Source organism: Silurus meridionalis, chromosome 8, assembly GCF_014805685.1.
Source record: "Silurus meridionalis isolate SWU-2019-XX chromosome 8, ASM1480568v1, whole genome shotgun sequence".
In the NCBI taxonomy this organism is placed as follows: domain Eukaryota; kingdom Metazoa; phylum Chordata; class Actinopteri; order Siluriformes; family Siluridae; genus Silurus; species Silurus meridionalis.
In genome coordinates this window covers 18,747,509-18,869,633 of record NC_060891.1, presented here as the reverse complement: position 1 = coordinate 18,869,633, position 122,125 = coordinate 18,747,509, and the positions used below count along the sequence as shown (strand labels likewise).

Here is a 122,125-nt window from a genome sequence, read left to right as displayed (position 1 = left end):
GGAAGTAGAAAATGAACGTATCCGGTTATTAAACAGTTCTGCAAAACAGATAGAAAGAAGCCTAAGATTATAAAATGCAGAAGAGTTTTAATATTAATAGTTTTTTTTTTTCCCTTTCTCCTTTTCTTTTGTGGGCAGACAGGAGGTAGATTGCCTTTGCTGCCTCTCGTTGCCGATTCGGGGTGACAGGGATGATGGATGATCCAGGCGAGCCGAGCAACCCCAGCCCTCCATCTCCTCTGTGGCAGAGTCACCCCCCCTCTCCGCACACACACACACACACACACACACACACACACACAATAAACAAGCGGCACCGTGAGCGCACAAAGACGGCGCGTTAATCCACTGTTAACCCGGAGTGTGTGAGCGGATCAGCTTTAACATGCGCCATTACATGCGCTCAAAAAAAAAAAGGATGCGAGATGCAATCTCATCTTCAGATAGAACTAGTTTCATTTGCAATTATTCAGCCCTCTATTTACTTTCCAAACGTTGGCATTTTCATAAGCAGAAATAAATAAATCCATTTATTATTTCTCCTTAAAAAATATCACTGTACATGCAGCTGAGAAAGCAGTGCATTATTATTATTATTATTATTATTATTATTATTATTATTATTATTATTAATTTATTTACTTATTTTTAAAAAATCGATTTATGATCTACTTTAATTTATTATTGAGATATTTTGCATTGTCCAATAAAAGTAATTTATTAGTTTAGTAGTGCTATTATTTAGGGGTTGTTTAGGAAATGCATTCACTAGGAAAAAAAAGCATTTTCACTCTCCTGCCATGAGGTGTTTCTGTGTGTGTGTGTGTGTGTGTGTGTGTGTGTGTGTGTGTGTGTGTGTGTGTGTGTAGAGGCTAGGGTGGGGGGGATTCCTTAGAGAAAAGGCCACATTTCGGTGATCATTTATCACTGTCAGCCTCATAATGATTCCCCCTGCACTCCCCTATTGATGAGGATAATTACATTAGCTCAGAGTGACTGATCAATAAAGCGCGGGGGGAGAAAGAAATGCTTTATTATAAACCAACCTAAAGTCTCTCCACGACGGGAGGTTGTTGCTTTCTTTCTTCTCCCGTTTTCTTTTGTCATTACAAAACGAGCTTGGGGCTGAATTCGGCTCTAGAGTTATATGCTAAACCAAATTTCTTTCTTTTTTTTTCTTTTTCTCTTTTATATATATTTTTGTTCCTGCTGGTTGTATGTGCATTCAACAAGCCAGATGCTGCTGCTGCTGTCCACCGAAGAGGTCAAGCTTTCTCAGCACTGATCCAGTCACTGCAGCTTTTCCCCACACACTCCTCCACGTTCTACCATAGCTTTTCCTCACACACTCCTCCACTATCTACCATAGCTTTTCCTTACACACTCCTTCACTTTCTACCATAGCTTTTCCTTACACACTCCTTCACTTTCTACCATAGCTTTTCCTCACACACCTCCACGTTCTACCATAGCTTTTCCTCACACTCCTCCACTATCTACCATAGCTTTTCCTTACACACTCCTTCACTTTCTACCATAGCTTTTCCTCACACCTCCTCCACTTTCTACCATAGCTTTTCCTCACACACTCCACTTTCTACCATAGCTTTTCCTCACACACTCCTCCACTATCTACCATAGCTTTTCCTCACACACTCCTCTACTTTCCACCATAGCTTTTCCTCACACACCTCCACTTTCTACCATAGCTTTTCCTCACACACCTCCACATTCTACAATAGCTTTTCCTTACACACTCCTCTACTTTCTACCATAGCTTTTCCTCACACACTCCTCCACTATCTACCATAGCTTTTCCTCACACACCTCCACTTTCTACCATGCTTTTCCTCACACACCTCCACTATCTACCATAGCTTTTCCTCACACACTCCTCCACTTCCTACCATGCTTTTCCTCACACACCTCCACTATCTACCATAGCTTTTCCTCACACACCTCCACTTTCTACCATAGCTTTTCCTCACACACTCCTCCACTATCTACCATAGCTTTTCCTCACACACTCCTCCACTTTCTACCATAGCTTTTCCTCACACACTCCACTATCTACCATAGCTTTTCCTTACATACTCCTCTACTTTCCACCATAGCCATTCCTCACACACTCCTCCACTTTCTACCATAGCTTTTCCTCACACACCTCCACATTCTACCATAGCTTTTCCTTACACACTCCTCTACTTTCCACCATAGCCTTTCCTCACACACTCCTCCACTTTCTACCATAGCTTTTCCTCACACACCTCCACTTTCTACAATAGCTTTTCCTCACACAATCCTCCACTTTCTACCATAGCTTTTCCTCACACACTCCTCCACCTTTTACCATAGGTTTTCCTTACACACTCCTCCACTTTCTACCATAGCTTTTCCTCACACACTCCTTCACCTTTTACCATAGCTTTTCCTCACACACTCCTCCACTTTCTACCATAGCTTTTCCTCACACACTCCTCCACCTTTTACCATAGCTTTTCCTCACACAGTCCTCCACTTTCTACCATAGCTTTTCCTCATATAATCCTCCACATTCTACCATATCTTTTCCTCACACAGTCCTCCACTTTCTACCATAGCTTTTCCATGAGGACTGTGGCAGCCGCTATTAGTCTGTAGCTGCTTTTTAATTACTATTATTTTTTTAATATTCGAGACAAAAATATTTGATAACGCATCTTGTGTAGAAACTGCATTTTATCAGTCTGCTAAAAAATGGGAAATGTCTTTTGTGGAAACGAAAGATGAGCTCGACTCAGCAGATAAACACATCTTGTAATGATCTAATGAGTTCTGAAAAAATATGAGTCTCATACACAAAGCAGGCGCAACGTGTGTGTGTGTGTGTGTGTGTGTGTGTGTGTGTGCGCGTGTGTGTGTGTGTGAGCGTGTGCGCGTGAGTGTGCGTTTTACGTGTGTGTGTTTCACTTTTCAACAATTTATTCCCTGTAGGAATGTTGCTAACGCAAACGTTATAAGAATTATTTGTGGAATAGGTTACCAGCCAAAACTATTTATCATCATTCTTCAAAACAAAAATGTATTTCTCCTGGTGATTATTATTATTATTATTATTATTATTATTATTATTATTATTATCATCACTGATAATAAATTAAATAAAAAATTGAAAATGTAATTAATATTACTGCTACTACTAACAATAATAATAATAATAATAATAATAATAATAATAATAATAATAATAATAATAATCCGTTCATATACTAACAATAAAATGGATATTGTTATTATATATTATAATATATATATATATATATATATATATATATATATATATATATATATATATAAGATATTTATTCTTTTATTATATATATATATATATATATATATATATATATATATATATATATATATATATATATATATATATATATATATATATATTATATATATATATATATATATATATATAAGATATTTATTCTTTTATTATATATATATATATATATATATATATATATATATATATATATATATATATATATATATATATATATATATATAGTTATTATATTTTTCTCTTAAATGTGTATATGGCCGTTTTTTTTTTGCACTTGCGCCAAAATATGGCGGTGGTCGGAGACTAAAACCCCAAAATATAAACTCCAGATTTCCTCTCCTGTATTGTAGATCTCCTGAATGTGTAGTTTGGAGTTTTAAGATGAATAAATTGTTGTTTATAAATAGGAAATGCTCCGAGGTTCAGGGAGAAACCTGTGTGCAGGATAAGTCTCTCTGTATCTGAACATCAGCTTCACATCATCAGCTCCAGAACGTCAGCGTTAGAAGCAGCAGGTTCTTGGTGAGGAGCTGCTTTTTTCCTCTCAATTCAGCCCGATTTCATCACACTGTCTGTCTCAGTCAGAAACCGTGAGCGACTCCTTTCCTTTCTCCCAAGATGGAGATTTTTTTTCTCCTTAGTTAAGTCGCGTCGCTGAAATCCTCCACATTGACCCACAGCGAGAGAAACGACCATCAGAGCTTAAAACCCACAAGAGGAAATGAACAGCACTGAACACAAATAAAGCGGGATTGAATAGAACAGATTGGAGCTGAGTGAAGCCTCGAGCAGGGAGAACGTCCTTCTCCAATCAGATCAGATTAAGGGGAATTAGCTGATATGCCCTCATTAGGTGCACTTCTTAGGGTGGCCTTCAAAACCCCGCAAAACATCCAACTGAAAAAATAAAAAAATAAAAAAATAATATAAAAATCAGCTCATCTGAGTAATCAACAGAAACCGGGGGCAAAACCAAAGGAACTAAAAGACACAACACAATATTTATACTTGTTTTTTTCTGTAAACAAGAACGGAGATATGTTGCAGAAATCTCAAAGTGAGACATTTCGCAAGAAGTGTAAATAAGAGTAAATGCTGGCAGAGAGAAAGATAGGAGAAAAGAGAGAGAGAGAGAGAGAGAGAGAGAGAGAGAGAGAGAGAGAGAGAGAGAGAGAGAGAGAGAGAGAGACAACGTTCTGGCGACCCCTTCTGGAGGAAAATATAACTGTGTGCACCCAAACTTCACACCGTCTTCCAACAAATTATAATTATTTCATTATTTTAAAAACATATTGTGCTCCATTACAGACTAGAAATAATTGCTGAATTTGCATGCACAAATATTCGTGTAAATAAAAAAAGTATTTTATCTGAGTCTAATAAAGTTAGAAACCGCCTTCTCTTTACTTAGTGATGATTTGTTTGCTCTGCGTTATGTGATTTAGGATGATCATGTTTATATTACTCTTATTTACATATAGACATATAAGCAAGAAAAAAGATGTCAGATAGTGTGTTGGAAACTAACATAACGTTAAATACGGGTGTGTAACCAACATTAAAATGCAGAGCTCACTGGCTTCATGTCTTTGGGGCTGCTTATAATCTATAACCTCTCATAGGTAACTTAAAGCGTCTGGTGTGAAAAAAAACCCATCCTACTTCTGAACCAGCTGATTATCAGAAAGCGAATCGGTTCACACGGAGGGTTTCGGTGTACACTGATGTGTTAAACATGTTCATGTGAGTGGAAGAGCGATTTATCGGTCAGGGTTAGAAACACTAGTGAGTCATGCAGCAGGCAGCAGTGGGCTACAGAAAGGAGCTGGTCATTAATCTCAGCCCACTTGAACATTATGACTGAAAGAATGGGATCAGTAACCATTATCTTCTCGGATGGCAGGGAACACTACACTTCACTCCTGATTTTTCCCAAACAAAATAATGTACAGAGGCCGGGCACGGAGGCATGTCTCAACCCAAGTGCCTTATTTAGACTCGAATGCAGCCCAGAGCCATGCAAAGCAGACAGAGTGCACTTTGTCATTATTATTATTATTATTATTATTATTATTATTATTATTATTAACAACAATAATTTTAATTTTGCTGCTATAAATAATAGTGATTGTAAGAATTGTCCACATATAAATATATATATATATAATTTGAAATATATTATAATATTATATGAATAATTTAATATATGAAATATATATATATATATATATATATATATATATATATATATATATATATATATATATATATATATATATATATATAATAATAATAATAATAATAATAATAATAATAATAATAATAATAATATATATAATAATATATATAAAATAAATATTATTGTTTGTATTTTTTTTTGGCGTGTGTGTAAATAAATGTTCATAATTCGCCGAATGAAAACATTATAAATAGAGAACAATAACTAGATTAAAACAACATTAATAATAATTACTATTATAACCACATTAGAAAACAATTTTGAATGCTACACAGACAACAGTTCGAATCCTCATTTAATACTGCGTACTGTCGTAGCGAGATAAACATACAAACAACAACAACAACAACAACAACAACCCCTATACTATATAATGCCAGCGCTACAGGAAAGCACTGCTGCTGTATATCATGCGGCTCACAATGAATTTAGCTTTTGGGAATTAGCAGGAAGTCCGAGGTTTTTTTTCCCCGAAAGTTTATTTTTGCTGCTTAACGAGAAGTAAATAAAATCTCCTCGACTTTTACAACCTCACAACTGCTTTAAATGCAGGAGATGATGCGTAAAATAATCACGTGCACGATTTACAGCGGAAACACGCGCATTGTTCTGTATACATTTATGCAGAGCTAAACAAACAAACAAACAATCAATCAATCAATCAGTTAGTATGGTTTTTTTTGTTGTTGTTTGTTTTTTCAGAAATATCCCATAGTTTACTAGTTTCATTAAAAGAACAACCTGCATTAGCGGTTAATGTTCCGCTTTAGTGGAATGAAGTGATATCCGGCTGAACATTTCTCCTTCTTCAGCTTGAGCGAAATACAGCAGCACTGAGGATCAAACACTGGGAAGGAGTACAGAAGATTATAAAGAAGTGTAGAATGGTATAAAGGAGTCAGTAGGAATATAAAAAAACAGTGTAGAAAAGGATAGAGGAGTGTAAATAACTATAAAGCTATAAATAATTCTATAGGGAATATAAAAGAATATAGAGAAGTGTAGAAGAGAATAAAGAAGTACAGAGGAATATAAAAATGGTAGAAAATGATAGTGGGGTATTGAAGAATATAGAGAAGTAGAGAGAGAATAAAAATAGTATAAGTGAATAGAGCAGTATAGAGGAATAGAAAAAGTGTAGAAGAGGATAGAGGAGTATACAGGAAAATAGAGGAATATAGAGGAGTGTAGAGGAAAATAGAGGAATATAGAGGTGTAGAGGAAAATAGGAATGTAGCAGAATCTAGAGGAGAGTAGTGGAATCTAGAGGAGTGTAGACGAATATAGAGAAGTATAGAGGAATATAGAGGAGTAAAGAGGAATATAGAGGAGTGTAGAAGAATATAGAAGTATAACAGAATAAAAGGAGTATAGAGGAATATAGAGGAGGCAGAAGAATATAGAGAAGTATAGAGGAATATAGAGGAGTGTAGACGAATATAGAGAAGTATAAGAGAATATAGAAAAGTATAGAGGAATATAGAAAAGTGTAGAAGAATGTAGATAAGTATAATGGAATATAGAGAAGTATAGAGGAATATAGAGGCGTGATGAGGAATATAGGAGGAGTGTAGAATAATATGGAGGTGCATAGAAAAGAATAAAGTGTACAATGGGATAGAGGAGTATAGATGAATAAAGAGGAGTATACAAAAGTATAAAGAAGTATAGATGCACAGTTGTGTCACTGCTGTAACAGCACAGAGGTGGGCACACTGTTAGCAGGTGGGAGTGCTGGTGTTGAAAACCAATAGCTGGTGTCAAGAGCATTTTTAGCCTATCCGGACAGCTCATTGCAATAAATAGCAACAAGAGGTGTCCAAACTATGACATAAGACAGCTCACGAGTTCAGGCAAGAAGTGTGGAGCAGATCAGGACTCATCCATTCTGCAAAAACAGAGTGAATCACAAATTCAGCAACTGCTTTCCCAACTCTGTGCGTTTCACCAGCCATAGTTACTACACAGATAAGATCACTTTAACTAGTAATGTTGCATATCTTATCTCTAACACCACTGTAATTAATGGATGTGCAATGATAAAACGAGGGAGTGGGGCGTCTAGACCAGACACACCTGGAGACAGGAAGTCATCATAAAAACGAGCTGGTTTAATGTAAAATCTTACCTTCCTTTTTAGCTGATTGTGTCAGTTTAACTATCAGTTAAGGTGATTATGAAATTCTGATAAGAGAACACTTTTAGCCCACTCTGCAAAAAAATAAATACATTTCATTATCTTTATCATGCCTCGATTATACCTCTATTATCTTTAATAAATAATTTAATAGTATATATATATATATATATATATATATATATATATATATATATATATGTAATAAATATAGCTAAAGAAAAAAACATGTTCAATAATGGCAAATGCTAAAACCGTTAATTTATTCGGGCTAACCAAATTTCTTTGCAAATGATTGATTTATAATGGAGCGATTGTTCTATTTAAGTCTCTTTAAGTCATTTCTATAATCATGCAGCTGACAGAACTTTATTAAACATGCTTCAGGTCGAGAAATTTCTCAAAATACTTCACTAAAAGTATAAAACGGGCTGACGGTAATTTGTTAGAAAAAGATAGAACATGTAATTATTTATCAAAGCACAACCTAAAAGACCTGTTCATAAAGCAGAGGGGTGGCTTGTCACCTTCAACTTCATTCCTCCCCCAATAAGCATGCCATCCTCCCCTGGCCATCATCATACAAAAAATATTATGTTGCCACTGGCAACAATTTAATGAAATAACTAATCACATCTGCCTCCTTAAACATTTGTAAAAACGAGGCAGTGGCCACATGTAATTCCGCATTGTCTAATCATTGTGTTGAGAACCATAGATGGTTTATTTTATAAAGATGAATGATGATTGGGCTTGTTTGGCAAAAAAAAAGGACACTTTTAAATGCCTGTCTGAGCAGCCTGCAGCATTCTGATATCTCTTTGCTATCAGCAGGAATGGTAGCTCTGGCTGTTTTGGAAAAAGCTGGGGTTAAGTGTGCAGACACACTCAAACATGCGCACACAAACACAGCAATCACTATCAACCAAGAACATTTGTTTCATAGTAACAAGGCAGTGACAGCTCTCATCAGGAGATCTCACTCACAATTGTGAACTTGCGGCTTGGGCGCGCCACAGTTTGTTTTCCCAGTATCATATTCATCCTCACTTTCCTCACCAACTATCACATTTTCCTCGACTCCGTGTTTTAGTCACACATTTTTCTGAATGTCGTGCCATCTCCTGCTTGCCTTCCAAAAGTGTCCAAAAGTCACTCAAGTCAATAACCTTTAGGAAGCTACAGCACAGAAACCTCCCCCACCTGCCAATTTTTTTTTCCCCCGCACAAGGTTAAAACAAGGGGCCCTTTATTTGAGGCGGCCCGTCATGTCTCAAAAGTGTTACTGTAAAACAAACAATTCAAATGTATGAAAGGGTGAGCTATCAGAACAATGTTCCCTTGTATTCAGCAGAACTGTATATTATGGCTGCTTTCTTGCAGAACAAATATGTATCTCCAAATATGCAAAAAGTTTCATATACATGTCTCCACCTTTGAATTTTCTTTTTTGTAAATTTTCACTCATGCAGTAGATCATACTCAGGGATTGTTATACAGTTGACAGCTTGAAAAAAACTGCGATAAAATACACCTCGAAGTTCAATAACATAATCCTAAAAAAATTTAACATTTAATATGTATTAGAAAAATATTCACAAATTATATGGGGACCTCCCCCCCCAAAAAAAACGTTCACGTAAAAGAAATGTAACTCCGACCCAAGAAGCACAATCGAGGCCCTAAAAGAACATTCCCCAGTAAAAAACCTTGCAAAGCATTCTGATAGTAACGATATTCTCCCTCACAAGTCTCTCAAGCCCTGGAATCGGATCACAGAAAGATAGCTAATTGTTACTAAAGAATGTTAGGTCAGATCTCTTTTGCCTGTCTGTAAGTACCCCAGTGGATCCGAACTAAATCTATAGCAGCTCATGATCGCACACCTGCTGTGGCAGTGAAAGATAGATATGTTAATGGTGGAGTGCACACAGCTGTGCAGAGTGCTTACAACCTCAGCCAAAGTTAAACAACAGCTGAAATGCCATTTCGTGCCTGCACATACATCACATCTGATTGTAATAACAATCTGGATCTATTCTCTCCTGAAAGATGTCTTCAAGCTTTTATTCCCTGATTCTTTTTTTTTTTTTTTTTTTTTTTGGTTGAAAAAACTGGGCTCTATTTTCATATCCAAACTGTAACTTCTTTTATCAAATGACACAGCTGTAGAATTAATAGATTCTCCTGAGTACAACTACACAACCAAGGATCACAGGAAGCTTTATGGATGTAGAGTGGAGAGAGAAAAAGAAAGCGAGAGCAAAGAAGAAGAAGAAAGAAAAAAAAAAACGATGATCCTTTACATTCGTTGCCAAAAGTGTATTTTAATGCTCTGGTGTCATGAGTCATACGACACTATTGGTTTTTCAACAAATAAAATCGAATAGAAATGAGCAGCATGTCTTTGTCTCTAAGCTTCTAGAACATGCTTTCCATCGTGTCTTGGCCAGTCTGCGGTGCTGAACGGTCTCCGTGCTTGGCCAGAGTTGGTAATGGAGAGAGCATGCTGAGCGCTGCTGTAGCCCATTACGTGAACCTCTCTCCCACATTAATAAGCAAGCGCAATCCTCTGCGGATGGCTATTCTTTGGCATATTGTCTGAGTAAAGCTTATAGCCGCATGCATTTGCAGGCTGTCTGGCTGTAAGAGCACAACAGAGGAATGGACTTGCATTTGATGAGAGGTTCTTGAGGATACTATTCTCATCTCATCTCTTTTTATATATATAAATATGCCAGGAAACCCTTTTTGTTTTCTTTGGGGTTTTTTTTTTTTAACTGATTTGTGATCGTGATGACTATGAAGCAAATACATGCAAAGGACTTATACTCATGCCTGTGAAATAATAGCTGGACACAAACAACAACATGAGGCAGCCCTTATTTGGAGAGCACTTTAACAGGGAGATTGTTGTGACAAGAACAATGAATCTAAAACTGGAGATTGGAGGCTGCTGAGGAAAAACACAAAAATAAAGACGCAGTGCACTTTATCATTTATTGGAAACCTGCAATTGCATCATGGAAATCTTAGTACCCTTGTCTCATCTGTGACCTTCCTTTGCAGTGACAGTAAAAAAAAAAAAAAAAGCACTATTTGGTTTGCATTGTATGCAGAAACTAATTTATAGAGGTTGACCCGAGCTCCTCTTTTGTGCAACAGCCATCTTGAAAAACAATGGCAGGAAGCCGAGAGGAACTGAAAATGCTGTTTACTATTTTTTTTTTCGTCTTCTTTATTTCACATTGCATTTTGCTCCCTTTTTTTTTTTTAAATGTGCTTTTTTCTGTCCAAAAGGAGCTGTAAAGTGATGTCTAAGCATTCCATAGCTGTGCAATAAGGCTCTGTTAACTGGACACTGGGGGGCCGTTGTTTTATACCGTTTGGAGGAATGGGCCCGACAGAGGAAATCATGGCCGCCCCGTGACCCTTCTCTGACCCCCGGTGTTTGAGGCCTAAACGGAGTAGGGGCGGCTTTAGGGTTAGAGGTTTAAGGGTAACAAATCATGTAACACTTTATTGCCATTGAAAAGTGGAGCGGCAAGGTCCACGTGGGCTGGAGGAGTGCTGTAAGCTCTGAAGGGCGGATTTTGAGAGAGAGAGAGAGAGAGAGAGAGAGAGAGAGGTCAGGGATGGGTAAAGCTCTACTGCACTCCTCCCTGAGAGGAGCAGGTAAAGAGCAGGTCTGGGCCTGATTAACAGTGAATACAGGGAGAGAGAGGGGAAGCTCTTGATCTTGCTCATATCTCACCATGGTACTGCAGCTCCAAGGGCCCACTCTCGTCTTTCATCCAGACAGCATGCAGAAGGAGTCTCATAGAAGTTCCCTACAGTCTAGGGAGATTGTAAAATGGCTGTTTTCTTTCTTTTTTTTTTTTACCTTAACTATGTACAGAAAGTTTTTCCTGACAAATTGTATAAATCTCAGCTTATTAAAAAAAAAAAAAAAAAAACCCATAACATTTTCTTTTTTTTTTCCATAGACAAGAATGAAAAATTATTTTCCTATGCACAAATTCCAGATTGTTTGACTTTATTGTTTGTTAGTTTTTAAGGCAAATGTGACATACAAATATAGAAATAATAACAGAAAGCTTGAATAACACCATTATTCTAGCCTATGAAAACCAAAGAAAATTGGAAGAAAAGGTCAGCAAACAGAGTTCCTGAAGTGACCACACCCTTATCAGAGACAGAGAGAGAAAGTAAAGAACAAAAGCTGATAACAGGGGTGACCTCTTTACTGGCCACGAGTTTGCGTAGAAGCAGAATGACGTAGAGAAGGGTTGTGATAAGAGGTCTACTCCTTCCTGAAGAACCAGGAGGTCCAGGTCCGGTCCAGGACTCCAGGCTCCCTGGCGTGATTTTTTTTCACAGAGGTACGATTCCGTCCATGATCCCTGGAAGTTCAGCTGGAGTTCAGGGCAGATGTTTGCCAGTAGTTGTGCACAGCAGGAAAGCTAAATTGCTTCCGGATTCACGTCTCCACCAGTAAATGCCCTGTGACCCCCCACTCCCTCAGCCTCAGTATCACCCTTAGCTATAACGTCAGCACTGATCTGGACTGTGGCACAGAGTCACGATGTCTGAGGGGAAACAGTCTTTGAGAAGGATCCCTCGGTCCCGCTGGCAGTCTAGTTCTGTTATAAACCCATACCAGTAGATGACCAGACCCGGGCCAAACCTGCAAAAAGAATGAATTTGGTTCAGAATTAAATGCAATCAAGAATAGGTGCTTTAAAAAAAAAGTCAAAAGAAAAAAAAACTATGATCCACCCTTTTAGGAAACATGAGAGAGCATAAAACAAAAGCAGTCACCTGATAAGATCGGCAGACGATGTATAAGTGGGGTACCTTTACAATGAGACTTCAACAATAATAATGCTGAAGAAGAACAATGCTAGAGATTAGTGCTTTAGACAGAACGCTCACAGTGAGCACAGCACTGAGGCCACAATGGAGGGAGCAGTCTCGCTCTAATCGTGCATCTGTCAGTGCAGTTGCAGTACAATCCAGCTGTTTCATTCACATGGACACTTAAAGTACAGCCATTTTGGCTTGGCTCACGTTGCACTTCTGGAGAGCTATAAATAACAGCACTCACCCACTCGCTGAGAAAAGCTGACAGTTTTCAGATACCTTTTTTTTTCCCTCCCTGAACCCTTTCTTATTCCAACTTGACAGCTTTTTGTATTTTGCAAGTCACTTCATATATCTACATTCTGCTCTGAAATCACACAGGTAATTACAGCTTTTAATTTCCAAAACCGTACTGAATTATTTCACACTTCTCCTGTCATGCTATAAATCATTGTTGGTGATTTTTACTATACCCCGAAGAAAAGTGAGGAGTCCGTCCATCGAGGAACGATCACGGCTAGCTCTTTGAACTTCATGATTCAGATGTAAAGTGGTGTCAGAGTTATGATTCTTTTTAGGTGAGAGCAGAGATGCACACGAATCCAGATTATTTAGTGGAACTGACTGCCTAGAGATAATAAATGGGGCTTAGATGTCCCTACTGAGGCAGACAGGAAGCCGCCTGACGGGCTATGCGGCACTACAGGAAGTTCAGCCCTGAGGAACAGTTCATAAAGTCCCAACTGTGATCAATCATGCCATCAGCATAATACGGCTGTCTCAGTCAACATCAGAGCCACGATTAGATGCACTACGCCGCATTTAGCTGGCACACACCTCCATCACCGCAATCATCATCTACACTAAGGTTATTACAACTTTCATCATTCACGCCCTCATCCACACTTTCCGACTGCTACGTCTTGCTACATCTATAAATAACAAGCTGTTTGACCTGCATCAGACAAGTCAGGGCAACTGAACTGTGTAAATAATCCCAAGCCCCAGCAGAGGTGCAGAGGATTCAGCTTGAAAAAATGCGAGTACATGCGACGGCGAACCGGCATTCCCTGTTTTACAGGCTGTGATTTACAGTTCAGTATCTCTGGGCAAACACTCCAAAACTAACAGCCCTGGAGAGAGAGCGAGCCCACAGATGCACTGTAAGTTCACCACAAAGTCACACATAGCTGAACCATTCAGTAGAGCAGTCTACAGTGCAAGCTTTTTTTTTTTCCTTTCCCCACTCCATCTCCTCTCCCTATTCTGCAAGAGCTCCATATTCCTTTCCATTGCTGTATGGATGGCCATTCTTTTTATGGAAATGTTATGAAAACAGAATGTAAACATTTACATTAGATAACTTTGGAGCAAGGTTAAGACAGACTTTTATTGAGCATCAGTGTGTATCGCTCTTTTCAGCCAGCGGGATCGTGGGGGTGCAGTAAGAAAAGAAAAAAAAAAAAAGCAAGGAGGGTGTAGAGAGAAGGGAAAGCAACCTTCTGAAAGGTTAAAACTGTACATCAACAGATAAGGCACAAGTCTATGATACATCATGTCCCTGGGATGTCAGGTGCGTCCAAGCACAAATTGAAACAAGCAAAATTATAAACACTGGGGAACAGTGTCACCAAGGCTGCACCATGAGGAAATAAATGGAGTTTGAATTCTATTTTGAATTAATAAAGTCCATACCAGGAGGACCTTGAAATAAATCCCAGAGCTAAAAAAAAAAAAAAAACCTGGCAATACAGCGAATGGGTTGTTAGCAGTAGAATGGGAGGAGGCAAAGGGCAAACAACAGGGGTCTCGGGTTAAAGAGACGGGCTTGTGACCATATCAAAATAAATAAAAATTAAAAAAAACCCCAATGAAAGGTTTCCATAAATAATGCGGCAAACGACACCAGGCTCAGATCATAATTGTGGTCTATTATGCGGGCCAGTGCTCCATCACCTAAAGCTGGCACCCGCGACGCTCCGGGAAAGTCGGTCATCTTCCAATAAACATCTAACTGCGTAACGAGTTGGTGAAATTGTTTGTGAAATGTAGCTAATTTGGAGCGTGCTAGCTTTGGCGGGCGGAGTAAGTGGGATGCCGTGGAGAGCGCTGCTGGCAGACACACTGCCATTAGCCATAACGAGCGGTCTGCATTTGATTTTGAAGCAGGTGCCATGCTGGTTAAAACGGCAGCTTAATGAGAGCACAGCACTTAAGAACAAAAACCCGAATGGAGGTGCTGAGAGAGTAAGCTGCCATTAGGGCAACCATCCCCAGCCCAAACGCCGCCCCCCCGCTTCCCCCTTCTCAATGCACACGTGTAATCGCAGCGTAATTAAATAACTAATTACAGCCCTTCATGGCGTTGTCTCCAGATCACCACAGCACCATTTAGCATTTTCTATAGAATACCTTTTTTTTTTTTTTTTTTAATCCATAAACGTACCCAAGGCCTGAACCAAACTTCCCGGGATGTGAACCAGGAGAACATAGTTCTGTTGCATGTAAAAATGTAGCACAATACAAAAAATGTTGCATAATAAACTTTTTAGGTTGAGTGAAGACACAATTTTAAGAGTTTCGTACACAACTACAGCTTTGTTAAAAAAAAAAGTCCATACATCTGGCAAAGTGCTGACATCCGTTGCAGCGATCTGGACTTTTTATTGTTGCACTACCAACCTGTACCACAACCCGTGGTGACAAAGTGTGAATTTAAAAGAAAGAAGAAAAAAAGAGAGAGAGAGAGAGAGAATGAGAGAGAGACCAGGGTTTGTGCTGTCACAGCTTTGGCCTGGCCTGGCTTTCGGCTGGTGATTAATTGGTGTTTATTTATAGGGCTTGAACTGGGTGATAGGGGCGGGGGGCCGACTCAAGGCTGCAAGCAAGGCGATATCAGCACAGAACCTCCGTCTCGCATGTTTTATTCGCCCAGCCTGGGGCCCTGGATACAGCAGCCCAGTGATAACAAAAAGCTTCCACACAAACAGGATATTTGAAGAGGTATGGCCTCGCCTGGACAGAACAGTGAAGGCGGTAAACAAGAATTGTGCTCTGGTCCACTCTTCATAAATATCACAAATAGCCAAACAGCCTGCCATTAACATCCGCCCAGCTAAAGACAAACTTGTATTGTTCTGGAAGCATTCAATTCTCTCAGGTATGTAAAACACAAACACAAGGTTGTGATGGGCTACGCTTGGCCTTCAAATGAGCCCCAGATACCAGCAATGTAATTAGGCGAGAACAAACTGCCATGAGAAAAAAAAAAGTCCTGTCCTTGTCCAGGTGTAATTTTTGAAGACGTTTTTATGTCTGCTTTCTGCCCCTGTCAATGAGGTTTCAAAACACGATGTGACGCCAATGCCCCTACTTGCTCCTTGTTTGATGGCGGCGTCTAGGTGAAATTTACACCCACAGGCATGGCTTGTCAATGCAACAGGGGAGATTAAAGAGGGACTTAAAACAGCATTTTATCAGCAAACCTTGGGCCTCCACAACCTGTGGACAAAAGCTACCTTTAGTTTCGGATCTCATTCAGCCACTGACCATGCCAGCACCAGCCAAAGGCTGTGCCCGTCACACATATTGATAACCTCATTAATGCGAGAACGTAAAGACCCTCACCCCTTATCCTGCATGTGGCTATAATTGTGTAAAACCGCACAGCGCTCATTATCCTCTGCTCATGTATTAATGACCACCGTGCTACTGGTGAGGTGAGATCCAATAAACGCCTGGCCTGTCTGTGATAATGACTAAGGAGATGGCACTTCCACTTTTAGGCACTTAATTTCCTTTGAAATGACAGGGTGAAAAGCAACGAAGACATTGGCCATTGCCGAAGGGTCAGCAATCAGAAAATTCTGCAATGACCTTTATCTAAAATATATATATATATATAAAAAAAAAAAAAAAAAAAAGATGTAACAAACGCTGTCTCCTGGGTATTTGGTTTTGATTAAAATGCAATGCATAAATGAGACAGGAAACCACAGATGCATTTTTTCTCCATTTTAAGAGGCAACTGTATGTCTTCGAAATAGTGCTGCCATGAAACGCACGGCTTAGATCTGCAGTGTCACACGCTGACTCACTCGGACATATGCTCGCCTGCTTTGGCCACATGACAAAAACAAACAACCAGTAGGCAGGTATATGATCTGTTGGGAGACCAGAGCAAAGGGCAGCTCAGAGCAACCTGCATCATCATTTTCTTATACTCTAAAGCTCTCCAGAACAACAGAAAGAACACATGCAGATCTTTTACCTGGGAGCAACCATGCCACCTCCTTGAATAGGTTCCTCTGAGGAATGTGCCCACATAGAAACTTCTAACCCCTGCCCTCTTTCTCATACAGTGTCAGGAGTTTAATCTTGGTCTGTTCTGTATCACAATAAATTTGACCACTTTCAGATGGACAAAAACATAAAATACACTTTAGAAAAGATCCATTTAGACAATGATTTTTAATATAGATGTTTGCAGTAGCATAGTGGTGCAGGTAGTGTTGTGTAGCTGCTGTGGTGTAGAGTTGTCAGCTCATTGACACAGGGTCTTCAGTTTGATTGTGACCTTAGTTAACTCTCTATGCAGGATGATTTAAATGTTCTACAATGCATGGAGGGTTTCCTTTAGGTTCTCTAGCTTCTACCCACTGTCCAGAAATATCCAGTAGGCACACTGGTGACTATAAACTGCCCTCAGGTGTGAATGACATGAAATTTTGGATTTACATCAAATCTGACCTGGATAATGTGATGATTTGTACAAATCAACATAAGCACTGAATATAAGACTATTCTGGTAGATTTGACCTCAGCTAATGTACAATAATTAAGAAAAGCATCAGCGAGGACACAGAAATAAAAGGGTGATGTAGGTCTATAAGGATGAAAATAGGCGCTTTCTGTGTTAATTAGCAGATGGGCTCATGTTTTAATGATTAACAGGTCTCTATGTAGCATGACAAGGAAGAAGTTAGCAAGATGATGAGCATCAGTGGGATTTTAGTGACAGTGTCAAGGGGATACATGTTCCTTTAACCTGTTGTTCTTAAATCCCGGTAGCTCTAGTCAGTAATTGGCGAATCTCTCTTGAGGGAAAGGAACAAATCCTCCATTTTGTTTTTGCAAAGGCCTGGCCACAAGACATGTCCAAATCCCGTCCTTAACCCTGCCTGCTAATGTGTTTCCAATTTATGATGAGCCCCTCTGCAGCCATGCTGGTAATCAACAACAGTTTGGAGTGTAACCTAAGCTGGGTCTGGCTGGGTCGACCCAGGCGCCTCTGTGCTGGAGTGTCCAGCATCTCTGCTACACTGAGACCTGTTGGAGGCTTGTTTTGTTCAGATAAACAAGTCTCAGTCTCCCAGGCTGCTAGGTATGACTCTGGTACTTAATGGCTTAAATGACTTGATCTTGCAAGCACACACATGGGTGAAGGAAACTTTAAACGCTCTCACCACAGAGTCAAATTGTTCTTTCCTCCCTATTCGAAACAGTTGGATGTATCTTTTTTAAACTGATCCTTAGCTGGCTGCAAATGACCATTTTTCTTCTCTAGATATTGAATTTGTATAGACAAAGATAAAGGAGGACAGATAAATTACTGTTGCTTGGTAAAAAAAAAAAAAAAAAAAAAAAAAAAAACATGAGAAAGAAAAGACCCCCAAAATAAACGCAGGAAGCATAAAGATGGCCTGCGTTGAAACAGACCTGGCTTTCATCCAAATTGCCACCTTTGGAGGTGCACAGTGGTGTTACCGCCTCTAAATCAACATGTCTGCACGGCTGCATCTGAACTTTACCTTCAGCCTATATGGCTCACAGCTATTCAGCAGCTGTAATGAATTGTAACTCCAGTCACCTTGGTGCAAAAAAAAAAAAAAAAACAAAAACAAGACGGCCAGAGAGAAATGTGCAAAGAAAGAGAACAATTTTTCACCTGCAGACGGACAGGACTTTAATTTGTTGTTCACTGACAAACAATAATAATCACACTGGGCCATTAAGGGTGAGCCTGGTAGACTGAGGTCAAAATTAGGTCTCAGTTCTGCCCTGTATGTTGCAGAGTGGATTTATAAGAGAAAGCCGTGTGCTAACTCATCACCATGTTTACATTCTTGGGGGTAATTTTAGCCCCAAGGGGACATACAAGGGCCACGGTGTCATTTAGCTTCATCACTAACCAGTTGGCTTGGCGTGGGACCAAAGAGTTTGTGGGTGGTATAGAGAGAGACGAGGTGCACAAGCACACACACACACTCCTACATACATACATATATACATATAATCATATTACAAATAAAGACAAAAAGAGATGAAGAAAAATTTAGGTCTTTGAAATGCTATCTGGAAATTTTCTGAAATCAGTACCAGTAAATAAATTTTTTTATGACTTGATTTAGATTTGTAAGAATATTCCAGTTCCAATTTTTTTTTACTACAGAAAAGAAATAAATTTTGGATAATGAATGAGCAGTGCCTTAATATTAATGACATCCAGATTTTGATTCAGAATATCCTCAAAATCTTCATGCTTTTCCAGGAAATTGGAAACTACCTCTTCAAAAATATCCAGTCTTGAACAAATCCAATATGTGATCTCATTTTAAACGACTCACTTATCAAACTACTGGCAAACCTATAGCACTTTACTGATTTTCAGAAAGTAAATAAAAATTTAATCTTTTCATTAATTAACATTTCAGTACACTAGTGTTTTTAACAAAGGGACTACTGGTCAAATTGTTTGCTCTATTTAAAAAAACTTTTTAACCTTGAAAATCACAAAGTTCACATTTTTCTCAATGTGTGGTACGATATAGTACTGCAGCCGGATGAATTTTCTTTTGATGATCTGTGGTACAAATCAAATTTCGTTGTCGTTTTAAAAAATTTACAAAGCAAACAAAACATGAGTAGGACCCTGGTGACTAGGGCTTCGACTTCTCTCACTCACTGCACCATGGGGCTTCAAAAACACCACACAGACTCCTGCATGAGGACCAGCCACACTAATTAGCCAGGGGATCAAACTGGAAGTTAAATATTCCGAAACATGTAATAGAAGAACGAAAGGTAACGTGCTGGGGTCAGGCTGACGCCAAACACTGGTCCTCAGGCAATGTGGTATTGATTTTCACTCGGTCTGAGGGGTAGAGGGCTCAGTGTGTGTGAACAGTGTGCGTGTGTGTGTGTGTGTGTGTGCATAGAGGGGCAACTAGGCCACTGAGCTTATGGACTGTCATGCTGACAGTTTAACCCTGTTTTCTAAAAGAAACAAACAGAAGGACTTCCACGTCTGATAGCAGTGATCTGTGAATGACACCATGTTGCCCTGAACGATGTCTTTTTTTGATGAAGAGGCTCAGGGACATAAAACCAAAACATAAACCTAAAGCACAGCAGTAGGCCACCAGGCTGGACTACAACCAGTATAACATGCTGCTTTACAGGTGTTCAGTGAACCAAGACAGAACCAAGTCGAGTGCACACACTAGTAGCTTTCTGCAATTTTGTTTAAGGTCACTAAAAGGCTTTCAGTCTAAAAAAAAAAAAAAAAAAAAAAAAAAGTCCTCATTAAATATATATTTTTGTAAGGAATATCATGCACGTTTAAAGGAAAAGATTCTAGTTTAAAGTGATATGGTGTGATATTTTCCAATAATGGCACCAATTCAGTCCCGTTATACCTCAACAGTTTGTCAATCATTACAATCTTCCTTATGTTAATGAACACAACATCATGTTTTGTAACTTTAGTCATATTTATTCGTTATAGAATGCCTAGGAAATAGGTTATAATTCCTGTTATCACTCCCATCAGCTCTTAACAGACATTTTCTCAACAATTTTTCTATCTGTAATAGAGAAAAAACCCTCAATAGTCATATCAGAAAACAGGAATGTGTACAGTGCATTGTGTATGTAGTGGATATCTGTGTGACCATTATACAAAGGAGTGACACTGGAGACTCTTTCCATACTAAATACACATCCTATGTATAAGATATGTTTTGCATTGTCAGATTGAAACTCAATAAAAAGAAAATCTGCCTTATTGTAAGTAGAGTGAGATATATAAATGAAAATACAGATACTGCTAAAAGAAAAACATAGAATAAAGTCCAGGCTGTGCTGCAAGCATGCAATACCCTCAGATTTTGCATAGTGAAGCAAGATATATATATATATATATATATATATATATATATATAAAAAGGAGCACTGATTCTCTCAAAAATGTGTATTACAGTTCAAACAGAAATAAAGGAGTGTTTAGTATAGTTGACTTTGTTTGTGCCGAGTGCTTTGTCAAGGGTGGAAGGTCTGCAGCTTTTGGTAATTTTTCCCCTCTGATGACTTGAGGAAAAACAGAAGAAAAAAAAAGAAAAAACAGCGCACACTTTTCTCCTCAAATTGCCTCATCTCTCCTTCAGAATGCCAAAGGGGACTCCATTAGCCAGGCCCTACACAGTCCTGACCTCTCCTCAACTCACACACACCACCATCACCACACTCAATTTAGCTAGCCCCTTCGTCCTGAGAAGCATGTCCACGTCAAATTAGAGCGGGCCCCCATTGTCCTTATTATAGCTTGGGAAAATGCCATCATGACTGATGCTACGGGGTCCCTCGCTTGTCACTAGTTGTCAGGCAGACGTGGAGTTTGGATACACATAGCTGACAGGTAATCTTAATGTCTTCAATTAGCCTAATTAGCCGCGTCATAAACAATTTGATAAGTGCTCGGCCAATGCAAACAGATAAACACACACACACATGCACACACCTCGCACAAACGCCCCGGTGTGTGTGTGTTAATGAGAAGGGTAATGGGTTTATCAGTGACGAAGTGCATGCCTTCTCCTTTGTCTCCCTGTGTCTCAGCATGCTCAGCTGTGCAGGGCTTTGTGCTACCTGGTCACTTCAAATTGTACCATCTCCTTTCATTAGCACATCGCCCAGCGAGAATGTGAAAGGCTGTGACAAAATTCATTTAAAGGGAGTGGGAGCAGATTGCCTGAAGCAGGTGCTATAAGGGAGATAAAACAAATGCAGGTGACACTGTGTGCAAGTGTGTGTGTGTGTGAGAGAAAGAGAGATTGTGAGCGAGAGAGAACAAGATGCGGTATTTTCTTTATCGTCAATGGAGGAGAAGTGTATGATCTCACACCCAAGATGACTTTAGAAATAAGCATTTCATATCTTGCTATATTAATAATAAATGTATAATACAAATTTTAACAGGGAAAAAGTTATGTACTAAGTTAGTTATTATAGCCGGACTGAGCTGTGACTTGAGTCCATTATAAAACAAAATCTAAATCATTTTATTTCAAATGTACATATTTTTGTTATTTATTTATTGACACTCATTAAGGATGTCCTCAGATACTCCAATGATCCTTTACCAGTATACACATTCCTGCATTCATGAACTCACGGAAAAATGCAAAAGCAAAGCGTACCGAGACAAAAAACGAGGAAGTAAAGAGAAAACGATGGGGCCTGGAGGTAACCTGAGCATCAGCACCGGTGTCGGCTGTGAGCCCTCCAGAGCAGGTGCCGATGAGAGCTGGCGTTGTGCGCGTCACAGACAATTACAGGAGGAGGGACAGATCTACGGTGGACCCCTGTCTGCGCTCTTGACCCCCACCCCAAGTGACGACTCAGACAGCGAACAGGGGGGAAAAGAGGGTGAAAAAAAAGGAAAGAAGGCCCGTCACAGGAAAGTTGTAATAGGAAATTGCTTTTGGCAACTATTTGTTCAGCACCAGAATCATTTTTTTGTGCCAACACAGTGAGCCCCATTGGAAAACAGGGCAGGTCTCCCTAATGAGTAATCTATTTCAAAGCAGTCTTGTCTGGGCATGACAGTTTACTGAGAGGCTTGAAGAACTGGTAATTACCAGTGTTACGGGGCAATTAATGCATATTACACTGCGGCACTCACGGCGGTGACTGTCAGCTCCCCAATAAAAATGAGCACTCTTCAGCTAAAGGGTGACATTAATTGGACCTTTAATGACTATGCACAGGAACCAAGCCAAATAGGAACAAAACAGGGGACTCTGCCTGACTTCAGGAGTGGGGTGGAAATTGTACTAAAAATGAGATTAATTGCTGTTGAGAGACGAAAAAAAAGAAAAAAAGAATAGAGGAAGTATAAAAAAAGGACGGAATTATAGGCTTTGTAGAGCAGGAGGTTCTTGTTGCAATGACAAATCTTAATTATCTTATATATTCTTTATGTTAGAAGAAGGCCAGTAATAGCTCTGGAAGGGTTAGATATGAGGTGAATGTGTAGCATTCTCAAATCTCAAATCTAAAAATGTCCACAGGAATTTCTATTTCTATAGATATTTTTCAGATTATACAAAAAAAAAGGCCATTTATATGGTAAAAGAAAAGAGAATGGAAGCGGTAATTTGCCGTCTCTCCAAGGCCTCTAAAGAGGGGGTTTGTTTTTGTGCGGTAATGACTGAAGAGCCACTTCAGCAGAACAGGTTTTTTTTTTTTTTTTAAAAGAAAAGAAAAAAAGCCTATTGTCTGTGTTATAGTGACCGAAGTAGAAGAAGCTTAATTAGCAGGGGAATGAAGAGTCCTTCAGCTCATGACACCTCTGAAAAGACTCGCTCCTCGGGTGCATTTTAAACACCCGCAAAAAAAACCACAAAGTAGCCCGTTCTTTCATTAACACTGAGCAGAAATTGGTGAAACTTCAGCGCTTGACAGAGTGTTTATTTATGAGCAGATAGCGCCGGCCATATTAAGCAGCCTTGATTAATGCTGTTTATCTGCGCACGCGTCACCTGAATATGCAAGCGCACAAATCAAAAAAATATTCGCATGCAAAACATGCAGACATTTGCATGCATTTTTGATTTGGTGTTTCCACAGCACTTAAAATATGCGCTAGGAAGGAGAGCAGCGCTGCCTGGTGTGCTGTCACGCCGCACACTCACACTGTCATTGGTGATGAGAGAACTTCCCGGCTTCAAAGCAGCTTTGCGTTTCGAAAAGGAGAAGGAGCAAATATTTGAATTGCAAAACCACATCATCTTCCGACGGGAGAAAATTCAAGACAACTTCCAAGAGTTAAAGACCTACATTTCCCTGAACAAGCGAACCCTCAGCAAACTGTTAAAAGGAGGGGGCCTCTAACGTATTCCGTATAAGCACCTTCCTCGGTAATTTAGCGTATCCAAATTTGTGTAATGGGATGTGACATATTTCAGAGGAGGGCTCAAGAAGAAATATATAAATATAATACAAGGAGAGCACCATAAAAATGTTTCAAGCAAGACTGGTATTAAGCAGAAATTCAGCTTATAAGTCCTGGGTTCTCCAGCGACCCGACACAGTTTTGATTATGGACTGAAGTGTAATTACTTAAACCATCCTTAAGGAGTGGGGGAGTTATGAACTCCATGATACTCCAGTGTCAATACTGTTCCATCAACAGATACTGCCTCCAACCATGCAGCAGACATTTGACTAAAAATAAAGAGAATGTTTTCTTAAATCCATTTCTTGAAGCTCTATGCACATTTTAGATTTAGCATTTTTATATATTTGGGGGGGAAAGCCATTTCCTAACATCAAGTCATCCTGGGGAAACGAACAATTAAATACAAAAATCAGGAAATGTAACACCCAATTATAAACCAAAAAGATGGTATTTAAACTTCAATAGTTGGGTCATAGACAGCATTTATATCCATAACTAGCTTCTGAAGAGAAGGGTAAAAAAAATATACTTTGTACTGAATATATCTGATTTTTTTTTTGTTTAAAAAAAAAGGCCAAACAAGAGATTCAAAACATGTTTTTGCTCTAAAACACTAGATATTTATCAATAGCTCTTTGCTTGTCTCTCATGATGTCAGAGTACTTTTTTACATGAATGAACAATCTTGAGTGACCCAGATGTACATCAGCAATTACCAAGTAGAAAAGAATAAATGAAAGACAAATTAAAGACTGCATTCGTGCCCGATGTACTGGTAATTGTGTGCTTTTGAAAATAGTGAAAAGGTGATGGGATATTTTAGTATTGACACAGTTACTGAAAAAAACAATCCTTAGGATTTTTGTAGATGCAGCCATTTCAGCAGATTCAAAATCACAAAATATTTTTCTGAAATTTATTTTCTAAAATTTATAAACTTTTTTTTTTTATCATTTGTTATGAAAATGGAAATGTGTCAAGAGTACAGGTCAACTGATCTATCTATCTATCTATCTATCTATCTATCTATCTATCTATCTATCTATCTATCTATCTATCTATCTATCTATCTATCTATCTAAATCTACTGTGTATATATAGTGTATAAATAAATATAAGCCAAAATTAAAGCCTTTAATGAAACATTTATTCACGACATCCTTTCTTTACTCAGATATATATAAAAATAAAAACACAGAAAATGTATTTTTAACCACTAAACATTTGTTTTACCGATGCGCCAAGTCTTAAATCAAGCACCAAAATCCGCCATGATGCACACATCCGGCAATTAAAACTGTCCGTGTGGAAACATAGCCAGAGTTCTGTTTGGTCTTACATTATTTAAAACACAATAAATACTTTTAAAAATATTTACAAGAATATTTTGTCTTTATGCTTTTATGTTGAGTTTGGTTTCACTAATAATAAACATACATTTGACAAAATAGATTTCTATTTTTAAAGCTGCAAAGAAACATTGTTTAAAAAAAAAAGTATTTTTTCTGTTTTTCAATTTTGATTTTAGGGGGAAAACCCCCCAAAACAATAAATGCAATGTACACAGACCTGGGATATTTAAATTCCACTTACAGGAAGGAATGTTACTGCCACATGGCAAATTGGAGAACATGAGTTACTTAAGAATATATGGAAAATATTTCACGTGGCATGTTCTAAATGTCAGCCTACTGACACTGTCAGTCAAAGGTGGTTTAGTCAAGCTAACATGGATTTATAGCTAAATAATATGAATACTTACAAGGCAGGGGTTATAAAAGTTTAGTAATAAAGATCAGCACGTTGAAGGGGTTGCGCTTATGAAAACATCCACTTGTAAATCAGAGTCCCAGCACTAGTCCTTGGCACACAGGACATTACGGCGAGTTATTCTGATGTACACTTCCCCACCCTGCCCTGTATTCGGCGCCCAGCCCAGGCATAGACGCACTGGAGGCAGACACGGGGCAGAAATCAAAAGCTTCAATGATGGATAACTTTAGTACACAATGACCTCTGTCACAGAGGGTTTGCCCTAAATCAATCTGAGCGATAAGGAGCAGTGTGCACCTTGGTGTGTTCACGGGGGCGGCCCTTATCTGCACCAGAAGGAAGTCTGAGTAATAACTAAAGACAAGCTACGACGAAATCACTATAGCAAGATTGTCAAACACAATTTACAAAGTATATTCCCCCTCCGCTAGCGCTGTTAAAACACTCATTATGAAAGCCTGGGTGATAGGAGCCTGTTTACGCCAAGGTTCCATGCATGTCCGGCTGAGAAAGGAAGAGAAGAAGAAGAAAAAAAGGTGGGGGGGTCACATATTGCTGCAGGGCCTCGAGAGAAAAAAAAGAGCCAAGGGCTTTGAGTCGTTCGCGTTGGGCCGCCATACTCTGCCTTCATTTGCAGTGATACATGCAAGGAAAGGTTGGAGGTTGAAGTTGAGAGGAGGGCTGACAGGAAAAAGGGACTGAGCGCTTCGGGGAGATTACAGCACTTAAAATGTTAAGACCTCTCAGGAGTTTCCCCCATTCATTCGTGCTTCTTTTCCTTTTTTGGACAGGGAGACTATAACTTTCCACGTGGTGACATCAAAACGGAGTAACAGACCAAACATGACACCGAGCAGCGCAATTACGTGACCCCTTTCTGTCGAGCGTTTCAGAAGTCCGGCCTTGGAAATGCTGATGAAAATATGTTTGCCTTCTCATTTGAAATGACATTTGACAATGCTGGTAATATTTCAAATAGTTGCAAAAACATTCTTGCAGGCTGTGACATTTTTTTCCCTTTGCTTGAACAGGCGCAGGTAACCTCTGCTGAGAGTTTCCCATGAACTCGAGGATATGAATTGAAAACAAGACGGCAGAGTAAAAAGAGGCCTGACATTTTGAGCCATAGTGTTTAGTTTCACTCAGGCGGCTAAGGCCAAATAGTTTGCAATCATTATTCAAGGAGGTTTATCCCTTTTCTGATTCAAACCACAACGAGTACTCAAAGCTGAAACGGTCATCTTTTCTGACCACAGCAGAGTCTTTAACCGAGACTCGAGAGAGACTGCGGACTGTCGGCAGGTCCAGGGATTTAGTTCCACTGCCCGCTAAACCCCATCACCAAATTAGGTGAGGTGCAGTCCTCTGGCCTCATCAGAACGCGTGCAATCAAGGGAGCGTACATTTCAGTATGATTTAAATGGACGTTATATTAAAAAGACGCCGTGTTTTACTGCTGATACATTTACTTTATATTTCACATGTTTTGGCTTAGACAGAAGACCACAATAGGGAATTTTGTGTGGGAATGGAAGCTCAGTCGGAAGTTAATAGTTTTCACGTTTATTACAAGCACAGAGAAAGAGAATGCAAGCAGGCAGGCAGGACGATGATCTGGCACAAGCTAACCACAGCTGGGGTGAAAGTGGCATGTGGCAGGTTGTGGCATGGAGCTTTCACCAGACCGCATCATTTTCGCACTGATTTTAGCTGACAGGATCTGACTATCTAGCTGACTATTGATGATAATAAAGTAGTAATGGACATCATTCTACAAGTGGCAAGTTTCAAAAATGTTAATTCTACATGGAAATAGCATCAATTCTGTCAACGTGCGAACAAAACAAAAGGAAAAAAAAGAAACTATGACGACATGCACAGCAAGAACCCTGGATCTCTTCTGCCTACTGTACAAGCCCATGGGGTGCACTACGGCCATGCTTTATGGCACTGAAAAGAACAAAGGGCACAACGGCCTTTGAAGCTTCGTACCATTCATCTGACGGAGCCGAACACTTTAAACTGATTATACATGTGCTGTGTGTGTGACAGAAAAACTATGCCGACCTGACAGATATCAAACATTAGTTTGAATGGATGAGTGAAATCAAAGGTCACTGCTCAAGTTCTCATCTGTCTCTGATTAAGCTCTGACCAATGGCTACGAGGTTAGCTATGTTTAAGCGACAAGCCAATAGAGAAGCAAAAGAGTGACCTGAAACTTAAACCAGAAACATGGGCAGGCAGGAGCACACATCCAATTTTTCCTTGTCATAAGGAACATGACAGGAAAAAAAAAAATGCAAATATAGATTGTATCTCTATATACATATCTTTCATCTATCTCTATACCCAACATCATATTATTTATAACGTGTGTGTATGTATATATATATATATATATATATATATATATATATATATATATATATATATATATATATATATATATATATATGTATATATGTATGAAGGGAGATTGTTTGGTTGCTGTTACTAATAGTAACGGATTAAACTAAAGATAATTAAAATAAACACATAATATGTCATATATGGAGTGAAAGTGAAATTTATATATATATATATATATATATATATATATATATATATATTAGGTTTTAAATAAAATATGATATATATATATATATATATATATATATATATATATATATATATCATAGGAACACTGATAGGAACACCTAACGAGTAATGAAAACGAAGAAATCCCTCCTTTCTGCTGCCACAAATGAAGAACACATTTCCCTTAATGCTGAGTGCAAATGCTGAAAGTGATTTGTATACCATGACATGTTTGTTATTTTGGAGACCTGTTTATAGATACTTAGCATGAGGTTGCTAATTGTGATATATACAGCTGCGCTCTTCGTAAGGCTAGCCGTGCTTCAGAAACCGCCTGTTTGCTTGGATTACCTCTTAACCTGAAACTCTCAAAGGCTCTGTAAAGAAACAAATCAAACTCAGGCCTTCACACTGCGATCATGTCCAACGAGGTCACCATATAACAACCGAGAAGGAAAAGGGGAGGAAGAAAAAGAGCCAGTCCCGACTGAATAACCGCACAGTGACGTTTATGGATACTGTAGCGCAGAGCCAATCCACTGCACCAGTGTGTTCCCTTGATGAGGACTGTCGAAACGAGCCAACATCTGCTCCTCGATTAGGACGGCATGATGGCGGCCGCTGTAATTGATGGGCTCGTCCAGAAGTAAGAGAAGCCTGAGAGAGCTGGGCAGGAAAACATACAAGGCTGAGAGAGGGACATTGGACCTAAAAGTGGAATATGTCCGAGTTATTTATAAACAGCCGCTTGTCACGGACGTCCTGATTCTCAGTCTGAGTCACCCACCTACAATATCCGCAGCTGGAGAACTGTCTGCTTCAAACTGAGAGCAAGTCGCATATCATTTTTCGACAGGTTAAGCTAATCTTTTTTTAATTTTATTTAATAGATAATATATTAACAAAAACTCAAAACACAACAACAACAGCTCACTCAGAAGATCCACCAAAATGAAGAGCATCATGAAAGGCTGTCCTCATAAATATAAATGTCCTGGAACACAGAGGGGAAAAAAAAAAAAGCTAATCACCCTCCAAAAGCAATCACACGCTTGCAATGGACCGTAAATATGCCGCCTTTCTCTGACCACTGAATACACAAAAAGCCTCTCAGGCCATCCCCGTTTCTCCAGACCAAATGTCAGGGGCACGCTGGTTTACTGAGGAACAAAAGGCCAGATTGTTTCTATTCACTTGGCCACTTTAAAAGGTGTCTGTGGTGTCCTTGAGCCAGGCTGCAGCCCCATGCTCCAGCGCTCTCCTTAACCCTGCATCTACAATATCCGAGCCTTCACATGAGTTGTTCCCTTCAACCCGGCACTCCAATGTTTCACGCTTGACTTTGGCAAGTCATCTGACCGTTCTGATGGGACGCCTGGAAACGAATACGGCTGAGAATATGGCACAGTTCGGGGAAAAATAAAAATAAAATTCACATTTCGTTAGCCTCTAAATAAAAACATTGAGTGCCTTATTGTGGTGGACTTGAGGACAGAGAATTTGGGCATTACGGAAATATTAAAAACAAATGTATAAAGAAACAGAATGAGGTAATAATACGAAAGAATAACGCTCAATTCGACTAAGATATTAACTGTGACAGAAATAACCATATCTCAGATTTACTTCAAGCAACTCAGGGCAGCGTAGGGCCATGAAAACACAATCCCATTTCTGTCCAGACTCTTAGTACAGTGTCAGTGGCTTTTTGGGATACGCTCATTATGGTACACTATAATATAATATAATACCATCATGGGAAAAGTCTTCCTGGGGCATCCCCAGAAAGTCGGATAGTCAGGATTTAAATTGTTGAAAGACATACAAATACATTTCTCCGGAAACCTACTTCTTGCCACAAGTTTTTACACACACGCCTATACTGCAATTATTTCCTTTTCGAACACGCTATGCAAAACCTCCACACCATTAAGACCTCCAAAAGATGCATCACACCCAGAAAGATACCGTTCCAACATTTTCTGATGCAAGTTGACATCCCTGAGCACCAACTCTATTTGTTACAAAGATACCTTTTTTCTTGTTAGAAAAATACCCTCTCTTTCGTCGTTCTGCACTTCCAGATATCTCTGGGGTCAGAACCAGTGTGCACAACAAAAAAAAAGAAACAGTTCAGCCATCAAAGGTCTTGTGTTTGATTGGGTTTTTACAAAGAGACATTTTAATAAAGTCGCTTTGCTTTCTGTGCCCCAAGACAAGATCTCACCAGGATGACAAATGTTGCTGACTTCTACCTGGAATGGAAGCCGGAAGGTCAATAAAAATGAGTGACATGTGGGGGGGTTAGAAGGTAGAGGGCAGCATGGAAAATCGTGCATATGCTTCTTTACCTTCGATGATGTATTTCTGAACTTTTAGGAAACCTGTGAGTGTTTGTGGGAGACAAATGAAAAAACTAACTTGACACTAAAGTTCCATAACTAAACAGGAATTCAATGAAAAGGCATGTTCTAGCTCCCAATTACGTGCAACTCTCTTTCCAAGCGTCGGATCGAGATTTCAGAAATTGCACCCGTGTTCCCTGTGTGTCCCGCTGCTCGTTTTCCTGTGCGTGAAAGCCGTTCTTAACCTCAACTTTAAACGCTGAATTTGTATAATGCGCCGACACAAACCCTCCAGAATAAATATGTGAAATGAAGGCTTAGCAGAGGCTAAATCCTGCAGCCGACGGCAGGCTGAAACGCGCGGATTACATGCGCAGCACATTAAACAATGTGCCTAAATATGCATTGAAATTCGCAAAGCATGAAACCACCTTGTCATTCGGCATTAGTATTCCGACTCGTCGGCCATACATCTTGTGCTCGGGTGGATTGCGGTGGTAAATGTCATGCGCTGAGGGGTCACAAATTCCGAGAGGATTTCTTGATGTCATCTCCTGTCAACTTTACTTCCCCAGAACTTATAACGATTAAACTGTCACAAAGTGCGCACGCGTCGCGCAAGGGCCTGCATTCAGGAGAACTCGGCACAAAAAGATGGTTTACAAACACTGGAAGTAAGGAACTACTTAAGAGGTGTAAGATAAAAACGTCATGGTGGATTAAAAAAAAGACTAAAAAAAAAACCTTGCCAGGAACATGCTCACATTACTCTCAAGGTAGACAAAACAGGAAAATCTGAAATATACCCAACCCCACGCTCAGAAACATAGCAGTTACGGTTTAGGCTTTCGCGCTTCAGCAGACTAAATATGTGCGTGTCGCTGATGACCGTGGTACAGACTATGTCCTCAGGGTTCAGCCTGTAATGTCCAGCCTCATTGAGATCAGAGGACATGGGACAGCAGGGACATCTCACTCTTTCCCTATTTTTCTCTCTTGGGTGACACACACAATGTTCTCTCCTGCTAATGACCTTCTGCAGGTTTGTACACCTCTACCTCCAAAACACAAATCCACACAAATCAACACAAAAAGGAAGAAAAAACAAAAGGCATTTTTGTTTTAAAATCATAGCAACATGTCTCTATTAATTATATATTCCTGGCCTCACACACAGAAGATGTGTGAGACTATGATAGACATTTCCATTAAAAATGAGCACACAGTCCACATTCACGGATCAAAAAAATTAATTCTGTGTCAGGGCTATCTGATTGACCAGCGCAAGACAAAAACGGAATTAACATCCCATTTGTCTTTAAAAAAATCCTTGTAAGAAAGTATGTAAAAAGAAATTATTGAAGAAAGTTTCAAGTGATCAAGAACTGCCAGACTGAAGGAATGTGAAGAAAATGTTCGAATGTTAAAACACACACAAGACTACAGCGAATACAATTTGAACAGTGTGATGAAAAAGCCACACAATATAGCATGACGCACACAAAACGACAAACACACAGAATGTTTATATCAGTTATTTTCTCCTAAGTGGTCAAATGGTATGATGTATATGACAAATCCAAAAGTCTTAACCCCATTTCATATGTGGGAGAAATGAGCCATATTGTCCCATTATATTGCCATAAATCATTTTTTTCCAACCTCTGACAGCTTTTTATCAGATCTAACCTTTTCAAGCCTCCATTAGGAGCACTAACATTTTTAGCTCTGACAGACGTGCAGCACACACAGAGTGCACAGCTGATTAACTTCAGGCTGGGACAAGTGGCCTTCATTTGTAATAAAGCCTTTTTTCTGCACTCGCCCTGAAACAATGCAATCACTGCCATTAAATGTTAAACCTTCGCACGCTTCAAAACGCATTTTATCTCATACACACGGCGAGGTGAATTTGGGATTCTATTTAGTCAGACGACGCTGATTCATTTTGTAACTACCGGTCAAGATTCCACACTCGTTCACATGATTCAAGCTCACAATTATCGTTTCAGTAGTAATAATTGACACAAGGACTAGTAGGGCAGATTTATTACGAAATTGTGTGTAATAATTGGTATGGTGATGTTTTTTTGATGAAAGTTTCATTGACTATTTCTGGAAGGGGTCTCAAGGGTCAACACAAAGAAGGTGACAATATTGTTTTCCAAAAGTCTTCAGGCTGGATGGATAATTTTTATTTTACATTTAAGTGAGAAAATAAGAATCTGGAGGGGCAAGTGAAATTCTTTCTTTTCATATCCCACCAATGTTAGGAAGCTGAGGCCAGAGTGCAGGGTCAGCCAGAGTCAGATAGTACAGCACCCCTGGAACAGAGAGTTAAGGGCCTTGCTCAAGGGCCCCAAGGGTGGCAACTTGGCAATACCAGGGCTTGAACCCCCAACCTTCCAATCAGTAACCCAGAACCTAAACCATTGAGCTACAACCTCCCCCACTGCTAGATGTTATAATAACATCTAGCAATTTCACATTTGGTCTTAGTGAACTGAAAAAAATAAAATTATATATTTATATGGCAGTGTTGAAAAATAATTCCTGTAGTGTAAGAGAAATACAACCAGTTGCGATGTTCGGTTATTGCAAAATCAACTGGTTTATGTCTGGCCACTTACCTACAATTCATCATTTATTATGTACAAAAAATACATGATGGAAAGCTGCTGTTATAGGAAACTAATCACCAAGGTTTCATGACGCAACCTGACTTATGTCCCATGATTATTTTCTTATATCATGCCCTGTAGTGTTTTCTCCCTTATATACCCAATCAGTCACAGATTCTAACATTTATTTATAAAAACCTATACATTACACATTTGAAGGCATTTATAGGTACATCTGATGTTGTGGAACATTTAAGGCTAGTTTCTGTTTTCACTTATTAGTACAGTATTAAACCTAGCAGCTATTCCCTTGGATCAGCGTCTGACAAAAATGACACAGGTAGTCTTCAGGAGTCTTGAAACTTCATCTTGAAAATGAATGGAAGCAATGAAATGGATTTGCGCTTGAAAACTCCTTCCATTAATAAAGTACTTTTAAAGAAAACTCCATCATATTAACAATCGTAATACATTTATTAGTTTTCCATTTCAATCCACTGTACACATCTCTGTCAATGAATTGAATGAACTGAAGGAGTGATACATTAGAACAAAGACATTAATATATATTGGGATTGCAGCTTGCATGATATACTTCTGAACAATCTGATCGGAAAATTCAACAGCGCTTTGGTAAAATTTCCCATGACTGCACACTGGGCCACGTTTTTTTAATCTTTTACTCAAATAAAGAAAATGCTGTATACTGTAGAATAAGGCAGCATTTTTTAAGGCAGCATTTTTTACAGCCCCAATGGCTCACTTTATAGTCTAATACTCACATAGACACACACACACACACACACACACACACACACACACACACACACACACACACACACACACACATACACACACTCTCAAGGTTGATGATTCATTGTGTACAAATGAACACGCACATAACAGTGGGTGCATCTTTGCACAGAACAACCAGCAGGCATACTCATATAAAGGCAAAAGAACAAAAAGGGAGGCAGAGAGTAGAAGAGGATGAGAAGAGGATAACAGTCAATCGTTTCAGACTGTACATAAGTGCTGGCAGAATGAGGATTACCATCTTGTCATTGCAGTACCTGAAGTGGATGTTAGACAAACTGAACAAGCCCAAGAGATGACCACTTCCTTACAAAAGCACGCATTAAGGGAATAAAAATGTGTCAATATATTCAAAAAGAGCGGTTCAGTGGATCTAATTCAGTTATGTTTCGGAATAAAATGACATTTCTATTCAGGTTTTTATTTACTAGCCCACTCTCTGCACACAACAACTCAACCCCGTGCTCAGTTCATGACAGGGGAAAAACGTCAGCCCGGAGCCGCATTTCATTACATGCCATGTTTAACTACACGTACTTCTCCGAAAACACACACAAGGCTTATAATGTGCTTAATATTCACCATCAGGTGAATAATTTTTATCCAAGTCTGATAGTTGGAGGAGATGGATAACTCAATTATCAGCACATCCGTCACACAGCTCCCTGGCACAGTAAAGGCAGCAGCTAAGATTGATGGTAAGATGAGACCGATGGCTTCTTCGTCATCACATCCAGTCAGTGGGCCTGAACATGTGCCCCCCCTCCCTTTTCCCTGCCTCCCCCCTTTGCTTTTCGTTTCTTTTCCTTTCTGCTTTTATTATTATTATTTTTTTTTATCTGCAGCCTTCATATGCGAAGCATCATTACCCCTCACTCCACTGAGGAAAGTGTATTACGAGGTTAGTGTTTTGGCAAGGCTATTGTTTGGATGATGAATATATTTGGTCAGGGAGAGAAAATTAGTTGTGTCATTTGGAGGAGAAAAAAAAACAAAACAAAACATCATTTCTCATGGATTTTTTCCTTCTTCTTCTGTGCTTAAGAGCAACCAAGAACGATTAACAAAAAGGCTAGAAGTTCTGGTACTAGTTTAAAACCGCAAAAACATAAATAAGCTAATCAGGAGAGCCGTCACACGAGAGCACTGCGGTAATTAAATGAGCGACTGTCATGGTAAGAAGGGCAGTCTGAAGGAAACCCAGCATGCTTTTCAGTGGATCGCTGTCATTTTTTTTCCCCTCTCCCTCAAACAGAACGAAAGAACGATTTTAAGAAGGCCACTTGCCTCCACATCAAACCATACCATAAATTAGAAGAGAAAGCATGGGTGATGTCACCCGATCACTCTCATTGCACTGACATCAGTTCATTGGGCAGTGCAATGCAAGCTCTGTGTGTGTGTGTGTGTGTGTGTGTGTGTGTAGGGCGGGGTGGGGGGGGTGTGTGTGGGGGGTCTCTACAACTGCTCAGGCTTAACAATGGGAGAGCACATTCGAAATGTCAAATGTAAATGTCAATTAAAAATTACAAGGGAGCTCCAAAAGGTGCATTTTGAAGGGGCTGACATTTTTTTGACAGGGCAGAGTTTATCGGGCGAGGCAGCCCCCAAACATGACGGCATGGATACTGTCAGCTCCCTACACACATGAGCAGGAAAGCCACTGCTGAATACCGATGGGAAGGTCCTCACCATCATATACAATACATCTTTAAGGCAGCGGCCGTATCAGAAACGACGAGTGGCGCTGATCGGGAAACGCCACTCGTCTACGGAAAATAACGGCATAAAATTCATGATTTCAGACAGATGCCACTTTTTTCATTCAAGTGTCGTCTCGTTAAATGCAATGTCCCTCATAGTCTAGGAATGTTCCCGGTTGTGGGCCAGTATTTTCTGCTCATCAACTTTTTTTTTTTTTTCTCAAGATTTTTTAATGGGGCCTACTAAAACTACTAAAAAAAAGTGTTTAAAGTCTATCACCCTCTGGTGAGTTCTGATTCTCCGGCACACAGCTTGCCATTTCTGCGAATGCCATTTCCAAATAAAACCTCACAAAGCTAAGAAAATGGCACACAGTTGATTATTAACTTGGCATCGCTTGGGAGTTCGGTTCGACTCATTGCACGGATTTGTAGGAGTCATCTTCACTGAGCATCTGTTACAGAAATCAAGGTCCACGAATACAAGGTACATAGACGCTGAGAAAAACAAGGCCTTAAAAAAAATACAACTAAAGCGCTCAGTTCACAGTGGACTATATAAAATAACCCTTCTTACACTGCGGATGTGGAGTCAAAGGGCGATGCTTTATGCTCAGTTCTAATGAAAATAATTACTTTACTAATCTCCTGCTCTGAAGGTGATGACCCAGTCATCAAATAACATTCAGGAGACATCATTAAGCTGACGTGAGGTGCTGCCCTTTCCTGCTCATCATGTCATTGTGCTTCCGAAACTCAAAACTCAGCATCCGTTTATTTTGGAATGGACTTAATAATCTATGGCAAGCCACATCTAGACTAATAGGTTTAATCTAGAAAACCTTTGTGTTGTAGTTGGCTGGTGTGAGGGAGTTATGTGGTTTGTAGAGCGGTCTTTGTACAAGGTTTCTGAGGTCAGGAGCTCGCGGCTCTGCACCAGTATGTCACAATGTGTCAGCCGACCATCATCCACAGCTTGGCCAGTGGGGGTGACCTTTCAGTTTTACAGATGTGTAAGCACACATGCAGAGAGAGAGAGGGATTATTTTTTATTATTTTTATATATATATATATATATATATATATATATATATATATATATATATATATATATATATATATATTAAAATATACAGGGGTGTGAAAGTGTCCTGATTTCTTATTTTTTTTGCATGTTTGTCACACTTTAATGTTTCAGATCATCAAACTAATCTAAATATTAGTGAAAGATAACACAAGTGAACACAACATGCAGTTTTTAAATGAAGGTCCAAAACTACATGGCCCGGTGTGAAAAGGTGTTTGCCCCCTAAACCACCCTTAGCAGCAACAACTGCAATCAAGCATTTGCGATAACTTGCAATGAGTCTGTTACAGTGCTTTGGAGGTATTTTGGGCCACTCATATATGCAGAATTGTTGTAATTCAGCCACATTGGAGGGTTTTCAAGCATGAAGCACCTTTTTAAGGTCATGCCACAGCATCTCAATAGGATTCAGGTCAGGAAGTCTTCATTTTGGTTTTCTTCAGCCATTCAGAGGTGGACTTGCTGGTGTGTTTTGGATCATTGTCCTGCTGCAGAACCCAAGTTCGCTTCAGCATGAGGTCATGAACAGATGGCTGGAAATTCTCCTTCAGGATTTTTTGGTAAACAGCAGAATTTATGGTCCCATATATCACAGCAAGTCTTCCAGGTCCTGAAGCAGCAAAACCCCAGACCATCACACTACCACCACCATATTTTACTGTTGGTATGATGTTCTTTTTCTGAAATGCGCTGTTACTTTTACACCAGACGTAATGGGACACACACCTTCCAAAAAGTTTAACTTTTGTCTTGTCAGTCCACAAAGTATTTTTCCAAAAGTCTTGGGGATCATCAAGATGTTTTCTGGCAAACTGAGACGAGCCTTTATGTTCTTTTTGTTTAGCAGTGTTTTTTTTTTCTTGGAACTGTCGTGCAGACCATTTTTGCCCAGTCTCCTTCTTATGGTGGAGTCAAAACACTGACCTTAACTGAGGAAAGTGAGGCCTGCAGCTCTTTGGATGTTGTTGTGGGGTCTTTTGTGAACTCTTGGATGAGTTGTCGCTGTGCTCTTGGGTAATTTTGGTCGGCCGGCTTGGGAAGGTTCTCCATTGTTCCATGTTTTTACCATTTGTGAATAATGGCTCTCACTGTGGTTTGCTGGAGCCCCTGAGCTTTAGAAATGGCGTTATAACCTTTTGCAGACTGATAGATCTCAATTACTTTTTTTCTCATTTGTTTCTGAATTTCTTTGGATCCCGGCATGATGTCTAGCCTAGTCTTCTAGTCTTTTGGTCTACTTCACTTTTTCAGGCAGGTCCTATTTAAGAGATTTCTTGATTGCGAACAGGTGTAGCAGTAATCAGGCCTGGGTGTGGATAGAGAAATAAACTCAGGTTTGATAAACCACAGTTTTCACACAGGGCCATGTATTTTTGGATTTCTTATTCCCTTAGCTTGCAAAAAAATAATAAATCAGGAAGAAATATTATATATTATATAATAATGTAACACATACACACACACACAAACAGACAGATAGATAGATAGATAACCCGCATTGCCCGTAATAAGAAAAAGAAATAAATGAATATAAAAAACTAGGTGACAAGTGCATTCATAAAAGGATAAAGTGCATAATCTTTCTAACTGAGACACTTCAACAGCAGCGATCTTAATACTGAATATATTTTCGCTTGTTACTACTTCAGGAGCAATTAATTGAGAAAATTCAAGAAAAAGCTCATCTACACTTTCCGAACGATACAATCTCACAAAAATGCATTCGAAACAATTATTATAGCCGATATAACCATTCAAACATTTCTTTCCACCATAACGCTGCTATGTTCAAATCAGATAAGACGTAAAGTTGATGAATTTTCTGAAATAGAGATGCTCCAACAACAGTTCTAGTGACAAGGGGGGACATTAGCAAATTAATATCGTTATAGTTACACATTAACATGTTTGCTGTAAAAGAGCATTTCAAAAGTAACTGCAAATTCAGAGCCACTTGTGCGATAGAAACTGTACATAATTAATTCATATTCTTTAATTCAACATTGATGGAGTCTCCAGTGTCAGAACTGCAATAAATAGAATAAAAGAAAAGAAAGAAAGAGCGCTTGAAGAGGAAAAGGCTTTTTATGTAAAATGTTTCACATTCTTTCATTAAAAAAGAAAAATGTATGATACCTTATCCATTGATTATCAAAAATTGATTAACAAATAAAAATCTCTGGGACATGCTAATAAAAAATAAATGGTAACATGGTAATGATTATTTTCCAATAACTGCATAACTATAGTTTTTTTTTTCTTCCACATTTATGTTTCAGATGTTGAATCTAAAAAAATCACTTCTGTATCATATTAAGACAAAAATAGATACGCTGTAGTAAGCTGATAAATCATTGAATGGTATCGCACTATTTTTATCTTAATAGTATTTTCCCTCTTGCACGTCCCATATATCTATGGGGTGAAAAATCATTTCAAGCTGCATGCACTTCTTCATTGTTGTATGTGAAGTACAATGCTGCAGTGATGAATTGTTTGGAAAGCAACACTTTTTTTTTTTTTTTTACAAACCAAATACAGCTGTTTACATGACCTCAAATGCATGGCTTGCTTAGAAAGCCTGCCTTAGTTTGTTTGGTTTTAAAAAACGATCGGGCATCTCTCGCAGAGAACATGCTGAGCTTTCGTTCTGTCAGTCACACACGTGCACATATGCACAGATGGAAATACAGAGAAAAACAGCTACATAAAGGCATATGATGTCAATCTGTAGACTGCCGATTCTGTAGCCAGCTTTCAGCTACAAAGCCACAAGCCGTTTCTGTGACACAGGCTCCGAGTACTCTTATCTTCTCAGTGTAAGATTTAAGCCCCGTACCTACTTCACCTAACAGCCCAGCCTATAATATGCCCTTAAGAAGTTTAAATCTACCACCAAAAGTTTTAATTGTAAATATTTCCATCAAATACGGTTAGTTTATACACTACATCAACAAAAGTAATGTGACACCTGACTTTTCACAATCCTATGTGGTTCTTCCCTAATAGTATAGGATGCTTTTGCATTAAAACTTTGCCATCACTTGAACTAGGAGACCCAAACCTCTACCATTATGACAAAACTCTTGTGCACAAAGCAAGCTTAAAAATTTTTGAATATAGAAGATCTTGACCCTATTGAACACCTTTGTAATAAATTGACTGCACCACAGCCCTTCTCGTCCCACATCAGTACCTTACGTTACTAATAAATTTGTGGCTGTATGAGTCTGTCTGGCTGTACGAGTCTGTCTGGCTGTGTGAGAGAGAAATCTCACAGCCACAGTTCAAAATCAAATGGAACATCTTCCCAGTGGAATGGAAGCTATGAATGAATTTTATACTCAGCAATCCACAAACATTTGTCCATATAGTGTATGTGCAAGAGATGCAAGTCATATCAGCTGCTGCATAAAGAATTTTTTTTTTTTTACATTTTTTATTTCTGTATATGTATTTAGACCACTGTGCTGCTACATTTTACAATGAAGACGATCATTTTAATAACCACAGTTAGTTAATTTAGACTTTTTTTCTATATTATATTCCTACAGTAAGAGTTTTTTCACAATGAATTGTAGGGCACACACTTCATGTAACTGAAGATTAATAATAAATATATACAGTATATATATACAGTATATATATACACACACACACACACACACACACACACACACACACACAATCCTCACTTTGCAGACATTTACTTTACGAACGTTCGCGGATACGAATAAATTTGTTCGGAGTTCGAAAAAAAAAAAAAAAAAATGGAGGAGAGCCGCCGCTAGATAGTCGTTGACCGTAATGGGTCTACATGTTGCGCACTGGAATAGAGGACATTTATTTTTTAAGTTAATTTTTTTTTTTTTTATTAATTAAAAAAAATAATTATTTAATATAAGATATTGTTACAGTATTTCGATTTCTTTTAGTAATCTTCAGAGACTGCTAAAAACTTAATGTCTTATTACAAATGTCTTACCTGTTCCAGTAACTCCAAAACTGCTCGTTTAGATAAGTGCGATGACTCTGCTCATCCCCAAATGAGGCCTTGCTTTCAATCCAGTGCACAATATGGCCTTCAACAGCTGCAATTTGAAAAAAATAAATAAAAAATTTAACACTGCATCACTGTTTTTTGCACTGGATTTAGTTTGCTATGGCATTTTGAATGCAGACAGATGTGTAAATCTATCTAACTTTATCATGAAGAAAAGCTTCTCCTGAGGCGACATGTGGTATTTTCTTGCAAGATGCCTTTATAGTTTGTATTCAGAGGAAAAAAACCTCATAAGACATGAAATGGCATTATTTTAACATTAGCTTGACAGTTGGGACTGTGTGTGAAATAACTCTAGGCCTATAATAGTCACTGCTGACTGACCGGGTGATTCTTTTCATTCTGATTTTCCAAGCACTTACCAATGGGGACTTCTAGGATAATGTCAGGGGTCTTGTCATAACCTTTGGCCCGTAGCTGATTCTCATCTGAGGGGAAACATTTTAGTCAATTAATTAAATCGCACTAATCAAATTCAGCCAAATAGGAAGTGGACTTTATGCCTAAGTGACAAAGTGACCTTTATCATATTCAGGCACTAATAATAAAACAGCATGGGGTTTGCTACTCGCTTTCAGATCATTGGCCTATAGTGTAGTGCAGGCGAATAGACACGCGAGAGTTGAAGTATGTTTAAAAACAAATGAATAAATAAGCTCATACCGAGTGCTTCAAGTACCAACGCATTTATATGTTGACTTCCTACCAAGTATGTAATACACCGGTCAAAAAACACAAAACAAAAAAATAACTTTTTTTTTTTCCCCACACACTGAAAACATCACATTTTACATCTGCCAGTGATTTGCAAACACTGCACAAAAATCCATCAGGCGCAGGCTGGCGGGGGAAAGCATTGAGCTGGTGAGCTTCATAAAGAACAGAAAGGACATGGCTGGCATTATAGCAGCTGAAAGCATGACCCTTGTGCACGTGTGCCTCTGCCATTGTCCTTGACTCCTGGCGCGGTTCGACCATTATTTGCGGAACACCTGATTTCTCCATTAAATCTCAGGCTGACCAGGTCATTCAATTCCAGGGGCTGGCCTCTCCGTCTTCAGCCAAGCTCGACTAATGGGCTGAGGGGGACGAGGGCTGAAGGTCTTGGACTGTGAGGGGGTCCGGGCTGTGTGGTCTCTCTCGACACCTGCCGGGCTGTTGACACCGTCATGCGGCGCCGATCGCCTTTTTACATCACCGTTGATTAAAATTAATGGACCATCCCTAGTGTTGGGGAGCTTATTTCCAATCCATTTATCAGCTGGGCGAAGCCGCCTGTGTGACCCCTGCGCCCCAAACTTTGACAGTTTTAGAACAGTCCTCGCGGCCGTCTCTGCTAAGGTCAGCACTCGAGGCCCAAATAAATGATATCTTCCTAATGATAGAAAAAAGACTGATTCGAAAAAACGCTGCTTGCTTTTCTGTAGGGTATTGAGATGGGGAAGGAAAAATAAGGAAATTTCACACCTGGCTACTCACAACCTTAACTTTAAGTCTTCCAACATCATGATGCTTAGGCTGTGGCAGACAGCAGGTCAATATGCATCTGTCTATTGTATTTATGGTAGAATCTATTCTGAAAACGAGTGCAAACCATATACATTAGGGAGATTTGGCGTGCTTTAGGCACGTTTGCTATAAATTGAAGTATGAAAAGGAAAAAGGACCAAAACCTGGTGGCTTTAATTTATAGCTGATAAAAAAATAATAAAAAAAAAAGAATTCCTCATGTATATTGCTGCTCACAAATAAAAAGAAACGGGAACACACAGCTTACCTAAAAAAGACAGGTTCTTCTCTCTGAGTTTCTCTCGGAGGATCTCCTCATGCTCCTGACCAATAGAGCTGATAAACCACAGTTCAGAAAAAAAGCAGGAAACAACTTTTACGGACAGCTAAAGAATTAAATCGATACCCGATGACTTTAGGTCTGTTTGCTAAACATTTCTTTAAGTAAACATGGTTTCGAACGGATAGTAATGCAAGCTATTTTAAATTGAAATGAAGTGCAAGTGGGAAAAAAAAGCAACTTGTCAAATTTGACTCATAAAATGGGGACAGTTTTACCTGCATGCAAGGTTGCTATGGAAACGCCTAGTTACTGAGCAGTGTTGCTGTGGCAACACCAGAAGGGTGTAGTATTGTATATGTGTGTGTGTGTGTTTTTAATATAATATGAATACTTGGGAATAGCAACTGCAATAAAGTTGAGAATCAATAGGATCATGTGTAAAAATCTTGTGTTTTTTTTCTCCCCAGACACTAAACAATACTTAAGATGATCACAATCACCTGGAACTGTATTTGAAAATGATGAAATGTGGCATGGTGCATTAAATGGTAAACCTAATGCAAAAAAACTGCAAGACAAACTTTAATATCAGATGTGCAGTGGGTTGGGAAAACACCACCCCATAATATCAAACTGGGACGGTGCATATATTATACACTTCAGGCTGTTGATATTGATTTGACTGATGGGTGCTTAAAATGTTCCAATTTATCAGAACAGGTCTGATTTCATGCTTAACTCCTGCTAAATGAGCTCATGTGCCTTTCTGCAGAGACATGCCACTGAGAAGAGTGACTGCCTGGGTCATTATGGGGACGTCTGGGTGCAGGCACTGGAGCAAGTCCCCTGATGTCATAGTGCAGAGCCAGAAGAAGAGCGAGTGGGCTGGTTTGATGAACCCCTCGGAGAAAAAGCGAGTGAATGAGGAATAATGCTGGAGGGAGAGGTGTGAAAAGAGGTAAAGAGGCAGGACAACGATGGTGGGCAGGGTAGGACAGGGATCAGTGGCCAAGAACAGACAAGCCTAGCAGGGTTCTCAGCTGCCTGGTCCTAAACAGCTTGCAGGCTGACCAACTCCACCTCTCAATCTCTCTCTCTCTCTCTCTCTCTCTCACATACACACACACACACAAAATAGTCTCAAGAGTGCAGTATTTATATGATGACCCATTTCTGACAGCCCATAACCGTCCGTCTCCCCTTCTCTGATCACTGAGACTGCATCGCTGCATTGATAAGTGGCTGTCATTAGGAGTACAAACTTATGAGTAGCTACGATCAAATCAGAAGCACATTCTTGATTTGAGCTTACATTTAAAGCAGACCACAAAGATGTTCAATCACTGGTCAGAACTACGGAGAGGAAAATGTCATGTTCAATCAAAAACAGGAAACGAGGAAAAACTTTCAGTAATGTACTGTATTATATTATATACACTACTAAATCATTTTAAAACATTGTGTCCCCCCATATATGTTTAAAACACATTCTAATTCAGCAGCACTTCAGCACCATCCTCCACCATGTCGGTCAGCAGCTCACATGTCCACATGCCTGTAACCAGTAATACGCCACAAAATTCCCTTCTCGTCCTCTAAGAGTTCAAATCGGGGTTGAATCGTGTTCTCAGAGAGATCAAGCCACACTAGAGTGCTCTTATGGAAGTGGAGAGAGGGCATTCTGACAGGCAGTCTCTTCACATATGCACATATGTGTTTCGTGTGTTGAATCGAACCATGGTGCTTTGTACTCTCTGGTGCGGTTCTTTAGACAGGTGAGAAAACAGCAATTGCGCTCAGGTAACGTCGAAAACATTTGACCGAGGTGGACTAGGTCTGATTTCATTCAAACTCGAGTACAGTTTGAGTGCATTGAGAAAAGCTATTTGACCCTCAGTTGACCAAACACCACTATGTACTGTGGTTTGTAAAGAGCTTTATTTATTTATTTTTTACTTGCTGTTATAAGCTGACATAAGAGTTAAAATAGACCTAAAGCTCTGTTGGAATATAATTTATTCTGGATACACCTGAATTTCATGTCCAGAAACAATGGGGACAAATTAGCAAAAGGTTTTTTGGGCAAACACTCCAACCCATTTATACTTTATCTTCAGAGCTTGCTTTGTGCACCGATGCACTGTTATTTTGGAGCATGCTTTGGTCTCCTAGTCCAAATGAAGGGAAAATTTTATGCAAATACATCCAGAGACATCCTATACAATTGTGTGACTCCAACTCTGTGGTGACAGTTTGGGGAAGAAACTCATATGACTGGAAAAATCAGGTGTCCCAATGTTTTAGTCCATAGTTTAGTTAGCAATTGGCACCAAAAGCACTTACTGATTAACTTCACTTGGGCATCACAACTGTATTATGGGGTAAAACTGTTTGTTTTGTTTGTTTCAAGTCTCTGTGATTAAACAGTGAATAGTTTCTTTTATAGCCTACTACAAAACTCAAAATGACCCTGATGCTCATACACGAGATCAAGTTTTCAACCTCATGTTGTCTCTGGGAGTTTTTTCTTGTCAGAGTTGTCTCTGGCTTGTTTATGAGGGAGAAATTTAAAACTGTATCTGGATTTCTGTAAAGCAGAGCAGCTTTGCAACAATGTCAATTAAAATGGCTATATGAATAAAGTTAAATGTCACTAAAGCGGACATTTGATTAAAAAAAAAAAAAGAATTAAAAGAAAGCAGTTGCACACCTCTGATTTAAATTCAGCAAACAGACTTAAAGGTGAGAATCAGAAGGCATGTGGTGTGTAAAAGACTGAAAGATGAAAGGAGTCCTCACTGAAGGACAAAGGACAAAGGTCCATCACGGTGATCTGACAAGTACTCTCCAAGGTGCTGATAAATCTCCCATAAGCACACACGAAAAAAAAAAGAGAGCGAGTGAGTTAAACAAGATTTTACTTGAAACCTGTGAAATATGTGAATTTAGTGAAAGCAAAGCTTGTTTGCAAAAAGCAAAAAAAAAAAAATACAAATAAATCCTGTTTCCATGTTGTTTCTGACAACCTCTTCTCAGGAGCAACAGGAGAATAATGCACTGCTAACTCTACAGATAGTTTTATATACACAGTTTTATACACACACACACACACACACACACACACACACACACACACACACACACACACACACACTTGCTGGGCGATATATTGTAATATAACAACATTATAAGAAATTAGTACCCTGCACTTTATTTTTTTTAAGTATCATTAATATAGTATAGTAATATGGTATATTATCATTGACATAGTTGTTTACATTTTTTGTCATTACAAATTAGGACTAAATAAATGTTCAATCAAACTGAACGTTATAAATTTTTTTTAGAATACTTTATTGATCCCACAGGGAAATAATTTCTATATCAGATTGGTGTAGGAAGCTGGAGTCAGAGCACAGGGGCAGCCATATTACAGGGCCCCTGGAGCACAGCGGGTTAAGGGCCTTGCTCAAGGGCCCCAAGCATGGCAGCTTTTTTGTTTATTTTACTACGGTTAAAACCTCGCTCGCCCACTCACTCACTCACTCGATCACTTGCTCGCTGAATCTCAGGTGAAGCTGGACACATCTCATCTCCGTGAATAGCACCTCGTCAACTTTAGACTTAAAATTTTATGGGAAAGGATACTGTTTGATGCAGTCGACCAGCGGTCCATAACAGCAGTCATTTATAGTGCACTGAAAAAGAGGGAGAAGAAATATTGCGGCGTGGATCAGGGGGGTTGAAAGAGGGACTCTGTGCACCCGTTAAACTGATAGCAGGAAGGGAGGCAAACACTGGATACGAGCTCATGCCACGCACCAGTACAGACGCTCACATGATGCTATTAGCAAATATGAGACTCTGGATTATTTACTGGCCCTGGATACATGGCTAGTCATGTTAATTAACATGCATAAATGTGTGTGTGTGTGTGTGTGTATATACACACACACACACACACACACACACACACACACACACACACACACACACACACACACTTCACATGGACATCCCAACTGCATCATTAATCACTAGTTATGCATTTATATTTAATGCAAAAAAGTGACAGAGACGCCGACCGTACCTGTTCCACATGTATGGCGAGCTGCACATCTGGAATTAAAGATGGCTCCCGCAGCATGCTGTTCAGGACTTGCTTGGATGCTAATAAGAAAAAAACAAATCCACACATGCACAAAACAATCAGAAAAATGTGACTACGGTTTAACAGACAGGCAGAAAAGAAACCTTTTGCCCCAATTGACTAGGTCATGGCAGTGACAGGTGGCTGTTAGCGCAGCTGTAGACACAAATACCATATTTTACACCACTTACTCTGACATGTTCTGCACTCAATTGGGTAAAAGCTCAGAGCCGAACGAGATTTTTGCGCAGATAAATGCTTCAGACGCGTTATGAAGGATGAATATTTTGTATCTCTCACCACATTCCAGCAGCACTAACGTTATAAATCACATTTGGTAGGCCATTGGATTGATTTCTTATTACTGCAAAGGCAAAAATCCCCAAGTCATTTTTCACGCACATTCCGATTAAATGGATTGTATCGCCGCGTGACGAAATGGAGGACGTGCCCGATTCTAATGATGTATACGTATGGTCATGAAGAATTGCCGCTGCTGCCTTGACACTTCCAGGAACGTTTCTATATTCTAAAGAGGAGTGGCGAAAGAGAGAAATACAGAAGAGGCACTGGAGATTTGGTCCAGAAGCAGATTTTAGGAATAAAGGAATGATTAGAGGAAAAGAGATGTGATAAAATAGAAAAAAAACAAACAAAAACAAAACACTTCTTTCAGCCCCCTCTAAGATCTTTGTACCATGCATGCTTTTATTAACCATAAACCTCTCTCCCTCTCTCTCTCTCCTTCTAGCTCTCTCTGAGGTGCTGCTCCTTACGTCTCATTCCAAACCCCAGTGGAGAAATGACAAATATGAGGTGTACGCTGTGATCTGCCGCTGCTAGTGAGACAGAACAAAGCCCAGTCAGCACTCCTCTCTCCCTCTCCAATGCAGAGCCCAGGCCTGCGAGGCACCTCATTTCTGCTCTCATTTTTCTCGGAGATTGGTACCTTCACACGCAGATCTATACGGCGCTCCTGTGCTGCTCGCTGCTGAAGAAAGAGGGTTATATTTTCCCCTTGAGTTAGGACACCTCATGACAAATGATAATGGATAATCAATAAAGTGGGAAATATGAGGCAGCAAACTTTATGAAGCCACGAGACATATTACTCCCCAACAACACTCGTTTCCCTTAACAAAGTCACTACTCGACTGTGCCTAATAATCTGAAAGAAAATCAAAGGACCCGCAACCACATCAGCAATATTGGCAACTTATTCCACTTTAATGGCATTTTGATTGATTTTTTTTCCCCTCCTAATGGTAGTTTTATAGATTTGACGCTGCTCCTGCAAAACAGTACTGTGTAATAAACCTCCCTGAAGGCAAACAGCAGCCATTAAAGCTCTTGTCTTACTAGCACTCATAATTGGAGGTTGACCACCATCAAATTTTGGTGCCTCTCACATACACACCCTTGCACACAGATCGCATTTCAGCTTTTCATTTGCCTGACACTTGTTTTTTTTTTCTTTTCTCCCCACCCTGTGCTTTGTGGGACATATGTGGCACTTGTTTTCCCTACGTTTTCTGAAGGACGGGGGTTAAAAAACGATTGCAAAGGAGGTGACCTTGGAGCTGACATTGCGTGGTTTCAGCCATGCGCTGACCTGATGAAATCCGAAGGCCAGCGTGCTAATAAATCAGGCTGCTTTTAAAATGAGTTTAGCCTAATGCTCATTCATCACCAGCCGTAATGCCATTTGCAGCCTGGGATCCGCCGTTGCACCCAAACAGCCTAGTAAATAACAACAGAGCCTAACATCCTCGCATCACTGCAGCCTCGAACATCAGCATACATTTATTAAAGACGCCCCCCGCCTTTCAAACACACAGACACACACAAACACACACACCGCAAAGACTCCCCCTGCAGCACAATTTCACAACACACAATAGAGCACTGTAAATACACACCAAATTTATTGTAATTGTCCCGTGTCGGCATAAATTCTGACTGAGGTATCCTTATCTGAGCAAGCGTGCAGTGGAGGAGAATACTAAAAAGAGCAGCTTCACCTCCTCTGGGACTTGTACATAAATACAGAACCAGTGTTTACGGGAAAAAAAAAACGGAAAAGCAGAAAACACCAGTGCCGTTATCAGGCTCTGATGAAATGATGAATGGCACAGGAGAAATGAGCCTAACCTTGCATGATTTCTCTCCCCTTAGTCCTATCATTTATATCTTTTCTCCTTCTCCACCAGGATGAAAAAGTCATTATCTTATCTAGAGGAAAAAAAGAAAAGAAAAAAAAAACGGTAGAAACCTCATTAGAAGCCAACATTTGTTGAGGGAGGACCGTAATAAACAATAACGGATGATGATCGTTATTGCCCCTGACACTGATGAGCTCCTATGCAAGTTTGTTTATTAATTAAAATACCCCCCCCCCCCCCTTTTTCTTTTTTTTAAACACCCTCCCATTCCACACTACAACATACCCCCTTACGCACAAGTCATTGAGCTGCAGAGCTGCTCGTACATCAAACTTCATGGTGCAAAGGAGAGACGGGGCGCTGATAACGTGCCCCGATAAAGCTGATTTTCCATGATGAATCTCGGAGCATATAAATTGGCTAATATCTGAAAACATTTACAGATACTAGAGGAATTGACTACTTGTGGGACATGATGGATGTGCCTCTCAGAGCCCAGCGGACAGCTCTGCAAATCTCGCCCTGGCTGACTAAAGCCCTCATTTGATTTTCCAATTTACTTCTCTTAAATCTATCCTCCCAGTTGTCTGTCTGGGGAGGTGGAGCAGTGCTCCTTTCTTTCCTCCACCTATTTATGCAGTGCTGGTTGGTGGTGCAGGTTGGGTCCCGGCAGGGTTAGTGGGGCAGAACTGATCTGCCTCAGACCGATTGGGGCCGATCATGGCTAACAACTCGGGTCTGGGTCAGAGCTTCTCGCCAGCTTTGCGCCTGACTTCAGTTCCTCTGTTAGACAGTAATTAGTATACACGTCAAAGCAAGTGCTACCCACCTGCCTACCTCATTCAACCCCTCTACCGCCACACACATTCATACTCCATCTCACCACACATAGGCCTCTTTATTTTGCTGCTATTAAACACAACGTGAATCTTAATATTTATGAACCGCACTGCAAGCCGCAATCCCTACCAGAATCAATTACAGTCAATAAGGTTGTACTCCTCCATCATACAATTCTATTTTTTATCCAAACTCTATTAGTAATACTTCAATATTTCCATCCCAAAAGTGAGCACCTCGACGTTCAGAACAGTCCCCCTCCCGACAATGTGACTCTATAAAGCTCAGGTGACCAAACATGCTATGATGATAAATCTTAAACAAGTCCAATCACATTGTAAGAAAGGCAGTAGAAGAGACCTAATCTCATGTAAGGCCTTGGGAAAATGGAAAAGGTCAAATAGCTCACAAAATCGCCTTCTCGAAAAGAAAAAAAAGGGAAAAAAAAAAGGGGGGAAAAAGTGTAGCTAAATCTAGCAGGGCTTCAAATCATGGCAAAACACAGAGACAGGAATGGAGGGAGACTGGGAAAGACTGGAGTAAGAGAGTAAGAATTAGTTGGAAAGATTATTATATATAGAACATTAGTGGCTTTTTAGGTGCATTTAATGAAAGACCACAATGACCACATGAGAACTGCTGACAGACTGCTCCTAGAAAAACACTATCAAACTGCTATAAGCTCATTTGAGTAAAAAAAAAAAAAAAAAAATATATATATATATATATATATATATATATATATATATATATATATATATATATATATATATATATATATAGACACACACACACATTATATATACTTTTCCAGTCATATGTGGTATTCCCCCAAACTGTTACCAAAATTTTGGACGCACACAATCGTCTTTGGATGCAGTGCCATTAATTTTACTGGTCATTTGAACTTGGAGACCCAGACCTGTTCCAGGTTGACGGTGGTTTACGTGGGTTAAAGTGGATTTTGAGCAACCAGTTTTAGCGCTCTGAGCTCAATCACACCTATATCAGTGCCTGACTTTACTCCCACCATTGTGTCTAAATGAGTACAAATCTCCACAAGCTTCAACAATCTTCCTAGAAGAGTGAAGGGAATTATAAGAGTAAATTGGAATGAAATGTGGAATGCGATGCTCAGAAAGCACTTCCCATACTTATGACCAGATGTCCGCAAACTTTTGGAGATATGAATATATACACACACATACAGACACCCATAACAGACCCTTCCTGTCCTTTGCCATTATGGAAGCTATCATCATATTAAGCACATGCTGTAATGTATCGCCTTATATACAAACACAGACCGACCAATCGCAGTCGCCGCCTGCCAGTTTAGCAGTTTGGGCAAATCACACACGTACAACAAACAGTGCTGCCAGGGATGAGAAACAATTTAAATCTCTTTATTGATTCTTACCAAGTGATTGTGTATATATTCCACCGTCCCAAAGGTACAATTTCTGTGTCTCCTAAATGCAAAAGGGGAAAGAATGGGAATAAAAATAATGGTGCTGGGTAATGGCAAGTCGCTCACAGACTTGGAAAGCAAGGTCCCTTATATAGAAGTCTATTGATCCATGTTGTCCGCTGGGGGAGAGAGAGGGAGAGAGAGAGAGAGAGAGAGAGAGAGAGAGAGAGAGAGAGAGAGAGAGAGAGAGAGAGAGAGAGACATGTCAAGTCTAGGCAGTTGGGGGAAGGGGAATGATGAATGTGCCTGCCAATGCCACTGAACAAACCTGTTAGCTAATTGCCACCAAAGACAATTATCCTTGCATTGCTTCATAATGGAAACACATTACAAAACTCTAATATACACACAGGGAGATTCAGAGATCTGACCGCACAGCCTATGTGTGCTGAATTTCACCGCCCAAGGCCAGTCAGGTCACCAATGAGAAGGGGGAGAACAGGCTATAGATGTCAAAATAGAAGTCACCCAGGCCACTGCGCCTAACCAGTGGCATGTCAAATCATCACCTGATGCACAACAAAAAATGCAACCAAAAATAAAATAATGCAACTCAAATTCTTAAATGTTAACCCTTAAAAGCATGACTTTTCCCATGACATGGGAATCACAACTCACACCCCGAAGCTATCTGGCCAAGGACCATCTGAATCATCGCCCTCACTGTGTTTTCCCTCTCTGGAACGCTGCTCCAGTCTCCAGGACTACTATTTTGACAAGCGGTGGACAACGGTGGGTCCAACGCAATCACAAGCCTGACAGTGACAAATGACTGTGCTGTGGCCGAGTTGAAAATAACACACATCCACTTTAATCTCTTTCTTGATTAAATCGAAGGCGTGTGGTTTTGACATCATGTGATTCTCTCATAAAGCACCGACTCCTGGTTTGGCGCTGGGACGGGATGTGTCTGCTGGAGTGATACGGGGTCGGGGAGTATGCATGCGAGTGTGTACATGGGCTGTATTTTAAATGGAAGGATTGCAAGATTGGGGGAAAGAATGAGAGAGAACTCTGGAGAGTATAAAAGCAAGAGAAAGTGTGAGAGGAGGAAACCACCACAAATGCATTCGAAGGAAAGCTCAAAGGGAAAAAATAGGACGTCAAATCCTACTGACATCAGGGTGCAAATTAAAAATAAAGAAAGAAAGAGGGGAAAAAAAGTGTGGAATAAGAGCAAAATGATAACAGAAATGCAATAAAAAGGCAAGATGGGGAGACACTGGTGCCTTTTTTCCTAAATTGTGCATTTCTAGACTATGTTTAGTAGCGCAATGGATCCACTATCCAGTTCCAACACACCAAGATAAAGTAGCTAAGATCCTTTTTTTTTTTTTTTTTTGGCTTTAACAACCTGCTGCTAATGGGTCCTTTAGTACTACCTACTTGAACTTTTCTAATAATGTATAAACTATAATTACAGTATCTGCAGTGAATAATAATACACATTTGTTTTATTGCATTGATTCTTTCCTTATTATTTAACACAATAATCTCAATTCTCAAAAAAGTTTTTTCTTTTCAAGAGCACCCATTATCACTCCCTGGCCCATCAGTGGTATCTAAAAAGGCTTCATTTCTCTCTCATTCTCTTCTCCTTCTCAATTCCAGTGGCTTGAGAGGAAAAAGTAGAAGAGGAAAAAACAGGGGTTATAAATAACACTGATGAAATGGAGGAGCATTGATCTAAACAGCAGTTAAGTAGTGGGTGGTCTGCAAAGCACTTAATTGTCAGTCATGTGCCGCAGGTACGACCGCCACTGACCTGTTTGTCTCACGATACACACACACAAAAAAAAAAAAGAGTGCCGAAGCAAAATAAAGTGCATCTACTCACATGCTGAGCCGCTGTGCTCCTCCAGAAAGCGCTCTAGCAGCAGACGAGCCAGCAGAGACGGGGACAGGTCCACCTGGAGGACAAGACAGTGCTCTTTTAGGTCCTAAACTTTGCGATAGACATTATTATTATTTTTTAGAATTCTGTTAGAAAACCGTAATCAGTATAGTGTCATAATGCCAAAATCTAAACCAGAACCAGCGCTTTGGCACGTGAAACACCAATTACCACTCGGCAATCATTTCATTGTGTTCGAAAATGACATCCCTTAAAGTTTACATACTGAATAAATGTTTTTACCTCTACGTTTTATATTTAATATGGTCTATTAATGGCAATCGTTCCTCTAGTAATTTAATATTTATAAAGGGAAATGTATAGTACATGACGTATAGCAGCCAGGGTGCATTTCCACATCATGTCCAGTGTTTCTGGGGAAGGCTCTGGATCCACACATACCCAGAGATGAAAGGAGCTGCACATGCTTTATCTCCAGATGTTTTGAAGAAAGTGTTAACAACAAATTTGAACTCTCTAAATAAACTGCCCAGCTGGAGCACAAGCTTTATTTACTATTAAGCCACATGAAATTTGACTAGTCTCTAGACATACGATGTTAGATTACATTTTAGTTGATTTTATTTGTATATAGTGCTTTTAACAATAGATCTGGTCACGAAGAAGCTTTATAGATATCCCAAAAAATCCCTAATGAGCAAACTGACGAAGCTGATAAATTACTACTTTTTTTTTTTTTTTTTTTTGAGTTATTACAATTATTAATTGTATCTACTCCTAGGTACTACTATTACTACTATAGTAATAATAATAATTATTATTTTCATTACAAAATTATTTGTTTGTATTCCCCATGGATTAAACTAGCAATTGTAAACAGAATGAAATTATCCACCGAAGCAAAAAGTGAGACGACGTTTTATGGGAAGCACAAATCTTTAAGTTGTCCATGTGAGACTATCCAAAGCAGGAAATGGTCGAGAGAACTCCAAGCAGATGTAGGATATCAGGATGAAACAAGCACTCAATTCACATTAATATAGTGTTGATTTATTTAGAAGAAAAGAAAAAAAAAAAAAAAATTATATATATATATATATATATATCTTTGTATGAAAGCATTCAATTGTATGCAGGAGATAGAACTGAACAAATCTTACTTTAGTACTACTTGAGAAAAGATTTGTAATGTAGCTCAATGGTTTAATGCGTAATTAGGATGCTTAATATTTTTGTAAACATTTGCACCAAGCTGAAGAATTGAAATCTCGACTTCATTCTCAACTTTGTGCATTAGCTAATGAGCATCAAAAAGTGTGAAGTCAAGACGCTGAGACTCGCACATCCTTGTGTTTTGATGAGTTGCAGACACCCCGGCAATGCTTTGTATACCATTGAGTAATGGACAACAGGACAACACATAAGGTGAGGACTAAAAAAAAAAAAAAAAAAAAAAGAAAGGGGAAAAAAATATATATATCACACCCGTACACAACTTTGCTGAAAGACAGAGACAGTGCGAGGCTCACGTATGAGGCAGTGCAGACGTAGCTAGGGCCGGAGCTGATGGCAGGGCCTGCAAACACTCACTAACTCAAAGCTGGAAGGAGACACCAGAAGCAGAGTGGCTCTTTGAAGGCAAAAACTTGAAAAGTATGAATGCTGGCTGGAAGATCAAGACTGGAGCTGACATGGAGCGCAGCACCTATGGCTCATTTAAAACCCTTCTACGAGGAGAAGTTGACACACCAATGGCAGCAGATCCATGCTTATTCCACCTTATTCTCTCTTCCCTCTGTATTTCTCTCCCTCTTCCTTCCTTTCTTCCTGCCTTCCTCCTCCCTCCCTCTTGCTCACTCTCTCCCCATCACATCCTGTATCCCGAGGTGGGATGCTGGATAATTAATGTCTTTCAATAAGTTGTTACTTGAAGAAAACAATGTAGCGGCAAAATAATTAGTGTGTGAAAGCAGCTGGAGCAACCACACAGCCCCCCCACCCCTTAAAAAAAGTGAACACGTATGAATTTTGCTGAAATAAGTAATATCGGTAGATAATACCCTTTCCTCTTTAGTTCATTAAACATCTTCTGTGTATTTTTTACCCCTCTGCTGTGAAGCTCGGAAAGAACATAGCCAAAAAGCACTTCTTCTGCTTGTTAGCATAATTGGGACCCCAACGGCGGATTCCGGCTCAGAATATAGCTCAATTGTAGCGTTTTTATCTCCTCTGTGATCCTTCCTGGTGTTGCTTGAAGCAGTCCACGCAAACCACAAAAAGATTTACTGGCGGTGCTGTTTGTTAACATCTCCATAATTCTGCATAGAGAATGCAGCCTTGACAACAACCAAACGTGTCTATAATTATTACGGCAGTAAAGAGACTGTATTCATCTTCATTAGGGGCTTTTGCCCCCCCAAGTATCCTCTTGTCTTCTTCTTTAGCCTGCAGGTCTTTTCCTCTCTCTAACCCACACAATTGTGGCTTTTCTTCCCCTATTATATTCCTCTTTTCCCCTCGTTTCTTTCTCTTGCACACATACACACGCACTTAAATATCACAGGATAAGGAGCTCAGAGCCACCACTGTAACCCACATCAGGAGTGACACTTGAAAAATGGCAACATTACCCTTGGTGGGGCAGCCTGAATAAAGACTGCCTGATTAGTTCAGGTACTTGCATTCTCCTAATTTTCATATTAATCACGAGCCCATCTCGCTCCGACGCCGGACTCCGGCACTCGCCTGTGAAGTGTGAGCAACATTTACAGATGCCTGAACCCCGAAACCTTTTCAGTGTTCATCATTCACAGCTGAACCGGTGTCACTCAGAGAAGCTAGAAGTCATGGTTGATGGTGAGGAATTAAAAAAAAATTTTAAAAAGCTATTTCTATTAAAAAAAAATTAAAAAAATTAAAAATGGAAGGAAATTATAAAAAATACCAACACAACTAGAATTTTCTAGAATAATGAGACCACAATTGTTTTACAGAATGAAACAAATGAGAATAGAAGTAGCAAAAAAAACCCTGGCAACACAAGCACATGCCCACTGCAACGAGCTAACAGCCTCCTCCTATACTCTTAGGAAAAACATTCCAGGGATTATAAAACGCACAAGAAATTGACTACGTGTGGCCTTTTTCTTGGGTGACCTGAGCTTTAAATTTAGGGCTTTGTAAAGGTTATCTGATTAGGAGTTATTTCACCCTGACCTCATTAGGAAAAGTGCACATGCTGACTTTTTCTGTGATCTGCAAGTTGTAATAACTCATTACGCGAGCTATATAAAACCAAATAGTGAACACCGAACACACACTTTGTCTTCTTTTCTTTTTTTTTTTCCTCCAGCTGCCATGGGTGTAGAGGTGAATGCGGATCTCATCATTATAGACTCACATTTCTCATATTTTTTCTATCATGGCATTCCAGATTTATTCTTATTGGTGTTGGTGTTTTTGGTCTCCTTTCCTCATTCAGTACGTTTCCTACATTACCCACAATCCCATTCGATTAATTCATTTCTGCCCACATTTCATCTTAAGAGTGATGCAGCAGCGCTTTATTCTGTCCATCTCTCTCACCTCCTCATCTCTACACTCTGCCCAAACAGATCAGGTTCTTCTGATTTCATGCTGACACTACCATCAGTGCCATTGTGCTTGTCATCTCTGGTCACAAACTAGACAAGCCAAGTCTTAATAACTCAAGTGTAGCTGCGCTGCATTCTGGGTAACTTGCGATCAGCCCAGTGGTTGCTGTCTTCACCATATTTCATGTTCGATTTCTCAATAAATATGACATTAAATATTGACAGAAATAATAATGAGCGAATTCGGTTTCGTTATAAGGAACAAGCAGTCAAAACAACCTTGCTGTTTGAAGCCTTATGTTGCTGAAATTTTCTCCATCCTTAATCACCATAATAACTTCACTAGCAGTTTATCCCTGTGAAGTCGGAGTAGCACACACCTGCTAACTGTTTGAGAACAAGAAATAAAAATACAGCACCGACCAAAACATCAGCTCTGGAGTCACTAAAATCATCATATATAACATTTTAATATAATAAACTCGATATTTCCTTCCATGTAACATTTTAACATATTTCATGAAAAGGAAATGACTACTGATCCTACAGATCAGTGAGAGAGTCATTAAATCAGCTCCCCTTTAACTTTCCAGTAGAGAAAATACATGACTGCAGACTATATACAAAGACTGGAATTTTCTGATCCATTTGCTAGTAACCATCTTTTGTTGTTCATACAATTTGCTAGCGAGTTTGCGAGCCAGTTGAATTTTCACGTAGTAAAATCCCTGGTAATGGCATAGACACTAAGATATGTTTTGCTCTTCTGATTTAAAATACATTCTAGAAAAAAAGTTTGTACAGAGTCTAAAATCAGACAGATCTCTGACTTCCATATAGGAATATTTTTCAATATTCACAAACAGAACACAATGCAGATAATCAAATCTAATCTGGTTATCATGATTGACAAGTTTACTACCAATATTTTTTATTTCCTGTTTCCATTAGTGCATATACACATGTAACATTTTCCAAATTTCAGGATCTCTGTTAATTCTTATCATCTCTGGTACATTATATAATGCCTACTTTGTTTTTAAATGCCTTTATAGGCATCAATCTAAAGCTGATTTTAAATCTATGCCAGAATGCCAATTGAACATGATGATTGATGGCGGCTGGTGATTGATTAACATATGAGAAATACAATACTTCTAGAAGACAACGTGGATAAATGGCTTACTATTTAGTTCCTGGAAATTCTGAAATATGAGCTAATACATATTTTATGGTAAAGAACACATTTTGTACATTGATGAGAATGTAATAATTACATATTCTTTAATAAACAGCACTGTTCAAATATTGTTTTAGAATAATTCAATATCATAAAATGAAAAGGCAATCAGTGATAGAAGATAAAAGAGAGGAGATAAAATGTGCAATTTGCTTTAAAACTATGTTCATATCTAAAAAGTGTTTCAACATAAAAATATGTCTTTCTGTGGCGACTAATTGTGCAAGGAAAAGTTTGAAATCCTGAAAATGATACGATAAAACAGGGTGTTGTACAGTAAATAACCATGTAATTTCCATGATTTGTATTTTGAGGTCGAGTACTCGAGTACAATTGGAGGATGTTTATGAAAACAGCACACTTTATATTGTGTTTAATATCTGTTCAGCTAGAAAGGGTCATCTGAGGCGAAGCATGATCATTAAAGAGAGGATATTAACTCAGTTCATCTTGATTCTCAGTGCTATTATCAGAGTAAACATCAAATTCTAGGTTTTATGGGATGCATTTTAAGAGGCCGTGGCGATGAAGAGGGTGGGAGAGCAGTCCCCCTTTTAATGGGACACACCAGAGACACTGCAGGGCCTTTTCACTAGCCATTAAACACTGAGAGTAACCCAACGTTAATTGTTAATATGCTGACTGGCTGCAATGCACATGAGACACTGGCTAGTCAAGGAGAAGACTCGCTTATTCTTATTACATGCAAAATGCTGGAACTTGTTGGCCCTGTGCGACCCTTTAAACATTTGTGTCGGCAAACTATTTGTAAAAACTTCACACAAAACTTTCACTCGGTCCAGGAGCGTAATGGGTTTCTTTTCAGTACGCAATACATGACCATGTACAAAATCGCTTTGAATGATTCCAGTAGAATTTTCATTGAACGCTAATAAAGCTTTTGGCTGGAAAGCCGATCTGATACGTCAAGCACAGATATAAATCGAAATAATACATGCAGACCTTTGTGTGTCAATCATTGATTGTTTCAGAAAGCAGCATTTATGAATGTCAATTATGATAATGACAGAAAAAAAAAAAAAGTATTTTTACATCTGTCTGAGGAGGATACGGCCTAATTGCATTAAATAATTGGTTAATAGGCAGGACCATTTGCCCAATTTTTATAAGTACTAACAGGCAAGGGAAAAATCTGAAACACCGATTCAGTCTTTGAAAAGATGGAGCATTCAGGGATAATTGTGTTTGTGCCAAAATCTGCTGCAGACCTGCCAGGGCACTTCAAAAGTAAAATAAATAGCAAGCTATAAAACTGAACGAGAAGAAAATACACAAAGAGAAAGAAAGAAAGAAAGAGAGAGAGAGAGAGAGAGAGAGAGAGAGAGAGAGAGAGAGAGAGAGAGAGAGAGAGAGAGAGAGAGAGAGAGAGAGCGAGAGAGAGAGAGAGAGAGAGAGAGAGAGAGAGAGAGAGAGACTCGAGAGGGTTTAAGCCATTACCTCATTGGCTAACTCCAGCAGGACAGGGTCTGAAGGATGTTTGCTGGCTTCACTACGGTACCTTCATTACAACAACAAAATAACAATCATGAAAAAAAAGAAAGAAAGAAAAAAAAAAAGAGCGCGTCAAACAGACATGTGGATAGAGGACAACAAGAACAGGCCAGCCAAGACATGCTGACATCCCGTAGGCTTTCCCAACGGCCCCTACGGCATTTCCAACCCTTTGTGTGGTTAAAAACGGTGCAGTTCGGAAACCTCAGAGTGTCCTCAAATCAGACAAGCATGATCATTAACAAAACGAAGGGGGCTCTGCCTCCTCCCCGACAGAAACCACAAAGCCTTCAGAAGATCCCACACAGATAATGTGCGAGGTTTCTTGTTATGTAAGCAGGTTACCGCTGCAGCTTCTGGTTTGCGTTTTGCAAAAACAACACTCTTAATAGGCTACCAGAGGCTAATTACGATATGCAACAAAAATGCTTCCTTGCCTTGAGCCACTATGCTTTTGTTGTCTCCTGATTCGATTTTTTTTTTTTTGAAAGAAATTGCTAATAATAGGCCACCATGTGCCTAATCAAGGCAAATGTCCAAGTCAAAATTTTATTTTCTATTTTCTTTCCCAAGCGAGTTTGTGTGTGTTGCACATTTGTAGGCTTAGCAGGTGCGAGTGGGGATCTGGAAGGTCTGGTGATTTGTTTAGAGGAGATTATATCTGTCACTGGAGCCCACCCACTCACGCGTACACACACGTCTAGTGATTAGTAGGTAGAGTGGACTGATTCTTACCTCTGGTAGTAGTCCTCGATGACATCTGCATGATGTTTCACAAGAGTTCTTTTCATTCTTTTCTGGAATGACACAATGAAATGTCTGTTTTGTTTTTTTTTATTCCACCTTCTAAATAAGCACATATTTTACATTATTCATAAGTAACAATCTTTTTTTTTTTTTTGGCATAGCGCATTTAAAAAAAAAAAAAAAAGAAGAAGTCTTTTTCTTTTCATTTAGATTTTTCCTATGTGAGCAAGCAGCATTATTGAATCTCGGCAAGTTGTGCTCAAAGGGGTTTTGATGTGAGTAATGACAAAATCATTCTCCCTTGACTTAAACCTTCAATTAATTTCCACTGCGATGAAACCACAACAGATTAAACCCCCCCACCCCCACCCTCCTCCCCTCTCCACCTTTTAAATGCTTTATTTTATATGTTTCAGTTGCCATCTTAACCAGGGGAAAGAGTGAGCACGGCTTAAAAAACAACTTATTTAAAAACTACAAAAAAGCAATTCCAGGGGGACACGCCGCATGAGTGACACCTGTCACAGGGATGATGAATGACTCCATTTTGTGCCTCTGCAGCCTTCTGCCACTCCCGGCATCGGCCATTTATCATCATCGGCTGTCAGCCAGGGAAAGCGGCAGTGACAGTGCGAGTCAGCAAACATTTAGCACACGGAGCCGCACTACACGGGGAAATTATTATTGTCAGAATAATAATGGTTTAGCATAATTTATTACAGGTCCACCAAATAAGCAGGGGCTAGATGTTATTAGACAGATGGATGGGAAGGCTTGGCAGGATTCCACCGAGACTCAGGCAGGGCCTTCGTCGTGTGAGTGGGGAGAGGAGAGGAGAAAAAGAGAAAGAGAAAGAAGGGGGGGCATCCTCCGAACCAATCAGAGAGCTGGCAGTTCAATTACAAAGAAATAAGGGGACATTCATCATTCAATTAGGCACCTGTCAGGCCTCACAAAGGAAGAAAACTTCTAACCTGGTACTCCTGGGAGAAGATGCTCAGAAGAGTGGACTGCGAGTGACTGGAACAAATAAAAGAAGGACAAAGTTAATTACCAGAGTGCATTGCACAGAGACAAAGGAAGAGGGGCGCTTCAAAGCCGCGGCCGGCTGCCCTGTAATCTAAAAGAACATGAAAACAAGTGTGGCAAAGTTGTTCCAGATGAACATCTCGGACAAAAGGTTCCTGCTGAGATGCGTAGTGAGGGGAGGGAGGTAAGGTTACAGAGACTGCGGATGGTGTGAAATGAGAGAAAATAAAAGCACTCCCACTACTCATATCACTGTCCACTGCATCAGACAGATGCTTTAGTCCTTCCTGTCTTCAAGAACACCTTGAAAAGAAGCAAAGGCACAGACAAAATGAAACATCACAAATCCAGATGTTAGCAGAATTTTAGTCCTTCACCAACATTTACAAATATACATTTTATTACCATCTTGTATCGGATGGAATGTCCTATAGTAGACCAAATGGTGTTTGGCGGGTTGAGGGAAATGTTGCCACACTCTCTGCACTGGCATATGGGACATTTTGGAAAGTTCCCATTGAAACCGGTGGGCTTTGAAAATGGAAACTTTCACAGCAGGAACCCAGGAATCCCAGGAGTCGCTCAATTCCATGGCTTGCCATAAGATACATTCATTTTCAGCTACACTCAATGGCAAACACCTGGCCATGAAGTTGGACAAAAAAAAAAAGGAGACTTCTGACCCACTGCTGGTATTCCCTTTACTAACCAAAAAAAAAAAAAAAAAAAAACCGAAAAACTTCCCATTAAAAAAATACATTAACTTGCATGCTGTACTGAATACTACTGTAACTGCAGGTACTGTAACTACTGTCTCATGTGATTTTGTTCCACGTGCTATCTTTGCTATACATATACAGTTAAACTTAATAGACTTCTCTTAGAGAGTAGAAATGTAAACTCAGACAAGAAAGTCAGGATTTCTACCTGCCATGAAATATTAAGTCCATATTTGACTCGGTAATCAATCTAGACACGTTCCTCTAAAGCACCAAAGAGCTTATATTTAGATTTTTTTCTCATTAGATTCATAATCAACTCGATAAAAGTCGACTCAGGGACGGGGTAGAACAAAAACATGACAGAGTCCCCTATGCAACATCAACATCTCAGCACAAATGTTTCATATGGAAGGGGTGAAAGGAGGGGAAAAAAACATCTTTGTGAACACCGATCTCCAAGGAAAGAAGGCTGACACAGAATTAATTTACGATGATATGCATTGGGTCGAGGGGTCAGTGCAATTAAGTGGGCCATTAAACGGTCAACTGTCAACATGTGAACGCTTACGGGAGAGAAAGAAAGGAGAGGGGGAAAAAAAAAAGTCTTCTACACTTCAACCTTGCACCTGAACATTTCAACAACATTACTGCTCAATTCTCGCGACATGAGCGTCCCCTCTGCTGAATCCCACATCTGTTAGGTTTTAAATGGATTACTCTCTATAATGATCATGATTACGCCCTAATTGCTAAATCTTTGCCCTGTTAAGTTTAAAGGGAGGTAAACTGCCCTAAATATCTGTGAAAACATATCTGCTTCAAATACTGAGTCAACCTGTGGCCAAATACTCTCCCCTTGGTTAATACAGGGACATAAAAAAGAAGGGGAGTTAAAGAAAAACACCCAACATTACATACAAAACATATTTAGCCGAATATGGCCTTTCTAATGTTTCTAAACCAACATGTAGAACGTCTTTTCTACCATCATGGCTAAGCTATGGCAGACTTTTCAACAATGGCTACTCAATTTGTTAAAACACACAGCAACACCACATGCTGTACCACATGAACTTAACTTTTATACTGTATTTACATATATTACAATGTCTATTCCCTACTTCGGCTTTTGCCAAACCAACTTGAGACTTCACTGGTTTGCTAACCACAGGACTGTATCAAAAATTTTATTTGTATAGCTGATGTGGTGATATAAAGAACATCTTATTCTTTTCTAAGTGTAAGTTTGTCCCTGATGAGTGAACCGGTGGCAACTGTGGCAAGGAAAAACTCCCAGAGATGGCATAAGGAACAAACCTTAAGAGGAACCAGATTCAAGAGAGAAACCATCCTCATCCGGGTTGCACCGAATGTCTATTTATTACAGATAAACCATGTTGCGGGATGCAGCGATGGTGTTCAGAGCAAACTGCTTTCCAGGAAACCGAGGTATATAATTATTATAGTTACAATATTGAAATTGCTACAGAACAAAACTACATTTAATACAGTATTTTACTGGAGAAACGTAATTTCTATGCATTTTAGATCACCAAATGAAAAATTGAATAAGTAAGACAAAAATAGTCAAAAACTAAGAAAATGATTTAGATAGATAGATAGATAGATAGATAGATAGATAGATAGATAGATAGATAGATAGATAGATAGATAGATAGATAGATAGATAGATAGATAGATAATTTATTTAGAATCAGGGATGGAACAGCAGGTAGCGATTTCACCTCTTTAAGATCGACTGATATGTGCAATATTTCTCATGTATAGTCAATAGTGTGCAATGTTACTCATTTTAAATAATGTGCAATGTTATTTATTAATTTTTCTTACTTTTCATAATGCATATATACTTTAATTAGAAAGTCTGTGTGTAATTTATTTTGTGTAAATATTTTGTAAACTCTGAGAAATGCACAAGAATTCCAATCTAGCTGTGAAAATAGCAAATCAAATAAACGAACAAAATCTCAGGTTCAATCCTGATCACACGATACAGTCTATGCCAGAAGAAAACATCTCGCTAGGTAAAACTGCCTGTGCTAAAACAACCTCAGATATAAAGTGTTTTTCCCTGTGATCGATTGGAGTCCTGTCCAGGATGTATTCCTGCTTTGCACAAGCGATATGATAAAGATAAATGAATAAATTAATATTATAAAGACAAAGCAAGTACATAGATATAGGTATTATCTATGTATTATCTATCATAGATGAGCTCCAAAAGGTTTTACAGTCACTATGCTTAAAAAGTCAAATACATTTTTTACTGTGAAAAAAAGCCCATTTCAGCCATAACAATGTTACTAAATCTCTATTATCACTCGATTATGTTGTAATGCAAAGAATTTAGCACAATATCTAAAACTAATTGCATAATCTCCCGCAATATAGGACACAAATAACAATCAATAATACAGCAAATGAAAGTGAAAATGAAACCCCAATGTGACTAAAGGTATGCGTCTGATAGAAAAGGTCTAGAAAAAGTGAGATGCCAGTTATAGGTATGAAACTTTGCTTACGTATCTGGCAAATGTTATCCAGTATCAGGTGCCACATAGTCTTATGTATTCTAAATAATAGTTAGAAACCCTAACGTTAGACATCCTGACACTTCAGAGAGTAATGAATGAAAAAATATATATCAACGTCTCTTGCTACTACGCAATACTATACTGTATAATTTATACTGTATAAATTCATTTGTAGAATATCAGACTGCACCGCAGTTGCTGAATACATGTAAACCCGATACATCATAATTCACTGGAGTCTTCCCACTGCAGAATAGAACATTTACAGCAGGAATGCAGGACACTAGACCAAACAGACACATGCAATTTATTACACAACTGACTGCTAGGCTGTTCACCCCGCTTCGATTGTTCATATTCCCCTTTTTTATTTTCTTCTCGGCCGAGCCGAGCAGTCGAGAATGAGAAAAGTAAACCATTTCAGTTTCAAAAAATACCAACAAGTCTGATCATTTGAATGAAGTAAAAGAACATAATAATGATAACCACACAAACAGTCATGGATTCAGCAGGGTATTTACAGCATGTTGGTAAGGAAATCGGGAAAATACTTCACTGGAATAAGAATGAAGAGAGCCATTAGGAGGTCATAGAACAGCATTAAGCCTATCGCCTCTAGCCTATAATTTCAAACAGGGAAAAACAGAAGGTCTGCAATCAGATCAGTGTCTTGGAAATCATTCAGAGCATAATTACCCTTCTCTCCAACCTACGACATTCCATTAATATGCATGGGGCTGAATATAGCATTGAGGCCAATTTGATTAAAATATCCCACTCCGACTGTTCCACGGTGGCTACTTAACGCTACTGTCACCCGAACAAGTTAAAACTACACTGCCTTGATCATAACTATATACACAACAACCTGCATGCCGGATCATTGGGAATTTTGTGTACAATTTAATTGCCAATTCTTTATGGTAAACTATTAAAAAATAAATAAATACAAAACACAGAAACAAAGCAGGAGTTCATGATTGGAAATAATTGTTTAATGTCCTAATGTGAATTAATTTCAACCTTTTATCCATTTTAATGTATTTATTTTTAACTAATGATTAATAATAAAAAATGGCAGCGATTAACCTAATGAATACCACCTGGCTAATGATATCCGTCTCATATGTTTCAACAATAATTAGCGCTTGCTACATCTATTTGTGGCAGGGCAGAAACTGCAGCGAAGCGTAGCAAATTTTATTCCTAATGATTTAAGGACAGGCTTCAAACAAAGGCAAAAGTCTGGAAGATTTGCTATAGCTGGAATCAATGAGCTGTATGAGCAATATAGCTGACATTTCTGAGACTAGATAAAAATGTAATATATATATATATTATATCAGTCAAGAGACTTTCAGGCTTGATGCTTGATGAGCACTAAATAAACTAAACATTCACTAAATATGATCTGAGGTTAGACTGCTTCTCAAAGCTTTTTATAATTTTTTAATAATAAGTAATAATAATAAGTGTTAGGCCTTAAATCTATATTTTTGCTCCACCAGGTCTTGTTTTGCTTTATGCTCTGCAGATGTAAATTGCCCTAATTATACATGCTGATAAAGGCAAGGAAACATCTGTTTCAGCCCAATCAGCAGCATATGAAGATAGAATGCACTATAGTGAAAGATTTGACATGCCAACACCACGTATATTCTGACTACATACGTTAATTATACCTCAAAAACATGTTCAATAAGTTTTTATTGAATCAAAGTTCTCAGTAGCTTTTGCACTGGTATGGAGTTACTTATGAATTACTTTTTAGTTCATTACAGAAATTTTGACCGAAAGCAATGTTAGATGAAATCCATTTAATATACTCAAGAACTGGCAATGCCTCATGGTGGGGGGCAAAAACTTAAGCACCTCTGAGTGTATAAAGTTTTTGCTGTTCTGCACAAGTATTTTAAACCTGTACTTTGTGCCATCATCAGCTATTCAATAGCATCAATATTCACAAGGCTATCCTTGGTTTAATTATGATTAGCTATGAAAGTGTGTGTGTCTGTGTGTGTGTGTGTGTGTGTGTGTGTGTGTGTGTGTGTGTGTGCGCGCGCAGTGATTATGACTGAAAAAATATGCCACGTTTCTAACAGTGTGACGGTTTTACTTTGTCAAGATCCATGTAAAGTGTGAAATGAGGCCTCTGTTACCCATCAGGCAAAGAAAGCAGCGCATTAGGCTGACCAACTGTCTGCTCTCTCAAGGACAGTCACAATGCTTTTCCCCCTCCATTCTGCGTAATTTGCTTCAGTTCTCTTCCGCAACTGATCCCAGTGAGCAAACTGATCCTCAGGCAACAATCCTAGTACACTCGCAGCACATTCCCAGAGCATTGTGTAAGGCAGTGGGATGTGCCACATTTCAGGGAAAGCTACATTTGTCATTACGTGCCACGGCGCTGATGATTTTAAATAATGCGCCCAGAAGCTGGAGCATAAATCACCACAAGGTGAAGACATGAACAAAATCATTTCAAAAAGTCATCATCTGCTCTTTAAAAAAAAAAAAAAAAAAAAATATTGGTGGCCGTTTTTAATGCTGCTTTCAACAAATGATTTTGCAGGCAACTGTGAAGAGGAATGTGTCTTATAAGTAAACGGGTCTTCAACTCTAACCAAAGCAAATCGAGCACGCTTCAGTAGCACCGCTCTAAAAGAAGTGAAAGGTCTTTCTCATGTCCGCCGTCTCTTTTTCTCGCTCGCCCTTGGCTTTCTTCCTCACGCCTAACCACATAAACAATCCCAGTTGTGTGATGAGGCCATGTGCATCCCTGACAGCGCAGCGATCCACTGGCCAGGCCAAAACCACAAGCCTGAGCTGCCAGTTCCACTTTTTGTTTGCAGCGTGAGACAGAGACGTGTGGTCTTCCGCAGGAGAGAAATGCCTGGCCAATAGCTCTATGAGTCAGACGTCCAGCCTGCTATCTAACGTCAGCACGGCGTTTTGACTGCACTGACCAAACACCAAGCATTCTAGTAAAAATAACGGCATAGACACTAAAGGAAGACTAACATAAAACCAAAAAAGAACAATCATCTTGATTAAAAACTTTGCTTCCAACAATTAAACAATTTGTTTGCTGAATGCATAAAAGAAATTCCAAAAAAAGTCTCATGAATTTTTAGTGAACCCTGAGAATCCTGAAATTGGTTAACATATAATTCGGTCCTCTTGGTTTAACAGGCATGTAATAGAGAGATAAACAGCATAACTGCAATAAATAATCAATGAGTAGCCCCTTTACTTCAAACCCCAGCTTGAGTATTAGCATCAAAAACAAAGTGTCTGTAGCCAAGAAAATCAGCATATCAATGGCACATGCCACAACAACACTGGCCTCAGGTTTACTCCAAAGAGCACACTAGATAAACCCCAAATAACAGAGAAATTAACAAATGCTTGACATTTGCTCAACATCCATTATTCTGACACTTCTTCAGAATTTCAAAAGGCTGAGTGCATGCTTAATCAACATTCATATTCCCCAAGCGAGCCACTGGCACCATATTGCAGCCCGCCTCGGCGCTGATGAAAACGGCACATTAGGGCCCGTTTTGAAAACGTTCAGGGACTCCGAACGGATGTGTGTGGACGTGTGGGTTGTCTGCTGCTCGTGGAAAGGGGGGAGCGAGAACGAGCGCAGCACATTCTCTGTTTTCAAAGCGCATTCAAGATAGGAGCATCTGCACCGATCTATTCTCTTCCCACTCCAGCAGGCCAGCTCTGCAAACTCGACAGACATATGCAAAGTGAGCTGAACGCCATTTGGAAAGAGGGGAGTGATCATTACACCCAAATTCATTCATAGCAGTGTGCAGAGGGCTAACGGAGGCGTCTCACTCCTGGGACAAAGACCAGAGGGGAATGACAGTGGTCCCACATGATCCCAGTCAGCCAGGGGAGCTCCGCCAGAGCATTTCCAATTCTAATATGAAGCGCAGAGAGAAAAAGAGGGAGAGATAGAGAGAATGGCCTGTGCCTGATGTCACATCCCACCACTGGGCCATCACGCCATCATCATTCCCCCCCCTCGCTCCAGTCTCATTGTAGTGGCAGGACAGGCCGGCCAAGCAGGAGGTGTGCTGGATTTGCATGGCTCTCCATTGTGAGCGGGGGGAAAAGTGACAGCACCGTGTCCAATTCTTTTCCCTTCAGAACGACTCGAGCTCGGCAGGAGAGGCCAGGCTGACAGATGACTCCCAACATCTGTGTTACGTGAGCGATACAGATGAGGGACTTTGCATCCCCCATCTACAGCCAAACGCATAGTCAGGGCTCAGGCACCCGGTGCAAATCAGCTTTAAATGACCTAAAAATTCAGGCTGGATTCAAATGTTTTTGTTCAGAACACTGCATTTCTATTTTTACTGTATACATAAAAATAGCATGTGCATAGTAAAACCTTGGGACAGATCATTGTTTCAGACTCTGAACCCTGAATACTTTTAAGCAATATTTTAGTTATAAATTCTCCCCCTTTTCGATTCAGTGGCACTTGGATTTTATATATATAAAAGTTAATGCACTTTTCCAAAATGTAAAAGTATAAGTTACTAGTGCAGAGTTCTACAAAAAGCTTTACGAACGAGTTACGTTCCGAACAATCGTTCCTACCATGAATTTGTTTGTAAGTTGCTACTGTGTTCGTTATTGACTACACGTATCTCCTAATGATGTGAAAGCTATTAATACTAGCAAATAAACAATTAAATATACTAAAAAAATATTTATACTACAGATACAATATTTTATATTAAAGAATAATAATAATAAAAAGAATACAATTAATAATAATAATAAAAGTTTACTTCAAAAAATTCAATTCCACATAGTCCAGTGCGCATCATGTAGACTTGTTGCGTTTGATGACTATCTAGGGGCGGCTTTCCTCCGTTTAGAAAATTTTCAACAGGTTTGTTTGTATCTGCAAAAGTTCGTAAAGTGGGGAGCGTCTGGACTATTGCGTCTGGACTATTTTCTCAGTAGAACGGTCTGCTATTGAGTGTCAGTCCCTGAATGACATCTCTTCAAAGTGTAGCAAGTTTGCCAAAAATCTTAACTCTTTAGTGCTCACAAACATTTCCTGGCAAAAAGTCCAAAAGCATTTACTCAATTGGCCAAAATACTACATGCATATACTGGTGTATTTACAACAAATGCATCTGCACAGCTTTGGGTGCTGTAATGACATGATATTCGCAGCAGGCCTGACACGGGAATAATACGGGAGACTGATTTTAAGTGGGATGGGATATTCTTTCATTTAGTCCATGTGGCCCCGCGTTCAGCATGGCTAGCGGGTTGAGCAGTGTGACAAGCCTGGAAGATTGGAGGGATTCTCTGCTATGATTCTGTGAGCATGGCATTCCCAGCAGGGACAGGCTGCACGAGAAACGATGAAGGACAGAACTTGCTGTTCCCTAAACCGCCAAAAAAAAACAGGCAGGCTGCCTGTCTCGACTCCAGCACTGACTAGGCCCTGGGCTTTGAGGCACAGCGGAGGGGGGAAATCACAGCCTCTCACTGCCGTGCCTCAGCGCATGCTAAGAGATGATGGATGGCCTAGTCGATATGTTATGTCTTAAGAGCCTGATTTCCTGCCAGTCCAATCACTAACCCTCCAGAGCCCGGCTCAGCTGATTGGACAAGCAGAATAATTTTGCAGGCTGTGAAAAACACTACCGCCGCGCCTGTCCGTCACGTTCTTAGATAATGTTCTTGTTTTTAAAAATTGCAAGGCCTCGCTGTGACTTTTGTTTTTCCCCCTTTTCTTACATTCGGAAAATATGAACATAACACAAAAATGAATCAAAGCCTCCTAACACAAGCATTTATTGGCATGCACAATCATCCAAGTCCACTCAAAGATAAAAAGAAGAAAACTGCAAATATGAGCCAGATTGTAGTTTGCCTTAAAAACAAAACACAGATTTATTGGAGGGAAAAAATACATGAAAATTAGGTCATACATCAGGCCAGTCTGTAAGGACAATAGGATATAAAAAAAAAAGTGGCTGGGGGATCGGCCTAGCACATATCATATTCTATAAAACGCTGACGCCAATAACAAAGGCATGTTCACTGTAGGCTGTGTATCCCTTGGGGACCCAGTGCCTTATTCTAGCAGTGATTACAGCACTATGAAACTAGGAAGCTCCCAATTCATGCGAGTCTCTAAGTGACCTCTAAAGGAACGGGGCTGCCTCGGAGGCCTTGGGGGATTACATGTGTTACATTCAATAAAGAGCAGTCCCTCATTGTCAAGGAGACACACAAACAAAGCCATTAACCCCGGCTTATACAATGCATCCTCACTAGAGTATACGACCAAGCAATAAGCACAAAATATGAACGAGAATATATAGTGGCTTTTAAATGAGACCGGACTAATATTGTGATGTGGCAAGGGACAGAAATTTACACAGACAACAAAAAAAGAAAAAAAAAAAAAAGCTAGACTAGCAATGCTGTATCTAACCATGCAGACAAAATCATCATCATCATCACCACCATCATGGTTAGACTAAATTGCTTAATGAGCACTTGGTTCATAAAAATTGTGAATTTGAATTTTACATCCAATCTATTTTACATATAATCTATTCACCAAAATATCAAGGATTATTTTTTTCCCCCCTCATTAAAAGGCCACACAATGGCAATGTTTGAATTACCACCAAAAATTGATCCTAATCTTAAATTCACTCCCAATACAACAAAAAAAAAAGCCTGTTGAATACCTTCTATTCAATTCTACGAGACTAAACATTGTATGGACTGTGACACCATTTCCCAGATGAACCCGGTTTGATTTGGGGTTTGTTTTCATCACGGCATGTACATTTGCTTACACTTTGGACGTAAGGCAGCATTTGTGTTAATAACATAAAGGCAGGGAATATTTGATCACAATGCTAACATGCCCCCTACAGCCATTCAGACCCCATCCTATTGTCCAAGCAATACAAAGTTTATTGTTGTTTGTGGTGTAATGTGAGGTTCATGCCACTAAATTCAATGTAGTTTCACAGATTTATCATGAGACTAATTTGAAAGTTTACTATATATTAATATATATTTGCACACAAAATGGATGGAAGTATTGGGACACCTGACTTTTCCAGCCATACAGGATTCAGGAATTGTTTCCACAATATTGGAAGCACACTACTGTATAGGATGCCTTAGGATGATGAAGCATTAAAAACTTCCCCCTCACTAGAAATCTCCTCAAGCACACTCTAAAATCAAGTGAAACATCCTGCCAGAAAAGTGTAGGTTATTATAACAGCATAGAGGAACTAAATGTTTAATGGGATTTTCAAAAAGCACAATCTTATGGATAGGTGTCCACAAACCTTTGTCCATATAGCGTACACAAACTGCATAATTAAGCCGGGGAATTTATTTAAAAACGACGATACCCTCTTAATCATAAACAGCATTTAAAGTACATCAATTCTGTCATATTTGGCAAGCAGTAAGTCTAATAAACTAATAAAACATTGATGCAAAAAGCACATAATATTCCACCATTTGGCGAGTTTGTAAAAGCGTCTAAGCGAAGACAAACTGCAACCCCAATCGTCTTTGTTTCTGAACTGTACTAGTCTAGACAAGAATTTTAAAGCAAAAGCTCCTCTTACCAAAAATCAGTAAGTGAATGGCAGCCTAACTCTCGCTGGACTGCGTAGCACATTCATCAAAATGACAAAGTGCAACAACTTCAGCGATTATCCTAAACGCTCTGGGTTTGGATTTGAAGTGAATGCTCTTACCTTCTCGCCACGTCTAAATATACTTAGCTGGAATATAAGCATCCCCAACCACTAAATTATAGTCAATTAAGCCTCAAATCCTTCAAATGCTCAAGCTCATTTTTTAGGGCTTAAATATGGACTATGTAAGGAAGAAAATCAATCATGGTAGGTTGTGCTGTTAGAGGAAAATAATAAACGATAGGGTAATGTGATGCGACCTGACACAAACAGCATGCCCCTGTTTTATTCCTCTTACACCAGAACAATTTTCCAACACTAATTATTGACTAAGCAGAAAAGGATTGTGATTTTATTTCCAGTTGTTACATTCTATTTTATATAACGGACACAAAACACTTTTTGAAGGAAGTAAAACTAAAGAACATTCGCTTCAACATTTCTTCATTCATAAACCTTCGATAATTTGTTCGTCCTGGTGAGCACAGTGGTGCATCCGAGAGGCAGGAAGACACTTAAAATTGGACACCAGGTTATCACAGGGAATCATACTTAGCATTCTCTCTCTTTCACACACACTCACAAACATTTAAGAGTAATTTAGTGTCACTAATCAATCTTCTATCACATTTTTAGAGTAAACCAGAGAAAACAAAGAATACCCATAGGGACATGAAGAAAACCGAACACAGGCAACCTAAGATCAGGAGCTATACTCAAAGAGGGGGGGAGATATAGTTTATTTCTTATATATCTATTACACAAGTTCCACAAAAAATCCTCCATTATCATGATTTCTTCATAATAATGTTAGAGGGAAGAAAAAAAAAAAAACATGAGTGTCCTTCTACAGCAGATCCACTTCAGCAAATAATAAAACAAGCTCAAGACACTGACCCGCGTTCATCACATGACATCAGTCTTCAATCACCCATCTCCATTGACGGAAGACGTTTGCGTCTCCGAAGCATATCTGTGTGTAAAGTCTACAGCATCGAAAGAACACACAAAACAAGCAGGACACTACGCAGACACACTGAAGGGTGTATGAGCTAATGGACATGGTTGTCATCAAATGAAAGAATGTTTTATCTTCACCAAACAGCTGGTCTGTGTCATCATAGTGCAGAATGACTTTTTTTTTCCCAAAGCTACAGGAAGTCCTTAGCATGTTGCAGATACAGTCCATTGAGAACATTTACAAAAACTATCCTCCGGTTTATACAGAGCTACAAATTTTAGCTTTTAAAGTGGCACCAACACCCTTATAAAAACGCTTCATGCACAGTGATTTAAATGTCAGCCAAATTTCTTTACACACACACACACACACACACACACACACACACACACACACACACACACACACCCTTAGAACCAGTCTGATGCTTCTCAATGTCAAAGAAGATTAAAAGGTATGAAATCATATCCTCACTGCACTATTAATTTCAGTCGAGAAGAATCTCAGATTTATGCAGCATAAATACTCTCTTGAACAACTAAAAGCAAATGTTTAATACAGAGAATTTATGAACGTTCAAAATGAGATTTATAGAGATTGAAGACATACAGACACACACACACACACACACACACACACACACACACACACACACACACACACACACACACACACACACAGTAATTTGCAGCAAAACAATTCAAATTAAATATATTCATTCATCAAAGTGTGAAGAAGTGTGCATGTCCTTGCCTTCCACCTGTTGTTTCTGGGATCCACCTGGACCCTGACCAGGGTAAATAATTTATCGACAATTTACTGAATGAAAAGCCATGTATGTCTAAGTGTTTGCAAGGGAACTTATACACTTACTTGGGGAATCTTTCCTTCAGCATCTTCATACACTGCCTTGTAGGTCGAAGCTGTTCAGTATACTTTGCAATTACTTTGTATTCTGCTCTACACAGCTTCATTTTCCTCATCTGTCTGCCTTCGGAGAGAAACGGAGTGAGAGAAAGAAAAGTTCAAGACTTGTGTTAAATTGCAAGAATAATATTGCAGCAATAAGTAGCACAAAAATTCATAATGCTATCCCTGGGGTATATTTCGTTAGCAAGTAATAAATAGATAAGTAAAGTAAGTATGTAAGGCAAGTAGGTATATAGATAAGCAAGTATGTAGGTACAGTATCTCACAAAAGTGAGTACACCCCTCACATTTCAGCAACCATTTTATTTTATGTCCTCAAGGGAAAATACTATAGAAATGAAAATTGGATGTGTTTTAGAGTAGTCACTGTGCAGTATTGTCTTAATCCTCCTGTTCATGAAATTCACCAGAGCTGCACAGGTTGTTGCTGGGATCCTCTTCCGTTCCTCCATAATGACATCACGGAGCTGCTAAATGTTGGACACAAGGCACTTTTTGCTTGAGGATGCCCCACAGGTGTTCAAAAGGGTTCAGGTCTGGAGACATACTTGGCCACTCCAGCAACTTTAGCTTCCTCAGAAAGGCAGTTGACCTCAGCGGTGTGTTCAGGTCGTTATTTTGTTGAAAAACCCTCAATGAACTGCAGCTTCTCAGTAGCACCATGACTGACTCTAGGCAAGACAACTTTCTTGGTACTAGGGTGACACCACACATGCTGGACACCATCTGAGCCAAACAAGTTTATCTTAATCTCATCAGACCACAGGATATGGTCCAGAAATGTATGCTCTTGGTCAGGTTGTCTTCAGTAAAAAAGGTCATGCAAACCGACTTGTTGCAGTGCGCAGCATATGGTGAGAAGAAAATTGTCTTGCCTACAGTCAAGCATGGTGGTGGTAGCATTATAGTCTGGGGCCGCATTAGTGCTGCTGATGGCAGTTCATTAAGGGAAACATAGATTCCAACTTATATTGTGACATTCTAAGGCAGAACATGATGCCCTCTCTTCAGAAACTGGGCTGTACGGCAGTTTTACAACATATTAACGACCCCAAAAACACCGCCACATTGACGACTGCCTTGCTGAGGAAGCTGAAGGTGATGGAGTGGCCAAGTTTCATTTCTATCCTATTGTCTCTTGAGAACATATAATAAAATGTTTGCTGAAATGTGAGGGGTGTACTCACTTTTGAGATATCTATCTATCTATCTATCTATCTATCTATCTCTCTCTCTCTCTCTCTCTCTCTCTCTCTCTCACACACGTGTGTGTGTGTGTGTGTGTGTGTAAAAACAGTGCAGTCACAACGTGTGCGTCAATGCATTTAATGCATATTGTCTCAGCAAGTTACAGTCTGAATTCAGTCCACTGTATACCGCATATATAACATCTAATATTTACTGATAAATAACCATTGCGTTGGACAGTGAAGCACATATTACACTTACACTGACTGAAATTCATATACACGTTAATAATGTAAGTATGCTATAAACAGCGACTGTATGGTAGGTTTTATTTGTATGTGCAACATTTTATACGGCATCAGTGACAGTACAGCCTAGCACGTTAGCCAAGATTACGTCAGCTCCATTCCAAACACCTCTCAGCTCCCTCTCTAGGTGCACTATAAAGTGTATTACAACAGTCCGCTACAATCACTATAGCGCACACTACATAGCTATAACAAACTCATTTGAGACACAACCCAAAACTGCTAACTCACTCTTCGTTCTCGGTAAAAACCAGAGAGAGTGAAAATCATTCGTTTAAATCTCTAGACACACTTAACAACAGCGCGGTTAAAACATATATTAACGTCTCTTGATCATTTGTTACCCAGAATGTAATTAATAGAACAGAAATCATTACCGCTTAAGGATATTGAAGTACTTCCTGGATCGCTCCCGCGAAAGAGTTGAAAGGCGGGCGTCATAAAAAAAACACGGTTCTGATTGGTCGTTCTTGTTGGAATTGAGTAAAGTCGTATTTGATTGGTTAGAAACACTACTCTGTCATAACGCTGAGAAAAATGGGCGGTGCTGAGAATCCTCCCATGAGAGGTAATTGCAGGTAAAGTCAGCATGATTTGAATTTATTTGTAAAATTATAATATATGCATTACGTTCCTAAATATAGATATACACAATACTTTTTTACTTTGCTTCTCTGTAATTAAGGAAATATTAGAAATCAGAAAATAGTAAATAATAAAAAATGATTTACGGATTTTAATTATACAATCCGGCCATAATGAATAATCATGGACTAATATTCGACTTGAGAAGATAATGTTATTTCTGAGGATTACAAAATCTTTTTTTATAAATTCCTTCTAATGAAATAATGTCATGTACTGTGCAATATGTGCCTGCGTATAGACATCATGTCAGGCTTTAGGCTCAATAAACGAAATCAATGCTAATGTCTAAAAATGCTTTGTATAGATAATGTGACTTAGTGATTTTAATACTGCTTGCATATCCCTGAGCAGGTTTTTATGAGCAGAAAAAATATATATATATATTTTTAAGGAAAAAAATAAATCTAGCAAATCAGCACCCTGAACTACATAAAGTTAAGGTTAATGACGTCACCATTTTTAAATGAACAGTTAAAAAGATGTTAGTAATTTTCTTTACAATATATTTGCCTTTATACATTACAGTAATATTTTTTCTTTGTTTCTCTATTTAGATATTTCGACTGAATTTCTCAGCCAACAGAAAACAGAATAAACTTAAAGACTACAACATGAGGGTTAAAGGTGAGGTTAATATCTAATGTCTGCTCTGTACGTTGATATTTATTTTGTAGAATTTCTGAATTATAATGAGGGTATATTTAAATAAACGATCTCCTGTCATTTTGATAATTGCCTTTATTTAAAACTAATAGTAATTTCAATTAAAACGATTTATATGAAAACACTCCCTCAGGCCTGCTAGTATACAGAAGACATTTGCTTCACATTTATTTTGTAATCTTCTAATGATTTTATCAGGCTGCTTGAGACATTTGAACGTATCATTTGTTTTAATCATAACACACAATGATCTGATGTTTACCCAAACATAACCCATGGCAGAAAATTTAGATAAAAATCTCCTATCTTATAATTGTTATTACCCCACTGATTCAACAACAGCATGAGATGCTTTAGGCTTGCCGTTCCTGAATGCAGACACGTCATGTCATGTGTGTGTGTGTGTGTGTGTGTGTGTGTGTGTGTGTGTGTGGTGATGTTCAGGACTGTCTGCTCTCGGTCTGAGCATAACAGATAAATATCTAGGATGTTAAGGCAGCATTAGTGCCGGTGGATATAAAAGGCTGAGGTCAGGCAGGACTGCGTCTGTTTCCTCTTTCAGGTATCAGAGAATCAGAGGTCGTGGAAGCGGTCTGTGTAATAGGCATAAAAGGATCAGTGTAGTGGGGTGGTTTAAAAAAAAAAAAAAAGATAAAATCAAAGCGTTGTAATGGCTCTAAAAGCAGGGATCAGAGGTGCTGGGTTTTGGGTGCAAGCTGGTCGAAGAAGCTGTGGTGGGTGTAAGGCTGCTGGGAAGTGGAGGAGGAGGAGGAAAGAGAGAGAAAAAAAGAGCGAGGCGACATGTAAACAGGCCAGTGGTACACACAGTGCCGTTAACCAGCTGTGAAGCCTGCACACAGTGGGAGATGAATTTGCAAAGGATGTTTCCCTGTGATATCCAAGAGACGCTCCACTGATCTCTGCTCCTCGGCTCTCGGCACACTATTGTAGTGCTAAACACTGCGCTTCTAATGGCACCCCTATACCTTACCGTCTGGGATGCAATTATATTCACTCCCACACTAGAGGTGTAAGGCTTCTGCTTTGTGCAATTTCAGTGTGTGTGTAAATGTGTGTGTGTTTTTAGGTTGCAAAAAATGCAATTCTACTCTACAGGGTATTTATGTTATTTATACTAGAAATAGTCTGGGTTTAATATTTAAAACAAATATTAATACACATAGTCCTTTGCCTTGTTTATAGAATCTAAATATTGTAGGATTGTTTTTCATGTATTTCATAATTTTCCCACTAGTTTACTGAAATATTGCATCTCTCTTGGCTGGTTTAATATGACATATTGTGTTTATTCTCTCACACCTTCTTAGTTTTATTTTAGTTTTTTTTTTTTTACTTTTACGTGTAACACCCCATAAACTATAAACCCTGGATTAGCAAAGATTCAGATTATTGGAGGGGGGGGTCCTCATTAACACACAAACACCCCATGAAATTTCATAGCAATAATTTACACCATAAAGTACAAGACGTGTGTTTGGCACAGCGTTTTAAATCATGGGTTGTTTTTTTTTCCCGTTTATTTTATTAGCATTTAATGAAGCTAATTAGATGCCAAGTAATTAAACGTAATTGTGCTCACAGTGGCCTCCTCCCTTGTTGTAAATTGCCTCAAAAAACATGTGTATTATGAAGAAATTTATTGGATTAATCGGGGATAGATTTTGGATGGTATTTCATCCTAAATGGGAGAAAGCTGAAACAAAGACTGCAGCACAGGCTCATTAATCTTTGTCAGAGGGAAGCTCCGGTGCCATTTGCATGAGTGAGGTGGCAGTGCTGCAGAACGGCCCCCAGATTTCTCCAAACTGTTAACGGTGCGTCAATCAGGTCTAACCTAGTAATACACTCTCTAAGGAGAGGAAAGGGCAGCCCTTCAATCGTGGCCCCGCAAGCAACCATTTCTGCTCAGCACTAATTACTCTGACATAAGGGAGTTTTCTAAGAGAATAATAGCAGTATGGTGCTTTTTATTATTTTTAGTTATTATTATTATTATTATTATTATTATTATTATTATTAATATTTTTAATAAGCACAAATAGACAGGTAGTCTAATATTCTCTATACATTCGGAATCTTTCTGACATTTTGTTATTATATGTTAGTTGATTTAGGTAGGTTTTTTTTATTTACTTTAAATAATTATCTAATTTATATATTTATTCACATGCATTTTTTGCTGTCCTATATATTATTGATCTATCTCCATATAGATAGATAGATAGATAGATAGATAGATAGATAGATAGATAGATAGATAGATAGATAGATAGATAGATAGATAGATTGGACAGCAATAAATGCATGTGAATAAATATAAAAATGTACAAATTAATATATATATACAGTATTCTCTTTAGATAAATTTATATATATATATATATATATATATATATATATATATATATATATATATATATATATATATATATATATATATATATATACACACAGATTACATTTATTTAACACACAAATTTAATTAATTTGAAAAATTCAGTTACTCTTGTGAAAAATTCTCTCCAGTCCTGTTAATGCAAGGTGAACTTTAACTATGCTTTTCTTTCTTTCTTAATTTATTTATTTTATGGTTCTAGTGTGTACTTGAGGTCATCACCGAGGCATTTGAACTGATAATTGGGTTCAGTCATGATGCAGCATGTGGTTAAAAAAAAAAAAAAAAAAAAAAAAAAGCAACATCTCTCCAAACACTGATGTCTTTGTTGAATTCCCACACTGAGTTCTAATTATCTCAACAGGAACTTAAAACAGAAAATCTGAAATCTGCAAAATAGGCACGCTGTTCTGTTCTGTGTGTGTTTGTGTATTGAGAGAGAGAGAGAGAGAGAGACGTGCAGGCAGGCGTGTGTTTCAGTGTCTGGGCTGCCACTACCTCTGCCGCCACGGCTCACGCTGGGTTTTTCTCTCCCCCATTCCTAATATCCTGGAGGCATTTTTCTCATTATCAAATATTGTTTGATGTCTTTGTTTCTTGATGATTAACCGTGGTCACCAAACACTGGTCTGGATTGTTTAAAATTTAATTTTCATCTCTGAAGTGTCCAGAGAGCGTCTGACTGGTGGGGATGCACATATTTTATGTATGCTATTTTTCACGCTGAAACGTCAAAAAAAAAGGGGATGTGATGAAAAAAAAAAAAAGGATGGTAATTTTCCAGGAGCATCATTAGAGTATTCGGAATGTAATTTATCATCATTTCGCTTGTCTTTTTAGGCTCAGTAAATGAATATACGGCTGCGTGGTGCTTCACATTAAAGACGGAAGCATGAATTACCTCAGCGCCTCCTCAGTGAGCGGATCAGATTTTACACGCACTTAAAGGATTTTTTTGTTGTTGTTGTTTAGTCTCACTTAGATTTTATGTAGCAATGAAAAAGATTGGATTCGCAATTATTATCCCAGCTGCATCCCAGGTTTTTTTTTTTTTTTTTGGAGTGCATATGCATGTAAACGTGATATTTTGAGAGGCTTGGAGGGAAGGATGGATGGCTCGGTTAAGTGATCCAAGATTCATGATATATTTATGACATTGTAAGCAAACAAATAGGGGAGAGACACTCTGCGGTAATGTCACCATGTCAAAGCCATCCTGAAGACGTGAAATATCTCCGTATCTCGGGGCTGAATAGCCCGCCATTGTATCTGCCTAATGACATTATCTAGTAAAATTTGGAGAGAAAGAGAAATGGCAGAAATGAACAGTACCATTGTCTGCCGTGTTATTTAAACAAATTGCGAGTGAAAAGGCAGCGAGGGAGAGAACGAGTGAGCGAGCGAGAGGGAGAGACGGCTTGGTAAATGAAAGGTTACGCTTTGCCCCGTGTGTTTGTATTGTCAATAACTGGAGAAGGCTGTCAAGAAAGTGGAGAGATAAAGGTCAATAACTCTGACAAATGTGTTTGTATTTGTACACTCCCGCTGATAGCAGCGCGTCGCTCAGGCCCGCGTTTCACACTCCGCAACAATAACACAAATATTTCTGCTAATAATAGAATAGTAATTATTTTAACCGAGCAACCTGTAGCTACAGCTCAAGCCAGCGAGCCCCGTGTCACTCAAAGTGTATCAGGGGAGGAAAAGAAAAACAGAAGTGCATCGGATATTTGTGTCGCTGAAGTGCAAACACGCTGCGATTACGTTTCCAGATTATTCTGTGTATTCTTCCTTTCTGGCTGAATAAATACGCCTCCTGGAGAATCAAGACAAATTTGGACCGGAGGTGAAAAAAGAAAAAAGAAGCACTTATGATAACAAATGCAGATTCCACATGTGCTTCAGGTTTTATGATTTTTACACACATCACTCAGAAGACATGTTCACTAGGTCTAGTGCTACCGCTATGCAGACATGCAGTCTTGGTTTCAAATCCAAAATCATGTTATTTGCCTTAGCATTAGTGCAGATGTATATGGAGAAGCGTTGTTTTTTTTTTTTTTCACGGTCAGGTTTTAATGACGGACGTCAGAGGAACGGCTCGGCACTGACGCCGTTTTAATTGCTGGATAAGGAGCCGTGTTTAGTGTATGTGCTCAGTTGCTATAGGGACCCAGGAGCTTTCTTGACAGGTTTATCTGGTGTGTTATGTAAAAGGAGGTGTTAACTCTTACGGTTAAGGCCTCGTGTGCGCAGAAACAATTTCGAAGCAAAACCAAGCGACGTGCGCTTATGCAAAATAAATGTGTTTGAACAAGCAGATCTATTCGATGTTTGCTTGTTGAATGTCTTTTCGATTTGTTTGATTTCATTCGTTTGCCATTTTATCAAGGCCGGCCTGAGATCACCGTCCGTGTTCCTGTTGCAAATATAATGTCTAATCAGTGTTTTAAGAGTATTTATTCTAAAGTTTAGGAAAAAAAAATATTCGGTCTAAAAGGTTTAGAGGGTTTATAGTAAGCTTTAGAGTCAATTGTTGTTGTTGTTTTTTTTTTTTTGAGTATTATTGTGTGGAAAACATGGTGCAGTTGGTTCAGGCTCTATTTTGAAAGTATTCATTGGGAAGTTTTTAAATGGTACCAATTTTAGTTTGTTGATGCACTTTATAATGAAGCCTTGTTTTATTACTGAAAACTCGAACTTTCTTTTATGCGACTTAAAGAAATCGAGTCAACCAGGCAAAAAAAAAAAAAAAAAAGGATAATCTAAAATATATTTGTTTCTGTACCGTTGTGAGCAAGTATATAAAGCCGAATGTGTTTTTAGTGGAAACATTAATTCCACAGGGAAAGCAGGATTTTTTTTTTCTACCTCTTCTTTTCCCTCTGCCGGCCGTATTACTTGCTGGTTTACATTTCATGTGATTATGTAAATGCAGAGCCGTTTCTGTGCATTATGGGCCGGCGCATTGTCAAGATCTTTTGCAAAGCAGTCAAGTAGCTATTTCTGTATTCTGTTATTATCTGAGAGTGCAACAAAGAAAGTCTTTTGTTTGCAGTTTTCGCTGCTCAGCTCCTCTTCCTCTCGTTCATGACTTGCTACTGTCCCCTAGTGGCAGTCGGCTCCTTTCCTTTCCTGGTGTAAGGTAGTGGAGAACACTTTTGCAGCTCAACTGCTTGTGTGTGTGTGTGTGTGTGTGTGTGTGTGTGTGTGTGTGTTGCTGTATGCCCTCCTTCCCCCGGTTATCAAACTCAAATATTTGAAGCACATATTTGTCGTATTGCATGTCAGAGGGCTCTAAAGGTCCAATTATGCGTGTGTGTGTCCACAGCAGTTTACTTTTCAATAGGCAGCTTAATCAGTGTCAACAAAAACAGGAACCCCGAAGCTTGCCATCCATTGTGGGGCTGTAACTTGTGTCAATAAGGTATTGTTTTCACCAAGTGACACATTGAAACCCAGGCGAGAATGTTATCAGACCTGTGGAATAGGGCGTGCTGATAATTGTGCTAAAATGCAAGTATGATTATTTGGACAAGCCCAGTGTAAATGCTGCAGGGGAGCAGCTCAGATATCCACCCACCATTCTGTAACATGCTTCCGGGAGACAGGAGTCAAGTTGAACTTGGCAAATTTGATCTCACTATGATGGGATTTGTATTTGAATATTCTGATTAAACAAGTATACAGCGTAAGCTTTTATTCAAAAATGAGAAAAAAACAAACGGATGGTGTTTGGACTGAACTGATCAAATTGATATGTGCTTGGCTGCACAGAATTTTGAAGCTCCCTCTAATAATGGAGAGTGCTAACCATCTCAGCTGACAGTTCACGGATGTGAAGTCAAGTCACTCATGTCAAATGACCAATTAAACGGGGTATAGACGATGGCACGCTGGCCTCTAGTGCCTAAAGCCTCATGGGAGAGAGATGAGATGAGAGTCGCCTTCATTCCTAAGCCATTTAAGATCCCCATCATTATTCATTACGGTGCTGCACCTTGAGCCAGTTAGAGATGTGTTTAATTGTATGTCATTTATTTCAAGGCAAATTATATAATTGAAAGGGGGGAAGTATGTAAAAAATTATTTTTAAAATGTAGTATGCAATTTATACATAAGTTTTTTTATTATCATAATAATGTATTTCATATATATATATATATATATATATATATATATATATATATATATATATATATATATATATATATATATATGTATGTATGTATGTATGTATTAAAAGAAGTACAATTATGTTTTATTAATTATAAAATAAATAATTTAAGTATATAATAATTATAGTAATTACTGCTATTATAAATGAATAATAATTGCAATTTTTTTTGTGAAAATGTTTTGTTTCATTGTAGGCATAACTGTGTTTCACACCTGTTCTTATGTCCAAAGAATAAATATATTTGCTTAGTCTTTAAGATCCAAATTAGCCGAGATTGATCAAACGTCATGCGGATTAACATCCCATTTCCACACACTAAGCTGACTTTTCTTTTTTTGTTTGTCGGATCGTTGGCTTTCAGCGTTCACCTCTGACCCCAGACGTGCTGTTTCAAACTGCAGAGAGCCTTCAGTGCTTCAGAAAGCCTGCGCAAATAAATCCCATCACTTCTTCTTGGCCTTGGTGTTTTTTTTTTCCTTTTCTGTTTTCTTTTTTGTCCATACGAAACAGATCCACGCTGCATTAAAACTAGCAGCATGACGTTTATTCTGAAAACGTTTTTCAAGATATATTTACATCTGTATTATTCAGGATTGACTTGTCATTGAGTAAGCACTCTTATCTAAATGTAGTTGTGGCATGTGTAAAACTCCGTGCTAGATGATGATTAATTACAGTGGTGTGAGTTGGGAAAAAGAAATCAAAACACAGTTCACAAGCTTCCTTCAGACCTGTGCCTCCTAGTTTACATGAACACACAGGTGCACATGTGACAGTGTGTATGTGTGTGTGTGTGTGTGTGTGTGTGTGTGTGGAAGAGACTTCCATTTCTTACACATAACTGCTTCATTGCTTGTAGAATTTCACTGAACATTCTGCAGCACTTGCAGTTTTTTTAGGGTCATATCAGTGGATAAATATTTTGACGAGGTAAATGGAAGCCAGATTTTAGACACGAACATCACACCGGGATCTCCGGGGCATTGCCGCACGCACTTATAACCGATTTTACGAAAATAAACGATTCGTTTCTACAAGGAGCTCTTTTCTTCAGTAAAATACATAGGTAAGTATATTGCATGCAAGTATAGGCACGTGAGGTCTCGCGGCTCTTCATTTACAACGCTTCTTACGGACCTTGTTAATTTTTACAGCCGAAGTTAATTTTCTATTTTGTTAGGGTGTGAATTTCAAGGTAAATTGATTCCGGAGGAAATATATATTGTAGAACATGCGAGATTTATAACTGCGCTAGTTATGGAAAAGTATAACTGGTCTCGGGGGAGGCCAAAACGACTCTTTACGGCTGGTGTGAGAGCGGCCTAGCTGATGATGAAGAAACCGGTCTGTTCATGTCTGTTGAATCCGAGTTGCCTCTTCATTCTGTTAAGCTTTCTCATTCTTTTTCCTCTTTCCTCATATTACTATCCTCCTCCTCCTATTACCCAGCTGACTAGACACTAGCCAAAAAAACTTATTTCAGTGCCCTACATTTAGTTTATTCAAAAGGAAAAGTATGACTTTTTGCTTTAAGAAGTTAATGTTGCAGCTATTTGAGTTATTATTAGGTTATTATAATAACATTATAAATACATTTTATAGACAGTGAAGTTAAAGGTACCACATGTCCTCTATTAGCATTATGACATATTGGAGCTAGCTCTTGTTAAGGGAAAGGCCAAAACTCATGACAATGGCCTCCTAAAAGGCATTTTATTGAATGCATCCCCAATACGTGATAATGTGACATTTTAAAAAATGGTTGACCTTTCCATCAGGATAGCACCTGCGTTTGCACCTGGTACTCTCGCTCGAACTCATTTATTCACAGAGACAAGAAATTTGTGAAAACGGAGCGAATTCCACACAAGCTTTATCCTCCTCCTATAGAGCTATATTTAGAGTTTATCAAATTGAGGTGATTTCTCATCTTGTTGGGTTTTTTGTTTGTTTGTTTTTTTCTCTAAAGATCATGCAGCCCTCTTAAGAAAGGATATAAAAATTAGTCATTTACAGTTTCTCTTTAAAGACATTTTTTTTACGTAAACACAAAGAGAGAAATGGAAAATGTGAGCATTTTACACAATAAAAAAAAAATCAGACAAAACAATCACTGACTGTATGGCAGATACTTCCTTTAGTTCAGTTTAAATTTATCTCCACAATGAGATTTATTGTTTTCGTTATATAAGGAAGTCACGTAACAAAGAAATAATAAATCTTCTGCAATTAATATTTTTCCCCCCACCGTAACTGAGCCAAATTAACGGAACAGAAATGCCCTTTTCCTCTTTATTTCATTAGCATTTTTTTGTTTCACTGTGCTAATTGAATAGCAGATTATAAACATGTGTACAGTCCTGATTCACAGTGATTTAATGACTTTGCTGGCAGTGGCCCATTCATCATATCTCCTAATGAGCCGAGAAACACTGACAAGTCAGTCAAGGCTCTGAGTGCAGCTCTGTCACTTTGCTTTAGCATATTGTGCTAACCAAGATCTCAGCTCAGATTGAAGAGGCCACATTTTTGCAGTGGGTTTGTTTTTCTTTGTGTGCGACTGTGAAATATGTGTATGTGTGTGTATACACACCGAGCCTGCAGTCCAGACGTAAACATGGCTGTTTTGGTGGGAGGCCTGGGCAACTTTTCTCCTTGTGAGACTTTGGTCTCAGTTACAGCAAAATAGTGAGTGCGACAGTCTATCTTTTAACATAATGTATCTCAACACCTAATTTGGAAACATCTGAACATAGAAGTCATTGTGACTATTTTGGTTCACTCCTTTTGAGAAATGAGATACAAAAAAAATGTAAGTGAGAAAGAAAATGTATTAAGGTTCCTGGTGGATAATGATAAAGATTTGTGCTTTTGTGTGTCTATTTTACACACCTTGTTTTTTAATGCTATAAAAAATTAAACATTTTAATGAAAACTTGCTGGCTTACATAAAAATGTAATATCGTACTCACAATTTGATTTGTTTGCCATGAATGCTTAACCATCTAGATGAACATGAGCATAGAAAACAGTACACATTATATATATATATATATATATATATATATATATATATATATATATATATATATATATATATATATATATATATATATATAATATATGATATGATATGCGTCACTTTTTTTTTTTTTTTTTTTTTTTAAATGCAAATATAATTTTAGAAATTCAAAACTGACAGGAAGTGGCTGATTAATGTAAAAAAAAAATGTGCACTACTTTTTGAACAAAAATGGTTTAAACATTGTTACATTTAAAAAAAAGAAATCATATAAAACCTTCTATAAATTCTTGATTTATTAACATATTTACACATTTTATAAATAAACAATATGCTTTACATGTCTTAGCTGAGACACACTGAGACAACAGGAATAACTTTTTAGCAGCAACACTATATCACGCATCACTAGAAAGGTTCACCAGCCTCTCATTCTGGCTTATCTGCATTTCTCTTGCCAGCTGCAGAGCCTAAATGAAATTTATTAGGCTTTGGAGTAACTAATCATCTCTGTGTGGTAATTACGGATTAGCCTCTCATCGGGGGATGCTGCCGCTAAAGGCTGACTGGGTATTGAGCTAGTCAAAGCTATAGTTTTGCCAAGCCACCATACACCGATGTACAGTTTCAGAAGGCTCAGCGGTGCTCCTGCGTCTCGCTTTGGACCGGAGCTGGCGTTTTCAGTGCAGCATTAATGATGTCGTCTTGAAATTCTGCAGACATGTCTGAGGGATTTATGAAAGAGAGGCTGGGTCCCTTTAGACAGTAGCAGAATGCGCCATCTCTGGAGCTGCTGTGCTGTCAGAGAGCCAGTGGAGTTGTGCTGTGAAAGAAAGTCTCGCTTGCCAACACATGTGCCAGGAAGTGAAGTAGAAGAAAATAGAAATAGCAGAAAGCTAAAGAAGAACAATGTCTTTCAGTTTTTTTGACGAGGAAACTTTAATGATGTGCTGCTATGAAAGCATCTGGTGATGAATACCCAATTCTCAAACATGCATGCATGGACATATGCAAACATATACACACGTCCTGTAGATTCAGAACCACCGGTGCATCTCTGTACTCTCTGTGGAGCAGAGCTTTCCCATAGCTCTCTTCTGACAGGAGCCCACAGTTGTAGAGTTTTCCTGGTGAAAGATGCGTTATTACTCTCCAATACTTACATGAAAACCGGCAGAGATTTTCACTGTCAAGAGTTTCAGGGTCTTAGAAATCCCTCTTGTCTGATTTCTATATAAATAAAACGCAAAACCAGATGCCAGAATCTGCACATTAAAAGGCACCATTTTGCTCAAAGATTTTTCACTTTAAGGGATTTCAACACATACTAATGATTTTACTGTAAATGATTATTCTAAATAAATGAATAAATAAAAAAAAATAAAAAAACAGTATCAGTGACACTAAGTACAATGAGGTAATCCATTATGTGTCAATTTAACTATCTTTTTTTTTTTTTTTTACAGTAGATAAAAATGTCCTTTTAATTTTTTTTCTTTTACAACCTGTAAAGATAACTGCCTGGTATAAGGTTTAATATGCAGCCATGTTGTCAGTATGATTTTATAATGTGTCATACAACGCAGTGGAATTTATTTTCCACACAGAAAATATAAAACACTAGTTTGAGACGCAGTATGACTAGAATGACAGTTTTACCAATTTGTCAATATGAAAATAACAGCCATCAGAGGATAATGGTGAAGGAGGCGATGTGCTTGCGTTCACGCGCAGGCCTTTTAAGAGCACTAGGGCTGGCCCTTCTCTGCACTAATGGAGCACAGGAAAATGGCCGTGTCACTCCTGTCAACGTACGCCGCTTTAAACCAAGACAGTGCTCGCTTTCCACTCAGGCCAATAATTCCGTGCCATTAAAAGTGTACGAAGGAGGGTCTTTGTAAGAATGACTTTACACGCTCTTCTACAGAGTGCCTGAATGCAATCCTCAGCCCACCCCCTTTTACCCCATCCCCTCCCCTCCCTTCTTAATTCCCCATCACTTTCTCACAGGAAACTTTTGGCATGGGTTGAAAGCATAACGACTGGTTGCTCTACTAAAGTGATCATAAAGTCAATCATGTGGCCAGAATTACTGAGCAATCTCAGTCAGGCGCTCCTGCTTTCACTGCCGTGTCAGAGGTGCTGCCTATATGTTGTGAGTGCACTTGAAAGGTAACTGGCTAAAACAGGAGCAGACTGCCTACAGAAGATCCTTGCATCTTTGACACTGTCGTAGCAGAGGAAGCAGCTGTCCCGCTATTACCCACATTTTAGGCATTTAGAGGTGAATTAATGATTCACCCAAACTGCAAAGAAAACAATGATATCATTCTGAAGTGCTGTTAGCCAGTGCCTGCTCTTGACATGATTGTTAGTGTAGGTGCTGATGTTTTACACATATGAACAAGGCTTATAGCATCTGTACATTCTATAGTATGTGTCACATCATGTGAAAATAAATACTGAAAGAAAATCTCATTGTATCCAGGGCTGCCGTGTATGTGGTCTGGAAATTATTATCTCACTAATAGGTTTTTACAAAATTCAAAATAGCTTTCTTATATTTATATATTATATATATATTTTTTCTTATATTTTGCCCTATACATAGTTTTTAGTAAATGTGTCTGTATAGTCCATTGAAATGTGCATTTCCTAATAGCGAATTGCTCTGTTGCAAGGTTTACCAGAGGCTTTCAAGGTTCCCCAGTGGGCCAACTGAACTGAAAGGTATCTACTATATGCTACTATTACCTTGCTCTATTTTATTACTAAAACGCCACGATTCATTTGTGATGCTGTCCATGAAAATTGCTGGATCTGAAAGTGTTTTGTCTTGTTATTGTATGTTGCTGTTTTATTGTATATGAAAACTGCACTGCATGTTATCTCTTCAGTCTCAGTTGGTCTATAGTGTGTGTTTCCTCTAATACACCAATGATTTGCCAGCTGACACAATTTTTATGAGTGAATGACAACATTTATACTTTCAACTGTTTATTTTAACGTTTAATGTTTTGGAATGGCTATGAGACAGTTTATAACTTACAGTTGCTACATTATTATCTTCTCTCTCTTTCTTTCTGCTGAAGTCAGAAAATTGAATTAAAATGTGCGCCAAAAGTAAGACTCTAGTGTGGCGGAAAACTAACTGACCGTTACAAACCACTCGAGTCTCGTTAAAAAATGATTATTCAATTATATATTTAATATACATCTGTTTGTTCATTTAGTATAAGTCCTGGGTTATTCCTGATATGTAAGTTGCTGTGAATGGGTTCTTATTGTAGAAATGATAATTAAATCTGTATTGGATGTGTGCATCAATAATTTTTAAATGAATATTGTTAAAATGCAAGCCCCTCTGTCAAATCTTTTCTGTTATATAAATTATAAAATAAATTCAACAATATAAAATTATACAATCAGGTAATCAACCCCTTATCACACTACTAGCAATTGATTTAGAAAAAGGGTCACAAATGCTGCTTAGATGGCTGTGATATCTAGGATCAGTGACTAAAGTGATATATGTATTTATATCTACTGAAAAGGCCATTGATAGAATTGGAAATCGTGGTTCAACTCGCATATTCAATGATGGAGAATGTTACTACATGATGCCATCAGATTGTCATCAAGAGGAATTTGTCCAGTGCTACCTAGAGAGGGATATTACAGTAAGATTTCAGTGCACATTTGAGCGTTCCCTGCTGTAGAAACCGCAGATGAGTCATTCTTCACCATGTTCTCAACTAGTCCACTATACCGAGGAGTTTCAATGTCTTTTTTATATACTGCAGATGGCATTTTGCTGGCAGGGATTGGGTTCATTTGTAGAGTATGTGCCAAGGTTTTTTGTAATAACAGTGTGCATTCAAAACCTTCCTAAGACTCTTTATGTTGACTTTTTCTTTACCTGTCACTCGTCGCTAGTTGACATTGTAGTAAGAGTAAATCTTCCCCCAGCTTTCTGAGATTTCACATGAATGTGGCAATAACAGTGAAATTCCATTTGAGATCTGTAAGACCTACTTCAGTGCTGCAGCAAAAAGCAGTATGATTTGAAATACATTTTAGGTATAGTGACTGTCTGTGTCAGCATGCGGGATTTGCATGTTCTGTATGTGTGGGTTTTCTCCGGTTTCCCTCCACCTCCCCAATGCTACTCTAAATTGCCGCAGGTGTGAACGAATGTGTGAATATGTGCGTGTGTGTGAAACTGTATGGTACCCTTAGATGAACTGGCATCCATTTCAGGGTGTGCCTCTGCCTCTGTTACTAAGATCCGTTGTGACCCGACCATGCTAAAGCAGTTACTGAAAAAAACAAAACAACTAGAGCATAAACAATTCATAAAAGTCTATATTCAGCCATGCCCTTTTAAGTTTTTTAAGGCCCAGACAAGGTTCTTTCCGATCCCTAAAAGTCGCAGTAATGTTTAAACCGTGTGTCGTCCCTTGTGCCTGTGCATAGTAGACAGTGCAATGTTCTTTTATGCATACAGATAAACATGGGCTTCTGGGCCTGTCAGTGCCTGCTGCAGGGGGCCCGCACTCCTCACACTTAAAACAATGTTGCTCTTCAATGTGTGTGTGAAGAGAGTGCGAGTCAGCAATGGGAAACACCTGTGGAGGGGTGAGGAGGCACACTGCCAAAGTTCCACAGAGCAATGATGCTGGCTGACCCAAACCCACTGGCCCATGAGGTGTGGAAAGAAGGAAGTGTGAGGAATTTGGTCACAGTTTTGTCTCATTTCTTGCACCATAAACATGGCAAAGGAGCCACTTGGCTACTTCATCAAGATTTGGGTTGCGCACCGTAAGGAATGTACAGAGCAATCTTTAAGAGTCGCATCTCTCCATTGTGTATGAGAGGTTTGCATGAGAGTGGAAATATTGAATATAACAATGACCACAGATTTAGTTGGATATTTTAAATATTGCATGTTTTTAGTGAAATGCCCTCATGTCGAGTTGATGTCTGAAAGAGAGCCGGGATGGCAAAAGGACATTTTGATTAAAAGCATTTGTGCCCTCAGCAGGCTCCCCCCCAGCATCAAAGCTTTGTTTGAAATGATTGTGGTGAAATGTGCTCAGACTTTTTTTTCTTCTTCTTCTTCTTCAATTGAAGTAATAATTATGGGCGTATTGTGTCATGTTTCTATATTTAGTGTTTACAGTAAATCCTCAAGCAAAAGCATGAATACTGCATTCACATCTTGTGCTTCAAACATACTTAAACATATAACCTATTACTGTGGGGAAAGCAGTGTATTATTATTATTAATATTAATGCAGGTTTATGTCTGGGTTCTGCAGTTTCCTCCCACCTTCCTAAAATCATGCTAGGACATAACATTTCCACTACATTTCCTCTACTCTTCATAGCACAATTATTTATGAGTGTGTGAATTAGTGTGTATCTGATAGAAACCTATTCGGGGTATATAAATTTTTTCCCCAGGATCGGCTCAAAATTAAACATGACCCTGACCATAAGGCAGATAATGACAGTGAATGAAGGATAATACAGTTTATTTCCGTTAAACCTTTTATGCATATACAAAGGTGTCAGCATCTATAGTTTAAGATTTCTAAACTGTTTTTCTCCTAATATCTATTATGTTTACCTGTGAATTCATAAGTCTTAAAATTTTAATCCATTAGACATCAATTTGGTGGAACTTGGAACGATTGATTGCTTGCTAGTGGTCAAAGTAGCTGCCTATTATTAGGTATATGTAAGAGCCGACTATCGTTTGATTGCTTTTTCTGGGGATGTACCATTTTAGAGGCTATTATCATATTTAGATATTCTGTAACAGAGCTTGATACATACATTTAAGCCAACAAACTGAAATACCAGACTGTATTACTGTATCATATAACATAAAAACACAATCCTTTGGGATCATTTCTGTTTTATTTTTTTTTTTATTATTGAAACCGAGAACCAGTTTTTTAACCAAAGGTAATTTAAGCCACATTGATCCTGCTGTGGATTTAGCTGTGTTGATAATCGCTGCTTCTGTTGTAAATACTGTTTGAGTACAGTAGACTACTCATATCTAATATTCTTCACTGTCATTAATGTTGAAACAGTGCTGAAGCCAGGTGTTAGAGTCTGCATAATAAATCCTGTATCAGTAAATCATGACAGTGAAAAATGTCCATTGCTTGACACCCCTGTAATTTGAAATCGTTTTCGATCAGACGGGTGCAGGAATTGTACCGCAACTTTTCTGACAGTGTAATAAGTGCCTTTTCTTAGCACTTTCTAGACCAACTCGCAAACGTGTCAGCGTATGTTTAAGTTAAGCCCACCCGCCTATGATTTCAGCTCAATTAACGAAATTAACTAAGATATGTTTTACTACGAGTTGTGTCAGAGTCTAAACCGGGGAGCATATCTCAAGGAAAAAAAAAGAAAAAATCAAAACCATTTGAGCCACACAAGCACAGGCAATAATTAACGACTGCATGTTTGTTATTAAGTTCCAGCCGCAGCGTCATTCACAGTGCTTCAAGCCTGTAATGGAGGTGAACTTTAAAAAGGTCTCTTTAATTGCAGACTGAGGCCCCTGATCAGATTATGTATTAGTCTGTATATTGGTCTCCTCATTATGATTAGAAAAGAGGAATGTGTCTCATGCCGTAATGCTGAAGTAATGAGTAAAGGTCATCGTAATGGGATTCAGCTTAGTGAGAACCCAGTCCGGTTCCTAATGAGAGGGACAGGCACTGCCTCACAAATATGTATCTCTAAAAAAAAAAAAGGTTTTAATTGCATCCTTTGTTATTTTCTCCTTCCCTCTTTTGTCATTCTCCCGGGGGAATAATCAGCAGCTTGTATGGTTCTAATATTTTAATGAAATGTTTCTTTTGTGTAAAGCATTGTTGCCTAATTGTCATCATGATCAGAGCTAAATATGAAATAGGCCTACGTGCTTATTTGAGCTCCACATCCTCACAACATCATTGCTCTGAAAACTACTTTCTGCATTAGTCTGGTGAAAAAGAAGAGTTAGGAACAATGGTAATAAACGTTTTACAAAAGGCATTCTGAGGTGACAGATAGTATCAAGAAAATAATTCAGTATGCACTGTATCTTGATTTTAAGAGATCTCTGCATAAACCTGAATGTGAAAGACTGCTAATAGCAAGTTATTGCCGTTAAATGTGGTTCTGCAAGCTATTAAATCATAAGGTGTACTTTCTGGTTTTATATTTGTCAAATAAATAATGACATAGTGCAAGATATCATGTGTCGTTGTTCATCTGAGGTTGTATTTATATATACACACGCACACACACACACACATGTGTATGTGTGTGTGTGTGTGTGTGTGTGTGTGTGCGTGCGTGCGTGTGTATATATTCATTTAAATGCAGGTAATAAGTTTTACACTGCAGATTTCAACGACAGCATAAACTTGCCAGTGCTGGCAAATGTCCACAGTACAAGCTGGATAATCCCCAGTGAGGTGTGTGTTACATGATTTTAATGCACTTCACATCAGGTGGCTCTTTGCCTCCATGTCGTTCATTCAAATTTTACAATTCACACCTAACAATGGATTATCCCTTACTTATTCTATATATTCAATATTTTATTCTATCACTATATCTTTTTTCTCTTTGTGAAGTTAAGACTAATATTAATTTATTACCAAGACATCAAATTCAAAGTTCTCTATGTCAGAAAACATAAAGTAATTAGTATAATTCTATCACAGCCCTGATATTAGATATACGGTTACATGAATAAGTACATACTTTTATTCATTTTTATATATAATTTTATTTTTAGACTATTAATCTTTAAACTTTAGAAACTTTCAACAAGTTGCTGCCAATGAGCTGTTGCTATTGAAAGGAAATAGTTTTTTTGTGATTTTGTGACTAATTTTAAAGTTGAATTTAATTAATTATTTGATCGATTCTTTTGGATCAAACTGATATTCAGTAGGTTTCACATCTTGCAGCCACAGAAGCACTTTGTCTGTACAACATGTACCATATAGGACATTTACTTATAGTTTAAATATATCAGGTTAAAACCTCATGGCTCAACATTTTCAAATCCCTCATATGTCACGTTGCCAAGTTTTGTTTTGTCTTTGTGCTTGTTTTGTCTCTTTACACCTAAAAAAAAAGGCAGCTTTAGTATTGTGTTTCTTGAAAGGAGCGAAATGTAAAAGCAGGGTTTAATGGCATAAATTAAGCCCCCAATATAATCGTTTCTCACCTGCTCTTCTCTTTATCCTCTCTCTCTCTCTCTCTCTCTCTCTCTCTCTCTCTCTCTCTCTCTCTCTCTCTCTCTTTCTCTTTCTCTCTCCACACTTCTTATGCTTTCTTGTGGTCCTTTAAAAGTAGTTTGGCTCTAGGGTTCTGTCACAGGGCACATGCGTTATATTCCACACAGTCAAAGGTGATGCTTTTTTCTGCACCCAGCCGTTTTTTGAAGACTCATTTTACAGCTTAATTTCCCATAACTGCCTGGCAACATCATCGCCGGTTAAGATGAAATAATGATAAATAATTTTAAACTGTCAGACTGAGCTGCAAAAAAGTAGTTTAAAGGCTCTTGCTTTGGCAGAGTGAAAAGGGGGGCAGCGGGAAGAGAATCGTTTAGCTCCAGCTCAATAAGGCTCAGTGCACTGCATTAAAGTGTGCTGGGTTTTAAAGGTGATAAAAGACCCAGGCAGAGAATATCACTCTGTAGATAAGAAAGTCGCCCTCCCTCCATCGGCTACATCCCTTTATTGCATCTGGCAGCAAATTAAGGCTGGTATGAGGAGGGAGAAAAAAACAAAACCTGAGGCAAGGCCTTCCTTCAGTGATTCGCTGGCTTCCTCGGCGCTGACATTTTTCTTGGATTTTAGATGTCCTCTGATGATGATGGTGATGATGACGATTAACTATAAAAAAGATATAGGCCAATAAAAATCCAAAAAGGCAGGTGTTCGGTGTGGAGACCTGGGGTTATGTTACGCGCGCTCCGGCCTCTTCTTTTCCTCTGCATTGATTTTTCTGGGTGATTACCTTCCTTATTTATGTGGAGTGGAGTGAATATGAATAATATGAAGGGTTAGTTTGTAGTATTAGTTTGTACAATTGTGTAGGTCAGTTCTGTATAGGGATGCCAGGATGAATGTATTGTGTACGTTTCAATTTTATAATATTATATTTAAGGCAGAAAAATCCATATTTTACAATTCCATGTGCTAAGGAGACTGCACACATGTACAGTATTAAACACTACTTTCTTAAATGATGCTTGTCACTTAGTGTATAGAAAAGTCTCTGATTAAAAAATAAACTTTCTTCAAATTTGTGTCAAATAAGGTGTCACTTTTATTACTATAGTTAGAATCTAATATATAAATATATTCATCGTTAAAATGATGTGTCTAAAATGTTTGTCAGCCATTGGGAATGAAATAAGACATTGTTTGCGGTCAAAATTGGAAGATTTTAGATGCTTAAAACATTCTAAACAAAGAAACATGTTCCAAATCTTGAAAATGTAATAATCATGGTGCTGCACTAGTTCCAGCCTTTATATAAATGAAAGCAAACATGTGATATTAAACATGTTAACTGCTTTGTATAAAAGGCCAAATCTTTCTCATGTCTAATATCTTATTTTAAACCATGTGTTCTAATACACAGTGACGCATCTGAGCACGAGGGGATTGTAATGCGAACTTGCGGCGTTCATGCCAGCATGTCAGTCATACAAAAATGAAATATGAGGAAACTTGTACATAATTAAAAGATTCTACTTTTCATTCAAATTTCACTCAATAGTATAATTAGTGCATAGAGGTATTCATTTGTTAATTGTTAATGTGGTTTTATACAATGCTATTGTTTGCACTAAACTAAACTGCATTCTGTTGCCGAGTACTTAAAAACTGGATTTCTCTATATCAATCTGATAAAATAGAAAATAAATGTGAAATTTACTAATATTTTAAGATGTTGGGGCCCCGCTGTATTTACAATATCAGATTTCTTTGTTGTGTTGCTTTAAAAAAATGTACAGATTTGTTTATTTCAGTTCATGATCACCAGTAGCACTATACTTATACAACCTAAACGTCACTCCTGGAATGCAACGCTGTTCACAGTATATTGCAGTACAGTATTGTATATAGTATGATATTGTCAGAATCTGGCTGTTTTTTTTAATGGTTTTGTTATAGTGTAATTAATGTTCCAAAAGAGGAATTTCACAGTTCTAGTCCTGTCACATGGAGAATAGGGAATTGATTGCCTAAGCATGAATGGACAGCTTAAGCATATCTGGGTATTATTCATGCTGTGGTAGTAGTTTTATTATGTTAAATAATAATATACTTAGTAACCCTGTCATTTCTACTGACTTTTTATACACTTACTTCTAATCGAACTGTTTTCAATGTGGTAATTACGCACATTACATCTGTTGGCACTAGACTGAAGCATGCATGTGTAAAGTGTGTATAATAAAGGAAGTGAGTGTTTAGGTATGCTGCAGTTCTGTATTTTTCTGATTTCTCCAGTGAATTTGGGGGCTGCTGGTGGTTTTGTGATGTGCCACACACTCTGTGATCCCCACTGGAGATACATATGCACACACACACACACACACATACACATACATGCAGCAAAGACAAAAACCTACAAATGCAACCAGGAAATAATCAGGGCAATGTTCAGAGAAGTGCAAATATTGTTTGAGCACTTGAAAAAAAAAACACAGAAAAAAACAACAACATCACACGCCAGACAACAAATTCTCCACCCCGGCAGCACCCTAACCTTACCCCCGAGTGCATTTGCATAAAACATTAAGCTGAACAAAATGATTACACCTGACAAGCCGGGTTGGAGGGAAAGCATTGCCGGTGGCAGCAAGTTATGCGCGAATCGTGCAATCGTTTCTTCATCGAAGAACTCTTTCAAGACCGGCTTTTTGAAGCGGTGTTATGGCGCGGGCGAGCGATTAATCTCGGGCTATTGTTTTTGTCTGGAAGCCCCTCTACCCCTCTGTGTCTCTCCTACAAATCCAATTAATCAGCCTTAAATCAGGTTACTCTGCACCTCGCTGATAGGGCATTGTGATGGATATGCCAAAATTGATCTGAGGCACTGTGTTTTTATGCGGCTGCGCTCTGTAAAATTGTGCCTCCGCTATTTTGTATTATGCTCCTAAATGTTTGTCTTGTAATGCAATTAAAGCACACACACGAACGCCTCCCCCACATCCCCTCGTCATTGTCTCCAGCATGCAGCACATTCACATGCAGTCATGTTCTGACAGTACCATTTAACCCGAGGTGAAATGAAATAATTCTGGGAGATATTAAAAGAATCAAAGCGCTAAGGTTGTCATGCTGGTTCATATTCGCAAAGATGAACATCAAAACATTAATGCGCTTTTTTTTTTTTATTATTATTATTATTCTTTTTCTTTCCACTTGAGTGACTGATGAAAATCCTGAATGTTTGAGCACTGGGATGAAGGATGACTCCTAGATAAAACTGAGAGAAAGAGATTATTTCACACTTTCATATTCTCTCCCGGATGGGGGAGGGTGGCGGGAGGTGGTAATATTTGCCAGAATCTTTGCAGACACAAACTTAAGGAATGAGTGGTGATAAGAGCTGACGGGGACAGAAGCAGGCGTGATTTTCAGTTTGACAGACGGCGTCAAAAACCCCTGTGACGCTGTCACACTGACAAACTTTTAAAAAGGGATGATGCGCAGGCATGCAGTTAGTGAAGTGTGCTGGAAGCCTTGCTTGCAGTCTTGGCCCTGCAGTTAGGGAGTGTAGACAGACTTAGCTAACACATTCCACAGTTTTTAGCATACTTACAGCAACAAACCTTTAAATACATATCAATATGCTACTCCTGATAGCTGTAATACCATTCAGTATATATCAAGTGTATGAAACAGAAAGCAGCTACTTTGATGCTTCGCTGTTCAGTCATTCCTTGAGCCATCTTAAGTAACCACTTTATCCTGGTCAGGGTTGTAAGCCTGGAACACACACTTAATTGGACAACATGCACATACTCACTCACATCTAAAAGCAATTTAAAATAGACATCAACACAATGTTTGTAGAACAAAACCAGAGACCCAGGAGAACACAGGAAGAGAACCTACACGGAAGCCCGATATAAACAGCTCGAACCAGGGACCATGGAGCTGTGAGATGTCTTTTAGCTGTAGTGAGTCAAAATGTATGTAGCAGTAATAAAAGGCTTCTAGACAGACGAAGGAGGAAGTGTATATAACCACAATGCTATGGTACAAACATATAATAATGGTCATTAACAGTAAAAGCCTGTTAGTCGAAGACATTTTCGGTTAGTGGAAATAAAACGGATATACTGAGACTATATACGATTTTCCCACTAGAAATAAAAGCAAAAATGATGATAAATAATTATTTAATAAAAAAAATAAAATTATCTGCTGTCATCTCTTCTTCGATCTTTTTTTTTTAGACATCGATGCACAGAATTATGGGATATGTGGCGCATGAAAAGGATGTATGCATACGAAAATCCCACAGCCCACACCTCAAAGGGCAGAGAATTCAATTCGGACATTATGCCTCAGCCATAATTATGGACACATTAATGTATGTATACTCCTTATCAAAGATTTATCCCTTTGAATGGCAGCACTGTATAAACGTGAGCACAATGTAGCATTATGTAGTTTGAGGAGCGACAATGCTGTGAATCTGTGCCTGCTTTTATGTTTATAGTATTTCAGTAGTTACTTTTACGATCGACGCAACACGTTTCTTGTATAAACACACACATCTTCATTGAATTTCTCTTTAAAAGTGTCGTGCACTCATCTATCTTTCAAAGTGATGCTTTAAAGATGCCTAAACTCTGTTTAGCTTTTACAGACACTTGTGTAATATTTGTGTGGCGGTCTGAGAAAAACCATCAGACATTGCTGTGGCTGAAGTTTGGCCAACAGCAAGCTTTTTTTTTTCTGTCTGGAACAAACTGATAAATTTTAATAAACCATAAATGTATTTTACTTGCATTTGATTTGCAGAGAGCATGTTGTTTAACAAACACTGTGGTAAAAAAAAAAGTTTTAAGTGTCATTTCCTAATACAGTAAATGTCAAAAGTGATGGATTAGTTGTCTGCCATAGCAGAGCAGGTATAAAACTAGTCAGTTCAGTTTGATATCATACATCAGCTGTTAAAAGTCTGAATGGAATCCTTAAATGTAATGTTCTCCCATTTCAGTTTTAAAGATTCTATGAGTTTACAAATGGTAAAACATTTTAGTGGTTGAGAACTTGATGACAAAAATATAAACAGACAGACAGACAGACAGACAGACAGACAGACAGATAGATAGATAGATAGATAGATAGATAGATAGATAGATAGATAGATAGACACCATGTAAAGAGTTTTTCAATGAACCTTTGCTCTCCTGCCTTCTGTAAAAACAGGCTCCAGTTTGCCTCTGTTAGAGAAATGTAATTTTTTTCATCAAACCCTTATTTTTACAACAAAACTTTCCTGACCTCATCAGGTCTACTTGGGACTAAAAACCAGTACTGAAAAAATGAAACAAAAAAATATGAAAAAGAAACAGCTGGCCTATTGTTTTTTGCATCTTGCCAGCTGTGTCTATTTTTATAACCCCTATTTTTTTTTATTCACCCATAGTACAGCTTGCTGTAAAAGCAAAGTAAAAGCACTTTTATCCTATTGCCTTTTGCTGGAGCACCAGGAAAAGGGGGGGTCGAAGCAAGAGAAGCTTGTAATCACCTAATCCAAACATACACTCACGGAATCTTCTTACACCTTGCGACAGTAATAGCGTTTGCAATCAGCACAGCTCCAAAACTGATTCGCTTTTGTCTCAATGCAAGCCGCTGTTGAAGAGTGATGTGTTTTGTCTTGTCGATCACACTTTATGAAAGGTTTAAAGTTTTGATGCTTAGTCAACAGGGAAAATAAATTCCCTGGCACCAGCTACATTGCTGCTTCATGTCAGCTAGCCTCTGATGGTCGAGCCGGTGACATCAGCACTCATCTGTAAAACTAATGGTTGCAATGGGGGACTCCCCCACCTCCTTCTCATTCTCCCCACCAACCAGCCCACATGTAAACGGACATTAAAATGAAACTTGAGCCTGGCCCTGGAATCTGTAAGGTGTACTTTTTTTTTCTCTGACGGTTTTTTTTTCTTTCTTTTGCTAGACACTGAAAAAAAAGTGTGTAGGTCAGGGAAAGGTGAGTGCAAGGGAGCAACAGCACCCTGGGTGAACCGACTTAGGAATCCGAGATTAAAAAACTCCAGAAGTGAAGTCCGAGATAATCGCAGGATCTGGAATTCACAATAACAAACTGGCCATATATCTACCTGTCTCCGGCCTTCCTCCGAGGGAGAGCCACAAGGTCACCGAAATGGCTGCATTCCATCAACAGCTCTTTCTTCTCCTGCTGGTCTGCTGTACCAATGAACTGTCTAGAAGGATTGAAAATGGAGTCCCAGCAGCAAATATTTGGCTATTTAACTCTTCCCTGACAGGAATGAACATTCTGTGGGTTTGCTCTTGTACTTGAGCAGTAAAACTAGAGTCTGAATGTGGCCCATGCCAGCTCGTCTTGCTCAAACTTATCATCCTGATGTCCTCTAGTTGGACAGCAGAAGTAGTACAGTTGGTAATGCGGCTATGATTTACACAGCACGGTGTTTTAGTTTCTCTCGCTTACTCTCTCTCTTTCTCTGCCTCTCTGGGGAAGTCTATTTGAAGAGGTGTAATACTATGATAACTGCGTGATTTACACGAAGCCATGTCCGGATCGCCACCCTGACAGCTTCATTGCATATTTTTGTTTGTTCAGATTATTTGCTTTAGCTCAAGTACTTGCATATATCCAGACCTCTGTCATCGCCTGCAGTTCTCTAGCTCTTCCAACTCGTCAGAGCCTACGGCATGATAGTTGTGTACAAAGCTTCCTGTCTCTTTCCGAGACATTTTAGACTTCAGTCGTCACACGAACTACTTTTTTTCATTATGTCTAATATGTGTAAATAGCTTTGAGCAAGAAACCCAGATGAGTGTGATTGTGTTCATCCGGTCCAGAGGGACACGTAGTCCTAGAGGAATCTTTCAACAAGATGTGAGACTGAGTTCACAACGGCGTCGCTCATACAAATTCACCTGTAAATTGTGAAATAATACACACATAATCATATTACAGAAGTGTGTATCGATTTTTAGAAAGGATAACCTCTGCAAACACACAGAGTCTTACTCCACGTGTGTGTCTGCCAGAGCTCTGCTGCTTTTACCTTAATTTATTGATCAGGCTGTCTGGAAAAAAACTCACTCAGCCTCTAATATTCCGCTTATGGCCATATTCACATTATACGTGTTCCAGACGAAAATTGAATTGCAGTAAAAATTGACTTCCTGTTTGGCCGCGGTTATAAATTTCATTCATATCGACAGCCTCCAAAACACAAAATCTATCGGCCAGCATTTAATTATTGAGAACATCGATTGACAAAGTGATTTATTTGCTGTATTTCTGCTAAACGGCTTAATTGAGCATAGACTTTGCTGCCCTTTTCATCTTCTTAAAAAAAAATACATTGCAGTAATCTATGATTTTAGATCCACAGCCTACAAACTGATTGAATAAAGACTTTAACACACTGGCCAGTAGTAGCTCCAAAAATTATTTGGACCTGTAATGGTTTTGCTTTCTTTCATAAATTAACAGCAGAATGCACTTGATTTGTTTAATTTTTATTGCATGATTCATGACTGATTTCGTGTTATTCATGAATTTATTACCGTTTTATCATTAACATCATCACAATGGAAGTTCAATGAAAATATTTCTCCATAATTATAACGGTATCATTATAATTTTACCCCTATGTTTTAGATCAGTGGTTTTTAAAGTGAGGTCTCTTAAGCATAGCCAGAAGACTCTGAATTATTTTTTTTTGTTATTACAGGAAATCACAATCCAGCATTATCAAATGGATTTTAATTATTTTTGAGATTTTATTGTTATTAGCCGCTTGTATTGAAAGGGTTTAATCCAGACCTCAATAACTCAAAAGCAAGTAGGCCTATCAATAATAGAGACTTGGACCTAATGTGTTATTTTGTTGGAAAGTTTTATACTAAAACCAAACTGCTCTAGGGTTTCAATAAATAGTCCGAATATTACAGTACACTTTTGAATAATGAGCCTTGTATTTAAATAGTTGGATTATGTGCATAAAATAAATCTGTCCTGAAGGGGGTCTGTGAAATTTATTTGACAGTTAAAGAGGCCCATTCCTCCAAAACGTTTGAAAAGCCCTGATCTAGATGACCCTTGAGTGAACTGTAATTTAATAAACAAATAAAAGGGCATAAAGACTTTGCTATGGATGAACATCTCGGAAATCGACTTTTACAATCCCACACTACGTTTGTGCCTATCCCGGTGTACGTCACTTTTTGCCGCTCTTCAAAAGCAACCCGCGCACCATCGCCCAAGCCGCAGAAAATCCATATCATCTGTCCCACAGATCCACAATGACGAAGGCGGAGAGAATGCAGACTTCTCTTCTGTGGTGAGATGGATCTTAAGAGAAATCTCCCTCGCCACAGAACCGAAGTCGTGCTCATCAATAACTGCCTGGCCTATGCCGACATGCACAAGTGTCTGCTCTATGGTCTGTTCTTTTCTCACCGTCAACCTCTCAAACAGTAACACACTCACTCATTCACTCACCCACTTTATCCTCATATTTCTATATGTACTTAGGGAGTCACAGATAATGAAAGTTTTCTCCTGCTGTGATCCACCAGACGCAACAATCAGCAGTGTCGGAATCTGAGCTCGCTTTAGCTGGCATTAAAACTCTGTTCATGTAGTTACTCCAGTATGCGTTTACATTCTAGCATTGTATGACAAGAGCATAAATATATTTAACAACATGAGCATCAGATTGATGACAACGAACTAAAATAGGTATCAGATGAACCCCTTGCGGAGCCACATAGCCAGGCAGTGACTCCTGTGGAGGCCATAAGCAGTGAATGTAAAAGCTGTTTAGTTTGTATTAAGTTGCAAGCAATGATACAGAGTGCTGCTGCTAAAAGCGCATTAGAGCATGTAGTCCGATTTTCCAGCAGCCTTTACTTTGACCCTTTAGCAGAGGGAAATGGAAAAGAGACGGACTGCTGTGGCATTGAGCAGGGCTCCTCTTTACCGCCATGTGGTGATCTCACTGAGCTTGGCTTTAGAGATTAATGGCAGCCCAGCCGAGGCCCTGGGTCACGTCTCAGGCCCAGGATCAGGCTCACTTCAGGACTGGAAGAAATTACCAGAGAAAGTGAAGTGCATCACAGATCCCACACCAATATTAGTATTTGAAAAGAAGGGAATCCTCCTCAAATCTGGGGGATGATAAAGTAGAAGGAATGGAGCAACATGACAGGTAAAACACAGCTCCTGGCAAGGCCACGGTATGTGCCGAGAACTACTTGCTTGTGCATGCCTACACACACACTCGCACACGCTCTTGGACACACATGCACACACATATACACGAAAGGGATATGAGAAGCCGCAGAAGGTGAGGCCCAACATTAACCTCAGCTCCAGGCCTGGATGAGTCCTGGGGCTGTCTGGCCTTCATTTGGCTCTCTTGGGTTTGATATGGGGATATCATGTTTAGCTTGCCCTGGGGCTATGCTGCCATTGAAGCAGTGCAACAATTTGGCTGGTTTCCAGTTTACCTGTGTGTGTGTGTGTGTGTGTGTGTGTGTGTGTGTGTGTGTGTGTGTGTGTGTGTGTGTGCGAGAGAGAGAGAGAGAGAGAGAGAGAGAGAGAACCAGTTCTTACACTGATTGCATTAAGGGCAAGAAGAAAAAACAAGTGTACCTCATGCTTTATAGGAACAGTTCAAATGCACTCATACAAACACCCAAATTAGGTTTTTTGCAATAAGTTGTTCGAAAAAATTATTTTCTATGATTATTAAGTATCATAAAATTCAATGCACATACAAATAAACAAATGCAACTGAATAAACCTTCCATAACTAGCACAATCCAGGACTTGAAACAGGATTCAGTGGACAGTTTTAAAATATTAGTTTTACAAACAATTAGGATTTTAGAAACATATATGCCAAACAGAAAAACTACATTTGAGTCAAACAAATCAAGGCTTCTCCATGCCTAATATCTGGCAACCGTGTTGTGGTATGATCTGCCTTCGGTATTAAAAAGAATGAATTGTGAAAATGAGTTCTGGGACGGTACAGTGGCAGCATTGCTGGCACAGAGTTCCAGAGTCCCTGGTTCAACACTGACATTGGGGAGTTCTGCCTGCTCTAATTGTGTACAGGTGGGTTTCTCTTGTGTTCTCCAACCATTATCTAAAAACATGCAGTTTGCTGAATTGCCTATAGGCCTAAATGTGTGTGTGTGTGTGTGTGCATGGTTCCAACCAGCCATCGTGGGTATATTCTTACCTCACACCTAGTGTTCCTCAGGAAGACTCCAGAGGCACCATGACCAGGATAAAGGTTGCTGAAAAAAAAATGCATGATGGAAAATTCTTTTTTATATACATGCTGTTATGGGGTGCAGCTGAAGATGTTGAAATCCATTCAGCATGTTTACAGTCCAACTTGTAATAATTAACATCTAATTTTTGTTATAATGACCATGTCTCAGGACGCAGGGTGAGGGGAAAAAAATTGTGTTTGTTTTTCCATGTTGCACCCTCATTTCACTTTCTCAGTGGTGCCGTGTTTCGATGATAATATGTAGATGTTTAAGAGCTGCATGTGTTATATTTATGGCGTATTTCATAAATGTGATTTGTGCTATATGTCATGTGGAGCATACCGGGCTGGTCTGGTTGTGTGCAGTGCAAGAGTAAGAGTTGAGGCAGTAAAGCGAGGTTTGGCTGTGATAGTACTTTAGCCAGGCGAGCTCTCCCCTGAGTGCCCTATAGAGCAGCACTGCACCGGCTCTCGGCTTGGGTTTCACGCCAGACCTTTCTGCATCCCGCAGTTTATGGACATGCTCAAGATAGACTGGCCAGTCAGTTTGAAATCGTCTGTAGGGAATACAAAGCTGTTTCCTACTGTGCAATGTCCTTTATCCGCTGTCTTTTTAAATGATGCGCTCCAAAGAGGCCAGGGCATCGAGCTCGCTGCTTTGATTGCTAAATATGGACATCCGAGCAGCTATGTGTCGCTTTTTAAAGATCAACAGGATTTTAGACCGAACTGAAACAAGACAATGATCAAAGACAGTAAATGTGCATAAGGTCACTTCCACAGCATGGCCAACATTTTAACTTTTGTGCCCTGCTTTACATGATGAGGTTGGGGGCAAGCAAAAAATAAGCATTGCAGCTTATTTTTTTCTTTTCCAGACGTTCACCATTTCCTCAGCCCCCCCTTTCCTCTGAACCTATTTTGACTCCACCCCCCCCTTTCACCTCAATTTTTCTTTTTCAGCATCTAATGTTGATGACTCTCACACTTTAATGTTGATGGACATGTACAGAAGTTACTATCATTAAAGATTAGCTATAAACACTCACATGCAAATGTGTATATCATGAGAAATATTGTATAGACCTGCATTCAGTCCATTCCCCACGGCCTTTGTGCTTCATGAAACGCACCTTCCCATAAATCCTCTCTCAATGTTTTGACTGTTTACCCTAGTGTAGTTTTTTTTTCCTGAAACATCTCACAGCTTTGGCGCTTGGCAAAATGCTCCGAAGCCATGAAACGCGAACATCGGGTTTTAGTCAGTCACAGAGAAATTATGGACGGTGAATAAAATTGTGATCATTTCGGGGATGTTTTATGTTATGGCACCATCACTCTTAAAAGTTGCTAACAAGGCAGTCTGAGAGACGGCTGGTGCAGCGGAGAACTGGGGAGATGGAAGCACTTTAGTAAGATAAATCTATCACACTGCGCATGAGGTCATCAATTCCACATTTCCACCATTTTTTGATGAGCGGAGGCGGGCCTACACAAACAGTCCCTCTCTCCCCTTAGCGGGAGACTGAGAGGACTCTTCTCCTTTCTCCATCGTTCTTAACCAGACAGAGCAGTTTGGGCCTGTGCTCTGCAAACCTGACACAGCTAAACAAGCATATTAAAGGCCCACAGAGCAACAGAGGGCTTTTGTCCTCCACAGCGCAGAACGTTTGCTTTGGATTCTATCTCTCATTTCAGTGGATTGCCAAAACCCATGCCGCATATTGCACAGGGAAAGTATTTTGAAGTTGGTGGATTTCCAGCACTCTTATTTGTGGAGGAAATGAACACATTTTGGCTACTGTCTATATATTGCATTAAAAAAATGTCTACTTCTTGACTATCAAACATCGCATTTCCTTTTTTGCTTTTCTGAATATTAATTTCATTTATGTACTTCTTGTGACACAATTGACGTGCTAAAGGAAAAAGGCTTATTTGATAATCAACAAAGTCATATGAAGTATTTTATTGTGGAAAAAATAACTGTTTGTGAATGATCTCCTCCCATCAGCTGTCTTCTCAGCCTTGCCCTAATCCAATCCCCTGTGCCTCACATTCCACCAGCACTAAAAAATACCACATTTGCACTGATACAAGATACAGAGGATCAGTGTGTCCCTGGGGCAGATAGTCTTGGGGGGAACATTTCCTTGGATCTGTGGATTTGTGCTGGAACATGCAGGACTAATCACAGCACCTGTGGCCTTCATGACATCGCTTTGTGTCACGTGAGCAGACAAAGCTTTGAGCAGCCTGGCCAATCAACACCTCATCCTGACCTCACATTAACCCACGCAAGTAGAGATCTGTCTCCCAACCTTTACTCACTTAGGCTCATTACTCAAAAAGTTCACGCATTTGAGTAAACGGAAGGTTCCCGAATTGCGAGAAGGGTTATTAATGATTATGTAGTGAAAAAAAAAGCAACAGAAATTGAGAAAACAGCAAGACTGATGATATGAGCCAATCTTCTGGCCTGATGCAGAGTGATCCCACATGCAGGCCTGCTTGTATATCTGGGAAGTATTATTTCTAGGTGATGGCTCACGTCCTCCTCAAAGCAGGACCATACTGGGCCTCTGAAGAGCGTAATGTGGAACAGAAGGGCAAGGTTTCACTCATTGTCCAGGACATTAACCCCAATCAGCTTTGTGAAGGCATCAGAGCGGGTGGAGACGGATGAGAGAATGGGAGATAGGGATAGGGATGGGATCAACATACCCGGGATTCCTCCCTTTCTACAAGTTCCGGCCTGATTGGCTCATCTTTTATGATCTGTACTTTGATACTCCTAGCGTCAGAATTTGAAATGATTTAAGGATACTTGTTTTTTTTTTTTGCTCCACTAAGCTGTTAGCTTTTGGCCGGTCTCCTTTTAATGACTACAGTATATCCTCTAAACATCTGTGTAGGTCTTTCTCTCATGGGAACTTTGAACTCACAATTATAGGATGTAAATATACTTTCTTATACACATACAGTACATTCCAGATAAATACAAGAACAGATGCTAATAGGCTCACTGTTCAGCTTTTTTTTTGTTGTTGTTTTGTATGGGTTTTTTTTTCCCAGAAGCTTGCCAACACAAAGCAACTGGTAAAGACTATAAGTCTGGTCTGGGATCCTGCAGGATGCAACAGAAATGTCGCTCAAACATGTGTTTTTTAAATATATGCAGGCACGTTGTCATGGATGTGAGTTAAGCAGTCAGATATGAAGCTCACCGACATTTACTAAAGTGAACAAGAGGTGCTGAGCTTTGCATTAGGTGTTCAGTTGTCCTTACTGACTGCTTGATCGGCCGCAGTAGTAGTTTTATTTAAAAATTTGTGAATTACATTTGGTACAAAATATAACTCTGCACGCAGGATTACAAAAGTTTTCTTATCAATCCTGTTAATTTAATATTTTTTTTATTTATTTCACCTCCTGCAGATTATAAAATTACATAGCAATTACACATTTATCTGTAACAAAATGTATGGTTTAACTTACAGCTCAATTTCTACTTTTATTACTGTGAGTCAACTGCAGCTTCTCCTTAGTACATACTCTAGAGACAAATCCTTCTTGTGTACGTTGAGCATGTCATTAATCAGAGCCCGAGGCTCCCATGTCTCCTTGTCCCACATGTCTGTCCAATCTCTGCAGGCTCGTCCCCCAAATGTCACCACTCATGACAGGTAAAGCAGCCCTGAAAGTCAAAGTGCCACTGTCACTTTTCTGATGAGCATGTCATGTACGCTTTAAGCAATGTGCATATTCATCAGACCTCTCTCTACACTCAGCAGTGCCCATGGATTAGGCCAGTGGGCAATTTTTATTCCTAATTACATCCCCCTCCGATGTCCACCAAGAGCCCTATGGCATCGGAAGAGGTTGAGGCGATGCCAAAGCGGATGCCAGGACTTGTCAAGGCTGGCACGGTGATTGCTCTTATAGCTCATCCAGTACAACTTTATTCTATCTCCTGAGGGAATCCTCTCCCTCTCATGCCACTCCCCGTTTCCTGTGCCATCATACACTATGTGACAGAATGGCCTTATAAAGCAACGTGACTTGTTTCTGATTCAGTGATCTATCGCCCCTACGCGTCCGCTTCAAACCTCTCACCTCGTGGCGTTGCGTGTTGTTGATTTAGCAATGCAGAACTTCCTAAATATGACCAAGACCCCAAAGAAACATCAACAAAATCCCACTGTGATAGTGATCTATTTGACAGTTCGTGCTTTATGAGGCAGCAATCCATCTTTTTTTCCACGTGCCCTCTCATTCGAGAGGCCACACTAGAGCATGCATCAGTGCTGACACACTAATATCCGCTTTGCACCCCAGTGAGGTGAGAGGCCCTGGCGCAAATCTGTTCCTGCCCCTCTTCCTATGTACTCTGCCCTCACCAGGCCTGATTTCCAGCACACTTCCACACACACTTCCTGCAAATACACACAAAGAGTTGACCGAGAAAATGTGTAGTCATTTTGAAAGTCCTGCCATACACTGCTGGTAAACATGTTTTGCTTGCATATTGGCCTTTGTACCACAGTGCTTTTGGATTTTCAAATCCTCATGGTCAGAATGTGTTGAAACAGTAGATCACCAGTTAATAATCATTGTGCTTATTGACATGTTTATCATTTCTGTAGTAAGAACCTACAGGGACTTGGATGCTTCCCATAATAGACTAATAAAAATTATACACAAGATTACAAACATGCAGTTATTTAACAAAAAAATTAAAAAATAATCATACTCGACTGAAACTGTTTGTAATGGAGTCTCCAGTGTCAGTGTTTGGAATCAGTAAGTTTTCTTCACAACTTTACTGCTACTGGTGAGGTGTCCTTAAATGAATTAGAAATCTCATCATCTTTTCTTCCTCACTTGCTCAATTTTTCTAATCTGGAGTACATCATCATGCTTTGTGCCAGCTACTTGGTATTGAATTTTATATTTCGAGGACATGTGCAGGCTTTAGGGATATAGGGATATGCCCATGTGTCAGTACTGAACAGTGAGCCACCTGATCTTCAGGTTCAGCTCTCACTTTGCCCTAATGTAATCCATCCATCTATCTGTTTTCTGTTCAGCACATAGCTTCACGGAGTATCATTTAGCATGAAAGATTTAAAAGTTCTCGCTTTCTCTTTCCTCTGTGCCTCTTTCCTTCTCTCGCACTGCTGCCAAAACATTAACAGCATGGGAGCGTATTTTTTATGAAAGCCATTGCACCCTGACCCACACCCTTCCTAAGTACTTTTACCCTACCTTGAACATTTCGTGAAACATGAGCGACCTCTCATTCCGAGGTTAACTAATATCGGAGACGCTTATGAAAGATGCTTCCCGAAATATAATCTATTGAAAAGCGTTTCCTCGTGTTTCCCGCAGCCTCTCTTTCACACGTTAATGACATTCGCAGTAGTTCGCAGTAGGACGGCTCTTTGTGGAGCACACTCATGTGGCCCACCCCCAGCCGAGTGAGGATCCACCTGCGCTGCTCCTAATGAGTAGAAAGTAAAAACAGACAGTCTCATGATTCACTCCGGGTCCGAGGGCACATCCTCTGCAGCTGGATGTCGCAGTTACACATGGCCGTCTCTCAAGGACGTGGCGTGACAGGATGGATTCCCCAAAACAAATGGTCATTTTGTTTAAAGTAAACGTGTCGGCTGTGCTATTCCTCTCCCTCACAATGGGATCAATCAACAGTTTTATTGGGCTATAAAATAAGTACAGTGAACATAATGTCCAGCATGCTTAATTTACTTTTCCTGGTAGAAGACCTTTAATAGGAAAAGAATAGAGTTATAACAAAGTATGGAAAGTGATATAGAGTAATTTAAAGCTGATCACTGCACAGATTTTAATGATATCTTTTAGATTTTGCAGTAACAATTCAGTAACAGCCTGGTAGAAAGCGGTGAGATTATATAACGTATAGTGAGATGATTTAGAGTGTATATTCATATCTCATGAGTATTTATCATTCATGCTTTGGCAAGAATAATTTCCAGCCTTCTGAAAAGGCCATCATTAAACCATCAAATTATTTTAAAGTATTCGTGGAAATACTGTTGAATTCTAAAACATGATTGGTCAGAAGCTTTTGAAGAGTGGAATTCAAACCATAGCCTTATATTAAATGCACTCTTTCAATGTTGTTTGCATAGTCTATTCATGCAAAGTCTTTTTAAGTTCTGTTTTCATTTTAAATTCAAGTTAAATTTTTATATTAACAACATTTCTATATTAATCCAATTCTAAGGATAACCAGGTATTAAAAGTGTGCTATAGAACAGCAGCAAAAAAGGCAGTTCTGTATATGGTGAAGCTTTGTGTAAGGTGTTTATTGAGGAGTCTGAAGTGTCAGAGCTTTGTAACAGGAAGGTCAGGAAGTTGTCCTCCATGGAAAAGTGTTCAGGATGGAGAATGTTGTGTGTTTTTCTCATTGATGTCAATAAAGAGAAACAAAAGACAATGCTAGTTAAAAATGCCTTGTGTAGCTGTTATATTGTGAGCAATAAATGGAGTTATCCTTACCAGCCATTGCAGAGGTCTAAGGGGTATATATATATATATATATATATATATATATATATATATATATATATATATATATATATATATATATATATGTGTGTGTGTGTGTGTGTGTGTAGGTGTGTATTTGTGTGTATATATATATATATATATATATATATATATATATATATATATATATATATATATATATATATATATATATAAACCTGCTACAGAAAAATAATCAACTTTGGTGTGGTAAAAGAATCAGATTACTTTCAGGCCACAACACGTTCTTCCCAGCATGCACCACTGTGTTTTATTTTTAACATAATCAAGGAGCATTTGAACATTGCCATGCTGTTTTTAGAATTAAAGCCAGGGAATTTCATTATTCATTTTTATTCTTTTCTTATATATAGTTCTCTGCCAGACCATGAAAAAAAAATGTTTCAACCTTTCAAAAACAGGCAACTTGCATGGAATGTTGCATGAAACTATTTCACAGTTGTGCTGTGTAAACCTGACACTTTTTCACCTCAGCTTTTAGTCCGCTCACCAGTACAGAATGGTGTATCGGTATGATTTTATCTCCACCACTGTACTCAAGATGCATATTTTCGTTGGCCTTTTTGTGTGGACCTGCAGCGCTTGAAAGGATTATTTTTTTTCTGCAAAAGTATTTAATGCACAGCAAATATTTATGACACCGTTCATGGCGCAGAAACAAAACACAGTTGTGCACATTCTCAGTTAATCAACCATTACAAAACAAATGAGCGGCGAGGAAAAGGAGAGGGACAACTTCGCTGGTGGACAAGTTGATCCCAGAGGAAGTCTCTCATTCTTCATCGAATGACATACTGGAACATGAATCGCAGACCTTCATTTAATTGTCTGTAACAGTGATGTCATCTAAACATGGACATGCAGCATGTTAAAACAGTTATGCTTCGCATGACCAGGATGAACTCTGCTTTTGTCCAGTAGTCTATTCAGAAAGCAAAGTGGGGAAAACACAATATCATCTTTGTCAGCACTTAAGGTCTATATCATTGTGCCTCAGGATATCCTATTTCCTGAGAGGAAGCATTGCCTATATCTTCATTTTTCTCACACCTATCCGAATGGTAAAGTTTTAATGAGCTCTAATGAGCCATTTATCACACACTGGATCGTAACACTAAAGCCAAACACAGATTCCTAATCAAAATCGCTTTAATGGTCCTGTGTGAGGTTACACTAATAGTGACTTTATAAAGCTTTTAGTGGCATCATTTCTGTGCTCCCATACGGAAAGATGTCCATTTTTACTGACTATCAGGGGGATTTCCTCTTGTACAAGTGAAATGTGAGTGATTTGTCAGTTAGGGGCACTGGCCCTGAGGACTGTGGCTCTGTATCATCTGACAGTAGAGAGCGAGCTTGCCCTCGGCCCCTTCCACTTCTGCTCCGCACACTTCGAATGCTCGTCTTCCCCTCTCCATCTGCCATTTGCACGGCTATGCAAAATCAATAGCAGCTCCATTTGCCATATCATTGCCACATCCCTAAACTCCGGATAGTAACGATGCTATGATAACCCGCGGGTGAGATGTGCAGGGCAGATTTTAGACTGATCAATAAAACTGATGTGCATTATGCATACTTTTCACTAAGTATCCACCCTGCTCGACCTGCTTATTCTATACTTTATGGCATATTTGCACTTTTATACCTTTACAGTTCCACCTCTCAGCAGATCGTGTTCTGATGCATGTGATATGACATAAAACATTAAAAAATGATGAAATATTTCTTATTTGTCATCAGAACATCTAGAGATTTGACATTTGCCTGCCTGAGTATGTTACACTTTGTGATGGCGGTGGCAGTGTTGGCAGTGCCTGGTGGCCTGCACACGGTCGATGGCAGGTTGGATGATGTGAGAATTCATGACATCACTCCACTAATGGCTTTTCTCTAAATGAACATCCTCACCTTGGGGAGATTTTTGCCAGGGTTCTCTCTGTTACGAGCTGCTCTGACAAACACCACTTAAGCCCAGCCTTGTGCTTCCTAAACACATATTTAATCCCTTCATTAAAGATATATGAAACTAGAAATCAATGGCAGCTCTGGGTTAGTTCTTCATGCTTTGTACAGAGGCTCTAATGGCTATACACATGTTCAACTTTCAACATTAAACTTAGTGTCTCTCAACATTACAGTGTTGGTTCAGGAAAAGCCACTGTTCATGAAGGGTGTTTAAAGTTTCCACAAAATGACTTGACAGCCATGGTCTACATCTATTGGCTGATGTAGTTCCTTTTGAATCAGGAAGTTATTTAAAGTTTATCTCAACTGTGCTTGATGGATTTACATTACAGCCAATGGTCTTCAAGATACACCATGTTCCTGCCAAATCGAAAAAGTTTTGGCAGCAGCTTAGCAAACTCACTAAATATGGAGAGCAGTGGAATGTTCAACTTGAGACATTTTTCAACTGTGGAGAATTTTATGGCCCCTCATTTGTTAATATTTGTTGATTTTTTTTGGCGGTATGCCCATATATCGTATGGTAAAAGAAAACCACAGTCATCATCAGAAGGCATCGTCACAAATCTGAATGGTAGGAAAAATTGTTATTCACTCTTCAAATTGAGGAGCTCAGATGATGTATAAAGACAAAATCATGTTCATGATCTTACTAAAGTCGTAAGAATCATTGCATAATTTGCCCACTCGTCAAAAGAAATGCATCGCTACCACAATATATTTATCAAAATAATTTTGGAAAAGGAACACTGACAATCTATAAATGCTGCTAATGAGCTGCTTCTTTCAGTCTACTAAAATAGCTTACAAAAAAGGTTGCATTTAATCGCGTATCACTGTACATGAACATTGATCAACTGTAATGAATCGACATTCGTTGCCATCCAGATAAGGATGGGTTCCCATTAGAGTCTGGATCCTCTCAAGGTTCATTCCTCATGCCATCTCAGAGAGTTTTCCCTTCGCCACAGTCACCACTGAATCATTAGGGACAAACGTATACATTCTTTTATTACCACTTTATCTGTTTAAAGCTGCTTTGATACAATATGCATTATTAAAAGTGCTATACAAATAAAAATGAATTGAATTGAAAAAAAAAGATCTATTCTGGGTTATGGGATGTATACATGCACATGTTCTAGAAAGATTTGTATTAAATGACCACAACATTCCAACAACTTTCAATATTCCAATACAGGATGACAGATATAAAAAAAAATTAACTGCTTTCCCAGAAAAATCAAAAAAGTAAAAAAAAGAAAAAAAAACACTTTTATACTTTCTTCCTCTCCAGATGCACTCTTACTGCATAACACTAAGGGGCAGGTACAAAAAGCTCTGGAACATCAATTTTGGTTTCAGGGGCACTATAATTTAGGTAGGATTTAGTTCTTTGCCAATGAATCAAAATCGCAAGAACAGGATAATAATTTTTATGAGAAAGATTTTCCATTAATGATTGGAAGCACTAGACAAAATTCATTCTAAAGATCTAATACTAAGAGCGACTAACTACACCCTGAGATGGGTGTCCATTTCAAGACCTTTGGACCATTTAAATGCTTTATTTTGTTATTAAATTCTCTCCCTCTTTCTTTCTCTCTCTCCTTTTTTTTTAAATTCCATTTTTATCTCCCAAGATACAGCCTGTGAATCACTATTAAAGAGTCCATCAAGCTGTCAAGCAATGTGGGCTGCATGTGCAGCGTGGGCCCAGTTCCCTCCAAACATACAACACTGCGCCCGGAATAATGGAGGCGGCTAGGCTTTTTTTTTTTTTTTTTTTTTTAATGCGGTTCAGGCTGACTTAGAGATTCATTCCCTGCTGCCACATACCAAATTTGATTCTTTACTCAGAACTGGACTGCTGAACATTACTGAGCAATCTGAGAAGAGGGTTTCGGATGGGGGTACAAGGAGATGGTGGGGTGCCTGGAATGAAAAGTGGAAAAGCTTTCCATTCTGTCATTCCCAGGCAGTGATTACGTGGGAAGACTGAACCGCAGCTTCTGAGAAAGCAAACGAGTGAGATGCTCTATGCTTAACTGAGCACTGACAATGTAGCACCACAGATTCATATAGATGTGGTGCTGGGTTTTAATGGTGCTGTGTAAGGCGGGGTTTTTGTTTGTTTGTTTGTCTGTTTGGTTTTTCCACATGGTGACTAAGGAAGTGGAGCAGAGCTACAGAATTTCAGCATAAAGTTAGAGTTATTGTAAGGTATTGTGAAAGAATAATAAATGGTGTGGTTTAGCAGCTAGGAACTATTTAGTACAGCCAGAATATCAAGTGCCCTTTTTAAACAGAGGTAAAACGGCCAAATCAGTAAAGACAAATTTTATATAAAGCCATCAGTTACAATAGTTTTGAAAATGTTTTGTAGGATTGTGGAGTGACAGAAAGAAATGTATCCAAATCCAATTCAGTTAGATTCCATAGTAATTCAGTGGTAATGTATGGATTAGTTTAAATTAGACCCAAGGGTTATGCTCATTACATTGTAATTTATTATGATTATATTATTATTTTTTAATTATTATTGTTATTATTTATTCCTGATCACGTTACTTGCCAATACAAATACTATTTATATTTACCTCTGTCTATCTCTGTGTTTCTACTAATAATTACCAGTGATGGGTTTGATTACCGTCAGGTGTTACTGTGCCTGCGCTTCACTGACAATTTGGCAAAACTGTAAATGATATTATCTCCTGGCATTGAAAGCAGCAACTCAGCAGGTCTGTCAAGGAAGGTGGACAAGCTAAAACAGATGAAGCATGCTAGGGCACAGGGTTGCGTGCAGCTGCACTGCTTCCTGGGTCGGCACATCTGGTCACTCTCACCTGAAAGCTCTGGAGTAGGACTACAGACAGTAGAAGAGCTGTGTGGCCAAACACAGGGCTATACAATTCCTAAAAAACACAAAAAACCCCACTGTGACACACTCCATCAGATATGATTGGTCTAGGCTTCATTGACTGCTTGCATATTTGAAGAAATGCTTTGAGTCACAGATACTCTGTCAAAAATCCTTTAAATGTTATGGGACCGTGGAAGTGATTTCAGATTAATTTCACAGATGATGCTCAACAGCTCAGAGTTTAGATTATCAAATTTCAATGCAGGAAAAAAGAAAAAAACACGAAAATTTGTCACACATTTGACACAAAAGTTGGGTAAATTAGTTGTTCGTCTGAGACAAACTCAACACATCATCGTTTGGATGCATGGTATTGGAGAAGAAGCAGTGCTGAGAGGTCTGGCAGCTCTCAGGGTGAGAGGGCCTGGGCCAGAGGTCAGGCAGGGCTCTTTCTGCACTGCAGTTGCAGCCCTTTTGCTCTAGAGGCCCAGACTGATTACCGCGCTGGGACTCAGCCACAGAGTGTTTTCATTAGGGAGAGGTCCAAGCTCATACAGGAAGGTTCTGGACCATTAATACATTTGAAACGGCAAATGAAAGGGGGCTGGCAGGCTTGCGAGGGGAGTCATGGGTTATTTTGAAATGGGAGAACTCTGTGGAACAGTCATGAGAGCCTCTGTGAATAAATACCAAGATCATCTTAGCCCAGACTTTTTTTTCCCCTCTCCTGTAACCTCTGTAGCCAATTTTTCCTGCAATTTGCATTAAATTGTTTGTGAAATCCTTGTCCAATCTATTGTGAAGACTCAATGCACAAAAGCATGGAGAAATCTGCTTTAGTAAAGTAACAGAAAAAGTGATATGCTATATTTGTGTAGGTCAGAGTAAAATCTTTACACCATTTTTTTTTTAGAGAGAAATGTATGGTTTACAATAGCATTTGAAAAATCAGTCCACTGGGAGGCTTGATAAACAGGTTGTTATCACTGAAACATATTTTCTTATCTTCAGGTCTTGAATGAATGAATGTCATAATGTCCATGATGTAGATAAAGACAATATAAATGTATTGTTATAGCTTTTCATGCCACACTTATAGTAATACTAATATGTTCATCAACTTGTGCTACACATTCCATTTCTCTTAATATATATATTTCTAGGTTTATTTATTTCAATTTTCCTATTATTTATTTTACTTTAATTTTTATTATTATAATTTTAGGGGTTCAATAAAGTATTCTGTTTCTGATTCTGATTGAATCACTTACCCGTACCAAATACAGGGTGATTATACAAATAGAATTTGTTTAGGTTTGGGTTTAGGTATAGGTTACATCACAATGCTGATAAATTCTTTATCCTGATCGGTCACAGGATTTTAACAGCAGCTTGAACTGAAATGCCAGCTGCAAAATTAATATAGTTTTATGTTAAATTGCTTATTCTAATGCTTTATCATTATACAAGTGCTTGTATGGATGTTGCTTCACATGAACGAAAACATTTTCTGTGAGGAGATGTTTGTTGGTTGTTTGTGTTGTGTTGTTTTATTAACTTCAAGAAAGTGAAAAAAGAAGCTGGTCAGGACCTTTATATCTGCTATAATAAGTGGGGCATGGGATCTTGTTTCATGGCTGTTGAACAACATAACTATAAATGGCCCAAACATGCTAATATTGTTGATATATTGCAGTGGTACTAGAGGAATAAAACATAATGCTGTTATTGGAAAATAACAAATCTGTGCGTAGGGCTACATCAAATTACCCTCTCATTAAATATCTTGTATGTAATTAGTTAAGATTAATTCTATGGCTGTATAATTATAGATTCTATCAATCCCATTGTTTAATCAAGAAAAGAAAAGTACACCTAGCAAGGCAACAGTTGGTTGATTCACAGCTATTCTTCATCAATACAAATTTATTAATTATTGCGTATAATTTTGGATCTTGAAATAAATCATAGCTTACTGTACTTTTACTTTTTTTAAGAAAAGACAAAGGATGTTCATTTGTGGCTTCTCTTCCTGTGTTGTTTGAGAGTGTGTAATGTGTCCCTCCTTGTGGCTTCAACAAAGGTATGTATTACCAGCACCCAGAACCACTGTACATCAGATAAAATTCTCAGGTCAGTTTCAGAACCTCTTAATATTTCACCTTGCACGGTTGTAAAATGACTTGTATTGATTTCTCATTTCTTATTTATGCTGTCTGGTGCCAGAGCAAAGTGCTAATCACATACCTTCATTTCAGCGTCATGGCATTAATGGGGCTACTGTAGTGTTGATTATTTGATCTGTACTAATCCAGATGTTCAAGGAGCCATTTTTGAATTTGCAACCATCTTACAGTGTATAAATAATACATATTAGCTCTCAAACCTGAATTGTAACATAAGGCCTGGGATTTCTTTAGTGTGTTTTCTTAGCTGTGCCTCACAGTCATTCCTTTGTCATTTCACCCCAGAGGAACATTGTGACAGATAATATGAATAAAGGCCTTCTCATCCTCACATCCAGCTTTTCTTTAGTCTCAGAAAGACAGGGGGGAGGAGGGAGAAAAAATCAAATCAATTCAACTTTTGAACAGAACATAATTTGGTCAACAGTTAATAACTTTGGTGGCAGCAGCCTTGTGAAATCTCTTTTGTGAGGGGAGAAGGCGGAGGGCCTTTTTTTATGAGCAGCCGTTTCTCTTGCACCAGGTTTTTGTTTACACTTTCATTATATCTCTACTACATTATCTGATGCCTCCATCCCGTTTTCAATCTCACTCTCGCTCGGTTTTAATCTCGGCCCCTTCCTTTGACTGCTCTCCACACACTGAGGCAGGAGCGGAGAGAGGTTGTATTACTGCTCATGAATCAACGCAAAATGAAATGCACTCTCCAGTCCCTTCCACGTGGTTTTAATTTATAGTGGGGGACTGCAGATGCAAAAAAAAAAAAGAACGAAAGAAAGAAAGAAAAAAGAAAAGCTTTTAATGTAATCTGACCACTTAATTCAATACTTAATTTATGAGCCAAGTCTGATGCAAGGAATGTTTTAGAGATAGAATGGATTAGTGCCAATTTCGATCTTGATTGCTATGTTGATGATGTAAATAAAAGTTGAAATCATTAGTGCTGCATTGTAGATGTTACGAAAATTATAGTTCCAAACTGGATTTTTTTTTTTAATCAGGATTTTTCTTTCAAAAGGAACTCTGTAATCGATATTTAAATCTACAGTAATTTGGTGGCTAATTTCTCAACAAATACTGCAGATTGTCTTTCAGGCTGACTTGTTATTTCTAAAGCCATTTGAGTGGTGCAGGCGTTTTATCGACGTCTCAGCTGTTAATATTATATCCCTTTGCCTCTCATCTGAGATCCAATCAATTTATGCGCGTTGGATTTAGCTTGTTTTGCCTTATCCATTATCATCAATCCTGCAGGGTCTTTGGTTAACACATTAAGAAGTCCACAGGCATTTGAAGGGAAATGGAATGGAGCATCATGTTTTAGTGCTGACAGCCACAAAAACCAATGAAAGATTATTCCACATCACTGCTCTGTTTGCCTTATGACACTGTAAAGGAGGCTTACTTGCTTAATGCACAGCAGTTCTATTTCCTTTCTGTTTGTGTGATCTCATCCAAGGAGTAAGGCCGGATTTAGATTGCATTTGTTTATTTTTGGGGAGCGAGAAAAATGATTGGTCACACACTACATTTAAAACCATATACAAGTGTTTAATAGAATGGCATTTTTTCATATTATTATTATTATTATTATTTCTTCATATAAGTGCTCTTCATGAGTCTGAATATCTGCCATAATTGGTTAACTATAGAAATAATATTAATAAATGCAGTTCCTTACTGAAAAAATTAACATTTTTTTTTTGCCTTTTTGACACAGAGGTGTTTAACCTTCAGGAATGATGCTGCTGTCAAACCAGCGTGAAATGCATTATTAAACAGTGTTTAAAAGTCAACTGAATTTATTATTTTCTAGCTTGGAATGCTGTATATAATGGCGTCCTAAGTATGAGAAAAAAAACCCTGAACGATTTTTTTACGCTAAAAACTGCTGTTGGAATCAAAAAGTACGAATTTTGTTGCATGTTTCCTTTTTACCCTTGAATCTTGAAACTTGAGTCATTTTTTTTTAAGTAAAACCAATAAAAACAAGGTATTTAACTGTATTACAAAAAGAAGACAATGGATTATTGTGCATAAGATGGTGTAAAGAAAAAATTATAAAGATATGAGAATAGAAATGGCTTTTACAGCCATATGTGATTTTTCCCCAAACTGTTACCAGAAAGGCACACAATTGTACAGGATCTCTTTAGATGCAGTTTTATTAAATTTTCCCCACACTTGAACTAAGAGACTCTTGTTCCAGGATGACAATACTCCTGTGCAAAACACCAGCTCTATGAAGATATGCTTTACATTGGTTACAGTGGAAGATCCTAAGGGTCCTGCTGTAGAGCTCTGACCTCAACCCTAATGAACACCTTTAGGATAAATGGAACGCTGACCTCACCCCAGGCCTCATCACCTACATCAGTACCTGCCTTTATTAACACTCTTGCGCATGAATGAGCACAAATCTCCACAAGCGCACTCCAAAATCTAGTGAAACATCTTCCCAGAAAAGTGGAGGTTATTATAACCGTAAATAGGAACTAAATGTGGAATGGAATTGTCATAAAGCACCTATGAATTTTTTTGTCAGGTGTCCACAAACCTCTGTCCATATAGTGCATATAATAATTTTATATTACAATTCTAGAAATGAGGTAAAGCATGAACAGGGTACTGTTTTTTTATGTTGTGAATTGTTAGGAGATTTAAATTCACTTCATCCCCATCACCAACTGTATACAGTCGTTGCTCTGTAAATCCATTAAATTGCATTGATTAAAATTAATTAATAATGAATCAATATCCAAAATCCAAAGATTTGAAAAAGCTTGCTGATTTCATTTGAAATGAAATAAAATTTTATTTGTCACATCCACATACATACAGAGTACGACATGCAGTGAAATGCTTTATATGACGGTCCGGCATGAGGAAATAGAATGAGGGAAAATAAACCAAGAAAAAAAGGGTAGATAAACAAAAAGTATAAACTATTCAGAACATAAAGATGTATGTGAAAAATGTGTATATGCAAGGATGCGTATGACATTAAAACAGTAAAATTTAAGGTGATTGACGTGATTGTCTTTAAAGTGTGCAGTATGGTGTGGTTTAAAGTGACCGTGTGCAGTATGGTGTGGTGCACTGTGCTGTGCAAGTCCAGAGTTAAAGTGGCAGTCAAGAGATTAAAGTGTCATAGTGCAAAAAAATTGTGCAGAAAAAGTGTGAAGATGGAGAGAGAGGATCAGTTCTAGATCCTGGGTGTTTCCTAGTTTAAACTCCGAATGGCCTGCGGGAAGAAGCTCCTCCTCATTCTCTCTGTGTTTGCTTTCAAGGAGCGGAAGCGCTTCCCTGATCGCAACAAAGAAAAGAGTCCATTGTTTGGATGGCTGACATCCTTCACAATTTTCCTGGCTTCCTGGTAACTAACTATACAGATTATTTATATATTGCATCAAGGTATTGAGCACT

General features: G+C 38.8%; 1 protein-coding gene and 1 long non-coding RNA gene across 4 annotated transcripts; one reads left to right on the top strand and one right to left on the bottom strand.

The window, feature by feature from the left end:
- Positions 1 to 11,723: 11,723 nt before the first annotated feature.
- On the bottom strand, positions 11,724 to 76,070 carry cdin1 (CDAN1 interacting nuclease 1). 3 transcript variants are annotated; one of them, XM_046856391.1, is made up of 12 exons: positions 75,954 to 76,070; positions 74,024 to 74,137; positions 61,131 to 61,176; positions 60,145 to 60,206; positions 59,356 to 59,416; positions 53,047 to 53,119; positions 46,677 to 46,756; positions 46,235 to 46,284; positions 42,572 to 42,639; positions 41,157 to 41,222; positions 40,717 to 40,822; positions 11,724 to 12,391 (listed from the first exon to the last, which is right to left on the bottom strand). In XM_046856391.1, exons 2-12 carry the CDS (start codon positions 74,131 to 74,133, stop codon positions 12,256 to 12,258), a joined length of 858 nt encoding a protein of 285 aa, XP_046712347.1. In that variant the 5' UTR covers positions 74,134 to 74,137; positions 75,954 to 76,070; the 3' UTR covers positions 11,724 to 12,255. The 3 variants fall into 3 exon arrangements, with proteins under 3 accessions (XP_046712347.1, XP_046712346.1, XP_046712348.1); XM_046856390.1 differs by having other exon boundaries at positions 74,024 to 74,141; positions 75,954 to 76,052; XM_046856392.1 differs by lacking the exons at positions 74,024 to 74,137; positions 75,954 to 76,070 and adding an exon at positions 73,087 to 73,261.
- On the top strand, positions 76,048 to 99,548 carry LOC124390450. The gene is made up of 3 exons (XR_006926744.1): positions 76,048 to 76,154; positions 76,779 to 76,848; positions 99,017 to 99,548. It is a non-coding gene; the product is annotated as an uncharacterized LOC124390450 (long non-coding RNA).
- The last annotated feature ends 22,577 nt before the right edge of the window (positions 99,549 to 122,125 follow it).

Bases quoted from the DNA above. Each gene is read 5' to 3' on its own strand.
- cdin1 (XM_046856390.1), bottom strand. From the start codon at position 76,017: ATGACGCCCGCCTTTCAACTCTTTCGCGGGAGCGATCCAGGAAGTACT. The intron at 74,142-75,953 runs GTAATGATTTCT...TTCTCTCCGAAG, and splicing joins TACTTCAATATCCTTAAGCG to GCAGACAGATGAGGAAAATG. The intron at 61,177-74,023 runs GTAAGTGTATAA...TATTTGTTCCAG, and splicing joins CTGAAGGAAAGATTCCCCAA to TCACTCGCAGTCCACTCTTC.